At 41.6% G+C, this 142,007-nt stretch overlaps 8 protein-coding genes across 15 annotated transcripts; 3 read left to right on the top strand and 5 right to left on the bottom strand.

Moving 5' to 3' along the window:
* Window positions 1–6,067: 6,067 nt before the first annotated feature.
* GPR182 (G protein-coupled receptor 182) lies at window positions 6,068–10,802 on the top strand. The gene is made up of 2 exons (XM_051963192.1): window positions 6,068–6,558; window positions 7,632–10,802. Exon 2 carries the CDS (start codon window positions 7,640–7,642, stop codon window positions 8,756–8,758), a length of 1,119 nt encoding a protein of 372 aa, XP_051819152.1. The 5' UTR covers window positions 6,068–6,558; window positions 7,632–7,639; the 3' UTR covers window positions 8,759–10,802.
* Window positions 10,803–11,113: 311 nt separating this feature from the next.
* On the bottom strand, window positions 11,114–19,066 carry ZBTB39 (zinc finger and BTB domain containing 39). Its single transcript, XM_051963191.1, has 2 exons — window positions 18,977–19,066; window positions 11,114–17,470 (listed from the first exon to the last, which is right to left on the bottom strand). Exon 2 carries the CDS (start codon window positions 17,372–17,374, stop codon window positions 15,230–15,232), a length of 2,145 nt encoding a protein of 714 aa, XP_051819151.1. The 5' UTR covers window positions 17,375–17,470; window positions 18,977–19,066; the 3' UTR covers window positions 11,114–15,229.
* A 1,947-nt stretch (window positions 19,067–21,013) lies between these two features.
* Window positions 21,014–23,487, top strand: LOC127539224 (cullin-1-like). Its single transcript, XM_051963291.1, is given in 4 exon segments — window positions 21,014–21,178; window positions 21,180–21,756; window positions 21,759–22,918; window positions 22,920–23,487. Coding segments are annotated over 4 exon segments (2,304 nt in total). The 5' UTR covers window positions 21,014–21,028; the 3' UTR covers window positions 23,337–23,487.
* A 17,534-nt stretch (window positions 23,488–41,021) lies between these two features.
* TAC3 (tachykinin precursor 3) lies at window positions 41,022–55,503 on the bottom strand. Its single transcript, XM_052000424.1, has 8 exons — window positions 55,018–55,503; window positions 49,996–50,247; window positions 49,455–49,573; window positions 45,939–46,047; window positions 45,642–45,671; window positions 45,087–45,140; window positions 44,576–44,650; window positions 41,022–41,391 (listed from the first exon to the last, which is right to left on the bottom strand). The coding sequence occupies exons 1-7, from the start codon at window positions 55,124–55,126 to the stop codon at window positions 44,577–44,579; spliced, it is 747 nt and encodes a 248-aa protein (XP_051856384.1). The 5' UTR covers window positions 55,127–55,503; the 3' UTR covers window positions 41,022–41,391; window position 44,576.
* Window positions 55,504–58,368: 2,865 nt separating this feature from the next.
* Window positions 58,369–75,013, bottom strand: MYO1A (myosin IA). The gene is made up of 28 exons (XM_052001233.1): window positions 74,800–75,013; window positions 73,107–73,243; window positions 72,805–72,920; window positions 72,390–72,484; window positions 72,048–72,152; window positions 71,798–71,844; window positions 71,527–71,590; window positions 71,229–71,327; window positions 70,618–70,721; window positions 70,116–70,263; window positions 68,870–68,988; window positions 68,695–68,781; window positions 68,388–68,453; window positions 66,459–66,563; window positions 65,299–65,361; window positions 64,747–64,947; window positions 64,207–64,433; window positions 63,242–63,442; window positions 62,839–62,932; window positions 62,440–62,589; window positions 62,219–62,287; window positions 60,704–60,778; window positions 60,363–60,494; window positions 60,095–60,201; window positions 59,778–59,910; window positions 59,275–59,427; window positions 58,994–59,121; window positions 58,369–58,622 (listed from the first exon to the last, which is right to left on the bottom strand). Exons 2-28 carry the CDS (start codon window positions 73,218–73,220, stop codon window positions 58,496–58,498), a joined length of 3,129 nt encoding a protein of 1,042 aa, XP_051857193.1. The 5' UTR covers window positions 73,221–73,243; window positions 74,800–75,013; the 3' UTR covers window positions 58,369–58,495.
* An 8,573-nt stretch (window positions 75,014–83,586) lies between these two features.
* NEMP1 (nuclear envelope integral membrane protein 1) lies at window positions 83,587–103,138 on the bottom strand. The gene is made up of 9 exons (XM_052000863.1): window positions 101,455–103,138; window positions 91,791–91,915; window positions 90,378–90,597; window positions 88,426–88,498; window positions 86,985–87,078; window positions 86,396–86,510; window positions 85,521–85,746; window positions 84,594–84,767; window positions 83,587–83,872 (listed from the first exon to the last, which is right to left on the bottom strand). The coding sequence occupies exons 1-9, from the start codon at window positions 101,579–101,581 to the stop codon at window positions 83,689–83,691; spliced, it is 1,338 nt and encodes a 445-aa protein (XP_051856823.1). The 5' UTR covers window positions 101,582–103,138; the 3' UTR covers window positions 83,587–83,688.
* A 15,095-nt stretch (window positions 103,139–118,233) lies between these two features.
* On the top strand, window positions 118,234–124,826 carry NAB2 (NGFI-A binding protein 2). 4 transcript variants are annotated; one of them, XM_051963307.1, is made up of 7 exons: window positions 118,267–118,787; window positions 120,367–121,225; window positions 121,722–121,855; window positions 122,218–122,269; window positions 122,391–122,523; window positions 122,889–123,077; window positions 123,989–124,826. In XM_051963307.1, the coding sequence occupies exons 2-7, from the start codon at window positions 120,383–120,385 to the stop codon at window positions 124,096–124,098; spliced, it is 1,461 nt and encodes a 486-aa protein (XP_051819267.1). In that variant the 5' UTR covers window positions 118,267–118,787; window positions 120,367–120,382; the 3' UTR covers window positions 124,099–124,826. The 4 variants fall into 4 exon arrangements, with proteins under 4 accessions (XP_051819269.1, XP_051819267.1, XP_051819266.1 ...); XM_051963306.1 differs by having other exon boundaries at window positions 118,267–118,922; XM_051963308.1 differs by lacking the exon at window positions 118,267–118,787 and adding an exon at window positions 119,706–120,247.
* A 446-nt stretch (window positions 124,827–125,272) lies between these two features.
* Window positions 125,273–141,886, bottom strand: STAT6 (signal transducer and activator of transcription 6). Of its 5 annotated transcripts, none has more exons than XM_051963305.1 (22): window positions 141,403–141,886; window positions 139,233–139,371; window positions 138,653–138,791; window positions 137,808–137,891; window positions 137,192–137,330; window positions 136,956–137,017; window positions 136,523–136,671; window positions 135,855–135,986; window positions 135,452–135,640; window positions 135,015–135,102; window positions 134,729–134,851; window positions 134,271–134,363; window positions 133,387–133,593; window positions 130,423–130,517; window positions 130,169–130,305; window positions 129,517–129,663; window positions 128,783–128,846; window positions 128,592–128,699; window positions 127,981–128,076; window positions 126,844–126,918; window positions 126,425–126,523; window positions 125,273–126,266 (listed from the first exon to the last, which is right to left on the bottom strand). In XM_051963305.1, exons 2-22 carry the CDS (start codon window positions 139,346–139,348, stop codon window positions 126,074–126,076), a joined length of 2,535 nt encoding a protein of 844 aa, XP_051819265.1. In that variant the 5' UTR covers window positions 139,349–139,371; window positions 141,403–141,886; the 3' UTR covers window positions 125,273–126,073. The 5 variants fall into 5 exon arrangements, with proteins under 5 accessions (XP_051819265.1, XP_051819264.1, XP_051819263.1 ...); XM_051963304.1 differs by having other exon boundaries at window positions 126,844–126,936; window positions 141,403–141,885; XM_051963303.1 differs by having other exon boundaries at window positions 126,425–126,541; window positions 141,403–141,884.
* Window positions 141,887–142,007: the final 121 nt, after the last annotated feature.

Genomic DNA, 142,007 nt, shown 5'->3' with positions numbered 1-142,007 from the left:
AACTGTAAAATAGGATAATAATATTTCCCAGGACTGTGAGGATCCAATAAGCATATCTGTGAGGTATTTAGCACGGTACCTAGTACAGAATAGATGCTTAATAAGTGGGTCTTCTCCCTTCCCCTTGAATAACTTCTCAGTCAGATAATCTCTTGGAAGGCTAACTACTCTTCCTACAACTACAATTTCTGGGCATGTCTGGAGATCCTCACACATATATACAAGTATGTCACCATATAAAATATCTAAGAAAGCAGAAGTGTTTGGCCATGAGGATTTAGACCTGTGAAGAGGATGAGGAAGAGGAAGATGCCGCCTTCTGTAATTAGGGATGAGATGAGGGTGTACACAAGAGTGATTTGGGGGCACCTGTAGCATGTTCTTTATGGGTCACTAGAGAGACCCTTATTGTGTGGGACAGAATGACCCGGGCAACATTTTTGGTGCTCCCACACCTGGACATCCTACTGTTAGTACTGACTCACATTCTCTAACCACGGGTCATCTGGATGAATCTGAGCTCTTAGTGGGGGAGGGGTCTGACTCCTGTGTCTTTCCCCATTTCCTCTCCCATTGGGTTGTCTCTCATATGTGATGGTGGGGGGTGTCTCTTTAGATAAATCCTTTCTTCTCTTGGGATTCTCCAGAGCTCCAGAACAGGAATTTCCCATTCCCTTCCCCCACCTCCTAAAACTGACTGCCGTTATCTGTACCTCTCACTCCCTCCTCCCTGGTACTTTCCTTCCTTTGTAATTGTTGATCAGAATGTCTTGTCCACTTTGACAAAAAGGGAAAAAAGATGGGAGAGTTCCAGGAATTGTTTCGCAGTCATTGCTTGGGGCAAAGTTGCTTGCCCCTCCTGGTTGGTGAGGAGCCAATCTGCTCTTCCTCTAACCCCTCCCCCTCTTCCTACATTTCCCCTCATCCCTCCACAAAGAAAAAATAAGAAAGAAAAACTGCATTGCCATCACTTATCTTCTGCTGATGGAGCAGACTCTGTAGCTGGCTGTCTAAAGGACTCCATCAGGCACCTCTCTTGTTGATATACCCAGACTGGACCATGGATATAGTGGATTTCCAAATAGAAGGGAAGTATCCCTAAGATAGGTCAGAAGACCCAGACGTTGCAAGCAGCTAAAATGGTCAGATCCAAAGATCTTCCCTCCTCTGGGAAGGGATGAGACATGAAGGACCAAGGAAAGCCAGAGTTACGGTTTCTTATGAAGAGGAGTACTGAGGAATGGGCCATCGGAGGGATGGGAATGAGTAGGGAGAGGTCTCATTCCCCTCCCCCCAAACAATGTGGGAATCTTTGTGAAAAAGCCCAAGGAGACATCATCATCACTTCTCATCACTAATGGCCCATATGGGGCTAGAGGGAAAATGGGGAGGTTTAAGGGATCCCAGAATCAAAGCCAGCAACCTTCAGCTGTGGTTTGTGTGCACTGAGTGCGGGGCAGGAACCTCTGGCTTTTAAGTTTCCTCGCTAGCCAAACAGGGATAACAACCTCTGTCATCCTATCTCAGGGGTATCATAAGGATGAAATGAGATCATGGAAACAAAAGCTAAAGAAATCATTCCGTCTCTCTGGGCTCAGTTTTCTCATCATAAAAATAAGAGGGGTGGGTTGGCTGGTCTCTAGGGTCCCGCCGCCATCCACCAGTTTGCTCTCTAGGTTCCACAGTGCAAGTGGAATGGAGGACTGGACAATAAGGGTCCGGGCTTTCTGGCTTTGTGGCATGCTCTGCCTGCTGCCACCCATATAAGAAACTTGATGGGCCCGCTTCTAGGATGATAACAATGGCTAGCATTTTTTAAATAGAGTTTTAAGGTTTGCAAAGTACTTCACACATTGGCTCGGCCCTGTGAGGAAGCTGCAGTGGGCAGACAGGAAACAGAAAAGCCAGAATACATGTATATCAACTGAATTAGGGCCAGAGCCCTCCATTAGGTGGCATTGCATACTCCCTTAAGTAAGCTCACTTAAATAAGAATGCTTTTTTATTTTTTTTGCTTGGCAGAGAGCAAATTGTGTGGCTGGAAGGACTTGGTTCCCCCTCTGTGCCCCAACCTTGGCCAGTTCCACTACACAAAGGATTACTAAGGTAGCCTGTCCTGGTGTGGAGGAAAGGATATGAGTTTGAATCCTGATGTAGACTTCCTCTTAGCAGACTCCAGTTTTCTCATTGTTAAAATGGGGGGAGGGGAGTTGGGGGGGGAGTTAGACTAGAGAATCTCAGAATTAGAATAGGCTTCACCTACCATTTAGTCCAATTCCAATCTGAGCATGCATCCCTTCCATAATATTAGGGTACAATGGAAAAAGGGGCTGGCTCTGGAATTAGATAGCCAGGTTCAAATCCTGCCCCTGTAACACCCCCCTGGGCGGCTTTAGACCTATGATCCCAGATAAATAAGAGTTCTGCCAGACTTTACACTATCAACAATGACCACCCATTCCACTTTTGGATAGTTCTCCCTTCTGGAAAGCAGTTTCTGTTAAATCTATTTGTGTGGAACATTGTTCTGCCTTTCATTAAGCTACCAATCTTCCTAAAGTATAAGTCTGGCCCTATTAAATTCTCCCCTTCCCAACTCAATTCAATATACCCCAATGGCTTATGTCCAGAATCAAAGTAAAATTTGGTTGGGCATTTAAAGGCTTATACAATAACCTGCCCCCTCCCTACCTTTTCAACTTTCTTACACCTTACTCCCTTGTACATACTCTGAGATCCAGTGACACCCTGCTGTTCATTGTCAGTCCTTCTTGCTTGGAATGCTCTCTCCCTTCTCACCTCCATTGGCTTCCTTCAATTCTGAGCAAAAAATCTCAGCTTTCCCAAAAAGCCTTTTCCAGTCTCCCTTAATGTGAGAGCCTTCTCTTTTGAGATTACTTCATCTTGACACAACACAGCATTCACACTCTCTCTGTTATTTGCTTGCATTTTGTTTTCTTTCTCAGTTTTTCTTTTTCTTCCTTCTTGATCTGATTTTGCTTGTGCAGCAACATAACTTTATATATATGTATACATATATTGGATTTAACATGTATTTCAACATATTTAACATGTATTGGACTATCTGCCAGCTAGGGGAGGGTGTGGGGGGAAGGAGGGGAAAATTTGGAATAAAAGGTTTTGCAAGGGTCAGTGTTTGAAAAATTACCCCATACATATGCTTTGTAAATAAAAAGCTTTAATTAAAAAAAAAAAAAAAAAAGAGGTTACTGCATCTTGCCTCACCATTAGAATATGAGCTTCTTGAGTTCAGGGACTGGTTTTGTCTTTCCTTGGTGTTTAGCACCTTGTCTGGCAAATAACAAATGCTCATTAACTCCCCTTTAGCTTTATCTGGAGCAAGTCTAATGACTCTTCTAGATGATAATAGTTCAAATACTTAGAAAAAGCTGGTTGTTATTTTTTCTTCCTTTAGGTTAAACATCCTCAGTTCCTGTAATCCTTCTTTATATAGGCTATTTTTCAAGTCACCTCCCAGTTCTGATCAGCCTTCTCCAAAAATGCCTCAGCTTATCAATGTCTATTCTAAAATGCAGCATCCAGACCACTGCATAATCCTCCAGATGAAATATGAAAAATGATCTCCACAGATCAAAAAACAAAATCTAGATTTTAGTAAAGAGGAAAAGAAGAGTAGAGATCCCTGCTGTTGCATTTCTGGAAGACACTGGAGGGTGAATGTGAAGAGGAGAATCAGAATAAAATATCAATATTACCTCCCTTATTTTGGGTACTTTGTCTCTCAATGAAGCTTTTATCCCTTCCATGTCATATAGTTGACTCACACTGAAGTTAGCAGTCCATTAAAATCTCCTAGATCTCTTGCACACAAACTTTTTACTAGTCATCACTTCTCCATTCTATGATTGCAAATTTGATTTCTTAAAATCCAAGGATAGGACTTTATATTTAACTCTATTGAATAAACCAGTATTGTATCCTTGAGTATCTTTTTAGGTTATTTTTTTTTACTAGATTGTCTTTTTGTCAAGTGTTGGATGTCCTATAAAGTAGCCAATCTGGGTTAGGCCTATTCTATACTAGATAGGTTGGTTATTCTGCACATAATGTCAAATTGGTTAATGAATTTTTAGTTTAGAGGAACTTTTCACCCCTTTCTTTGTTATAAAGGATGGATCTCTTGAAGGTGAAATATGTTTTTTAAAAAGGTATCTGATTTTTTTTTAAAGAGGCAAATAGATTATTTTGAAACAGCAAAGGATCAAAGAGCTCTCCACTAGAACTTTCCCCAAAAATCACACTGACTCATTAATAACTACTCTTTAGGTCCCATTATCAAACCACTTCTAAATCTACTTAAACTATACTACACTGTGGCCCATATCTCTCCACCTTGCCCACAAGAAAAGTATCAGAGATTTTGTCAAAAGCTTCATTAGTCATTTTTAGTGGCTCTGTCTCTGAAAAAAAAAATACAAACTCAGCCTAACATATATTAATTATCCCTTCACTATCTGACTCCAGACTACCATCTTAGACTCATTTTGTATTATTCTCCTTCATGAAAGCTACATTTCTGCCAAACTGTATTATTAGCTATTCTTTGACCTTAGTATGTAATCTTTATGAATTTTTCACAAGCTATTGCCCCATGTACTCCCTCTAGATCTCCTCCTAGAATCTTTATTTATGTAACACCACCTCTGGGCTTACTCATTTAATTCTCACTCACTTTAAGAGTATGGAGTCCCCAGTGAGACAGATGTTACTTACTACCCTTCAGGGATTTAAGGCAACTTTGACAGGCTGGGCTTTCTGTACTGTTATTCAGGAACTCCCACTACTGAACTATCCTACTAATTATCAATTAGTAGTGTCAAATAGCTATTATAAATGCCATTTACTATGCAGGTATAGAAAGACAGGCAGTACAAAATATGCAACCCAAATCAGAATATACTATCTCTCTGGATACACAAGTTACTGGGGAGAGGGGACTCAAATGTAAAGTAGAAATGTAGTGTGGTACATCTATAGAGAACATGCCGTAAAGGGAGACCATAGCTCTTGATTATTAGAATCCTCTTCTTCCTTCATAGGGTCTTTGGGTACAGATACAGCTTTCTGCTGGGTTCCAAGGCTCAGAGTACTTATAGTTGACAATTTTCTGTGTCCTGTACAGAAAAAAAAGCTGCTTTTTTATCAGTGGGTCTACTTTGCCTTTGTTGTATCTTTTTTTTCTCCCAGTTAAAATGGATCACTAAAAGTATTCATATAGCTTTTTATAATACATCTCTTATTCCTTTGAAATTCAGTTAATTTTCCATTTGTAGTATATCTCCAAGATATGTATGTTGATTGATTAGCTTAATCAATTAATATTGATTAATATATTCTGCCAATACAATCGCATATCAAAGTCCAGAAAACAAACCTTCAATCACTTGGTTTTTCCAGTGTAGATATTTAGGCCAGACTCTTTTGAGTAATTATGAATTTAGATCACTTGGCAACATTTAAGGGCTTGTTGCAATCGGTTATTAAAGTGGCAAATTTCTTTGGCAAGCTTTTATTATATGACTTGCTTGATACTTCTAATCACAATATCATCAAAGTTATTTGTACTGCTGTACTTTTCAAGTCATTCATTTATGTTTCACATAAAACAAACACTTGATAAATGTTTGTTGAAATGGATTACGCCAAGGATCCAAAGAAAAGCTCAGCAGACAGTAGTTTGCCAACTCTGTTGTCTCTGTTTTTAAAAACTGTAAGGGGCATTTGGCCTTTTCCAGAGCTGAGGCACCTCAGATTCCTCTCAGAGCAAAATCCTATGATCTTAATGTAAGTTAAAGCACTCAGTCCATTTCTGGTATGCAGATAGCCTAAAGAAAAGTGCTGAAAAAGCAAATCACAGACATCTGGGCCTTCCTATCAAATACCCTTCCTCCATCACACAATGCTAATCTCCAGAGAAAAAAGACATCCTGTGGCCACCCTTAGGTCTAAAGTCCTTCTTGCCCTGTTTCCTGCCTCAACTATGGCCTTTTTCCCATCGTCAGATCAGAAAACAAAGTCTATATTTTAGTAAAGAGGGAGAAAAGAGTAGGGATCCCAGCTGTTACAATTCTGGGAGACACTGAAGGGCGAGTGTGAAAGAGGAGAACCAAAAACATTAAAAAAAAAAAAAAAACAAACCCTGATTTTCCCACAATCTGATTTCTTTTTAGCCTTCATGTTAGCAGGCAGTGAAGAATGGGATCCCACATACATTTGTGGAAAAAAAAAAAAAAAAGATTAGGGGAGTGAAAGAAGCCACAGAAGGGCCTGATCCTTTTGCTATCTTTTATCCATCTCTTCCCCCTCGGGTTGAAGGGATGAATGCAGGAAAGCCCCTGGCCCCCTCCCACAGAATGTCAGCCAGTGAGGTCTGTTTCCTGAGTACGGAGGGCGGCACTGAGAAGAGCAGCAGATCGGCTAAGCCCACACCCCCATTACCATAACCTCTCTGGCTCTTCTCGGACTCTCCGAACAGGACACACCCTTGCAGCCCCAGATAAACAAGCTAAAGTTTAGGTAAGTGTCCCCCCAAATCGGGCCCTTCTGGAAGAGGGAAAAAGTGTAAAGCGCCCTGAACTAGGGAAACAAGATAACTAGATACTAGCTCAGTTTTGATAAGTCATTTCCCTGCTCTGGGCCTCAGTTGTTTTATCTGTAAAGTGAAAAAGTTAAACTAGATGATCTTTAGATTCTAATATTCTGAGATTCTATTGGGCCAGTGGTTCTTAACTTGGGATCCACAGAGTGATTTCAGGAGATCTATAAATTCGATAGGAAAAAAATTAGCCTTGTATTTTTATTAAGATCTAACTGAAATTTAACATTTCTTTTCATTATGATTAAAAAAAATTTTTTTTATCTGACAAGGGGTTGATAGGCTTCAGCAGACTACCAAACAGGTCCAAGACTCACAAAAAAAAATTCTTAACCCCTTTTCAAGGCTTTTAAATAGCCCTGTTTTCATTCAATAATTCATGTTTGTCCTGGAACAGATTAGCAATGGGGTGATGTTTGAAAGGGCAACAGCATTTAAGGGCACTTCAAATTAATAGGAATCCAGGGAGGCCAGAGGGGTGTTAAAAAGGAAGGGTTATGGGAAGAGTACTCTGTTTTTGGGGACACATATTATCCTTGGGAACTCCTAGCCTTATAGCCCTGTTAATGAAAGCATCTTAGCTTTTGGAACAAAATCAAAATAATTTAAAATAATAACCTATTATAGTGTGTGATTCTTCCCTTCTTCTGGTTCCTCCTTCCCTTTCTTCTCTCTTAGACTCAAAATCCTACCAACTCCGATCCTCTTTGTCAGGGGAGGGGAACCTCCAGTTGGCAGGCACTATAAGACCCACGAAAATCATTTGCATAATCAACCACAGGCTTTGGAGAGTTAAAAGCTAGCTAGAACAACCTCCTGCTGCTTGAGTTCTACCAGTTGATAATTTTGCATGGCCCTGGTGAATGATGCTATAAATATCCCAAATGGCCCGTAGCAAAAAAGGTTCCCCCTCTCATCTCTGTCCCTACTGCTTTTATCCTGTTTGATTTTACCCTCAAGATCTTCTCCCTTTTCTCTGTCACACTCCTTATAGGTATCTCTATGTCAACCAGTCCCAATTCCATGATGGGGCTTAGCCCCTCTGAGACCCCCTCCTCAATGCTCTTCAGTGATCTGGACGACCTCCATAACTGGACAGAACTGATACATTTCTTCAATCAAACCTTTTCTGAGTGTGAAGTCAAGCTCAATGAAAATGCCAAGCGGGTGGTCCTTTTTGTACTCTACCTGGCCATCTTTGTGGTTGGACTAGTGGAGAATCTGCTAGTTATCTATGTCAACTGGCGAAGCTTGGGCCAAGGGAGACTGCTCAATCTCTATGTCTTCAACATGGCTGTTGCCGACCTGGGTATCATCCTGTCTTTGCCTGTGTGGATGCTAGAAGTCACCCTGGACTACACCTGGTTGTGGGGCAGCTTCTTCTGCCGCTTCACACACTACTTTTATTTTGCCAACATGTACAGCAGCATCTTTTTCCTAACCTGCCTCAGCATAGACCGCTATGTCACACTCACCTCCTCATCCCCTTTCTGGCAGCACCATCAGCACCAGGTACGGAAAGGCCTCTGTGCAGCCATTTGGGTCCTTTCTGCCCTCATCCCACTGCCAGAGGTGGCTCACATCCATCTGGTGGAAGCCATGGATCCAATGTGTCTGTTCTTGGCCCCATTTGAGACATACAGTTCCTGGGCATTGGCAGTCACCCTCTCCACCATAGTCCTGGGCTTCCTACTGCCCTTTCCGCTTATGGTAGTTTTTAATGCACTGACTGTTTACAAGCTCCATCAGGCAGGACGACCAGAGGCTCGGCGCCACGGCCTTTTGGTTTGTGCCTATGTGGCTGTTTTTGTGGTCTGCTGGGTGCCCTACCATGTCACACTGTTGCTGCTCACACTACATGGGAACCATATCTTCCTCCACTGCTACCTGGTCCATGTCCTCTATTTTTTCTATGATGTCATCGATTGTTTATCAATGCTGCACTGTGTCGCTAACCCTATCCTCTACAACTTTCTTAGTCCCAGCTTCCGCAGCCGGCTGATGGGTGCGGTGGTCCACTATATGCCTAAGGACCAGACCAGGAAAGGCAGGGCTTCTTCCTCCTCCTCTACTACCAAGCATTCGATCATCATTACTAAGGAGGGAGCCCAAGTCAACTAGACAGGAACCTCTCCTCCCAACCCCCTAAGTCTGAGTCTACACTTTCAAAAATCTGCCTCATCTTCCTTAATCCTAAACACCCCATTTCTCCCCATCCCTCAATCTCATATGTCCAACCCTAATGGATTTGTGTTTCAGAATTTGCTACTGAAAAGTGATAGTTTTCCAGACTTAAAAGGAATGCAAAAAAGCAAATCGGATCACAAAAAGGTGGACACAACACTAAAAACCAAAGAAGGAGAAGGCAAAAGATGGGACACTTATGATCAGTGATTAGCAGCAAGTTAATTGTAGTACATGTTGAAATTGTGAACAGACACACAGAATTATGACTATTTTTCCAATTCAATTTGTCTGTGGATTTGAAATCAGGAAAGATTCTTCAGAACTATCTATTTAAAGGTCAGGGAGAAGAGAGCAAAAGTGAGAATCATCTGGACACCTTAGCTTGGAATAACTGACATTTCAGAAGCAGAGGAAGGAGGGAAGAACAGGGAAATGGAGATTCAGCAAAGCAAACTAGAAACATCATAAATCACCCTGACCAGGACAAATTTGGCAGTAGCCTCAGATTTTTTCCCCCCATATATATTGAACTCCCTGAATTGTCCTGGATCTGAGGACAGGATGCTAGAAGCCAAAGAGCTGGGAGGCCACAAGCAGGATATCCCTAAGGCCCCAGTGTTTTGAACTCAAGAGTATATATCTTTAGTGTAAGGGTAAGTAAGGCAGAGGTAGGGGAGCTAAGAAGCTGGATCAAGATTGCACTTCTACTCCCAATACTACTGGAAATAGCCTTCCCCTGGCATGGGTTTGAAAAGTTCAGTATTGGGACCCACTGGCCAGTTATAACATCCATTTCAATTCTGTTCTCCTTTTTGTATTTCTTTTAAGTCAAATGTACATTTTACTTTTCTATGTAGATGTATCAATAACTTATATATACAGTTAGCCTGGGGAAAAGGCTAGTTGAGGAACTGTTTCAGCATTAATGAGAGATTTTTAGGCTAATTGAAACTATAAGACTAAGTCTCTGTTGCCTTGTCAAGTCCTGGATTCATAATTCTCCTCAGGGAAGAATAAGCAAATAGTAAACTTAATGTCTGGTACATACCCTATTTACACACCTATTCCCCCTGATTAAAGCAATCAGTAGGCATAGAATCTCTCTACCAGAACAAGAGTTTGTATTCTGAAGTCCATGAACTTGTTTTCTAAAGTATTTTGATAAATATATTTTAATATCATTGATTGTCTTTGTAGCTATGTATTTTATTTTATGCATTTAAAAATGTTATTCTGAGAAAGGGTTCAGAGGTTTCAGAGATTGCCAAAGGGGTCCATGACACAAAAAAGGTTAAGAATCTGTTATTTAAAATAACCATCCTTGTATTTTGGATTTGTATTCTAACTCCTAGAAGCTGAACCAGATGAATTAAACATGTACCCCAATGTGATTAAATATACCTAAGTCTCTTCCTGGAAGGATGGTTGATAATCTGTAGCCAAGACTTTATAATAAGTGAACTTTGTGTTTGCCCAAAATGATCTTGAGTTATAGGCCAAATGCTTAGGATTTGATCAAATCATATTTCCAGAAAAAAGACTTCTGATCCCTTAGAAAATGTCATTACTTCTCTAAGTTGGGGTCCTGCTGGCTGACCCAGTAAATACCTCTCAATCCTTCTTAAGGTTATCAGCACACACTATTTCTCTCAAGACCTTGCTAGTCTAACAGCACCAGAAGCAACTGGCTGTCATTCAGATAACATGATTAATTAGGGGAATCTTTCCATTTTATGGGATAGCAGATACTAGAAGGGCTCATTTTGCTTAAATTTCTCTAGTATTGACCCCAAGTTGTCCAAGATATACTTTAACACCAAAAGGGAAGGTACAAGTTTCCTTGTTAATGGAAATTCATTTTTACTAACTTCGTGGAATTTTACACCTACTGCTCCTGTTTAATCTGTTTCCTGTCTGTTTAATTTCTATTTCTGCATATAACTTAAGACCATAGGGAATTAAATAGTATTAATTTTCTCCCCAGTCATTACTTGATCTTGTGTAATGCAGCTAACTTTCTAGATACAAATTCTAACTCTGGTCTGGTAAAAGATATAATTAAGGATCCCTCCAAGGCAAAACTGGTTTATTTGTTTCATTTCTCATTTGGTTAACATAGCAAGTTCATCCCGGTACTGAATAGGAAATCCCAGAAAAGGAAACATGTGACTTGAAAACACTTTAGCTTTTCATCTAGGGAAGTATGACTGCAATGGTGAAATATCCAGCCCACAAAATCCAAGTTCAGAAGTATGGGAATATTCTCAAACATTAAGGGAAAGACACAAGTACATCCCAAATTTTCTCTTTTTTTTATTCTAAATAAAAACCACACTTTGTGCTGAACAATGGAGTATAAAAGAATCAGATGTACAACGATTTTAGACATCTACTATTTGGGAAAAAAAGTTTACAAAATATACAAAACTTTACAGCAATAGATAGTAAACACTTAAATATTAGGAGGTCAGTACCTACAATTAATTTAATGAAAGGGGTTAGATGTCAATGACAACTCTTCTCTGTTTTATAAGAGCCTTCAGATATAGGAGAAAGGAAGGATGGACTGGGAAAGGGAAGAATTTTAAGGAAACATCAAAATCAAAACTCAATTTCATTTTCATCCTGATGTTGACTTTAAAATGGATAATCACATGGAAACTAACACTGAGTTGCTATTTCCTATCTGTGCTCCTTTCCATACAGGATTTAGGGACAGAGCCAGAAGAACTGTGTGGGGGTTTCCATGTCATCTGGGATCCCTTGCCCCCATCTAGAAAATTCAGTGTGTCCATCTACATAAATAACTTTAAATAACATGTTTAACTTCTAAAGCTGAGCACCCATGGAATAGGAAACCAGAGGCCAGGCAAAATGGCAGGGGGAGATTTATCAGTAGCAAAAAAACAAAACAAACAAACAAAAAAAAAACTGTTGATGGGAAGGTACCTGGTACTATAAGCTTTATCTCAAGAACAGGAGCATAGGTTCATATTTCAGGAAAGTCAAGAAGAATGCTGATCCTCTTCCAAACTCTCCAGAGGCCTCTTTCTCCTAGAAAAGGGCCTGATTCAGCCGAGCCTCTATTCCCAACCAGCTCTGAGGATTGAGGAGACTTCTTAAATTCTGAACACAGACTCTGGGTTGACAGGACAGGGATAAGAACAACAGAGAATACTCAGTGTCAAGGAGAGATTAGACAGCACATGAGGGTAGAATACTGTGTTCCAAGAAAGGGAGAGAGGAGAGGGAGGAATAAAAAAGGCAAATGAATTAGAAAGCTGTAAACCAGAAACCAAATTAAAAAAAAAAAAAGTCTACTATAGTATCACTTGCTACAAGACTATAGTGTATAAGAGAACCAGTTTAGAACAAGGTGAGTTGGAAGACAGAGGAAATAGAAAGCCTCAACATAAAAAGAAGAGGTCCAAAAATGAACATGGGTAAGTACAGAGCACAGGGATTTGGTTAAGAAGCCTCACTAGCTACTGGTGCTGCTACATGTCTGACTGGGGCTGAGCACACACACACACCACCTTTTCAATAGGGGAGGAATGCTGTGGGGATGGTTTTCCTCCTAGCTTGAGGCCAGGAATAAGGGACTAGTCTTTTGCTTAGTGTTTTAGGAGAAAAGCTTCTGGGGTGTGTTTTTATTTGGTTTACTAAAAAAAAAAAAAAAAAAAAAAAAAAAGACTTCACAGCTTGTTAAATTCACAGAACACTCAGCACCCAAAGAGCTTAGATTTAAAAAAAAAAAATGGATTTCTCTAACATGTCCCTTTGACTAGGCCCTAGTTAGTATTGCTTCTTCTAAATCCTGCCATCTAAGAATCACCTACTTTCCAATTTAGGCTGGGAGTTAGGAGTGGGTTTGGGGGAAGAGGTAGGACACTCCAGGGAAAGAAACTCAATATAGGCAAGTTTGGTGGATGCCTGATCATCTCTAACTTTTATATCATGTTAATCTTTTATATTTATAATGATGGAGAAGAGGGAAAGGAATGGTCAGTCAATAACAAAGGGGCACCACTGTCTTAGGATCAGTACAATTTTCACAGTCTGTCAAGTAAGACTCTAGCAGGTTGGTAGTAGATGGCAGAAAGTGGACCTACTATGGCTCCTATTCACGTCCCCTCAGCACCACATGTGCCTGAAGATACTATAGTATCTTCATAGCATAATTGTACTATTTCTGAGTAAGATACAGCTTTTGCTGTTTTGGTGCTAGAAAAGGGGCTCTATATATAAACAATAGCACCTTGAAGCAAAGAATCAGCAAGTCAATAAGGAACTCTGGCTTGCCCATCTTGCTATTTATTAAAAGAGAAATGACAATTTCCTAATTTAGGAAGGGGCTCAAAGCTTTCCACCAAGAAATCACTGGCCTAATGACTCTGGTCCCTTGACTTCCTTAAAATCCTCTCAAGTAGCTCTGTCTGGGGACTTGGGAAGAGAGATGAAAGAATTAGGGAGTTCACAAGTTTCCATTATTAAGGTGTTCTTTGTTCCCAGTCTCCTAGATGATTAGGCCATTATTTAAAGTGCTCTCTAGGATCATAACCCTAGTGAGGAATCTATTTGGGGAATGGGAAATGATTTCCCCTATTTGTGGGAAGAGGGCACCTCTCAGTACAGATTAAGTTAGGTTAGGACCTATTTGGCTTGTACTCTCCTGGGTTGTGCCCGTCACCAACATCCCTGGATCAGAACTATTTTCCTGGGATGTGGTCACTCACTGCTGGGAACCTCATTTTCCTGAAATCTGTCGTATAAAGCAGATGCTGGATGATCTGTATACAAAAATAATAAATATTAAACTTTAAAAAGGCTTTGAGGGTTAATGAAAATCACTTGCTTGTGAAATGGCACTGGGTGTTGCCAAGTTCACACAGATGGCAGTGTGTGGGGCTGTGGCTGTGAACTCCCAGTGCATTTGCTCTGGGTGAGGTAGTATGAGTTACTGAGGGCAACTCTGGATGAGGGTGCTACCTTGTGAACATGCAAGATCAAGTTCCGAGGGATCCCTCCCTTTCTTCCTCCCTCTTCCTTCTTTGGGCATGACCCTTTCATAAACAAAATAAAAAGAGGATCAGCCTGTTCCTGTGTGTGGACTTCTTAGGTCCATCCAATAGTACCCCCTAGGGGTGACACAAGGATAGATCAGGATGAATTCCAGGAAGTAAAAGGTAGGCTGCTGAAGCACAGCTTGCCTTCTGCCTGTTAGTGCATGTAAAAAGAAACAAAACAAAAAATGTGTCACCTGATTAAAACAGACAGTAAAACTTAACACCCCATCACTATTATTAACTGGTTCCATCAACTCTGAAGGACTCATAGGACCAACCACTTCATCACAACAGGGTTTCTTTCCCATCTTAATTATGGGCCAAGACATACAGTTATGGGCAGGAGACTGGGTGAAAATTAAGGCAAGGTTACTGTTGACAGAAATGTTACAACCTCTCTCCCAGGGTGCCCAAGGTTCATCCTCTTATATCTGTGGTTGGATAGAGAGAACCAGGGTAACATATGTCTAAAATAGAATGGTTCATTATCCCTGTCCCCTTGGGGAAGTCCTAAAAGTCTTGGCTGGCGTGCCCTAAAACCATTTTTCTTTGGAAATTAATAGGGAAGAAATCCACTTTACTGCCTACACCTACACCCAGTTTCAAATGGCTCTGGAGGATAACTCCTTCTGGGCTAGGCTTCACCATCTCTAAATTTTCTGCCTTCCTCCTTTTTCTAAATACAAAGCCCTCACTTCAATTCAAAGGATCTTTACCTTGTCCAACTACTTTTTAACACTTAAAGGGGAACTTTGGGTAAGTCTGTGTGGCAGGCTAGCACCAACACCTTAAAAGCTAGAACTCGGAACATGAGGTGGGCTGCCCTGACTAATTGGATTCTGAATGATCATTTTTCTGTGATCATCTTTGGAACTGGTTAATCCTGCTGGAAGCCACAGAGTTGTGGTAATGCCTACAGTGAAACTAAATAGCAGTTTGAAGACTTCTTCTCACCTCCCCTTTTCATTGAGGCTGTGGGTTGGATTCTTAGCAGCAAAAAATCTAACAGTGAACTAAAACTAGAGAGTCTGGGGAATAAGGACCTAGTTGAAATCAATTCCTGTCTCTGTTACTAGATCACAATCCCAGCTCCCCAAAGAACCAAAAACATGGCCACTGCTGGCCACGAACAGGTGTGGAGGTAAACATGGTAGGGTCATTGCTTCTCAAAAATGATTTCTAAGTTTGTGTGCTATTTCTTTCCTTTCTTCCTTTAACACGTGAATTGGAATTCCTAGCAAGGCAAATTTTAACTTCAGTCAAAGGCCAACAGGCCATTGGAAAAGCATCATCCTGGCTACTTTTTTGGGACCAGACCCTTAGGTCCAATGTAGCCCAATCAGCTGTCCAGGTTCTTCTCCGCCTCTTTGGAATGGATAATGTACATAAATGTCTGTTCAATGGTGAAGTCGGGTGGAAGACTGCCCTTATGCACAGTGATGTGCTTGCTCATGAGATTGAGGGTGGAGCTGTAGTGGCCACAGACTGTACAGCGGTACATGAGGGCACCCGAGTGTGTCTTCAGGTGGCACTTAATGGTCGAACGGCCACGGAAGAACTTATGGCACACCTTGCACTGGTAGGGCTTTTCTCCTGTGTGTATCCGCCGATGGTAGTTGAACTCACTCGTGTGGGCAAACCTCTTGCCACAAACTTTGCAACTATACTTGCTATTCCCAGATTGGCTCTGCAGAGCCAGCTCCTCACTCAGGAATTCATCTGAGGACAACTTCCGCTTCTGAAAAGCTGGATGTTGTAATCGATCTCCAAAACTAGATCTTGAGTCAAGGCTGCTCCCTCCACTGCATTTGTGTTGGCTGACGTGGTATCGGTATGCGGCCTCTGACTTGAAGCTCTGGCTGCAGTAGTGGCAGTGGAAAAGCGTATCTTCCAGGCTCTGGTGAACAGCCATGTGCTTCTCTAAGAGGTGGCGGTCTACAAAGCTATTGGCACAAACAGAGCATGAGAAGACAGAAATGCCCAAGTGGGAAAGAGTGTGCCACATGAGGCTGCAGAGGCTAAGGTGGCGCTGGTCACAAACACTACAGGCTTGGCCCTTCAAGTTTAAGTGGTCCAGAATGTGACCCCGGACCATGTGAAAATCTCTGACCAGAATCTTTCCACAAGCAGCACATTTTAGCTCTGGGCTAGTTCCCCCCACAAAGAGACCAAGCTTCCCAGGTAGTGGATCGCTGGGATGAACAATAATGTTGTTGTCAAATACTCCATCCCTGCGGTGAAGGGTCAGCTGCCATTGGGTGAAGAATTTGGTTTCACACATATCACAGGAGAAGAGAAAAATACCAATGTGAGACAGAACATGGGTAACTCTTGAGTTTCGGTCCTGGAAGTGGGTCTCACAGACTTTGCAGTTGCCTGTCAGCAGGTCCACGTGGTCCCGAGCATGCTGCCGGATCAGCTGAATGTTGGGCTCTAGCACTTTCTTACAAACCTGGCAGGGCATGGCCTTACTCTCCCGGTTGTCATTTTCTCCAAATGTTAGTTCTTCCTCACTGTCATCACTCAACTCTATCACTTCATCTGTGGGAACGAGGTCTTCTCCAGGGTCTTCAAACTGCAGGTCATCTTCTCCCAGCTCCTCCAACTGCAGCTCATCCATCTGCCCAAACCCCTGATCTTTGGAGTGGTCGCTGTTGCTAGGGCAGGAGTTACTCCCCGTGGAGATATCCAATGGGTTATCAGAGGGAAAGTAGCTGTTTTTGCCAAAGTCCCCATTGCTCTGAACCTTGAAAGGCTGGAAGGAGCCTGAATTAGCTGGTGCGCCTATACTGAGAGTACCAAGACCTGGCTGAGCTACCATGCTAGTAACTGAAGGGAATGGGATGGGGGCATCATGCTCATCCGTCTTGCACGGTGGTGGCTGGTGCAACAGAGGCAGGCTGTGGTTGCTGTCACTGGAAGGGTTTCTCTCCTCCTTGTAGCTTATCCCAACATCACTATGCAAGATGTAGCTCCTATCTGGACCAAACTGGTCTCCGACACTTCGGAGTTCTCCAAGGGAATGAGCTGGTTCCGCAGATGTGCTGCTTTGGGTGCTAGAGCGGCCCTCACTGGAACTAGTTGGGGGCTTCGTCACAACTGTGCTCTCCAAGTCAGGAAAAGTAGAATGGCAAGCCTTGAGGAGATCTTCCATGCCCAAGCGCTCAGCTACTTCATAGATGACACCCACATTGATCAAGTCAGTGAAGAGTTCGGATGTGTACACAAAGCTCAAGATCTTCTCAAAGTTGGCAGGGGTGATAAAGTCTACTACATAGGTCCTGGCAGCATCTAGCCCTGCATTCAGGAAAAGGTTCTGGAAGTAACCTGCTGCACAGGCAAGCACGGCTTTGTGAGCTGGGAATGACCGGCTTCCTACTACAATGGTAACATCACACATGGTCTCTGAGAGCCTGCACTTATTGAGCTCCTTCAGTAGATTGTTAGGGTGATTCGTGCTGTGCAGTTTGATCCTCATGCCCATCTTAGCAGATCCTATAAAGTTTCGATCTTATCAGCACCATTAATCTGTGGACAGCATGAGAAGATAGATTTCCAAACCTCTGCAGGGCAATAGGCTCTGGAGAAGAAAATATCACAAATCAATCTCATCACTTCAAAGTGGGAGAGAGAGACAGAGAGAGAGAGAGAGAAGAGAGAGAGAGAGAGAGAGAGAGAGAGAGAGAGAGAGAGAGAGAGATTATGTGTGTGTATTGTGCATGAAGTGTTGGCAGGGTGATGGAAGGGAATGCAGTCCACTACAGAAAAAGGGATGGTAAAAATGACAAAAGACTACTATGCTGCTGCTTGCCATGACAAAAATTCAACAGTTGTTGGGAAATATATAGGAAGTACACCTTATAGAGTTGTTAAGGCAAGTCTATCAGGCTTAGTCAAATAAAGGCTAAGACTAAAGATTTTCAGGTAACTATCTCATAAGAATCAATCAAGAATATCCTTCTAAAACAATATTTAATTTCATTCCCAGATCATTAAGTTCACATTTTTCTTATTAATCCATCCCATATTCCCCTAAAGAAGGTTTTTTTTGTTTCACTAAACTACTTTATTTTTAATATTACTTACTACTTTAAAAATACTTTAGCACAATTAGTTATTATTTAAGGAAAACTACTTCTATTGGATTTATCTCAGCTGTGTCCCTTCAGCATTTCCTCCTATTGGATTTGTCTCAGCTATGTTTCTTCAGCCCCTATTATAAGCTCCTCCTAGTTCCTGAATTCCTTTCACTCTTCCCACCATGCTAAACTTCTAACAACTATTAAAACTTCTGTTTTTCTCCACCATCTGGACACTACTCTCCTTGCCTTTGTGGATGTTGTTAAAACTAAGACCCAATATTGGGCAAAAAATAAACAAAACCAGAATGGAGTTGGGTGTTTAACTTAACTTCAGCATCATCTCCGTTTGGTAAAAAATAGAGACAATCTCCCTCTTTACAGCCTAATTCTTGGGGCAGTGTCCAGCGGATTTCTGAGCTGCCTTAACACACATATACATCTCAGTTTAGCAGAAGAGACGGTCTTGAAAAAACTTTTCCAACATCTGTCCTCTCCTCCGTGAAACCCCCCCGGCCCTGAAGGATGCGCTCGTTATATTTGTTCACGCAGAACCTCACTTTACCATTGACTTCGCAGAGCAGCCTAATCTCTCCCAAGGAAGCTCTTCCCACCAATATTCCCCGTGCCCGCAGCTGGGGGGGCTCCCAACTTTTCCTGGGGCCCAAGCATTACGCAGCGGCGCCGGCCCGAGCATCTTCCTCGGGAGCCCCAGACGTCCCGGGGGAAGGGGGAGGGAGATGGAGAGATGGGCGGGGGGCGCACCTTCTCTAAAGGACACTAACAAAATGAACCGCGGCTGCAAACCGGTCCCGAGCTGAGGCACAAAGCAGCGGGGGGTCGTGAGTCATGGGTCCGGGGGGCAGAGTTCCGGCTGAGAAGGAGGTCGGGGACGGCCGTTCTCAGGACCCGAGAAGCTGGGCACGAGTGGGGGGCACAGCGGGAGTGGGAAGGGAGGCCCCGGCGGGGCTGGGGTCGGGGTTGGGCCTCGGTCCAGACTCGCTTACCTGGCTCCGGGGGTCCCAGTGCACCATCGCCGCCGCCGCCGTCGCCGCCGCCGCCGCCGCCGCCTACTCACACAAAGGCCTCGGCCCGCCGTACCCAGCCCGACGAGGAGGCGGCACCGCCGGCCTCGGCCAGACTCTCCATCCGCCTCGCCGAGCTCGGTGCCGGCCCGGGCCACCCCAGCTGCCCGGCCCGCAGCGCCCCCCGCCGCTCCGGAGGAGGCAGCGCCCCCTCCCCCCTGCTCAGCCCCCGCGGCCGCAGCGACCACAGCAGCAGCAGGCGCCCGCCGCCAGGCCCGCAGCGCCCCCAGCTGTACCGGAGGAGAGAGCGCCCCCTTCCACACCGATGGCCTGGCCTGAGGCGGAGAGGGAGGGGGAAGAGAGACGCTCCAGCACCACCTACTCCCTCCACCACGCCCCTCCCCGGAAGCCCAGAGACTGAGCCCCTCCGTTACTCCCGCCCTCCAGGCCCGGCCCGAGGCGAAGGCCTTTACTAGATCTCACGTCCTCTCCCCTCGCGCATGCGCTGACTGAATCACCCCCGGGCTCTGTGTTATGTTAACCCACTCTCTTAAAAAGCTTTACCTTTGTGTTTGCATGCTTTCTAGCTGCAATAAAATCATTATGAGAATGGTCTATGAGTGCATTGATGGTATCCTTGATGAAAATATGAAGAATCAAACAGCATTTTCTACAGCAATCCACATCTTTAAAGTTTGAGAGGAGGAGATTTTATTTTTGTTTTTATTTAATTCAGTTTTGATTTACTTTGTGGCCCGCATTCTCCCCCTCCCAACTTCTTCACCTTTCATGATGAGGGTGTGTGTATATGAAACTGTGTCCCCTTTAATCTGTAAAATAATCGCTCTGGAAGCTGTGTCCCCTTTGATCTGTAAAGAAGGGAGATTCGGAGTCTCAGGTCCTCCTGGGAAGCATATCTTCCAGACAAGTTAAGCATCGTTCAACTGGAGATCTCGGGCAAATCACCCCCCCCCCCAATTGATTTTTTGGGGTGCCGACCCTTTTTAGGCAATTCCAAATTCTTTCAAGACTTCAGAGTGATTTTCATTCAATTGGCGATCTGGACCTGATGTTGATAAGTATCTAAGCCTGAGGGCATTGGCTCTCTTTTCAACTGGGAGTTTTAGCCTCAGACAATTCTAAACTCTACATTTTTGCAAAATGTCCGAAGCAGAATTATGCCTTCTCAAGGAACCTCTCTCCTTGGCATAGCTGTCTATGGACTCCTGCCCGCTGTGAAGAGACTCTCTTCTCAGTGCCAATAAACTTCCTTTGTTGCCACTCATATTTCCGGTTCGTGAATTCTTTCCCATTAAACCTGCCGCGGACCAGAAGGGGATTCTCCCACCTGGACTCTTTGCACTGCCACTAGAACAGCATCAGCGAGAAATCAAGAGCGTTAAAAAATTTGCTCTGGTCAAGCAAAATAAAAAATTCTCCCGTTGGCCTTACCTGTCATCTATCTATATGTTGATATACACATATACATGTAATGGAAATACATGCGTGTATACACACTATTTACATGCATGTATACATACTATTTACATGCATGTATACATACTACTTACATGCGTGTATGTGTATAGATGTCTATATCCAACACTCCATCTGTACTCTGTTTAGATTCTGTTAACTTTAGAAGTAAATGAAGGAGGAGGGTGGGCGGGACTGGCGGCAGCGGCAGCGGCAGGGGGGGAGGGGAGGAGGAGGAGGGAGCGGGTGTCTGTCGCACGCAGCTCCAGTCCCGCAGGCCCCTGGGAGTGTGGTACGCCGCCAGTCCTTGGTGGGACGGGGACCGAGCTGCGCTAGAGACCCTGTGGGGCAGGTGGTGATGCCGGCAGAGCCTCCTCGGGCCCGGAAGAAGATGCGGGTTTGCTTGGAAGACGACCTTATTCCTCGCACATAATAAAGAACAACCCTTCTGAGCTGCTGTTACTGAATCTGGAACGATACTGCTTATGTTCATCTGATGGAGGATTAACTAGATTTCAGATAAAACATTGCTCATTGGAAAACGTCACAATAATCAAAATGTCATCCAACAGGAGTCAGAATCCACATGGCCTAAAGCAGATTGGTCTTGATCAGATTTGGGATGATCTCAGAGCTGGAATTCAACAGGTTTATAGGAGACAAAGTATGGCAAAGTCCAGCTATATGGAACTCTACACTCACGTTTATTAACTACTGTACTAGTGTACACCAGTCCAACCAAGCTCGAGGAGCTGGAGTGCCTCCTTCTAAATCTAAGAAAGGTCAAACACCTGGAGGAGCTCAGTTTGTTGTTTTGGAATTATACAAACGACTGAAAGAGTTTCTGAAGAATTATTTGACAAACCTTCTTAAGGATGGAGATTTGATGGATGAGAGTGTACTGAAATTCTATACTCAACAATGGGAAGATTATCGATTTTCAAGCAAAGTGCTGAATGAGATTTGTGCCTACCTCAATCGACATTGGGTTCGCCGTGAGTGTGATGAAGGACGAAAAGGAATATATGAAATCTATTCACTTGCATTGGTGACTTGGAGGGATTGTCTGTTCTGGCCATTAAATAAACAGATAACAAATGCTGTTTTGAAACTAATAGAAAAGGAAAGAAATGGTGAAACCATCAATACAAGACTGATTAGTGGAGTTGTACAGTCATATGTGGAACTTGGGCTTAATGAAGATGATGCATTTGCCAAAGGACCTACATTTACAGTATATAAAGAATCCTTTGAATCACAATTCTTGGCTGACACAGAGAGGTTTTATACAGAGAAAGTACTGAATTTTTGCAGCAAAATCCTGTTACAGAGTACATGAAAAAGGCAGAGACTCGTCTACTCGAGGAACAGTGGTGAGTTCAGGTTTACCTTCATGAGAGCACACAGGATGAGTTAGCATGGAAATGTGAGCAAGTGCTCATTGAAAAACACTTGGAGATTTTCCACACAGAATTTCAGAATTTATTAGATGCTGACAAAAATGAAGATTTGGGACGCATGTATAATCTTGTATCTCGAATTCAGGATGGCCTTGGAGAATTGAAAAAACTTTTGGAAACACATATTCATAATCAGGGTCTAGCTGCAATTGAAAAATGTGGAGAAGGTGCTTTAAATGACCCCAAAATGTATGTACATACAATGTTGGATGTTCATAAGAAATATAATGCACTAGTAATGTCAGCATTCAACAATGATGCTGGCTTTGTAGCTGCACTTGATAAAGCTTGTGGTCGATTTATAAACAACAATGCAGTAACCAAAATGGCTCAGTCATCAAGTAAATCCCCCGAGTTGTTGGCCCGGTGCTGTGATTCCTTGTTGAAGAAAAGCTCCAAAAACCCAGAAGAAGCAGAGCTAGAAGATACACTTAATCAAGTGATGGTTGTCTTCAAATACATTGAGAATAAAGATGTATTTCAGAAATTCTATGCTAAAATGTTGGCAAAAAGACTTGTGCACCAGAACAGTGCAAGTGATGATGCTGAGGCTGGCATGATCTCTAAACTGAAGCAAGCTTGTGGTTTTGAATATACATCCAAGCTTCAGCGGATGTTTCAAGACATTGGTGTGAGCAAAGACTTGAACGAACAGTTCAAAAAGCACCTCACAAATTCAGAACCCCTGGACTTGGATTTCAGTATTCAAGTTCTGAGTTCTGGATCATGGCCCTTTCAGCAGTCTTATACATTTGCCTTGCCTTCAGAGTTGGAACACAGTTATCAGCGTTTTACTGCTTTTTATGCTAGTCGCCATAGTGGCAGAAAATTGACTTGGTTATATCAGCTATCAAAAGGGGAATTGGTAACCAATCATTTTAAAAACAGATATACCTTGCAGGCATCTACATTCCAGATGGCAGTCCTATTGCAATACAATACAGAAGATGCCTACACTGTATAGCAGCTAACAGACAACACTCAAATAAAAAATGGATATTTTGGCACAGGTTCTACAGATTTTATTGAAGTCAAAGTTATTGGTTTTGGAAGATGAAAATGCAAATGTTGATGAGGTGGAATTGAAGCCAGATACCTTAATAAAATTATTCTTTGGTTATAAAAATAATAAATTGAGGGTTAACATCAATGTGCCAATGAAGACAGAACAGAAACAAGAACAAGAAACCACACACAAAAATATAGAGGAAGACCGGATTGTGCGGATTATGAAAATCAGAAAGGTTCTGAAACACCAGCAATTGCTTGGAGAAGTGTTAACTCAGTTGTCTTCAAGATTCAAACCTCGGGTGCCAGTGATTAAGAAATGCATTGACATTCTCATTGAGAAAGAATACTTGGAGCATGTTGATGGTGAAAAGGACATCTACAGTTACTTGGATTAACCTTTTTAGCAATTGTCTGACTGTGTGACACTCAGGAAATAATCACATAATGGAAACAATGGAAACAACTGAATTTCCTTGCAGCCAGGCCGCTGCCATGCGGACCTCCTTTGTCAAACCTAAGACCAAGACCCCCATCAGCCAGGTGGCTCAGATTTACATGGGAACTGCTCAGGATCGATACATTTCAAGGATGTAAATATGAACACCGACACCATCTAAGCTAATTTAAGAGCAGAGAGTATTCAAAGCTTCGATGCTGAGGGTTGCATGCTACTGCATTTAAATCAATACATTGGCTCTATATGATTAACAGCTGTCTTCATAGGCAAGCTTTATAATGTTGGCAGCACTTTGAGAGCGAGTCTGAATGGACCCATGTGTAATCTGCTATGAACAACCATTTGTATAGTGTGTTTCATTTTTTAATGTGTAAAAATAAAAACAAATTAAAAGATTTCTGTACAAAAAAAAAAAAAAGAAGTAAATGCATTTCATTGTGGATCCTCTGAAATTGTGGTTGGTTATTGCATTGTTTTTTTTTTTTCAAAGTTTTTTTAAATTTTATATGATTTTAAATCATATACTTGATGCAATAGGGGAAAAAAGATACATTTACAAGTTAAAATGATAGTTTTATTATAATTGATACAATTGTATTCTAAACAAAGATGACCCTCATCAGATTGTAAACTCCCTGAGGACAAGGGCTTCTTGGTTTTTGTCTTTGTAGCTACAAAACTTGTCCAGTACATGGCACATAATCACAGTAGCTGCTTAATAGATGTTTTTTGAATAAATGAATGGCTTACACATTAGAAGTGTCCTAAAAAATATCATCATGAATACATCTGCTCTGCATTGTATAAATATAGAGATGGTCAGATTCCTTAGTTTCATCAGATGTAAATTAAAGGGTTGAATAAATGGTCTCTGAAGCCCTACATCTGTGGTCCTATGCTACAATTATAGGAATAACCCATGTCTAGGAACCAACACATTGACACTGAGTCATGTTTAAAACGAGAGAAAATGCTCATCTAAAGTTTCTGTCTGTGATATGGAAGCTCCTTATTCAAATTTTTAAAAAAAGATTCCTTATTGATAGCAAGGTTTCTTAAATGTTCCCACAGACAGATGGCATTTTGCTAACTATATTAGGTTTCACATACCAAAGTGAAAGAGATTGACTTCACGATTCATACTGAAAAATTTAAATCTATGGAAAAACATATAGTGCTGAGATTATGACATACAGCTAGACAAACAGTCCAGGGGTTAGTCTGTCAATGTCTCTTTACATGATCTTTGCATGATTCGTTAGACCCAGAAGTGAGGAGAGTAGGCTGGATTGCACTGGGAAAATGGTTCTGTGATTTCAGTGGTACCAAATTGCCCACTGCCACAAAGAATCACAGAGTTGGAGGGACCTTAGAAGCCTCTTTTATTTTTTATTGAGGAAACCAGAAAGCTTAAATAATTTGCCCAAGGTAAGTTTGCCTGAAGCAGGGATGAGATTCAACACAAAATCTGGTATTCTGTCTGTAGTCATTTAGACTGTGTATCATGGAAAGCCATGGTCTCTGAAGAATTTAAATTCCAAAATAATCCAAAGGACAAAAGAAAGATTTGTTGTGGGGATAACTTGTGAAATATTAGAGAAATGACTTTCATATGAGAAGCTTTACAAATCATCCTTAAGAATCATTTTTCTAAATCCTCAAGAATACCTATATACCTTTAACATTTTAACAGTACAGTACCTTACAGTAGAGAACCAGTATTGAATAAGTCCATGAATAACAAGAATCTGGTCCAGGTATTACTTGAGACCTGCTCTCTGGTAGGGCCAGCTATTCAAACTACTGGCTTACCATCTCCCTAACACTTGAGATAAATTTAGGATAATTTTGATGGAGGCACAAGGCATTTCAACTATACTATTTACCCCTTAACAATGAACTAGGGATATATTTGAGGTAAATATATTAGTATGATAATTTCTGTTATTTACTACTTTGTTTTCACAAGTACTTTGTTATTGATAAACATCATAACTATTTATAATTCTGTTGATATTGATCATCACAACTATGCTATTTACAATACTGTGTTGATAAGTACATTGGTATCAAGAGTTAAGATGGATACTGAAATGTCAAAGCATGGTCTGTGCATTAACCCTGAAAGGTATATGATGTCACCTGAAGATAGCTAGTAATAATGAAACATTAGCCTAAAAGGTATATAAACCCTGGCTCTTGGATTAATAAACAAAGATTGCAAAGTATATCTTCTGCCTGGCCTTAGATATTCATTTCAGATTCACACTCTTAAGCGTTCACTGGAGCTGGACTCCAACACCTGAAGTAGGAACCCAATAAATTCTTATTGATCAAGTGAATGATTGAAGAGAGAATGATAACAGATGAAATTCTTTTTGAGATTTCTTTCGATATTAAAAGAGCCGCTCTCCCATGAGATAATGTGATATTCTAAGGAGCATTACCAAAAAATGACTAGTAATCATCCTGAGGGATCTTGTGACAGGGAAGTAATTTGGCACCTGTACATTGAAGCAATATAAAGAAGTTCAGAAATGCCAGTGAAATGGTTAGATAGTGAAGATCAAATAAAACAATTCCAATGCTCCAGGCAATTCCAATGCTCTTTGGAAGCTCTAAGGATAAAAACCACAGACAAAAGGCATGGAAATGGAAGCCAAGATGATGGAATGAAATGAGGAAGTTGCTTAAGTTTTCCCAGTTCCCCTTGAAAACCACATGAAACCAGGGGGTGGAGCCAAGATGGCAGAGAAGGCACACGCAACTTTCTACGCTCCTCTCATACCCTCATGACCAATTTATAAATTCAGCCTCAAAAATAGCTCTTGACTGGTAAAATTCACGAAGATTAGAAGTACAACAACTCACCAGCCAAAGATAATCTGGAAGATTGCCAGGAAAGGTTTGTCCTAAGCAGCAGGAACAGACCAAGACAAACAGGGATAGAACTAGAGGCTAAGGTCCAGAGCGGACCAGGGATGGGGGTGGCCTCTGTGGTTAGAAAATTTACAGAGACAACTCTGCCATAGGCTGATTGCTCTGCCTTGGTTGAAAAGCAGCAGGCCAGCAGAGAAATTAAAGCCAAAGGTAAAGGGTACTCTAAAAAACAGCAGAACCTAACAAGATCTGGCTATACCCACCCAAAACCAGAACTGACTCAGCATAGACCACAGCATAGCTGTGCAGCCCCATTCTGCAGCACAGGCTGGGGCAGTCACAAAACTGCATGCCAGGAGGGTACAGCCTGGGGCAGCCTTTAATCTGCACAGTCTGGGGCTCGGCCTGGAGCAACTTCCACAGCACGACTGTACTCCCCTGGACAGACACTTCTGGTGCCTGTGGGGTTATTTGCTGGACAACTGCTAATACCCACAGCCACACAGTGGGCTTTGGCTTAGGGTAGTGACACTTTCACTGCTCAGTCTCTAGCCCCAGGGCAGTTGCTAATAATCCACACAGCAGGGTTCTTCACTGGGCACTTCCACAGCTCGGCCTTTGCTATCTAGATCTGAGTTATTTCCAATGGGGAACTTTTTCCCAGAGCACTCCCACACTTCACTCTTTGCATCCCATTTGCAGGACAGCTACTGTCTCTATATTTATCCCTGCTCTGCAGAGGAAGCTGGTAACCTCCTTGCCCTGAAGGCAGACTCCAGAGGCTTAAAAAAAAAATTGAGTAAAAAAATCAAAAGGACAATCAATAGCTTCTATATGGGAAAAGAGCAGGTCTTCAACCCCAAGGAGACTAATAGCAGACAATCTCCAGACAAAACCGGAAAGGGGGATGTAACTTCGTTCTCATTACACAAATCTCTCCTAGAAGAGACTATTAAAAATCTTAAAAGAGAGATAGAAGAAAAATGGGGAACAGAAAGAAAAGCTATGCAGGAGAGTAACAACTTCCTGAAATGTGAATTGGAAAAGGTAAAGAACTCCCAGGAAGGGCAGGGAAACAGAATTTGTGAATTAGAAAAGGTAAAGAAATCCCAGGATAGTAGGATTTGTGAATTGGAAAAGATAAAGAACTCCCAAGAAAGTAGGATTTGTGAATTGGAATGAAAGTAGGATTTGTGAATTGGAAAAAGAAAATAGCTCGCTTAAAAAAAAAAAAATTAGTAAAATGGAAAAAAATCCATAGAGCAAAACAACTTATTGAAAACTCAATTGGACACACACACACACACACACATATATATATATAAAGCTAATGAAGAAAATAACTCATCAAAAATCAGAAGTGAACAAATAGAAATGAATGATTCATTGAGACATCAAGAATCAATCAAGCAAAACCAAAAAAAAAAAAAAAAAAAATAGGAAAAAACATAAAATATCTACTTGGAAAAACAACAGACCTGGAAAATAGATCTAGGAGAGACAATCTGAGGATTATTGGACTTCCCAAAAATTATGATGAAAAAAGAGCCTAGATATTATTTTACTGGAAATCATCAAAGAGAACTGCCCAGATATAATAGAATCAGAAGGCATTGAAAGAATTCACTGAATACTTTCTGAAAAAGACCCTAAAATAAAAGCTCCAAGGAATATCGTGGCCAAATTTCAGAATTATCAGACTAAGGAAAAGATATTACAAGCTGCCAGAAAAAAACAATTCAAATACTGAGGTGCCACAATAAGGATCACTCAAGATCTGGCTGCCTCCACATTAAAGGATTGAAGGGCCTGGAATCTGATATTCCAAAAGGTAAAAGAACTTGGAATGCAGCCAAGAATAAACTACCCAGCTAAGCTGAGCATTTTCTTCCATGGAAGAAGATGGACATTTAATGAAACAGATGAAGTCCATTTGTTTCTAAGGAAAAAACCAGATCTAAACAAAAAATGTGATCACCAACCATAGGACTCAAGAGAAGCAGAAAAAGGTAAAAGGAACTCTTGAGAACTGTATTTCTGTTGTGGATATACATAAAGACCACATATATAATTTGATTTTACTGATATAGCATAGAAAAGGGAAGTAGAAATGGAAAGGGGATAGTGTCAGAAAAAGGGAAAAGGGGAGATAAAAAGAGGGAAATTACATCTTATGAAGAGGCAAAGGAAATCTATCATATCTGAGGGAACTTAGAGAGGGCAAGGAACATTTTGTGAATCTTACTCTCATCAGAGTTGGTTCAAAGAGAAAATAATTGACATTTGTTTTACAGAGAATCTTCTCTCACCTCATTAAAAAGTGGGAGAGGAAAAGGGAAAAGGAAAAGAGTAATAAGGGAAGGGTACAAGAAAGGAGAAGGGATTCAAAGGGAGGAGGGAGGGATCCTAAAGAGGGAGAGCTGCATGATGCAAGTGGGGCCCATAAGTTTAATACTGGGAAAGGGGGTAAAGGGGGGGGGCAAGAAAAAGAAAGCATAATCTTGGGATAATAAGATGGCAGGAAATACAGAATTAGTCATTTTAACCGTAAATGTGAATGGGATGAACTCTCCCATAAAGCAGAAGTGGATAGCAGACTGGATCAAAAGTCAGAACCCTACAATATATTGTTTACAGGAAACACATTTAAAGGAGGGAGATATATACAGAGTAAAAGTAAAAGGCTGGAGCAGAATCTATTATGCTTCAGGTAAAGTAAAAAAAGCTAGGGTAGCCATCCTTATCTTAGATCAACAAAAGCAAAAATTGACCTAATTAAAAGAGATAAGGAAGGAAACTATATCTTGCTAAAGGGTAGCATAGACAATGAAGCAATATCAATATTAAACATATATGCACCAAGTGGTATAGCATCTAACTTCTTAAAGGAGAAGTTAAGAGAGCTGCAAGAAGAAATAGACAGCAAAACTATAATAGTGGGAGAACTCAGAATTAGATAAATCAAACCACAAAACAAATAAGAAAGAAATTAAAGAGGTAAATAGAATATTAGAAAAATTAGGTATGATAGATCTTTGGAAAAAACTGAATGGTGACAGAAAGGTGACAGCAGTTCATGGAACCTATACAAAAATTGATCATATATTAGGACATAAAGACCTTAAAATTAAATGCAAGAAGGCAGAAATATTAAAGGCTTTCTTTTCAGATCACAATGCAATAAAAAACTACATTCAACAAAAAGTTGTGGGTAAATAGACCAAAAAGTAATTGGAAACTAAATAATCTCATCTTAAAGAATGATTGTGTGAAACAGCAAATTATAGGCACAATTAATAATTTCACTCAAAATAATGACAATGATGAGACATCATACCAAAATTTGTGCGATCCAGCCAAAGCAATAATAAGGGGAAATTTTATATTTTTAGAGGCTTACTTGAATAAAATAGAGAAAGAGAAGATCAATAAATTGGGCTTGTAACTTTAAAAGCTAAAAATAGACCAAATTAAAACCCCCCAAATACTGAACTTGAAATTCTAAAATTAAAAGGAGAAATTAATAGTTATTGAAAGTAAAAAAAAAAAAAACTATTGTATTAATAAATAAAACTTAGAGTTGGTTTTATGAAAAAAACAATAAAATAGATAAAACTTTAGTAAATTTGATTAGAAAAAGGAAAGAAGAAAATCAAATTGTTAGTCTTAAAAATGAAAAGGGAGAAGTTTCCACCAACAAAGAAGAAATGAGAGCAATAATAAAGAATTACTTTGCCCAACTTTATGCCAATAAATTTGATAACCTAAGTGAAATGGATAACTACCTCCAAAAATGTAGGCTTCTCAAATTAACAGAGGAGGAAGTAAATTGCTTAAATAGTCCCATTTCAGAAAAAGAAATAGAACAAGCTATTAATCAACTCCCTAAGAAAAAATCCCCAGGACTAGATAGAGTTACATGTGAATTCTGCCAAACATTTAAAGAACAATTAGCCGCAGTGCTATATAAACTATTTGAAAAAATAGGGAATGAAGGAGTCCTATCAAATTCCTTTTATGACACAGACATGGTACTGATACCCAAACCAAGTAGGACAAAAACAGAGAAAGGAAATTATAGACCAATCTCTCTAATGAATATTGATACAAAAATCTTAAATAAAATATATCAAAGAGATTACAGAAAATCATCCCCAGGACAATACACCATGACCAAGTAGGATTTATACCAGGCATGCAAGGCTGGTTCAATATTAGGAAAACAATTACTATAATTGACCATATTAATAATCAAATGAACAAAAACCATATGATCATCTCAAAAGCATTTGATAAAATCCAACATCCATTCCTATTAAAAACACTTGAGAGTATAGGAATAAATGGACTTTTCCTTAAAATAATCAGTAGCATCTATTTAAAACCATCAGTAAGGATCATATGTAATGGGGATAAACTGGAACCATTCCTAATAAGATCAGGAGTGAAACAAGGTTGCCCACTATCACCATTACAATTCAATATTGTATTAGAAATGCTAGCTTTGGCAATAAGAACTGAGAAAGAAATTAAAGGAATTAGAGTAGGTAATGAGGAAACCAAATTATCACTCTTTGTTGATGATATGATGGTATACTTAGAGAACCCCAGAGATTCTACTAAAAAGCTATTAGAAATAAGCCACACCTTTAGCAAAGTTGCAGGATACAAAATAAACCCACATAAGTCATCAGCATTCTTATATATCACTAAGAAATCCAACAGTTAGAGTTACAAAGAGAAATTCCATTTAAAATAACTACTGATAGTATAAAATATTTAGGAATCTATCTGCCAACGGAAAATCAGAAACTATATGAGCAAAACTACAAAACACTTTCCACCCACTAAGTCAGATCTAACAATTGGAAAAATATTAAATGCTCTTGGATAGGGCAAGCAAATATAATAAAGATGACAATAGTACCTAACTTAATCTATTTATTTAGTGCTATACCAATCAGACTCCCAAAAACCTATTTTAAAGACCTACAAAAAATAACAACAAAGTTCATATGGAAAAACAAAAGGTCAAGAATTTCAAGGGAATTAATGAAAAAAAAAATCAAATGAAGGTGGCCTAGCTGTACCAGATTTAAAATTATATTATAAAGCAGTGGTTACCAAAACCATTGATATTAGCTAAGAAATATACTAGTTAATCAGTGGAATAGTTTAGGTTCAAAGGACAAAACAGTCAATAACTTTAATAATCTAGTATTTGATAAACCTAAAGATCCCAGCTTTTGGGATAAGAACTCACTGTTTGACAAAAATTACTGGGAAAATTGGAAATTAGTATGGCAGAAACTAGGCATTGACCCACACTTAACACCATACACCAAGATAAGGTCAAAATGGATTCATGACCTAGGCATAAAGAATGAGATTATAAATAAATTAGAAGAACACAGGATAGTTTGCCTCTCAGACCTGTGGAAGAGGAAGGAATTTATGACCAAAGAAGAACTAGAGATCATTATTGATCACAAAATAGAAAATTTTGATTATATCAAATTGAAAAGTTTTTGTACAAACAAAACTAATGCAGACAAGATTAGAAGGGAAATGATAAACTGGGAAAACATTTTGACAGTCAAAGGCTTTGATAAAGTCCTCATTTCCAAAATATGTAGAGAATTGACTCTAATTTAAAAGAAATCAAGCCATTCTCCAATTGATAAATGGTCAAAGGATATGAACAGACAATTCTCAGATGAAGAAATTGAAACTATTTCTAGCCATATGAAAAGATGCTCCAAGTCATTATTAATCAGAGAAATGCAAATTAAGATAACTCTGAGATACTATTAGAATGACAGGGAAAAATAATGCAAAATGTTGGAGGGGATGTGGGAAAACTGTGACACTGATACATTGTTGGTGGAATTGTGAATACATCCAGCCATTCTGGAGAGCAATTTGGAACTATGCTCAAAAAGTACTAGGCTTATATCTCAAAGAGATTTTAAAGAAGGGAAAGGGACCTGTATGTGCAAGAATGTTTGTGGCAGCCCTGTTTGTAGTGGCTAGAAATTGGAAACTGAGTGGATGCCCATCAATTGGAGAATGGTTGAATAAATTGTGGTATATGAATATTATGGAATATTATTGTTCTGCAAGAAATGACCAGCAGGATGATTTCAGAAAGTCCTGGAGAGACTTACATGAACTGATGCTGAGTGAAATGAGCAGGACCAGGAGATCATTATACACTTCAACAACAATACTATATGATGACCAATTCTGATGGACATGACTCTCTTCAACAATGAGTTGAACCAAATCAGTTCCAATTGTTCAGTAATGAAGAGAACCATCTACACCCAGCGAAAGAACACTGGGAAATGAGTGTGGATCACAACATAACATTTCCACTCTTTCTGTTATTGTCCGCTTACATTTTTGTTTTCCTTCTCAGGTTATTTTTACCTTACTTCTAAATCCAATTTTTCTTATTCATCAAGATAACTATATAAATATATATACATATATTGTATTCAACATATACTTTAACATATTTAACATGTATTGGTCTACCTGCCATCTAGGGGAGGGGGTCAAGGGAAGGAGAGGAAAAGTTGGAACAGAAGGTTTTGCAAGAGTCAGTGTTGAAAAATTACCCATGCATATGTTTTGTAAATAAAAAGCTATAACAAAATACTTTTTAAAAAAAGAAAAAGAAAGAAAACCACATGAAACCAAGCCTCTGAACAGGGTCTGGAATAACAGAGCCTATGGAGAGACAGAATGAAACTATTTTATAATCAAGACAGATTGGAAGGACTTCAAGAAATTTCAGGCTCACTGGGGTAAAAGGAGTGCTCAGCCTAGCTCAGAAGGTATTCTGGAAAGCTAGTGAAAGGATCTTAATTAGAGCCATCCATCCTGGATTATTAGCAGTGCAGACCAGAGAGGCAGTCTCCAGCCCCAGCACAAAAGGCAAATCCACAACCTGGGAAACCAGGCAACTACAGGCAGGATTAAATTGAGTAGACTCTGCTATGAACAAGACAACAAACACAAGGGGCCCCTCTGCTCAAAACCAAGGCTCAAAAGTGCACAAGAAGCTTGGAACAGTGCCCCTTTACCCCAGAGGAAAGGCTCAATCCTAAAAGGCAAAAAAACAGCCAACCCCCACCCCCACCCCCACCCCCCAAAAAAAGCCTAGGCAGCATTTTTTCAAGAGATCATCAAAGAAAACTTGCCCGTATTCTAGGAACAGAGGGGGAAAATAATTGAAATTCATTGAAAGAATCCATTGATCACTTATGGAAAGCAATCCCATGAGGAAAACCTTAAGAAACATTGTCAGGTAATACCCTTTATCTCAGATGCTTTCTTTAGCACTAATCACCTCCTTAAACTTTTCATACCATTTCATAGATTGAGTTTCTTCATGAGATGGGAAAATTAGGTAGCTGTATTGTTTTTGTTCAGCTAAGGGAACATTTTGTGGGCCATAAAATTTCCCCAAAAAATAGACCTTTGGGCATTAGGGGAATGACATAAATGCTGAAAGGTTGTTCTCTGGTGGGCCTAATAAAAAAAAGTGCAGTTCTGGGAATTCCAGAAGCAATGGAGGCAATCAAATTCAATATTCATTCAGTTGTTTGTTTATTTGTTGTTGTTTTTTTAGTCTGAGGAACAAGGATCAGATTTGCAATCCAAGTCATAATTTTTTTTTCAATTAGGATAACCACTATAAAGTAAACCTACTGTAAGAAGAAGGTAAAATGGTTGTCAGTTAAGGGTGGAAGAAATGGGGAGGGGGGCGGGAGAGAGAGACAGAATACAACCATCCTGTTAGGGACTGATGTCAGAACTTATGTTTAAACAGCTTCAGAGTTAGGGTAGGGGATGAGGATAAGGGAAGGAGGACCTTGTCTTACAACCCATTGAATAGTTTCTTATTTTAACAAATACTAACCAGATGCTCTTTTTATTCTGCAGAAATACTGTAGGTATTGTCAGTTCCTGCCTCTACATTTGGGCCCTGGGACATAGTTCCCATCATCTCCTCTAATATTTCTATATTTCCAGTCACCCTCTTCCTTTCTAAAATGTTTGATAGTTGAGGAAAACAAGTCAGATGTGATCTAGAAATTAGTAGTTTCTGGGTTTAATTTTCAATATTTACTCTCCTTGGAGAGGTTGGAGCAGAATTTATTACATTTCAGCTGATACAAAAAAAAAATAAAAAATAAAGCAGGTGTAGCAATTCTAATCTCAGGCAAAACAAAAGCAGAAGTAGATTTAATTTAAAAAGTTAAGGAAGGAAACTACATCTTGTTAAAGTGTACCATAGACATTGAAGTGGTATCAATACTAACCATATGTACCAAATGACACAACATCCAGATTTTTAGAGAAGTTAAGCCAGATACAGGAAGAAATGAACAACAACACTATACTAGTGGGGGATCTCAGCTTCCCCCTCTCAAAATCAGATAAATCTAACCACAAAATAAATAAGGAAAAAAAAGAGAGGTTAGTAGAATCCTAGAAAACTTAAATGTTATAGACCTTTGAAGAAAATTGAATAGGACTAGACAGGAATATACCTTTTTCTCAACAGTACATGGCACCTACACAAAAATTGACCATTTATGACCAGACTATAAAAACCTCACAAAAATGCAGAAAGGCAGAAATAGTAAATGTATTCTTTTCAGATCACAATACAATAAATAATTACATTCAGTAAAAAGCTAGGGAAAGATAGATTAAAAAGCAATCAGAAATTAAATAATCTAATTCTAAAGAATGAGTGAGTCAAACAACAAATTACAGAAACAACTAATATCATCCAAGAGAATGACAATAATGAGAGAACATATCAAAATTTATGGGATGCAGCCAAAGCAGTTCTTAGAGGAATTTTTATATCTCTAAATAGTTATAGCTCTGAATAAAATGAAGAGGAGATCAATGAATTGGGCATGCAACTTTAACAAATTTAAACCCCCCTCAACTAAATATCAAATTAGAAATTCTGAAAATTAAAGGAGAAATTAATAAAATTGAAAGTAAGAAAATTATTGAACTAATTAATAAAGCTGAGTTGATTTTATGGGGAGAAATCCCAATAAAATAAATAAACCTTTGGTTAATTTGATTAGAAAAAGGGAAAAAAAATTACCAGCATCAAAAATGAAAAGGATGAATATATCACTAACAAAAAAGAAATTAAAGCAATAATTGGGAGTTATTTTGCCAAACTGTATGTCAAGAAATCTGACAATCTAATTGAAATGGATGAATATTTACAGCAATATAAATTGCCCAGATTAACAAAAAAGGAAATACATTACTAACCCCATTTTAGTAAAAAAAAAAAAATTGAACAAGTTATCAATGAACTCCCTAAGAAAAGACTTGAAAGCATTGAATTGGCATCCACTATACTTATTCATCAAGTCCATTCCTCCCCATCATTAATGTCTGAGTCATTTGTGGGATATGTGGAGTGTTCAAGGAAGATAAAACACCTTTGGTATGAGGATATGTGTGTGTGTGTGTGTGTATATATATATATATATATATATATATGTATGTATGTATAAAAGACAGGTCATATATATATATATAAAAGACAGGTCTCAGATCCATTGGTGAGTTAGGCGAACATCTTCCCCAAACATGTGAATATTTCCCCCGGCAGAATGGGAGAAAGAGAACAATTTGTTCCAAGGTCCATGAAGCTGGCTGAAGCAGATCTGTGGAGCACTTAACGTTTGATCAGGAATTTAAAATGCCAAGGTTATCCATGTATCTGTCACTGGACTTTAATGACGTAGGATAAGAGACAATTTTATGCAATTCTGCCTCACTTAAATTTAATTTACAAGCAAGTCAAGATATCACCTCAGGAAATCATTGGTGCTCTTAGGAAAAAAGAAGGACAAACATGAACTTCATTTGTGCTCCTCCCAATTTTTCACATTATCCTGTCTTCATTATTTTTTGCTTCTTTTCTCCCACTTTTATCCATTCATTCCATTAATTCTGAAGTTAATAAACAAACAAATTCCTCCCAAAAGACAAGCATTTCCATATACAAAAAAACCCACTATAGTTTACACAAAATAATGAATCTTTTAGATATTCTTCTCCTACCCCTTATACCTTTCCCTGCTTTCCTTTATCTCTTCCTCCCCAAATTCCTCTTTTCAATTATTTTCCTTGTCCTGCCTCATCTGTATACCCACACCTGCACACACACACACCTGGAAAAGAAGAGGAAAATGGAGAAGATATAAAATAATTTTGTCCCTGGCCTTGCTGCTTACTGTGGATGTGCTCTCCTAATGTGCTCTTACAGGACAAGTCCTGAGACTTTTCTGTCTCCCACTTCCTTCTCTGCCCCATGGGCCCACCCTATAATTTTACTATGAGCTTCATAAAGGACCATATCTTAGTTAAATCTTGTATTTCCCCCAATGCCAAGAAGGCTAAAAAAAAAAACCTGCTTTTTTTTTTTTAATTGTTCAATTTGAAGACCACAGCTAACTGCAGAGTTATTGTGCCTGGCACAATACCTGGCACAATTCAGTGCACATAGGATAGTTAAATACATACTTTAAAAATGAAGGAATAAATTCCAATTTGTTTCTTCAAGGAGAGAAAACATTGAGAATTAAGCCCAGAAGCTACTAATTTCTGAGATCATACCTGGCTTGGTTTCCTCAACTATTAAACATTTTAGAAAGGAAGAGAGTGACTGGGAATATAGCAATATTAGAGGAGGTGATGGGAACTTTGTCCCAGGGCCCAAATTTAGAGGCAGGAAATGACAATATCTACAGTACTTCAGCAGAATAGAAAGAGCATCTAGTTAGTATTGGTTAAATTAAGTAATTATTCAATGGGTTGTAAAATAAGGTTCTTCTTCCCTTATCCTCATCTCCTACCCTAACTCTGAAGCTGTTTAAACTTAAATTCTGGAACCAGTCTCTAACAGGATGGTTGTATTCTGTCTCCTCCCTCATCAATTCCACCCTTAACTGACAGCCACATCACATTCTTCTTACATTAGGTTTACCTAGTGGTTATCCTAATTGGAAAAAAAAAATCCTAGTTATGGATTGGATTGCAAATCTGATCCTATTTCTCAGATTAAAAAACAAACAAACAAACAACTGAATGAATATTGAATTGGATTGATTTCATTGATTCTGGAATTCCCAGCACTGCAATTTTTATTAAGCCCACCAGAGAGCAATCTTTCAGCATTTATGTCATTCCCCTAATGCCCAAAGGTCTATTTTTCTTGGAAATTTTATGGCCCAAAAAATGTTCTCTTAGCTGAACAAAAACAATACAGCTCCCTCATTTTCCCATCCCATGAAGAAAAGTTTAAGGAGGTGACTAGTGCTAAAGAAAGCATCAGGTAAGGGATATTACCTGACATAAAAAAACCAGTGATTTGGAGGAAAGATATTTTTACTAATATTACTGAGTCATTGTTAAGCTATTGATGGTACATCAGTGGAGATTGTTTATTCTGTTTCAGAGGATAGAATTGATCCAAAGATGAAATTGGATTGCTGACTGTAAGTTCTATGTGTGTGAGAACCATGTCACCAAACACAATGTTCTACATATAGTAAGTGGTTAATAAATCCTTACTGATTTGAAATGAAATTACAGGGAGTGACATTTTGGAAGGAAGAACTTCCTGGCAATGAGAATTATCTGCAAATAGAATAGACTACCTCAAGGATAATAAGAGCATTTGCTCAAAAGAAGCACATGTTCAGGGAAGACTATTACTTCTTGTGTGAGCCCTTTTCAGGTTTATTCATCCACCATTAGGCTCTATCTACCTGTCACTCATCTTTAATCTGTGGTTCCAAGAGGCTGTAGCACAGGCAGCTGCCACATCATCACAAAACCATCTTGGCAAATGGGTTAAACCTGAATGAGGATATCTGATAGACCTCAAGCCCACAGTGAGTTTAAGGGGATCCTCTTTGTCATTGGGACTCTTTAAAATGAAGAACAAACAACAGATATTCAAACGGAGTTGGATGACCACTTGCCAACATCTAAAGAGAATTTACCTGGATCAGGGGACTTCTAAGACTCCTTCTGGCTCTATAATTCTATTGCATGACTGTTTAGGGGTAAGACATATATGACTTTTAGAAGATTGAGGCAGAAAAAACACTTATTAGGGCTCCCAGTCTAGATCCAATTCAATAATCATAGTTAATGTTTTGTACCAGGAACTTTTTTTTTTTTAAGTCTCAGGTGATTCTCACAACCCTGGAAGGTAGGTGCTATCCCATTTGAAAAGAGACTAAGCATCTAATGTCACATAACTAGTATGTGAGGTTAGATTTGAACTCAGATCTACTGGGTCCTTCCACCTCCTGACAGAAAAATAACACCCCGAAGTCTGAAGAATGACACATTTTTGGAAACAGTTTAAATGAGAATTTATTTTGCTTTACTCTTCATATTTATTACAAAAGCTTTTTGGGGTCTTCTTTGATGTGTTGGGAAAGCTGAAGAGAGAGAAGCTAAATGCTTAATAACATAAAAAAATAATTTAAAAAACAACTCCCTCAAAGAAGGTTAGGACACTATTTACAGATGAATCCCAAATGACTCTGTGAGTTTTCTTACCTTAGATAGGTTCTAAGCCCACATCCAGTAGAAGCAAGTTGGTGCCCTAATGTACAATCCAATGAAATTTTGTGCATATTATTATACCTGCTTTAGTAGAATATCAGTGAGATAGTTTCATTTTTTTTTGGTCTTGTATGCATAGTCCACCGTAGACCTAACAAATGCATGTTTAACTGAATTGAATATTGACCTCTCAGTCAAAGGTTACCACAAATCCTTCTCAGGCTCCCTGAAATAACTAGATTTTTCTAGAACTTTCCTGATTTAGCTGAAGAATAAAACAACTATATTTTTCTTCAAAAAAGAACATGAAAAACCTTAGACAATCAAGGGCAAAGAAGATGTAAAACCTGGATGGTCCAGTTTTATGAAGGTATAGACTTATTGGTTCATTTAACCCCTATCGTGAATCTTTCTTTTTTCCTTTTTCTTCTTTTTTTAACCTTATTATTACTTTTCATATACTTTTTGGGGGGAATCAAGAAGATTCATAAAGGGAATAGTTTCTCTATTCAAATAAGAAGTAAAGTAGAGAGGATTGGAGCAAACTAAGTCCCTCCCAATCTGCCCCTATGGGTGATGGGGAGTTTAAAACTCATCTGGTGCCAAGTACACATTTTTAAGGGTGCTTTATGATTCTTCTTGTTGTTATTGATCACCCTCCATTCTTGAAGATGACCTATGGCATCAGGAAGGTGATGTTTTCTTAATTTGCACATGGATTGGATTTAAGTAAGGCAGAAGTGTGTAAAGTCATCAACCCCACTCTCTCCTTCAGAATCATCAGAATCCAGTGGCAAGACGAAGGTCAGAAAGACTGGCCCTGCATTATGGATCTAAGACTTTGGTCCAAGAGCTAAAAATCCATAAAAGAAAGCCATTTTCTCATTTAAAAAAATGTTTCTCTTCCATTTGTGGCTACTTCTTTGGGCATCTAATTTAGAAGAAGCTTCTACCCCAAATAGCAGGGCTTAGGCTATTGAATAGATAGCACTAAGAATGCTGCAGTTTGTTATTTAGGTAGGAAATTCCCCTCAGGATTATTGGACTGTGATTTATGACATATTGAATTAATAACAGACACCTTTTTTTTTCTGCCTCAGTCCCCTGCCCCTAAATGAAAGCTCAGTTCACATAATGGAAACTGTTAGACTAGAGCTGTAGGGAATAGTAACTGAGTACATCCTTAAGAATTCTAACATGTTTTTTTTTTAATTTCAATAGTATTTTATTTTTCCAATCATGTGTAAAGGTAGTTTTCAACATTCATTTTTATAAGATTTTCAGTTCTAGTTTTTTTTTCTCCCTTCCTCCCTTACCTCCTAAGATAGTAAACATTCTGGTAAAGTTATATATATATATATACACACACAATCATTTTAAACATATTTCCACATTAGTCATGTTGCGAAAGAAAAATTAGAACAAAAGGGAAAAACCATGAGAAAATAAAAAGCAAATCAAACAAAAAGGTGAAAACACTATTCTTCATTATGCATTCAATTTCCATAGTTCTCTCTCTGAATTCATAGAGCATATTGGAATTCTAACATCTTTTTAAATTGCTGAGTTAACCCCTATCTCACCTAGATTTTCAGATTAAGATGGAGAGGGGGATTCTGAAGCAGGGTCAATCTACTTTCCCCTTTTCCAAAATCATTGTAGTATTAGAGTACTTGATTCAGCAGCACCAAAAAATGAGCTATACGCCATAGTTATGCCTTTTCTTGATCTTAACACCTGCCTCCTTAAAGTAAGAACTTAGAGAAGGGGAATCAGAGTTTCAAAGTTGTTTTAACTCCCTCCACATCTACGTTCACTTCCTCCTAGAAGCTCAGATAAGGTATTCACAATTTCCATGTCTTTGTCTGATGTAGGCCTCTCAAAGTCTTGGAGCTTCAGGTACTATACTCCAAACTCATACCTTAATGAGTGTACTAACTCCACATATATTTACTAAGGAGAGCCCTTTGTGAGTTGCCATGATGGTGGACGGGGAACAGAAAGCTGTATAAATGAAATGAAGTGGTCCCTACTCTCTAGGCATTTAGAGCTGAACCAGTAGTCAATGAAAAACCAAACCAAACCTAACCAACACCACTCCAGATCATGTGTAAAAATCCTTTTATTGATGATGAGTTTAGAGATTATATTTTTAATGTATCACTGAAGAAAATTGCTTGGTATCTGCAGTCAGTGCCCATGGGATTGATGTTACTCTCTAAGTGGTTTGTATGGTGGTATGGGGGAGGATCAAAGCAGGAGAATGATATAGCAATGGATGAGGAAATAGAATTGTGGGTATTTTTCTCAGGGATTGAGAGGAGGCAAGCAAAATGTCTTCAAAATGCTATTTAGAGACCCTAGAGGTGGACAATATGGGAGACTGACCAAAAAAACAAAACAAAAACAAAACCAACACATTTTCTTGGTTGCAAAACTCTCAGTTTCCATTTCAACAGCCAGTTTGGAGAAATCTGCAGGGGAAAGAAGGAAAGAAAGCCAAAGTCTTAATGCTTTTCTTTTTTTCTGTAGACTGTAAAGAAAAGGGCTAATAAGAAGTTACATTTCCCCTGCCGACACAATTTCTTTACCTTCCCAGCCATCATATTTAACTGGTGATTTTATTGCTTATAGCCATACATATCCATATCTGTGTGTTTAATAATGTTATTTCCACCCATTTCATGTAAAAATAAATTATAACATTATTTTTCTTTAAAGTTTTGAATTGTTGATTTTACCCCTCCCTCCCTCCCCTAATAATCCCTCTCTGAAATGGTAAGCAATCTGACAAAGGTTATACTTGTATATTTAACCAAATTGCCCAAGATGGACTATGCTGGCATCTCTATCTACTAGTTGTCCATATACCTCCCCTACCCGGTACATTTGTGTAAGTGTTTCTGGATCTTGTACACAATCAGTTTTGATTGTTTCCTCCTGGGAGCCTTTAGTAATAAAGAAGAATCTTGAATGATGACAGTCTTAAATGAAGGAAATAAGGGGGCAACTGTCCCTTAGATCAGCTGTTTTTAAAGTATGAGCCGGGTCCTGTGAGGTCCAAGCTATTTTCATAAATATACTAAGATATTTTAATTTTTAATAAAATAAATGTGGCTAGATATGTCAAATAAACCAAAAGCTATTTGACTGGGGTTTCACTCATTTCTACTCAGATACAATAATTTCTTTTTAATTTGGGGGGTTTTTTGAGAGGCAATTGGAGTTAAGTGATTTGCCTAGGTTCACACAGCTAGAAAGTGTTAAGTGTCTGAGGCCAGATTTGAAGTCAGGTTCTCCTGAATCCATTTACAGAGCTTTATCCACTGGGCCATTTAGCTGCCCCCAATGCAATAATTTTTAAAAGTATTAAGTGGTTATGAGAATAAAAAAGTTTGAGAACCATTGCTCCAGACTCCTCCCCCTCCATTAAAAGAAAATTTCATTTCAAATTATCTCCTTCAAATGGCACTTCCAATCTTCTCCCTGACCCCCTGCCCCAAACCTCATGACTTATTTTGCTTGACATTTCACAGGTGTGAAGGATCCATTCACCCAACGATAGCATGATGACGGTGATGAGGAAGGACATAATTATGTTCCTAGATCTTGTGAAAAGAGACCGGATTCACCAGCACAGATTAAAAGTAGGCTTCTACAATGCTCTTATTTCTGCCATTTGTATAAAATACTATGGCAAAATTGCACTGTAATTATCTTTATGGGCTGGTGCATTACACTGGGGGAAAGTATGTCATCCTGATATAGCTGCCTGTATAATTACCCAGCCATCGGCAGGACTGAAATAACCATCTAATGAGAGCAAAATGATACGGTAAGTACCATGTAATCAACGAGTTACGGTTATTAAGGTTCTTTGTGCCCTCTCACCCAGCGCCGAATGGGGACCCAGACCTAGCCTCCCCTCACTATTAGGAAGCACTGTATCACTTCAATGTTGAGTCCAGGGTTTGCTAGTCTGGTACCCTAAGGCCTATAAGCATGGATAACAAGGGCTAGGAAGCTAGAGTTGGGGTTCTCTTAGAGGTAATTTGTAGATTTTCAAATTTTCCTCTTCCTCCCAATTTCCTTCTATACTTTCCGAGCTGGAACAATCCCTTCTCACCCCACTGAACAAAGAAGCCCCAGTAACGGCCCAAAGGCTCTTTCCCAGGAGGTGGGATTTGAAGAGCAGCTCTCCAGGAGCCTTTCCTCCCTCAACTAGCGTGACTCAGTACCAGTCCAAAGGTACAGGCTCCTAGACCCCTCCTCTACTGCCTAATCTAGTTCCAAATTTTACAGGTTGGAAGGGAGAATGGATGCTCAGGTCCACTCAGACTAGCGGACCAGACTTGTTTCCATTTTCCCAAATTGCTCTACTTATTCTAAGTATGTCTCCTGCACGAAATGGCCTTGCTTTAAGTGATGTCTTGTGTGCTACATGTTTTCTTAGATTATTGGTATTCTGAATCTTCTTAAACTTGTATCAAGACACTAACTTTTTCTGAGATCTAATGAAATAAAAGGACCAGATGAGTCACCACTGTGTGGGGAAAGATGGTGTTAGGGTGAGAAGCTCCCTGTTTTGACTAGACATATCTCCTAGGGGACTATCACACCCAGCTTACCAAGTGAGAAATCTGTCATCTAAGATGCCCCAGGATGGACATCTTAGTCAGGCTGGCATCAGCCTCAGAGTCAGCCAATGGGATCATCATCCTCCCCCAACCCTCGTAGGCAGTAGAACCTAGGATATCCTTTTCAGCTGGGTCTCATTAGATTTAATGGCACTTTCTGTTCCTTGCAAAATCATTCTTTGTTAAAGAATAGTTAATATGATCACCTAGTCTGAATTTCAAGGTACAAAAATTACTTTTACCAAGACTTTGAAAAAAAAGGATTTATTTTTTGGTCAGACTGTGTCCCAATTTTGGAATATGAAAATGTGGCCTCTGTAGTAGAGTCTCAGCATGGGGACTGAACTAGATGACCTCTCATTGCCCATTTTCAGATTTAGTTTCCTATGATACTTATAGGATATAAGAGAAAAATTTAGTTTCCAGGGGCTAATGAATTGCAAGTGCTTTCTATAAATTAGAGAAAGTGCCTGTAATTTAGATAACAATTTTGTTTTATTTTATTTTACGTGGATAATAAGCTCCTTGCGCTCTGACACCTGAGGGTTCTGATTTTAAAGAGGGAAAACTGAGTAAGTTTTGATGATAGAGAAATTTCTGTCTATACCACCCAACCCAGGCACTTAGGCTCCCTACTTTATATTCCAGATTGAAGCTGAGCTCTGCCATAAACCACTTAGTCCAAGTCTACTTATTTCCTCTTTTTGCACAGGGTGCAGGCTAACCAGGATGTAGTGAATGAACCAGAATGGTACGTCCAAAATTCACAATGCTCTATGAATAGACTCTGTGGGTGTTCCTATGTGTTCATCTATTCCGAATATTGTGTGTTTGGCAATATTATCTTTTCTTGCATCATTTTTGTAGGTATCAATTGCTCACATAATTACATTTTTTAATCAAAATAGGCCTTTTGAGAAACAGAGGGAAAAGGAAGGAGGTGAACAATTGACACATGGCTATGTTATGATTCATTTGTCATACTCATCCCAGCCTTCCCACCTCTCCTTCCTGGTCTTACCTCATTCTGAATTGGTGGAATACTTGGGGTCACCAAAACCAGGGAAGTTTTCTTGCTTCATCTCTATAGATGGTTCTGAGGAAGGAATAAATAAGGAACTTAGGAAAGGACTTCTCAGGGTCTGGTCATGACGTACTCATGCCATCACCCCATCCTTATCAGAAAGATTGGCAATCCTTGGGGACTAGTTGAGAGATTAGGATTGGAAAATAAACATGGAAAGAAAAATAGGCACTCTTTTTAGAAAGAAAAGAAAACAGAGACGGGACAAGTCCCCACTCTTTATAACTACTGGAATGATTCATGTGTTTTTTCCCTTTATTCTAAAGGCCTCCATATGGGCTGGGGTCAAAGTTGTTTGAGAGAAGAAATGGAAAGTAAATGAGGGACCATAATATCCCTCACCTAGGAAGATAGTCTTTTCCTCTGGTTCCTAATTTAAGGCATTTGAATTTTGCTCTATCCTGTTTGACATTTTAGTTTATAAGCCCTTACTCTAGCTCACACTTACCTGACTGTATATTCCTTTTCCCCATAAGCCCCACAAAGAAATCATGCATGTCACCTGTAGAAAGAGAAATAGAAACATCAAGTGGTAGTGGAAAAGGAGAAAAGGCAAAAATCCTAGCATTTACCTCTTCTTGGTAGTTGAGATCAGCTATTGGTATCTTCATTTCTCCTCCATTATTTCAAAATGGCGTGGGCTCCAGTCTTAGTTTGCTACAGATCTCCACCTCCCTTCCTCTACCCCTTTTAATTACTTTCTGAAATCTCCTCCTTCATACTACTCTCATACATTTTCCACTCCTTGCCCACTTGGCTTGGGAACCTTTACAGATGCCCTTTGTCTGCTGAGCAACATTCAACTGCAGGTGGATAATCTTCCATGGGACCAGATGGACCCCTCAAATTCAGGAGGGAACTGACCGAGGAAGAGCTACTGGCTCAGCTGGTTTCTTCCAGCTGAGATGGGTCTTGCCAAATAACTTATCAGGGGGGCATTGAACAGGTTGTCAGCAGGGAGGGAGTGAGGGGAGGGAAGAGAGCAATGGAAAGGACTACTTACGTTTCTGGAAATCCATCGACTCCTTAGGATCTATGAAACAGAGAAAATGCATGTAAGGAAAAACATGGAGGGAATGCTGGGGAAATGATACTAAGAGATACGGGCAACTGGAACAAACCAAGATCCCCTCATCCAGTTCCCCCACTGGAGCTGCCCCTTGGGCCCTTCTCACCTTCACTGGTCGTGACTTAGATGGGCCCATCCCCTGGAATGGTTTTCCAGAGGTATCCTCCCCCACCCAAGATCTTGCATCTCATGCCATCTGTCTAAGGCTGCACCAGGGGACTGGGGTCTTACCCACGCTAGTCTTGCTCAGCAGCTTCAGCAAGCCATCCAGAGAGAGAGACCGGCTGTTGTACAACCTCCGGAGCAGGGATGGAGGAAGCTGGTAGAGATCTAAGACCTTCTGGTGGAGATAAATACAGAAAACCAGGGTGATGTAGAAGCCTCCCAAGATCCCATCTGGCCATGGAGGGTTATGACCCTATCTCTGGGCTGGCTTTCTTCCTTTGCACAACTCCATTTTGAATCCACCACATTCAGGCTCAGCTCCTTTTGCCAGGGACTACTTGACACACCCTAAGACAATCTCATTTATTTCAAGATTTCCTATGATTTACATTCTTCCTTACCCTGATTTAAAATGCTAAATATTATAGGGAAAAGCAAAGCAAAAAGAACTTAAAGAACCAAAGTGAGGATTGAGACTATATAGTTTTTCCCAACAACTGTCTATGATGAGATGTCTGTAAATGGGCATACAGAAGGGAGGATGGAGAAGTCAGACTGATGGTAAGGTATAACCAACTAGCTAGCAATGGTGCCTTCCCATGTCCCTGACCCAAAAGGAGCTGCATTGAAGCTAAGGGGAACTTGAGGATATGATGATAAAAAGATAGGAGATAAAAAGTAGGAATGCTGGACATGGATTCAGGAGGGACCTGAATTTGAATCTGCCTTAGATACTTATTGGCATAGTAACTGGGCAAGTCATTTAGCCTCTCTCAGCATCAGTTTCCCTATCTGTAAAAATGGAGATAATAATACCATCTAGTCCACAGGGCTATTGTGAGAATCAAATCAGACAGCATATTTAAGCAAGCCTTAAAATGTTTCAGTGGCTTTCAAACTCTTTCTCAGTATCTTTACGGTATTAACAACTATTGAGAATATATCCAAAGGGTTTTTGTTTATATGGGTTACATAATAAATATTTATCATAAATAGAAAAAAAAACTAATTTTGAATTTGTAGCCCTTCTGAAAGGATTTCAGAGACCCTCCAGGATTCACTGCACCACACTTTGAGAACCACTGTGTTATATAAATGCTAGTTGTTGTTATTATTATTATTATTATTAAAGGACCTTCAAATTTTAAGTGAGATAGTATCTTAAATCCCTCTCTTTACTCCTTGTTTGTGATACCAGTCCACATATTGAATGAGAAGTGTCTGGGATCCCCTTCACTCTGAGTTAGCCCATGGGTTTTAGATGACATGCATAGGGAAAGGTAATAAAGTTTGGGAGCCCTGGTCTCTCTCCTCCTTACCCATCACCATTCACAGTAAAGGTGGAAAGAAACTTGAATTTAGAGTCAGAAGATCTATTTGAATCCCAGATTACTACCTGTCTAACTTTGGGCAAGTGATTTATTCTTGGCTTCAATTATTTCATCTCTCTCTCTTTTTTTTAAATAGCAGCCTTTTATTGTTCCAAATACATGCAAAGATAGTTTTCAACATTTACCTTTGCAAAATCTTGTCTTCCAAATTTTTCTCCCTTCCTCACACCCTCTCTCCTTCCCTAGACAGTAAGCATTCCTATATAGGTTAAACATGTGCGATTTCATTTTTTAATTGAGAAGGTAAGATTAAAGTCCCAAAGGGCCCCAATATGTGGACTGGTATCACAAACAAGGAGTAAAGAGAGGGATTTAAGATACTATCTCACTTAAAATTCGAAGGTCCTTTAATAATAATAATAACAATAACAATAATCTGATCTCATCCACATTGCTCTCCCCACTGAGTTGGGCAGGTCATGAATTGGGAGAAAATGGGGTTTTTACTGTTGAGTATAAATGAAGGTAAAATATTGGAATATACATATTTTCTGTGATTTCCCTCTACCCTCCAAAACATAGGAGAAACTTATAAATACACCCACTTTCTTTTACTATCTTCCACATCCTTGTATCCTTACCTTTTTGTCTCTCTCTCTCTCTCTCTCTCTCTCCCTCTCTCTCTCTCTCTCTCTCTCTCTCTCTCTCTCTCTCTCTCTCTCTCTTTCTCTTTCTCTCTCCATGTATCTTTATCTCTGATTCTTTCTTTTTCATTCCATTCCCACTTCATCTATTCTAGTTTTATTTGTCAAAGGTGTTACTGAACTTAAAGACCCCTTTCCTTATGGCCAACTCTTGGGACTGCCAAATGGGGGCTCCTAATTGTTTTCATGATAGGTTTTTTTCCCCTAATTTCTTTTTTTTGGTACCTTCAGGAGCTGTAGGATGATGAACACATGGAACCCCTCAGCAGCTAGCTGCAGCTGCTGGTGTCTGACAGAAAGACAATCATCATCAAAATAGAAGAGAATTACTTCTTCATCTCACTCGCCCTCAATTTAAAGCCCAATCATTTTTTAGAGCACACATACACATACTCACACTTACATATACACACACAAAAGATACTGATTTAGATATATACATGTCCACCCGATACCCTGTGGGAGCAAGAGTGGGGTGCCCTGCTCTGCAATCCAAGAGAGGGAAACTGAGGAACAGAGAGCTTACAGGCTGTCCTAAGTGACACAGCAAGAGGGAAGAGGCAGAAATCCTGACCATGTCAGACTAGAGCTCTGCCTCTGAACTCATACACTTGGGAAAGGTAAGCCCAGTCTCCTGTCCCCACTGCCACAGACTGCTCTGGCTACTCAGACAATTTGGCACCTAGAATTGTCAATCTCTTTTTACATCTAACTCATAACTCCTGGAGAGGCCACTTTTCCCAAATTGCTCAAATCGTCTTCCCACCCTCTGTAATGAGATGCATAGCAGACTGGGGATAGAGAAACAGCTAGATTTCTCAACACACAGCATTTGTAATAAGTCCACCTGTAATCATCTTAAAAGCATTTGTGCCAATGTAATTGCTGTCATTTGAAAACTCTGAAAAGATTCATTCTCTCCCTTCCCAATCAGTTCCCACCCTCTTCCCAAGAGGAACTTTGGAAATCACAGCCCAAACTGTTGTTTTTCTATGCTGGGGCAACCCAATCTAAGAAATCCTGAATTAAAGGGCTGGGGAGGGATCACTGGGAGAAAAGGAGAAAGGGCTGAGCTCCTAAGGGAGGGAAGGGCATTAGGGTTGGGGGAGAAGAGGGGAGAGAGCAAAAAAAGTCTTGACATTTCAATAATGATATGATTATATGACAATTGTGTGTAAAGTAACATGCAAATGGTCATTGATTTTTTGGGAACAAGGGTTCTGGTCATTTGACCAGGGGCTATGGGAAAGAACTAGTAGAAAGTCTCTCTTGACTTCTAACTCATCTCCCCCCTTATAAAGCACTATCCAATCAATATTAATCAGTATTTTTGAGTAGCTGCTATTAAATTCTTGTTACTAAATGAGATACAGATACAGCAATAGAGAGACAAAGATGTACTTTCTTACACATACAAATGCAAACATATACATATATATATGTCTAATTCAATATATACACATTCCTTCCCTTCCTGCCACTGGAACTTAAGGGATATTATGATTAAGGGAAAATCTGGCTCTGAAGAGGTAAAGGGGGTATCTTACCTTGCTGTGGCTCCCACCAAATGCCCCTTCTTCCTGGGATTCCTCACAGACAGCTTGGCAGCTCCTTCCAACACTGAGGACCAGAATAGCCACGAGCAGCAGTGTGCTTCTCATGGTGCCTAGGAGGGCAGAGGTGGTAAGTCTTGGGGATGGAGTGAAGAAGAGAATAGCCCTTCCATGATCCCCAGCCAGAGAAGGGACTTATACCCCTTGCTTACTCCCATGGAAGGGTCCTAAAAACTAATAATTTCCCAACAGAGAAACTTTCCAAGTGGAGAAAATGGAGGATGAACCTTTAGCATCCTGACATTGACTTAGCTTCTAAAAGAATCCCCCCAACACACACAGATACACATACTTGCTCATTTTCCCAGTCTCCTTCCTAAAGTATCAATTTCCATCTTCCTGAGTCCTTTCCTCTTGATTCTGGACCCCAGCAGTAAAACCTGTCCCCTAGTCTCAGTGCCCACCTCTCACACACATATATTCATATATCCTGTTTTTTCTGACCTAATTCACCTCCTTTTCTAATTATACCTACCTGGAGTTGACTCCTGGTTAAGATACGGAGATTTAGGATCTGTGGGTCTTGGGGTTCTGCTTCCCAGTTTCCACAAGGATGCTTCAGTGGCTGCTGCTAAAGGGAGAGGGGATCTTGGATCTGGCAGAGGCACAGTCCCTGCTCCCTGATAAGGGCTTTGGGAGGGTCTGGGGGGGGGGGGTGGAGGGCTGAGAGGAGGGGCTGAGAGCCACCAATCCTGGGGTAGATAGAAGAAGAGGGAGATTGGGGGGGCTGGGGGTGAGGAAGGGGGAGGAGGAAAATGTTGCAGTCAGAAACCCTGAGAACAGGAAAAACCTACCAGACACACAGCCCAGTGCTAATGCTACCTTCCCAATAGTGCCTGAAGAATGAACTTAGAAAATAAGTATTTATTTATTTGTGATTTGATGTAGAATATGCTCATGATACATTAATAGGTAAAAATGCAATCAATCTCTTCATCTTTCCCCTTATCTCCACAGGCTCTCTTAGAGGATCTCCTCTCTCTATAATTCCCCAGGCTCTTCTCAAGCACTCCCTTCCCACCCTTTATCCATCAGCTAGGCTGGTCAGTGTGAAAAACACTCCCATTTGGGCTCCCCTGAAGCATCTCTGTGGAATGCAAAGTCCATTTTGGCCCCTTCTACAGATAGCCTGAAACTGGGACACATTTGAAGATGATGTTACTCTTAGGACTCTGGGACTGATCCTATCCTTTGCTATACCCCCACTGCTTCTAAGCTGGAATAAAGGATCTCATCGGAATTGATAAGAGATAAGGAAGGATGATAAGGAGAGCTTCCAGGCCCAGATAAAGGGATGGGTTAAATGGGTTTTCTTCCCTCCCTCTCCAAAATAGCTCCCCAAGCAAATGCTTAATAAGCCAGCCATCTCAGTTTTGCATGTCAATATAAATCAATGCCTCTGGTCTGAGTTTCCTCACCTATAAAAAAATGAGGGAACTAGTCTAGAGAGCTCTGATGTCCCTTCTAGCTCTAAATGTGTGATCCTGTGATTAATTCATCCCTTAGCCTGCTTCCAAATCCAGAAATCCCTTCCCCATTGTCCCATCTCATTACTCAAAGGTCTATTGAGGGCAGGAAGATCTCCTGGGCTTCTTGTCTCTTACTCTGCTCCTTGGCTATTCCTGACAATAGAAAAGTTCTTGCTGTAGTCTAACCTTTATTCCTCCTGCTGCAGTCTCAATAAAGATAGAGAATAAAAAGAACATGCCTTCTGTTCTTACCATTCCCACTATGCTTCAGGATTGATCTCTTGCCAAGCCTTTCGTTTTTTATCTTGTTTCAGGGATTCCCCCCCCCCCCGTCTAATCTATTTTCTTGAAGTTCTGTCATCTTCTCAGAGAAAGAGAGAGAAAGAAAGAAACAGAGAGAGAGAGAGAGAAACAGAGAGAGAGAGAGAGAGAGAGAGAGAGAGAGAGAGAGAGAGAGAGAGAGGAACAGAGAGAGAAAGAAACAGAGAGAGAAACAGAGAGAGAAAGAGAGAAACAGAGAAAGAGAGAGACAGAGACAGACAGAGACAGACAGACAGAGACAGACAGAGAGAGAGAGAAACAGAGAGAGAGAGAGAGAGAAAGAGAGAAACAGAGAGAGAGAGAAGAAATAGAGAGAGAGGAAACAAAGGGAGAGACAGATAGAAAATAGAGAAGAGATAAGGATAAATAGACAGAAAAAGATAGATGTTAGTAACTACCAAGGTTCATCCAGATGCTTGAGAATAACCTAGCTGGGGTAACCATCTATCAGCCCTTTTCCCATGAGATCAGCCTGTCCATCTCTCTTGTCTTCTCCTTAGAGCTATCAAATCTTTTAGATCAGAGTCCCTTGCCAACCTTTTGTCTTTTGCTCTTTCGTTTGAAGCTGGCAGCTCAGACAAGCTGCATCTACCTAAAGCAGAGATTCTTAACCTGAGGTCTGAAAATGCCCAAGGAAGGATCCCATAGATAGATTTCAGAGAGTCCATGAACTTATATCTTTATTTTCACTAAAATCTAGCTGAAATGTAGCATTTACTTCAATTAAATAACATTTTTTAAGTTTAAAATATAACTTTTTTTTTTTTTTTGAGAAGGGCTGTGCAGATTTCACAAGACTGCCAAAAGGGTCCATGACACCAAAAGGGTTAAGAACTGCTGGACCAGAGTGTGGGCAGCAGCTGGTTCCCCAATCCCCTTAATTATGCATAAGCCCAATTTGGCCCCTTTAAATACTCAGCTAATTACTGGACAGGGTGCACCCTGAAGGAAAAGGAATAGGGCTGGTGAGAAAAGCATGAAGAAAGCAAAAAGATTCTTGGGTACTTAGAAGCAGGAGCCAAGAAGATAGGTCCTGAAAGGAGTGCAGTATAGGTTGTTCATGCAATTAAAATGTCAAATAACAGATCAACGGATTATTGATTTATTTCAGAGTGCAGAGCTAAGGAAAAGTTTTTAAAATCTTGTTAAAATAGTTCCCCCCACCCCTCAGTAGATACTGGTGAGAAAATAAATGCTTGGTAATTTTTAAAAATAAAATTTGATTTAAAAAAATCAAAACTATTTGGGTTTTTCCACTAAAATGGTGGATCAGTAGAATAGAATGGGTATACAATGCACACAGTACTAAGTGATTATATATATTATATATAAATGATTGTATATTATATATACAAAATTATAGTAATTTTGTGTTTGATAAATATAGAGATCTAAGTTTTGAGGACAAGAACACACTAATAAATATTGGAAAGCAATCCAGCAAAAATAAGATAGAGAACAATATGTTACACTATTTACTAAGATATATTCAAAATGGATACATAACCTAGACATAAAGGATATATCTTAAGTAAATTAGAAGAAAATGGAACATATTACCCATCAGATTTATAGATAAAGGAAGAATTTATGAATAAACAAGAAATAGATAGTATTATGAAATATAAAATGGATAATTTTATGACATTAAATTTTAAAAGTTTTGTATAAATAAAACCAGTGTATTCAAGAAAAGCAAAAATTGAGGAGAAAAATTTTATAGACAATTTCCCAGAGAAAAACCTCATATTTCAAATATATCAAGAACAGAGTCAAAGTTATAAAAATATGAGTCATTTCCCATTGATAAATAGTCAAAGAATATGAACAGGCAGTTTTGAAGAAGAAATCAAAGTTATATGTAGTCACATGAAGAAATACCACAAATCATTATTGATTAAAGAAACAAACATTAAAACAACTTTGAGATATCATCTCATTTATCAGAGTGGCTAAAATGATAGGAGAGAAAAATGATAACTATTGGAGAAACGTGAAACTGTTTTAATAATTAGTAATTAGTAAAAATTAATTATTAATAATACATTGGACAATGTATTAACATTGTCGATAAAACTGTGAACTTCTCCAACCATATTGGAGAGCAATCTGGAATTATGTCCAAAGATTTATGAAATTGTGTGACACCCTTTGATCCAGAATTACCACTATTAGGTCTGTCTCCCAAGGTGACTGGGGGAAAAGGAAAAGAACCTATATATTCTCAAATATTTATAGCAGTTCTCTTTGAGGTGGCTAGGAACTGGAAATGGAGGGAATGCTCCTTAATTGGGAAATAGCTGAATAAGTTGTGGAATCTGTGCTGCAAGAAATGATAAGCGGATTGATTTTAGAAAAACATGGAAAGACTCGCATGAAATAATGAAGTAAAAAGGACAAAATCAAGGAAACATTGTATATAGTGATAGCAGTATTGTTCAAAGAGTAACTGAAAATGATTAAGTTATTCTGAGTAGTATGAGTATTCAAATCAACTACAAAGGACTTATTAAGGAAAATGCTATCTATTCTCCAACAGAGAAAAAATATATATTGTATCATCCCATATATACACGCTATATGTATGTGTGCATGTATAGGTATGTTTGTATATATGTGTATGTGTTTTGCACACGATTATACACATGTGCTTGCATGTCTGCATATGTGTCCATACCTATTCATACATGTATTTACAAGTGTACTATGTGCATGTCTGTACATACAAGTATTTGTGTGTATGTATGTGCATGTGTGTTTACACATGCATGGGTTTGTGTGTCCGTGCACGCGTGTTTTGCATGCATGCGTGTTTGTACCTACATGTATTTGTGTTTGCATGTGTGTACATATATGTGCATGTGTGTACACATACCTATTCAGATGTGTATGATGTTGGACTTCTCAAATGCGAGATTGGGAAAGAGAGACAACTTAAAACTTGAAGCAAATTTTATATATATAAACAAAAGAAATGGTACTTGATGCTTCCTGTTTAGTAATTAGCTCCTACTTTGACGGCATCTGCGGGGCCAGGGAGCTTGAGACAGAGAGGAGTAAAGGTTTGATAGCAAAGACCTCTCAGGTCCTGCTTGGGCTCTCCCTTCCTGCCTTCTCCCCTCCTTCCCCTCCCTGTCAGAGAGCTCTGGGGAAAGGTCTGCCATGAATAATGTCCTTTGATAAGGCTCCCTACGGTCCTGGGGGTGGGGGGCCTGGAGGGGGGTAAGCAAGGAGATGGCAGGGGGAACTAGTAGCCCCTTGATCTGCAGGACTCGCAAGGACTTGAAAGGGTTGATGCTGAGCTAAGCCAGAGAAGGGAAGAAGGGCCAGGCTTGGGGGGTGAAAGTTTGCTCTGGGGGAAGGACAGAGGCTGCACCTGGGGGAAACAGGAACTCAGGTGTGCATTTTGCCCGGAAAGGAACTGCCTGCAGGTGGCTCGGGGCATCCCCTGGCCCCTGTTCATGTCTGTCTACAGCACAGCCCCTGTTGGAACCCTAGCAGGTCTTCTGCTCGGACCTCCTCTCCTCCTCCTCCTCCTTTTCTTTGGGAATGGGGTGGGGGTTGGGAGAGCTGCCAGCAGTGATGCTGGCTGAGATCAGAAAGGGCGACTTAATGAGTGCCTGGGAGCCTGGGGCTGGAGGGGAGGCGGAGGGAGGGGGAGAGGGCCCGTGCAGCAGCAGGTCCCCATCACACATGTGCACACCCACCTCTGGGCTCCTGCACACTTCCCTGGCAGAGATAATGGCTCTGTCCTTGAGGGAGCAGCTGGGGAGGCTGACTCCGGAGGATTGCAATGGCCACTCCAGGCCAAGTCATGAAGCCGGGAGCGGAAGCTGCGGCCCTGGCTCTAAAAGGCCAAGAGGGAGGTAGCAGGCAGGGCAGGCTACGTGGGGAGCAGATGGAAATGTCATCCAGCAAGGCCGAAGCCTCCCAGCCAAGCGAAATCGTGGAACAGTAACGGAGAGAAGTGGCCCTGAGCCAGTCAAGGACTCAGGCAGCCGAGAGAGCCCCAGCTGCTGCCCCGAGTATTTCTTGGAGCCTCCAATCTCATAGGCTAGAGGAGAGCCACTTCCAAGAATGTAAGAAGAAAAGGGCTGAGATTATATAACATCAAGGATGAAGGTTGGAGGGGGAGGGATGTGATTTTTAAAAAAAGTTTGTATTGATGTCTTTTTTCTTATCATCCCCAAAATCACTCCAGTACTCCCTTCCCTTACAAAGTCATGCCATATAATAAATACCATTTTTAAGATAAAAAAGAAAAAAATCTGCAAAACTTATATATATATATTTAAAGTTTGAAAATATGTACAATGTAACACCTCCTACCTCTATAAAGGTATATTCTATATGATTGTTCTTTCTATTTATGTTTTTGTAGTCACATTTTCTTGGTTCTGCTTACTTTGCTTTGATTCAGGAATATTTTTCCATGCTTCTCTATATTCATCATAGCCCATCAATTTTTTTTTTTTTTACAGAACTGTAATATTCATTGCACTCATGGCTCACAGTGTTTTAGTCATTCCCCCATCAGTAGGAGTCTATTTTGTGTGGGAATTATAGGCTCATAGATTTAAAACTGGAAGGAATTTTAAGAAGTTATTTACTTAACTTTCTTCATTTCACAGATGAGGAAAATGAAGTCCAAAGATTTAAATAACTTGCTCAAGATAGTAAGTGTCAGAATCCAGAATTTGAACTCAGATCCTCTGCTTCTACATTTTCTGCATTACCTTGTTATAAAAAATTTAGGGTCTTTCAAGATAATTGTAATGAAAGTACTTATAGATTTTAAAGTGCTATATAAATATGAGTTACTGTTGTTAACAAATTTTCTAATAACCTTTTAGTAGAATCTCTGGGGTTCTCTAAGATCATATTATCAGCCAAGAGTGATAGTTTGGTTTCCTCATTGCCTACTCTAATTCCTTTAATCTCTTTCTCAACTCTTATTGCCGAGGCTAGCATTTCTAATACAATATTGAATAGTAACGATGATAGTGGGCAACTTTGTATAAATTTTCCAAGGAGAGACTGAAATAATTTGAGGGATTAAAAATAGTTTCTTTGATCAGTTCTTGAATGATTGAAGAGGAAAAATATGTCTCTGGATTAGAAATTGAAAGCTAGTAACTCAAAATGTATTCCTATAAAGGGAATAGGTTCTGAGGGAGTACATACCCTAGAAAGGGAGCACATTGAACTACATTCTGCTCTATCGGGGGACCCTTGCTTTGAGAGGTGCCTCCCAAGTGGGGTCAGTGTGGCGGAGGAAGGGAAAGAAAGAAGAAGAAAAGGTCAAAGAGAAAGGGACTGGAAAGGCAAGACAGAGCCTGGTTGCAGGGAAGGACCATCTGCTTTCCATTTTCTCATGTTCATTAATCCTCAGATTTGGGGCCCACTGTGGCTGGAGAAAGGGATGAGAATCAAGAACCTCCTCCAAGCTCCCTCCTCTCTCCCCACCCTGTGCCTGCAACAAGGGCAACAGGGGAGGAGTGGAGGAGGGAGCAGCCGTTATAGTCTCTTCTGAAATTGCTTCTGAAAATGGCCAGACACTTCATCAGAAAATGATGCCAATTTGGGCTCAGGGCACAGGAAGAGACAGACAATGCTGATTATAGGAGGACTGTGGGGAACAGCCAACTCCGTGATCCTGGATTGTCTCTCTGGGGCCTTCGTGGTCTGTGTCAGAGACATGGGGTGAGGCTGTCCTCTGCCTCTGGGAACAGCAGCTCCTGGGTCAAGCCGAGAGGTGAAGGAAAAATCCTACACCCTCTCTAAAAGATGGACAAAACCTGACCCTTCTGCCCTGACTCAGCTCATGCCTTCGAGGGTATTGCGCAGGAAGAGTTAGATTAATTTCCAGGCTAAAATGAAAAGTTAATCTTTCTTCTCCCCCTTGTTTATTGGGGCTGTGAGCTGACTGCTGATGGGTCTGGGAAAAGGAGGGACCCCCATCCTCAAGATACAGTGGGGATGGAGATAAGGTTGGAAAAAAGGGAGGGAGAGAAGGGACAGGAGGAGGGGGAAGATACAGAGACAGAGGGAAGCTTAGAGAGGAAAGGAGACACTGAAAGACAGAGATCATAACAAAAAATAGGCAAAAACAGCAGAGAGGGGGTGGGGGCAGTACGCACCTGAATAAATATTTGGTTGGCTGAAGCAGAGAGAGATGGACTGAGATGAGAGGAAACAGAATCAGGGAGAAAGAGAGTGCGTGGGGAAAGATTTTGTAAAGTAAAAGTATGATTTAAAGTATTAGATTTTGCTATTAAAGACAGATGATGAGAGATGTAGAGAGAGACAGGTCAATGCAGAAAGGGAGATAATGAGAAGGAATAATCAGGAAGAGAAGAGCAAAACGAATGGGGGGCTGGGGTGGAGAGGGAGAGCCTCGGCCCCCTCACTCTGAGTACCACCAGCTGCAGGCCCTAGCTGTGGGACATCGACTGGCAACATAATTATCTGGCATCATTGTGGCAGGTAGGGTGGGGAGAGGGGGAGGTCAGAGATAAGGGGGGATGAAGGGGCCAGGGAGGCAGATGTGCTCCAACTAGGCTAGTGCCAGCGAAAGGGCTGGAAGAGGAGGCCCTTGCCAGGGGTGGGAGTGGGCATCTTCTCCCCACGAGGGCCTCCACCCACTTCTGTCCTCTCTCCTCTGGCTCCCTCCCAGATGAAATCTCCATGAGAACCAGTATTTCTTCCCAGCCTGTTAGGGACATGTTTAATATGTTGGTCCGTGGGCCATCCGTGACCTGACCTTGCTTCCTTCTTCTTAGTCTCCCACACCATCTCAGCAAACCCCACCGAAGCTCAGCAAATTAAAGGGCCAAGAAGCAATTTTCCTTTTAACCTAGACTCGTTATTACTGTATTACTGATACAATACACAGTATTACTGAATCCAAGGAGTCTGGTGAAGTTTTTTTTTTTTTTTGGGGGGGGGGAGGGAAGGGGAGGCAGTAAAGAGAGGAATCTAGTGACCTCGGGGCAATTAGAAGAAAGTAGGGAGAGCTGGCTGATCCTAGAGTTACTCCGACTCAAAATAAGCAAACCTTCCATTGCTGACATGTTTTATTAAGCGATAAGAGCCTTCTCCCTCTCCCTTCCTCTTCTCCAAGAGTAGGGGGGACTCAAAATCTGGTGCTATTCCAGGACAGGGGACAATGGCTCTCCATCTTCCTCACTGTGCATATACCTCCAAGTGGTTTCTTCCTTTCTTCTTGCAGCTTATGTTGTTTCTGTTTTCACTCTTTGGGCTCTGAATGACTTTCACTTTCATGTTGTCTTCTTTGAACTTCACTGTGAACCTTGGGATAAGATTAGGGGTGGGGATAAAATCTGGAGCCCCTACCAGCTCAATGATGGGTTTTTTCCCTTCTTGGACCTAGTATCCTCCCACTCCAGAGAATTAATCCCTGATGCTAGATGAATCAGAAGGCAGTCTGAAGCAACTAGGAGAGTCGTGCTTAGCATATGGTAGACACTTAATGAATGCTTGTTCAATGAATAAGTCAATTGTCGGGGAGGGAGGACAGAAGGAGAGGCCTCCAAGTATTGTCCACCCACAGAGTAAGAGTTCTGCCCAGCCTTCTTTCTCCCTTAATGACTCCCAGGTCGGGGTGACCCATAGCTTCCTGGTTATGACCTCCCCAGTCTTTCCCCTATTGATAATTCTTACTCTTCAGTCACAGTAATTGGCAGTTGCCTCTTCATTTTATCCAGTGTGGCCCGGTATAGCTTGGTCAACAACTCAATCACATGCTCACTGACCAGTAGAAAGTCTCCCTTGGAGCCCACTGAAGAGATCTTGGGGGGTGAAATGAGAAGAGCAGGGAAATCCTGAGTCACCACAATAATAGGGAAACCGAGGCCCCGATTGCCAGGGCCAGTCCCTCTTGCCCTTTGTCCTCCCCTGCCTCTTTCCCTGGTCTCCGAGAGGTATGGCCATTCTCTAGGTACCTCAGTGAAATGCAAGCCAACGAGTCCATTCTGAAGGCTGCTGACCGACACTTCGGCTACTTTCTCCAACCCAACGACAGTCTTGATTTTGGAGCCTTTGGCATCAGCAAGGATTACATGACTCTTGGTCAAGAGGAGAATTCTTGGGGCCATCTGGGGGAAAGGAGTGGGGTAAAGAAGAATAACAATAACAATTCACATTTCTACAGTGTTTTAAGGGTTTATAAAGTCCTTCCAGCCACCCTATGTTATGCTTGTAAATATTATTGGGATAATATGACAGATAAAGAAACCGAGCTTGGAAATATGGTGACTTGTTCAGGATGATCTCACTAGTTAGTGGCCAGGCTAGGACCCCACTGGGTTTATTCTGCTTTACCATGTCGCTTCCCCTCCATGGGGAGGACCTGGTATCTATCTCAGCTTATTTAATTACAGAATCCCTGTGCTTGTTATGGGGTGGGAATGGGGAAGTTCCAAGAAGAGATGATGGGGGTTCAAACCTTGCCATTGGCTCTGTTGACTTTATTCACAGTCTCAGCCATCAGCACAGGACCATCAGAAGCTGTCTGTAGCTGCTGCAGCTTGGGTTTCTCACGAAGCATCACATAGTCACCTCGGAACGGCACAGGGACACTGAGGGCACAAACAAGGCATGAAGGAGCAAGTCCCTTCTGGCTTCTCCCAAGCTCCTGCCTCTATGGCCCTTTCCCCTTTAGGGCCATCTTCACCATCTCTTTCTGGATCAGATAGGGCCAGCTCCATCTGGAAAAATCTCCAGGTTGTGGCTAATGTACCCCCAGTTCTCCACTGTCCTTACCTTTGGGGATATGAAGCCTTTTTGCCTTTAAACAACTCACTGGCACAGAGTTTCTCCTTCAGAGCCTCTTTCTTCTGTGGAGAAAGCTGATCCAGAAACTGTTTACTCTGGACAGAAAGAAAGAATGTCCCAGAAGTGTTGATGGAAAGGGTCAGAACCAGAGACTGGATGGGCTTGGGGTGGATTAGAGGTGGGAAATACTTGTATGCAGAAAAGATTGGATGGAAAGAGGCCCTCTCTATCTCCCACCCTCCAATGGTTTTCTCACCTTCCAATGGTAGAAAATGGTCTTCAGCTCCTGATTCACCAGGGTAAAGACTTTGTAAGGAGGAGGTGGCCACCTGTGGTCAGTGACCTTAGCGGGCAGGTTATTCCTCAGGCCCAACAGGAATTTCTGCACCTGGAGATAGGAGGCAGGAAAGAAGAGTGAGAAAAGGAGCAAAATTTAATCCAGAAATTGAACTTGCAGCAGGACTGAGGCTCCATTCCCTCCCCATTCATTGACTCCACCCCTCTTCCCTTAGCATCTCTTGTTCAAAAAAGAGAGAAGAATTTCAACTCAGTTTTCACTCTTCTCCCAGCTTTACATTCTCCATCTGACCTACTCACCATTCTCCTATAGATGAAGTTTGACAACTGCAAGGCTGCCCCTGACCGGAAATATTTCCGATATTCCTTTCGGGCCTGGCAGGAGTGACCATGGACAAAAAAGAAAGAGAGCATCTTAATTCAATTTAATTCCACAACAATGTATTGGGCACTCACTCTGCCCCAAGTACTGGCTATGCACTGGGTGATACAAAGGCAAGGCAATCTCTGATCTCAAGAAACTCATTCTTTTAGCTTCAGTTCCATAACTGCCTCTTGGATGTTTCAATCAACAAATCCCAAAGCAATCTTAAACCCAACATATCTAAACTTAATTATCTTTCCCCTAGGGGAGCTTATCTTTTCTATCTAAGCTGCTAAGTGGTACAGTAGAGAGCTCAGGTGGAAAAGATAAGTTCTCCTAGGGGAAAGACTTGAGTTCATATTTCAGATACTAATTGGACAAGCCATTTAAACTCTGCCTAACTCAGTTTCCTCAACTGTAAAATAGGGATAATAATGGTTCCTATCTCACAGGATTGTGAGGATTAAATGAGAAATTAGTAGGGTCCAGTACATAGTGTTGCTACTGTTGTTCACTCGTTTTCCTTTGTGACTCTAAGCTTTTCTTGGCAAAGATACTGGAATAGTTTGCTATTTCTTTCTCCAGCCCCAATGTTGTTCCTCACTCTATCTCTAGTCTTCATACTTTTGCAAAGTCTTCCCCCTACCACTCAACCTAATGTGTACTCCCTTTAAAAAAAATTTTGTTATCAGCTATAAATTCATTCCCTTCTTCCACCCACTGAAAAGGCAAGAAATGTAATACCCATTATTGAAAAGGCAAGAAATATAATACCCATTATTCATATGACGTTCATGCACTCCCTTTTATGCTTCCTTGGAGTGTCTCTAAGCTGCAGCTCAGACTCCATCTTTTGCATCAAATCTTTTCTGATCCCAAATTTTAGTTTTTCCCCCTTCCCACCAAGTCACCTTTAACTACTGTGTGTTTGTCTGTATTATTTGTATACTCCTGCATCTGTTTTTTTATATATGTTTGTTGCCTCTCCCATTAAGAATAAGTTCATTTCAAGTAAGCACTGTTTCTTTCTTTAGGCTTGTATCCCTGGTACCTAGCTTAGAGCCTGAAACATGGTAGAAATTTAATAAATACTTATTGATCAATTGATTCTCTGTTCCTTCAACCCCTTAAAGAGTCAAGAGAAGAGCAGCCAAGATGATAGATTACTATATCACAAGGAAGAGAGATGAGATGATCTCTTTCCCATCCCAAGATTCAGGGGATCTGGGCCAGAGGGCAGAGAAAATGAGAAGGCAGACATACACATACATGCACTTATGCTCATTATTTTAGCCTTCCTTATCTGTGATTGCAAAGGTTTGTGAACAATGTCTGCTCCCTTCCCCCTAAATCCTATCAATATCTTCTCTATGTTAAGTGACCAGCACAATCTGAACCAGAGTGAAGCCTGGGCGAGCCCCCGGTGTCCCCAGGCTCCCTTTATTATTTACCTTCCATCCTCTCACAAAAGCCTGGATCAGTAATGTTGATGTTTTTATCTTCCCATAGCGTTTCTTTTGCTGCAGAAAACATTGGGGAATGAGGAAACGGAAGGAAGGGTGCCAGAGGAGCCTCCTCACCTCTCCCCAACTATTACCAGAGCTGTACCTCTCCCTCCCACGTGGCCTCAGTGTTCTGGGAGTGGGGGGGGGAGTTCTGGGGTGACTCCTACCATGTTCCCCCGAAACCAGGCAGAAATGAGGATCTGACTTTTGCGCATGAGCTGGTAATAGGTACGGCACCGCCAGCCCCGGTACATCTTCTGGATGAGAACAGCTAGCTGATGTATTCGCATCCTCCTTTTCTCCTCCAGATAGAAAAGCTAAGGGGAGAAAAGAGTTGGGGAAAGGAGAATGGAATGAGGAAGATTGGAATAGAGACCCAGACTCTATGCCCTTCTCCTATCAGTACTAAGGGATCTTCATAGTCTCCCCCCACAGCTCCCTTGCAGAGCTACATCCATGTATTCCTAGTTCCATGAGGTGGAATCCCCCCTTTAGGAAACTACCCAAGTAGGGCCACATTCTGCCCTCCTTCACTGCTCCATTTCCCTTCCCTGATGCTCACTCACCGTCTTGGGGCTCCGGATGAAGATTTTGGTCCGACCAAAGGCCAGCTCCCCAGAGCCCAAGCTTAGTTCTTCCAGAAGCTTTTCGACTCCCTCCCTATATGGGAGAAGCAATGGGTAGACATGTCCCATAGAGAGGTACCCTGTCACCCCAGGTGAGAGCTCAGGTATGGGCAGTCATTCTGTGCTCAAGGGAATTGATTTGAGCTAAATACCACCACTATATTTAGAAGCTGGGAGTTGGGAGGGGATTCTGAGAATAGGGTCTTTGTTTTTTCTTTTGGTTCTGCACTTAGCTCTCTTCCCTGGGCCTCTATGATCTGATCTTCCCGAATCCCTTGGACCTTACCTTCAGCCCTTGCAGTGATTTCCCCTTTTACTGCTTTTCCCCCTTTTCCCTCTTTACCGAGCTTGGCCATGCCAATGGGGCCATGTAGACCGGCTCAGCATCCGGTATCTGTCCAGGAAGGCACTGTAAACCTGTCGGTAAGCATAGCCAGCCCTTCGCACCCGAATATTCTCGAGTAGTCCCAGGTACCGCACCTGGGTGCCCACTAGTTCAGTTGAGAACAGACCTCGTTGCTGATGCTCATTTGGTTTGATGCACCTATGGGAAGGATAGGGTTCGTGGGTACAAGCAAAGCCTCCTGTAGGATTCCCCTTTGAGATTTTCATGTCCATCCTTCTGACTCTGTGCCCTTCAGTCAAGAGAGACCAAGGTCTTCCTCTTTTCACCAAATGTCTGCCTGTATCCAGGACCAAGAAATTTCAAGGGAATGGAACATCTTGCCTCCCCCTTCTACTCCCATTGGGAAATCCTCCTTGAGATCCAAGCCTTCTTCCTCCTTCTCTACTCTCATTAATCTCTCCTTCGCATCCTACTCCTTGCATGTGCACTTTTTCCCCATCCTGTTGAGACTTCCTTTTTTGGTGTGTTATTTTATGTTTGTATAGTGGGGATTTATACCCATTGTACTTTATTATTATTTATTATTATTATATTATCAGCTCCAATATAAAGAGTTTAAAGTACTAGACAAGTATTTCCATCTTGTTATTGTTATTCAGTTGTGTCTGACTGTGATTTCATTTGGGGTTTTCTTGGCAAGGATCTTGGAATGGTTTGCCATTGCCTTCTCCAATTCATTTTACAGATAAAGAAATTGGAGTATGCAGGGCTATAGGGCTTGCTCAGGGTCACACAACTAGTTAAGCATCCAAGGTCAAATTTGAACTCAGGTCCTATTTCCCAGCTCAATTCCCCTATCCACCATGGCACTATCTAGCTGCCTCTAGCTCTAAATCTAGGATCCTATAATTCTATCATCTCATTATGTCTATAGTATATCTGTTATAAATAAGAGATATCACCTAATATAGTTAGGATTCTTGGAATACAGGTTCTTCATGAGTGTGGCTATAGAGTTCTTGAACTGGGTCCCAGCTGTGGGGGGTCGCTTAAGGGAGACTTGTTTGGGGTTCCCTTCAGGGAACAGCATCTGAAGCAGGTGGTGCTTGGACTTCCACAGAGCCTGTGACAAGTCTCGGAATAGTAGGTCATTGTTCTTGTCCAAAAAACCATCCACATTGTACATCACCTGGTTGAAGGGATGTGAGTTAGCTAGAACCCCATAATTTTAGCCTTTTAGCACCCTACACCCAGATTTCTCCAACTTCCAGCTTTGATTCCTATGCCACAGTCACTGCACTTTATCTTCTTTACCTTCAGCACTCCCGTGGACTTCAGCCCTTGTATTTTATTCCTCAATTCCCCCCTGAAAAATTTCATCTATTCTTTCTTATTTCTCAGTCTCCATCTCCTGCTCTTGACTTATTCCTACTCCGTCTTCTCTATTCCACTCATGGCCCATCCATCCCTGAATTCCCTTCTAGCCTTTCTCCTCCACTTACCTTGCCAGCATAATGTTGGATACGGAAGCAGTTAAGGCCCAGGCTGGGGTCATGCTGGCGTTGGGCATTCTGGGTGACCCGGCTCTCATAGTATTGATGTTTGGAGAACATTTGATTCAGCTTTGCTAGGAAGGTAGAATCACTGACCATACCAGGCCGAAGGCATTCCTCATCCAACATGGCCAGGATACCCTGCTGATTCTGGTAGGGTGTTTATAAGGAGATAATAGTTATAAAGCTCTTAGCCCAATGCCTGGCACATGGTATTTGTTTAATAAATGTTTATTCCCTCCCTTCATTTCCGGGGAGAGAGGAAAAGATCATCTATCCCAAATCTCTCCTTTCCCTCCCAAAAAACAACGTATGTATCCTGAACCTACAAAACATGGAAGTTCCAACCCTTGGACTCAAGTGCTTCCAAAGCATCCCATCCCCTTGTTCCTCTCCTTTCTTCCCTTCAGTATCTGACTAGTTGAGGGTGAGAACAGGTGACTTAAGATGTATCCTATTCATTGGGTAATCAAACATGGGGGAAAGTGGAAAGTTGCTCACATGCTCAATGAGTTTGCAGATGATGCTGTTATCAAAATATTCAATCTTATCCCAAGGTATACCCTAGGGCAAAAAAGTTCAAGATAAGTTAGAGGAATAGCATAATGAATACCAACTGATGCCTAAATCCCACAAAATGAAGATTAGTGCCCCTCAAAGCTGAGGGAAATCCTTGGTAGGGCTGCTTTTCCCTCTGTCATTGGTTGACAATATTTGAATAAAGGTGTGGTGACATGGGAGCATGGGAAAAGAAAAGAGGAGCTGGAAGAACCAGGATTATGGAGAAGAAAAATGTGTCTGGACTATGAATTATGAGGAACAAGAATTCTGGGATGGTGAGGAGAAGGGGAAGGGTAGGAAATTGAGGGATGGAGAGGGAGTATATATTCTCTATGTAGATCTGTGGTCAAGGGGTTGGGCAATTTCCCCTACGATTGTTAAAAATTATATGTACTGAGTTCAGTGTTATAACAAAATAAAAATTATACATGAACATACACACACATTAATTTAACACGTTAAATAGGTTGCCTTTTCACCTCTACCTCCTTCCTACCTCCCACTATCTTTTGAAATAAACTGAGTGGTGATATTTAAAAGAAGGGATCTCTGTGCTCTTCTCCCTCCAAAAAGAAGAGAATTTTAAAAATCACTTTTTACCATCTGAAATATCACTAATGAGAAATTCATTGGGATTAACTAAAAACTTGATTGCTAGAAGACATGGAATGTGAAATCCTTTTGCAAGATTGCAGGTAGAATGCAACCTGGACAATTAGTGGCAGTAAGAGTTCAAACAGCTTCCAGGGTGTACAATAAAATTTTCTATAAGCTGGAACTGGGCATAAGAAGGATGAAGAAAGGCCAATAAAAGCTAAAGCCCAGCTTTGCTTTTAAATTTTTCGCAGGGCTTGCCCTATCCCTCACCCTATGCTCCTACAGGTCAAGCCAAGCACTCATTTAACTCTTATTCAGTCCTATTTCATAGTGCCTTATACATAGTAGGTGCTTAGCAAATGCTTACTGACCAACAATATGGGAACTTGTTGCCATGTGTCCTGGGTGAAAGCTGGTTGAGAGCATGATCAGAAAGATGAATGTTTAGGACATGGTAAAAGGAAGGGGGCTTTAGGCGTTATGTGGAGGGGAAGGATATTTACCTCCTTCATGTATTCTTCCTGCTCCTCTTTCAGTGTCATTTCTATGAACACCTGCTGTAGTTTCTCATTACAATAATTAATCACGAACTGTTCAAAGCTGTTATTCTGGATGGAGAGATTAGAATACATGAATTAGAGAGGAATCTGCCCAGCCTCCCCTGGGACTAGCCCCTCCTCTCCAATCCAGCCTAATTCAACCCAACAAGCAAATAAATATTCTGTTCCTACTATGCAAGATACTATGTTGGGTGCAAGGTATTTTGATAAAGACAAAACAATAGTCCCTGTCCTCAAGGAACTTACTTTATGAGATGCTACATTGCAACTTAGATTTCAAGCTGTAAGAAAGTTCAGAGATTATCTAGTCCAACCTCTTCCTTTTTACAGTTGTGGAAACTGAGGCCCAAAGAAGTTAGGTGACATCTAGCTAGCAAGTGCTAGAGGCAACATGTAAGGGGGAAAGAGGATTAACAACCCCAAGTATAGGAAGATGTTCCAATGTACAAGGGGTGACAGTGAGGAAGGAATGCATTCTAGAGATGGGAGTGGTAATTGAGGTGTGGGACAGCCTGTGCAAAGAATTGGAGGCTAATAATGAAATGCCAAGTTTGGGAAACAGTAGAAGAATTAATAAACATTTATTAAGTTATATTTACTGGGTATGCATTAGATACCATGTGAATGTTGACAATCCAAGGAAAAACATAAGACAATCCCTGTACTCAAGAAGCTCACAGTCTAATCTAGGAGACAACACATAGGAGGCTAATTAAGGGGACTGCTGAAACATAGAGTATGTGAAAAAAGCAGCTATAAATTCCAGGCTGAGGGATTTGCTGTTATCCTGAAGCAATAGGGAATACTTAGAAGTTTTGAGCAGGAAAGTAATATGGTAAGACCTGAGCTTTAGGAAGATAATTTTGGCACCTATGTGGAGAATGGAGTAAAGATAGGAAAAACTAGAAGTAGATACCATTTAGGAGGCTATTGTGATATGATGTTGAAATATGTTGAAGGCCTGAACTAGGGTGATAACTATGGAAAATTGGAGTAAAGAGGACAGAGTATAGAGATGTTACAGAGGAAGATTAGGCAGATCTGTTAATCAGTTAGACAGATATGGGTATGTGGGGGTGGGGAAGTAAGGAAGAGGGAAGAATCAAGAGTATCTCTGTCTTGGACATGTAGCATTGACAAAAATGACCACAGGAGGGAGGGAGAGAGGGATGGAGGGAAGGAGAGGGAGAGAGAGGAAGAAGAAGAAAAAGAAGAAGGAGGAGGGGGGTGGGGGGGAGAGAGAAGGGGAGAGAGAGAGAGAGAGAGAGAGAGAGAGGAGAGAGAGAGAGAGAGAGAGAGAGAGAGAGAGAGAGAGAGAGAGAGAGAGAGAGAGAAGGGGAGGGAGAGGGATTCTGAACTTTTTATGTGTTCTGGGCCCCTGATGTCACTGTCTGATCAAGGAGAACCAAGAGAAAGTAATGTTCTCTACCCACTTCAACTCCAATTTACTCTCTACCCATCATGTTTTCCATTGCATAAACTCATCTTCAGCAATCTCAACATCCCAGACATTATTTTGACTCTGGCATTCAATACGTCATCAATAATCTCAGTTGCCTTTCTCCTTTTGATTGGAGAGATGAAGGGCAAGCATCCCCTTCCAAAGCTTCCCTTTATACAGAGGGCTAGAATTCCATTAGAATTAGAATTTCCAATCAATTTTTCATTTTTCACCAGAGTTGTGGTTTCAGTTCCACAAATTGTAAGCTCCTGAAGGGCAGAGACTTTCTCTTATTTGTATCCCCAGCACTTAAGAGTATCTAGCATATAGTAACTTAATGTTTATTGACTATTGACTATCTTCTAGAAGTTGTCATTTATCTATTGGTCAACTAGTACTAACAAAAGTTTAGAAAGAGAAGAAACTCTCACCTCCAATATCTCAAAGCCATAGATATCCAGCACACCCATAACCTTCTTTTTAATTGAATCGCTCACCTGAAGAGAGAATGGAAAATAGACTTGAATAGCCAGTCCCACACATATATGAGAATAAGAGGCTCAAAGGAGAGATGATGGGGAGAGTTATGCAGATAAAAGCAGACTGGGATTATGCTGAACAAGAAACTTGAAAGTTTCTTGTTTTTTTTTCCTCTGCACTCTAGAGGAGAAGTCCAGGATGAGGGGTGGGCTAAGGACTGTTAAGTCCTGAGGTAGGTAGCCATAAGGTTTTTGTCACCTTGATGTTTTCATTGATCCGGTTCACTATCCAACTGAAGAGACGGCTATAGATGTTTTTGGCCAGGGCATCTCTAGCATAGCATGCCTGTGAAAGTCCCCAGAGCAGGTGAGTTTCAAGTAGAGATGATGAATCTTCAAAGCATCTCAGAAGCATCATATCTCCTCCCTCTCACCTGAATTTTGTTCAATGTAGTGACCACTTTTTCTTTCTTCGTTTCCATGGTCCGAGAGCACAAGGCTCTCTCCAGCACTTCTGGCTGCAGTTTCATGAGGTCTGAGATCTCCTTGACAACTGAGAATGAGACTTTGTGTCAAGAGACTGAGACAGAGACAGCTTTACCACCCACTCTCCAGAAGAAGAAAAGTCAAAAAGTGAATGACAAAAAATATATAGAGAGAGATGTTAAAGATATTATTATTGTTATTATCAAAATATAACAAGAGTTCTTTTAATAAATATCAAAAGACAAAGAAAAGAAAAGCTTTACGAATTATAAGCTTGCAAAAAGTATATAAAAAGTAAAAATCTCAGAATAATGCAAAATACAAATGAAATCCACAAAAGAAGAAATTAGAAATGATTATAGGTCAGAATTTAGTGCTCTCAATGCAGAATTGTAAAACTCAGTTAGGGGATTAGAAAAAAAAAATGAGCCCACAATAAATAAAGAAGTGAAAGATTAACAGATTTGTAGCACAAAATTTTGTAATGGAAAATCTATCAGAAAAAAAACCCCAAAAGTCAACAATGTTAAGATTAACTATAGAAATTTTAAGTAATTGGCCTTGAATATAGGATTGAAGACAATTTAAAGAAAATAAGTTTCCCAGAAGAATATGGCAAATTTTTAAAAAGTACCTCTAAACATTATAGTGCAGGAAAAAAATGCAAGAAAATTGACCAAACTTTTGAATACAGAAAACAGAGTACAAAACGAGAGTAGTTAGTCATAGATTTTCTCTAAGGAAACAAATGTGTCTCAAACTCCAAGACATATATTTACTAATTTCATTGACAAACAACAAATTCTGCAAGTAGCCAAAAGAAAGATCTGAGATATTGAATAACTCAAAATTATTCCATATTCTGAGAAACTGCAAAAAAGAAACCCAAAACAATATATCCTGCATATCCAAATTCTACATCATTGTAAAAGGGTGATAAGAAAACATTATGTGAGGAGGACAATCAAAGGGGTTTTTCCCCAATGAAAGTTCTGGAACTAACTTGAGATGGCTAGTAGGAAATGGAATAAAGAAAATTTGTCCCCAGGACTATGGTGTGTGGATGGGTGTGCTCATATGCCCACGTGTATGAGCTGAGGTTAGCATACAGCCAGAAGTGGAAAAGAAAGAATGTAGTCCAAAAGAAGAAGATATAAGACTTTGTAGAGTGGATTCCAGTTAGGGCAATATTACCTTTTTCATCACGAATACTGCTGCCTGCTACCCCACTGGCCTGGAAGTCATCCCTCAGCTCCACGTTTCCCAACTTCAGCACCATGGCCACCACCTCAAAAATCTGCTGGACCTCCTCAGTGGAGAATCCAATGATGTCCATGGCATTCTTAGGGATAAAACAAAAATCAGACCCTGGCTGAGACAGTGACCCATACCCATTATCCCGCCTTATATATCTACTCTCTGATGTCCACAGATTCTTAGGGATAAGACAGCTTTACTACCCACTCTCCCACTGATATAAGAGTCTGACTTAGACAATGGTCTCTACTCAATTATTCTACTCTGTGTTCTTACTCTCTCCTTCTTGGTATCTTATACAGGGATCTCCTTCTTGGTAAGTTATACAGGGGACCCTCCCTCCTTCCCATTTCTCAGAATGAGAGTTATGGACTCGAGAAGATGAGCTTAGGGGTACACGCTTGCCAAGTTGCACCTGTGGACCATCCCGTATTCCCACCTGCACCACTCTGAAGTTGGCTGCATCATCCATCCCATCTACTCTGGAAGCCTCATGGTTCAAATATGCGTAGCAACTTCCATCCTGTTCCAGCCTCAATGCCTCTGGAAATAGGAGTTATGGAGAAAGTGTTAGCTTCCCCCCACCCACAATTCTTGGCCTTGATTCCTTTTATCCCTGATCCTTATCTCTGTCCCTCTCATTCCTGAACAATGTCAGGACAGAAATGCTAAGAATCTGTGAAAGGATTGGAATATGTCATCCACTTCAACAAAAACTTTTCCAGGGAGAGGAGTATAGAAAATAACCAAAATCACAATAAAACGTATGCAAAGGATACATGGGAAAGTACCAAAAATGACCAAAAAATGAAATATGGCACGTGCAAAGTATCAAATGAACTTATTGTACAAACAACAAATGCTATGGGAAGCAGGGTGGTGAGTGGTCATGTTGGGCTAGAATAGCTACAACAGAACAATAAATAAGGGGAAAGGGTTCAAGGGATGTGTCTGAGAAGACATGGCTTGTTCAATGAGGTGTTTTCGCTAAGAATTTCTACAGAGAATAAGGAAGAAAGATGTATAGGGGAATCAGAAGTAGATACGTACTTAGTAACTGGGCATCTGCTCCAGCCAGAAGCTGGTAGAAGATATGGAAGTTCCTTTCTCCTTTGATATGCTTCACTACCCGGGATTTTTCCAATAAATCTGGGAGGAAGTAGACAATGATGTCCTAGGAAGAATCCCACCTATACTGGAAAACATCTTGGCCCCTCTTCATGATTCCCCTTATCTCCGGGTCTCCATGGAGTTTGGAGAACTACCTCTTTCCCTATTGCTGCAGGGGCAGGTAAGGGGAAAGGGAACACAGCAAGACGATAAGGAATGGAAATGGCAAATTACTTACAATTTGTGATGACCCCACCAAGGGGGGAGCCCTTAAAGTCAAATTCAATGTCCATGTATTTGCCCTAAGAAGGGAAACAGATACAGAGACTTAAGAGAAAAAGTATTTCTTCCATGATTTCAGGGGATTCATGATCTGGGCAATAAATTGGGAGGTCACTAAAGTGTTCTCTTCCTCTAAGGCCCTGTTTTAGCAGCCCAGCATGTGATTCCACCCCATTCTCCCAAATGTCCAGAATGTTTTCCTCAAGTTCTTCTAAGGATTCACTCACAAATCTGGAGGAGTTGTTGTTTCGGGTTGTCTTGGCATTTCCAAAAGCTGCAGAGAAATGTGTACAGAATAGATAAGGCAGTTAAGAGAGGGGACTGGGAGAAAGCAAGGATTGGGGAAAGAGGGACAAGAGTACTCATGGGGGCAGACACCCCTCAGATTTGGTCACGGATGAACCACAGCAATGGCTGGTGGAGCACCATGGAGGGGAAGAGAGCACAGATTAAGGAGAAGGGAGAATGGCATCTTACCTTCCAGCACAGGGTTCGATTGCAATAGCTGATCCTTCACTGAATTCACCTGTTCTTCTTTCTCACATACAGCTGCCACATAGGACATCACCAATTTACTGGCTTCTGCTCCAAAGAAAAAACTCCCATGATCTTCACTCAGAGTCAACCATTTCCCTCACCAACCACATTTCCATCCCTTCCTTTACTTTTAGGATCTCATTCCCCAGCAAGGAATCCTTCCCAATGTCTATCTTAAATCCCTCTTGCTATATAGGTAATATCATGGAAATCTGGGATGATGTGATTTAGAGGATAATACAGGGGGAGGGTGTTTGGGATTCCTCTGGCCAGTCCCCTCACCGGTTTTCCCAGATCCGCTTTCTCCCGTGATAAGGATGCACTGGTCTCGGTCATGATCTCTCAGTGACTGATATGCTTCATTCGCCAATGCATAACTAGGAAATGGAGGGCAGGATGATGCGTAAGATGGAGTCTACCATCAAGGGAACCACCTCTCACTCAACTTAGACACCATTCTCCTCATGGATTGGGTAAAGTTAAAAGGTGGTGATGAGTGCAGAGGCATCAATTTCATGGAACCAAGAGGAGATCTCAGGAATCAAAGACCATGGAGAACCACAAGGGTAGAGATGGGAAAAATAAGGTAATCAATAGAAGGGGGAAGTTGAAAAGCTAGAATTGTTCGGGGCAGAGAATCTGGGGTTCTCCAGAGAAGGGGATTTCTCTGGGCCTCTCCCGCCACAGGGGCTCTCACATGTGGGGCTTCAGCTCATAGAAGTTGTATTCCTTGTACTTATCAATGAACTCAGGGCCAAAGATGGGCAGCTGTTGATAGGGATTCACGGAGATCACCACATTCCCAATGTAGGTCTGGAGTATGGGAAAAGGGAAGCAGAGTGAGCCCAAGGGATACTGTTTCCTGGCCTGCTCCCTCCTCCCTGAAAAGCTACCCTCTTCTCCAGAACTTAGTGCTTATCCCAAAGCTTTACCGTTCATCTCTAACCCTGCTATGGTGGGAGAGAGGATGAGATAGGAAGGGCATATTCTTATACTTACATAAATTTCTTTGTGTCGAAATCGCTCGTCAAGGTTCTTGATCAAAGACTCTTCATTCAGAGGTTCTAGAAGGATCATATCCCCCACCCCCACTGAATCTTCTAATACAGACATCTCTCAATCGAGAGGTGTAGAACCTGAGGAGCAGAGGGAGAAGAATGGAGAAGACTAAGACAGGCTAGTGAGAATTTCACAGCTCTAAGGCATGATTTGTGGTTTTATGGAGGTGGGGTATAAAAGTATCAAGGGAAACCCTTCCCCCATGAACAAATTTCCACTGAAGTCTCTAAAAAGGAACTTCCAAGTTTAGGAAGGGCTTCTAGACTAAGTCAGAGTTAGAATAAAAATGTCCAAGGACTCTACTGAAAGCAGCAACATTCTCCGTACTGATCCTCCTGCTATGGGAGAGGCAATGGTGGTGAGGGGGATCCCTCCCACAGGCCATCAGGAGAAAGGACTAGTTGGTGGTTTAAAGGCTAAGGGATGAGAGGAGGGTGAACTGATGTGTCCCAGTCAGCTCCAGGATAGGTAGAACTGCAGAGCTCTTTGCCTCCTTCATTGAGACTCCAGCCTAAAACTAAATCCACTAACCACTCAAGGAAGGGTCCCTTTAGTTGAATACAATCATCCACCTCTTTGAATAGTTTTTCCCCCAACCTTATCCCTTCTTGTTACTATTTGAAAGTATTTGTAAATAAGAACTGAGGGTGCAAGTTGAAAAATAACATTGCCCAAAATGCAGTTGGTATCTCTCCCCCAAAGGGGCAAAAAGGAGCGATACTCAACCCCAAATGCTCAAAGAAGCGTTGTCAGAAATCGCTAGGTCTGTGGATAGGACTGAATATCTGTACCTATTTTTAAACCTGTGGGTTTTATATAGATTCTAGTCATCCCCGCAACCTTCCGGCTTGGACTCTGCCCCAGAGGGACACACCCAGCTTTTTAGTAGTGGGAATGCAGGAGGGGTGTGTGTGTGTGTGTGTGTGTGTGTGTTGTGGTGGCTGGAGGAGGTGGCAGGGAAAGTGAAGAGTGGCAGGGGCAGGGAAAGAGATTTCTAAGCAGTTCTATGGGGAGGTGATTTTTCTAAAGGTAATCATATCTGATCCCTGTCCACGCAGTTGGCATATGATAAAACTCCTTAAGGAGACACGAGGTGAAGTGTCCTCTGTGGCACAGGGGTGGGGACCAAGGCCAGGGGAGATAAGCATCAGTATAATGGCTCATTCTCTTGTGGCTTCCCTCTCCACCCCGATCCTTCTTCCACCAAAAGAGCAACATAATTTTTCTTTCTTGGCTTTTCCTCTGAAGCTTTCAGTAGGGGAAATTGGAACAGGAAGGAGTCCTAGCAAGAGCTCAAGAGAACCATACTTCTCTTTCCTTGCCTTTCTCCTCCAGCGGTCCCAGAGAAAGGAAACATTTTTGTTGCTACATCCTTTGGTGAAGCAGCTGAAGGAGAAGCTGCAGGAAGGGGTGGCTAATGGGAAAAAAAGGGGGAAGAAGGGAGAAGACATTCCCTTAGGAAATTTTAGGAGAGCTTTGTTGAGAGTAGCTATCCAGAGTTGTTCATGGCTCCACCAAACCTCAAGGGAATGTGGAGATTGGGGGGAGGTGGGAAAGAGAAAAGGGCAAAAAGTTAGGATAGATTCAGCTGACTAGGAAGTGGGGAGTGAAGACAGGAGAGGAACAGACTCACCTGATGCTGGGAAAAGAATATGGCAGTAGCAGCGATCCTTTGGAAGCGAATAAGAAACCGAATATCAGCCAAGACTAGAATAGAAGGCTTAAGAGAAGGAACTCCTGTTAGTAGGAGCTGTCCATGGTGTGGAGTGGTGGGGTTGGATAGGAAGCCCACTGGATGACCAAGATGAGAAACTGTTCTCCTCTTCCTGCACTCTCCTTTCTCTCTCTGTATGCCTCCGGCCAGGGTTCCCTGTGTTGCTCCAGCAAGAAGACGATCAGGCACAAAGTCCAGGGCAACTCCTGGGTAGGGTGTGGTCCAATTAACCCATCAGAGCTTATATGTCCTGCTGAGAGAGGGCTCAGTTTCTTTCAAGAGTCTCTGCTGGAAAGGGGAGGTGATTTAATTGGCCCTGCTTCTCCATGTGGCCTTGGCCCTGGGATATCTTGGAGAGGAGGGTGTGTGTGGAGTGGACAGGAAGTGAATTTTCTAATAAAGAAGGATAGGTTTTCTGCTGTCAGTTTGGGAACAATCGCAAGAAAATGGAACCTCCAAAGCAAGAGTGTCTCCATCCCAAAGAAATGACATTTCTTAACTCTGTTCCCTTCCTACCTGCCTGAGTTGGAAGATAGTCCACCTAGGTAGTGGATAAAGTAACTTTTTAGTTCACCAAGAGGAACTTAAAATCCTCTTGCTCTCTTCTACTCCTCTACAGATGACCTGTCTTTTAAGGCAAGAGGGAGAGGATTTGGTACTAAATTCTTCCTGTATTTCTTTGACCAAATTACTTGACTCTTCCCGGGAGTGAGGTAAGCCCAGGGAGTCCATTGATTGTTTTTCCTATTCCAAGCCTGAATGACTTTGCTATAAGGTTCAGGTTTTACTGGCTTCACAAGAAGCAAATGGCAGAGGTCAGAACTGTCAACAGGGACATTGCCCATCTGCTTCTCTGACTGTTTGTCCACACACTCAAACACAAACATGAGAAGAAAATAACTCAAAATAGAAAATGAGAGTAGAAGTACAATCCTGAGTAGAGACTTGTGATGATAAAAAAAGGTCTATGATCTAACAAAAAGATCATTTGGAATAATATACTGCCAGCTAAAACATAAGTAAAGGATATTTGTAAACTGTTTCTTTAGTCTAAGAATTCAGGCAATGGACCCAAATAATTCTCCCTTTTCCTAAAATCTCTGTAGCCAGGGTCAGGAGAAATCAAAGAGTAATTGCTAAGAATGCAATTTTATGGTAACAAATGTTGGTTCCACAAGAGCAAAATAGATAGCAAATGTGCCCCCAACCTAAGTTGAAGTAGGGAAATGCTTTGCAATAAGGGAAGGAGAAGAAGGATGAGTGAACAAGCATTTGTTAAGCACCTACTAAGTGCTAGCCACTGTTCTAAGTGCTTTGTAAATATTGGAATAAGAGAGATGGAAAAAAAGAGGATGATGTAAAGGAAGGATAGTAAGAGTCCCTTAAAAAAGAACCAGCCTTACCCTTACATAGACACTACCATTAATTCTTCTTGATATAGTAGCAGAAAAGTAGTGGATAGAAAGAGCACTGGTTTTGAAGTTAAAATATTTGGATTCAAATTCTAGCCCTAAAACTACCTGTGGGTTATTGGTTAAGTCATTCAACCTCTCTAGGCCTCAGTTTTCTTATCTATAAAATGAGATAATTGGACTAGATAATTTCAAAGTCCCTTACAACTCTAAATCTATGATCCTATGAATTTCCTATAAGAAGGTAACTATTGAGGAGAGGTCTGGGTTAGCTACACCTCATTCCAGGAGATATAAACATGCTGAATTTATAACTTGCAATGAAAAGAAAAAAACAAACTATATTCCTATCTTAGTTTCTCTGGAATAGTGACAAAATAAATGATAACTTTGGAAACCACATTATTTCTTTCAGACTCTATCAGGGTGAATTATAGCTCTAGTGCCATCAGAGTACCCTAGTCACTTGAAATTCTCCTATACCCAAGATTTGCTGATGGGTGATTTTGGCAAAGGAAAAAAGTCCATCTCATTTTATAAAACTTTTATATAGAGATTATATGAATTGATAGGAAAGAAATGCTATGTTCATATACACTATCACAATTCTATACCCATGAAGAATCCCCATGAAGGAGGAAAATATATTCTATATCTATACACTATTAATCATTTGTCAAGAAAAATATTAATTAAAAATTTAAAATTATCAGATTTTTTCTTCCCAAAGAGGGTTGGCTTTACTCCAAACCATTTCTGATAAAAGTCTAGCATCCAAAATGAGTAAGAAACTGACATATTTACAAACCAAACAATTCTCCAATAGATAAGTGATTTGGAACTACAGTATAAAGCAATTCTTGAAAGAAACCTAAATTATCAACAATTATATTAAAAAGTTCAAAATCTTTAATAATCAAAGAAACAAAATCAAAACAACTCTGAGATTCCATTTTGTGCCTATCAGTTTTACAAAAATAATAAAAGACAAGTTCAACACTAAGCTAGATGGATTGTGAAAATGTACATTACCTTTTACCTAAGGGTCCTACTAGTTGGACTATCTTTCAAGGAGTCTACTGAAAGTTAATACCTACACTCCTTTCTCTGAGAAAAGGGGGCTTTATTTATTAACTTAAAAACAACCTGGCAGCGTCAGGGAATCCTCTCTGGTCTAAGGAGCTTGTCTGATATTTACAAGACAAGGGTCATCTCCTCCCAGGGGAGGTAACTTTTTAATCATTGGTGGAAACGAACAAGTTTCTGCAGGAGCCCCAGACCCCAAATCTCCCATACCTGGCTAAATGGGCAACAGCATCCTCCCTGCAATCAGCTACCCCATTCAGAAATTAGCAAAGACCCTGCTGGGGTCTATTCCGGGGTGACCAGTTCTAAGCAAAATTAAATGTTTATCACCAGTACCAACCCTTTCTCTCTGCACTGGACCCATCATTGTGCCAACTGCCCAGTGCAGGACCTCACTCAAGCAGCGCCGTCACACCCCACCCCCCAAATACTGTATAATACTAAAGTACTCTCCTATTCTTAGCCGATCAAAGAACTCATCTATTCATTGCAACTTATCTCAGCTAACAGTTCATTTATATGCCTCTTTCATAGCATTTTCCTCACAAGTCTGTGTATCATTTTATTTTCATTTTACGGGTGAGGAAGCTTCTCCAAGTCAGGACACTGCTAAAGACTTGTGCCCAGATTTTTGTTCTTGCTCCCAAGTTCCTATGTGTGTGTGATCAATAACGTCATTTGCTTCTAAAGGAAAATGTTAGGGAAAGAAGAGGCTTCCTTAAATCCTATCTGCTTTTCAAACTGTTCACTTATACACAAGTCTTCTGAAAGCTACACATTTTCCCTCACTACACTTCATCCCCAAGTCATGTCAACAGGTCACCATATTCTAGTTATCTTTTTTTCTGGGACAAAAGCAAGCATAAATATTAATCTGTCTACATCATAACTAGAAATTATGCTTTTGTTTCTTCTGTCCCTGGCCAAAGACATTTGGAAAGGGAAGAATTATCTTGAGCAAACCTTCAAGACTGAATAATGAAGATGGGTGAGCTACTTCTCTCAGAGCCCCGAGATCTCTGCTCAAATTATTTTGCTTTGGGAAGAAAGGGAGGGGGTGGAAATGTCAGCCCCACCAGTATTTAGTAATTCACATAAACTTACATAGAGACTGCATCCTATCTTTTTTCTTCTGTCCTCCCACTCTGTCTTTAAAAACGGCCAATTTATTTCCATGCAGTCTAAAGAGCTGGGAAGAATGGATAGACAATCTATGCAAATACTTGAAAGATAATGCAGCCAACGGATCCCAGAGCTAAGAAAATAGTCAATAAATGTAGTGGAAATGTGAATTCTCAGTCTGCTACTTCAGACAATAGGTCTGGATAAAAATTGAACTTCTTTATGGTGCCTTATGTTTGTGGCAATTCTGCTTGGTCTCTGACAAAGTTTTCCTCAAGTACTGCATGGCTAAATATGTGACCCACCTAAAAACTTCTTTCTATAGACAGAGCCCAACACAGAAGATGTTCAGAAAAAAGATGAGCAGCAAAGCTGGAAGCGGGGGAAGGGAGGAGGGAGCAGCCAGCACTCACCTATAACTTCACTAGAAGAGGTTTTGATAATGGCCTGACAATTTAGGGAATTCTGCCCAATAATCTGTCATTCTGAGAATCTACTCTAGCATAGGAATATCTAATTCTGACCCAAGATCTAATTCTATCTGAAAGAAAGAAGTTGTAGAAAGGGAAATGGATGAATCATTGAGAAACCTGCCAACCAGAAAAATGAGAATGGAAGTTAATCCTGGAGACGTGAAAACAGGGAAGTAAAATTAAAAAAAAAAAAAAAAAAAACACATGACATATGAGAAAACCACAATATATAAAACTTTATTAAAACTATTTACAAGCTATACAACAAAGATAAGATCAACCAAACAAAATCATTTTTGTTTTTGAAAAGGGGAGAGGGATAGACATAGACATTATAAATGTGTAATAGAAAAAAATTTAAAGGCAAGTACTGAGGCATTGCCCACCGACTGATACTACATCCTCACTGTCATTCCCACCCCCACCCCCCAATTCCAAAGGCACATAGCAGACAAACTCTACTCTGAGAAGACCATAGCTTAGATCTAATGCCTCTCACTGGTATGGCAGGTTTGACCTAAAAGAGAGTTTAAACAGAAAACATTTCTTAGAGTGACTCAAGATAGCGTCACCCATCTTCAAAGCTATCACAGGCCATGAGAAAAGAGGTATTAGATAAATGAGGCTGAAGACCCTGCATTTAAAGAAGCTGCCTAACCAAGAGTCTGCTAAAGGGACAAAGCAGTCTTGGGATAAAGTTGCCTCATAATTATAACTCATAGAATACTCCATCTTTCACGCTAAAGACATTAAACTCCAAGAGGGCAAGGACTTTAGCTTACCTAAGCTATCCAATACCTTTTAGCATCTAACACAGCCCTCTGCACTTTGTAAGTGCTTAATAAATGTTTGTTGAATGACTGAATGAACATTTGGGAGTTAGCAACCCTTATAAAACCTAAGGGAAATGATTCCCCAGTTATGAACTGGAACCCAATTTTCAAGGTTTTATCAACTAAGAAGCAACCTGAATCCAAACCCATAATAAGACACTATAGGGCTAAGACTCAGCATGAGCCCAAGCTCCATTTTTGCATAGTTAATTCACTTCTGCTCCTGCTACAGTGAAGTCTGTGGAAGCAAGAAGCAAGGTGCATTTGCTGTGTGCAATATCTATTTTATAGGTTTATTACTTGGTGTCAGCGCTAGCAGAACACGTAGGCACAATAAATCTGTCAAACTACCTTCCTTAGTGGTTCTGATCAGCTCAGATAAAATTCTTGGCATTTTCCTAGGGGTATTATCCGGCAAATCTGATTTGAATCCAAGAACATCTCATTTCCTCTTCTCCTACAACTCTTATTTCAAAAAAGAACACAATACACAACCTGGAAGCATTTTTATATAGGCTTCAGTGTGACTCTACCACTTTTCTGGGCAACTGTTGTTAAATCCACTCTTGAGCCTCACAGGATATCAAAGTGTGACAATAGTCCATCAGAAATTCTTTCACATATCCTAGTCTAATCATTCATTCATATATGTACATATGTATTACACACACACACACACACACACACACACACTCATTCACTCACACTCACAACTCAAATTTAGGTTTGGAAAGGGCAGAAGGCTTATTAATCCATGAAGAAAAGTCTACTAACACAAACTGTAACATTGAGATCCAAAGGGTCATCACTGGCATAGCACCTTTGCATTAGTGATCTGTAAGTAAATGGTTTGAATAGAGAACAATTTCATTTTTTGATGGGATTAAAAGTAGCTGCTGGGATTTTCTGATGAGATATGGAAAGATGTCCAATAATGCTTGAATTTAAGATAACAGAATAAAAGTTCCAGGTCAAGGCAAACAGACTTTGCTCCACATAAGGTAAGAAATTTCCAACGTTGATGAAAGAGTGCTCTTGAGCTAATTTATGGCCTGGTATTTGCTACAGAGACTGATGTAGTGGCAGTAGACAGGGCTCCAACATTCAGCTCACCCTATAGTTATCTCCTTGATGAAATTGGTCTGCAAACCCAGAGATGAGGCAGTGCTGAAACTGCTAGAGCTATAACTGTCAAAGAAAATTAAATGGGAGCTTAAAGTAGTGACTGAGGCAGGCGGCTAAGCAGCAGAGGGGCAGTCGAGCAATCTCTGCAACACAATCCTGAAGCCCTAAACCAGAGGGGCAGAGTAACACAATGAGGAAGAAGAACAGGGTCAGGGAAGCACACAAAAGCCATCTGTCTGACTTTCAAGGACTGTTTGAGGTTCCTGGGCTTTGGCAATCAACTGTCACAGCACTGACAATAACTCCTTACTTCCAAAAAGATGTCAGATGTGAATCTATTGCACTCCCAGTTCAGGAAGGACCCTTCCTCTCCATGGAGGGAAGTATTAAATGTCCAGTTGCACCTCGTCCCACCTCTTCTCCACTCAGCCAGGCAGGTGAATTCATTTAACCTACACTACACTACAAAATGCTAACCCCAAAAGCTCTCCCTGTAAGAAAATATGTGGATCCCAATCAAATACTCTTAAGTCCCTGAAAAAAGATATTTGAGATTTCCACAGTTAAGTAAGTTAAGTTGGTAACTCAACCCTCCTTCCACATAAACAATGTACTCAACTCAGGGCACGCAGAAACTGGACATGGCTCCCAAGAAATTCCTTTTGTACCCATTCCCCTTTCCTGTCCCTGAAGCTCTGGATTCTTCAGTTTCCACTGTTTGACTGCTCCCTTTTCCAAGGAATGAATTTCTAGTCTATGATTATTCTTGATGACTGAGGATTATTCAGAGTTTTGGGAGGCACTGTTAGCAATAACCCATTCTTCCTCTTCTTATTTCTTTCTCTCCATACAGTTTAGAGCATTGTACCATTGGTTACTCAGAGGGTAGAGTCTCAGAACTGCCATTTTGAAAATAAACAGCTGAGCTCAAAGCATTTCAGAATCTCTGCCAAAAAGACTGCTCTGGAAACCAAACTGCTCTTTCATCAAATGATCTGTCTTTTCCATATTTACAATGGGATCAAAGAGCATTAAACCTGATTTGATCATGTTCTTCTGATGGATTTCTATTCTCTGAACTGATTTACTTTTCTAAGAGGTCTAGATTTCATGGAGTTCTTGGCTGAAATCATGGAAAAATCAAACAAGAAAAAGGCACTTGGAAATTTGGCCACCCTTAAACAACCAACTCAGGATGGAATTTTTTTTTTTAGTAATTATTGTTGATTACAGGTCATCTCTCAATCCATCAGCCTTTCTTATAGTGTGAGAGAGACTGAAATGAGGGGTTAATGTCTCTCTAGCCCAGATGATAAAGTCACACACAACACCATGAACAAAGATCACTGCAAATGCTTATCTATCCACAGCTTCAAGGGCACTGAAAAGACATCCTGAGGTCTAATTAGCTTAAATGATAGCAACTGAACAGTTTGGTTTTTTTGTTTTGTTTTTTTAAATCATGAAACACTAGCAGCACTGTTACTTCCTCATCCCCATTCCAAAGGGACATGGTAGAAAAATTCTACTCTGAAAAGATCATAACCTAGATAATGCTTTTCTTCCAATGGCACCCAGAGATTGCATGGAGTAAAGGAGAAGGGAAGATAAACTAGACAGAAAAGAAAGAGGAAGAGGAGATAAGCATACTGTCTAATTTCTCTGGTGACTCAACTCAAGGGCATGTGGACCCCGAGGGAAGAAATTGAGAACTTGTGGGAAAAAGTATCTAAGTTTTCAGAACAAAATTATATACTACCTATGCCACCCCAATTGGCCCAGTTAAAGCTAAATGGCTTTTTGGGAGAAAAGACCAACAAAACTACTGACAAAAGAAATGAACTTAACTACTTCAAGGGTAAATCAGTAGACAACTCCTGGAGGGAGGAACAAATGAAGGGAATGAAAATTAATAATATTAGATGGAATGTAAAGTCCCATAAGAACCCTTAAAAAGTCTCTTATAACTAGAGAAAATTAATTAAAAATTGAAGCATTATGATTTATGAGGCTTAAAATGGCTGACAAGTATGACAGTGTGATCCAATGATTCTTGCCACTCTAAAGCATAAACTTTTTTTTTTTAATTTAAATGCAGCTCAGTCAAAATCCAAGAGAAAGAAGTACACTTTCTCCTCAAAACAGCCATTCAGAAAATCTTATCCTGAAACTACTTGCCCCAAAGCAGGGATAGAGGAAGTTCCCAAAAGACCTGTGGATTTCATTATAAAGCAGCAGAAATTGAGAAATTCCCTTCAACCTCTATCAAAACACATTTTTGCACTTCTAATGAATGGTAATCTTCAATGTCAACCACACACACACGAGCAGTGCGATGGGTCAAACTGCAGAAAACCCTCCCATATAGAGAAGATACCAGTCAGATGCCAAAGCATGGGCAAGACAGCCTGCAGTGGGAGGGAGGAGGGTGAGGGCACAACTCATTTGATCTAGAAGGAAATGCCCATATTCTTCGATTAGTTGATTCAACTTCTAACTTCCCATAAGATTTTTCCACAAATCATCAGCCAGGGTTTATAAGGGATGCCCATCAGGCCTATAAATGGCATTTCATGCCAGTTTCAGACGGCCAGGAAATTCTTGTGTATACACCACACACACACACACACACACACACACACACACACACACGACACACACATATACACAAACACAAACACACGCACACACACAGACTCTTAAAGCTCTGGCCACCTTGAAATTAATTCAGTCTATGTGAAAATACCAAGATGCCACCTAAGACATTAAATGGTTCTGTAGGACTGTGGGACACACAAATTCCTCCTCATCCTCGTCCTCCAATGACATGTCCTCAAAGATTTCATCCTCTGCAAAATTGCTGCCTAGTCCATATTCTTGCTCATGAACAGAAACTTCACTTGGTGTGAGGTGAGAAGCTCCTTCCACAAAGTCAGCAAACCTGAAACACAAAGTCATCAGCCATTATGAAAGTGCCTTTTGTCTTCTCTGGTCACCTAGGAGCCTAAACATAAGGCAACATGATGCAAGGGGAGTTCATAAACCACAATGAATCTAGCCAGCATGCTCAACGGGCAGATAAGCACATCAAAGCATAGGGTAAAGGAAAACTGGAGGGGGAAGGAAAGAGAAGGGAAGAGGTGCAGAAGGGGGGATACTATGCCCTGATTCCCCCAAGTCTCTCCCATGCTTAACAAGTAGTAAGTTTGCCCTCCTTTAGTCATGACAGCGCTTTCCTTTAGTTACATTTCTATAATCCTGATAAGAAGAGATTAAGGAACATTACACATTTACAGGTGTTTACCTTTTTATGGACCTATAAACTTTGTGCTGGCAGGACAGTGAGTGTTTCTGCTTTACTTACTCATTGGTACATTTGCTCCTCAGTCGAGAGAAAAAACCAGCTTTGAGAGAACCCAGCAAGAATACAAGATAGAAAACTATTTAATTTAACAAGCCTCTCACTTCAATGTTACAAAAAGTTAGACTCTTATATTCAGGTGCAAGGAAGCTGGCTCCTGCTAAGTTCATCAAAATTTGTCTAACTTTCTCTGGACCATGGGCTCACAATGGGTGAGAAGGCTAATAAGCCGAGCACATTATTATTTAGATAAGAAAGATCCAGTATTAGAAGCCCCTCCGACAACAGCTGCTATTTGTACCTCTTGGGAGACTGAATCCGAGCTATGGTCTTCCAAACAGAACACTCTGGGCTGCTGCAGAAGCCTCGGAGGTCCTCCAGGGCCTTTCGAGTCTCCACTTCCCCTTGTATACGGTATTCTTCTTCTGTCAGGAGACGAGGGGGTATCGGCTTTTCTGCTGCCTTATACACCTTTCTGTGCTCACCAAAATAACACCATGAATGATTAACCACATTCATCTAGATCTCCATCCTTATTTTCTATCTCCCTTCATGGTGCCAATGGCAACTTGTGTCCTGAGGGTCGGTCCTATTTTATCCCCTTTCCAAAGTCTCCCTTGGTGATCCTTGGTCACAATGACCTCTTTCCACTTTAGAAGTCAGTGCTGCTCTCTGGCCACAATGGGGGAGAAGGGACAGCAAATGGAGAGACAAAAGGGAAATGATGACACAGATCAGTAGGATGATTAATCCAGTTTCTCAACCTGACAGGGCTTATCATGTCCATTTCTCATTGTAAAGATAATCAATGCCAGAATGAAAGACTGCAGATAACATCGTCATATTTGAATGATTATGTGCAAGACAGTAATATACTATGGGTTACTTTCCATTTCATCTACATTTTGAGATAAGAATATTGCCTGTCAGGCAACAGAAAGTAAATAGTTTGAAAACCAGGAGTCCATGACATGGTGGAAAAGTTATGCATCTTGCACCACCTATTGGCTACAGGAACAAATGACACCATACAAGAAAATTTTTTATTTTATAAAAACAACTAGTGGGATTTCCAAATATCAGATATGTTAGACTCAGAAACAAAGTAAAAAATGCTAGAGAAAAAGCATAACTACTGCCAATGTCTCTTGATAAGCCCATTGCAGTTGCCTTAGTTGACTGCTTATGTTGATGAATAAATAAGACACAGGTATTGCTTTCTAGTCACCTGTAGGTGGTGTAAATCCATTGAACAGGGTATTCCAGGTTTTTAGTACAGAATGCAACGATGATAAGGGCAAAGGCAATCTGCCGTATCTGCACACCAGAATACATGAGCAACAGGCCTGTCAACTGCAAGGTCCAGGTCAGCAGGTTGATGCTGCGTTCGTTCTCCAAGGGTCCATATTTGTAACAAACAGCAAAACTCAAGAATCCAACTACGAAGATATAAGCTATAGGAATAGGAATTGGGAACATACTTGAATCATCTGTCCTATATATGGTAGGAAAAAAAGTACAGGAAGTGGTGGTCATATTGGCAGTATTTTGTTGAGGAAGTAACAAAAAGCCAATAATAGATAATTAACCAACCACATCCCTCTCTTTCCCAAGTTAAGATATGCCTACTTTAATACCACTCCATTCTTTATCCTCCCCCGTAGCTGCTGGTGTATTAAGAGTTAACATGAATCACCAGCTTTAAGAAAACCCAATTTTTGAAAACCATATATGGAAACCCAAATCATTTCCCAAGCAATATGGTATAGGATGATTACCTGCCCAACCAAAGGATTTTATTTAAAAAGTAATTCATCACAGGATTCTTCAGATACTTTGCTCCCCTAATATTACATTTATAAAAATTCAACTTATAACTCTAAAATCTTGTCTACTATGTAAATGAAACAAATTCAAGCTCTATCCCTAGAAATTTTAATTTAAGCACAGAAGATAATTATAGAGAGAGAGCAGTAATACATGAGGACCAACCAGCTAAGACATGAATAAAAATGTCACAGGACTTTAATTCCTCCGGCAATATATCTGTAGAACAAAGTAAAACTTAAGTATCTTGCGTAAACAGCAAGACTAAACACTTACTTAAAAGATACTGCCAATAAAACCTGCAGATGTCTTGTAAGTTTTTAAAAACCAGCTGTATTAGGTACAGAGAAAAGGACCAGCCTCCAACTAGGATGATGTAGACAGGACTTTTCTAGGAAGGGAGGGTAGGTATGAAAGCAAAAAGTTATTACAAAAGACTCTATACATGTAAAAGAAACAAACTGGAACTGTGATTTTAAAAAATGACATGATTAAATCCCAGCCCACCAAAAAGGTTCACAAAATATGTTACTCCTAAAAGAACAGCACTTGAAAGGAGTTAAGATGAGATACTAAATACTTTAAGAGTATGGTTACACAATTAACAGATAGGGAAACTTCCACTACCTAATAGCTCAAGATTAAATAAGGAAAAACAAATTTGATAGCCAGTTTCTCCAATCACATATATAAAAAATACCTTTTGGGATAAAGCTATGTTACTATCCAAGAATTGATCAGCCTTCAATTCCCATTTTCTAAGATAACCTTTGAAATAAACATTAACATAAAAGCCATTAAGCTACATGCATACTTCATGCCCCACTTATCTCCAATAAATGCACATGGAAACAGCTCTACCTACCTTGGGCATGAACTTGGACATCAAGAAAATTAAAATTAACAGAGAGGCCAAAATCCCCACGCTCATCCCAGTAGAGTAGTAGAAAATCTGACTTCTGCAATGAGAAAATTATTTCAAGACATAATTCAAGTTTGATGCATAAAGGATCATGTTCCCTAGATCAATTAGACTCTGCAAATAATAAGCATCGTTACTGGTATACAATCAATCCTTAGAGAAAATGAAAATATTTATGAGAAAATGTCCTTTTTTTATTATTAGGTCTCAAAATGTCATCAGTTAGTCAAATATTAAGTGCACCTGCTCTCTTAAAATTACTTTGTATCTTGCATTAACTCATCTATGTACAAATTATCTATGTATAGTAGAATGTAAGCTTCTCAAGAGCAGACCCGATCTCATTTTTGTCTCTGAATCCACGATTTAGCACAGTGCCTAGTACGTGATGAGTTCTTGATTAATGTTTCTTGAATTGAACTGAATTAGTGAGATAAAATTAATCAAAAAATTAAACAAAACCAAGGAAGAACCAATGACTCCATATCTAAAACTTGCCTTTTGAGACTGGTCTAAACCACTAGATCTAATCAGGGATTTTTAGCACTGGCAATGCAACACCCTTCAAAAAGATACTGCTTCTACGCTGCTGTCTTCACCTGGACTTAGCAAAAATCTTGCTTATAAAGAATGGACATGTAAACTATTCACTTTGAGAGGAGCAAGAAGGTTACACAACAAAGAATGGCCTTGCCCAAGAATAGAACCAGGACTGTTCTCCCCACACACAGGTCTCCCCAATGTCGCTTTCGGGACTTTCTGCTTAGCAGTCTTCCCCTGTGTTCTCAGTCACTACAAGACTAGCAGCAATATTATAGAAGGGATTCCATCACAGAGGGAACTCTCATAAAAAGCATCTATTAAGAAATGAAGGGGTTGTAATATGCATTGGTGAAAGAAACATTTATGAAAACATAGATTCCTAAAGTATAAATTATTATTTATTTACACCTTTGTTTGATATGTAGTATTTAATCATTTAATAATCAGTATGCTTATACACACAGCTTATAGATACACAGTACTTTTATAGTTCCTATAAACAGCTTGCCTCAGAACATGATCATATACAAAAGATTTGTTTATTTTACAAACGATTATTTTTAAGGGCTATCCTGTCCTAAAACTTAATACAATCTTCCTACCTGTAGATGAATACCCTAACAGTCAAATCTATCAAGAAGTTACCATGCTGTCAATCTCAATGAACACAAGACAAATAAAAACATCATACACTAGAAAATGGATGACTTTTCCACACCAGGCAGAAGCTAGCCAAATAGATTCTAGGATTAGGAATGAAAATGTTTATGGTTTACATGGAAACAGCAAAACAAATTAACTCTGAATCCAGAAAGGCTACATACCCTGAAGGGTAACCTACCTGCTTAATAAGTCTCCACAAAAGAAAAGCAAAAGTCCAAGGAGGAAAACTAGGAAGAGTTTGGGGTCAAATCCTGGGGGGGAAAAATTAAACATATACTTAAAAGAAGGACTGAATATCTAAGGGAATACACAATACAAAGTAATTTTCAGAGATATTAGACTATAAAGAAAATAAAGAAAACAACCCATCTAAATAGTAGTATGAACACCAGGGGAAGGGGGAAGGACATATATTTCATTTAATCCTCACAACAACCCTTCTAGGTAGATGCTGTTATTATTCCCATGTCAGAGGTTATGTGACTTGCCCAACAAGTGTCTAAGAACACTAGAACGCAGGTTTTCTTCACTCCATACCCCACAGATAGCATGGCCATTATCTGCTGCATCTCCTTCGTAGACGCAAGCCACGTTTCCAGAGGAAGAAAATAATGAAATCTCTGCCTAGCTAGCCTAGATCTTTTTTTTTTTTCCCTTAATCTTACTCCTTATCTAAAAAAATGAGAGTCCTATTCGGTGAAGTTGGTAAAATGCCCTCAGCCTTTCTCTTGGCTGGCCACAAGGGGAGCTCATGGTGCCTCAGGGTCCACTCTCAGGAGCTCCCACTGGTTCCAATCTTGGCACTTTCCCTACCCAACAACACTTCTCATTAACAGGAAAGCTGCACTGGAGAAGGTCCTGGGGTTCCCACCCCACCGTCATTGAATTTGAGTAGAAGGTTCAGTGTCACACATACCAGATACTTCCACAACTCCAATCCCAAGCCTCCTAAACCAGGCCAGGCCAAGCAACAAAAGAGCCTAAGCCAAGGGCAGGACCCATTGCCAGTGCTGGAGATGATAACCCATCCTGAGGATCCTCTGAAGTACCCAGACTCCAGAAGCCAGGGATCACCAAAGGACATCCTTCTCCTAAGAGAACATGGCCCTCTGCCAAGTCGCTGCTGACTAACACCACTACACTGCAGAATGAATGTATGCTCTTTTCTTAGGTACAATGTTAATATTGAATCTCATCTTTGTTTTGGTTTAAATAGCTCTTTTTTCCTCTAAATGCTTAAACATTTCAATGTAAATACTTCAGAGAGGATAGGAATCATGCCATCTTTCAGATGTGTTCTGAATAGCATGTAAGTAATTATACATTAGTATCACAAATGGGCATTAATAATCAATCTTCACAGACTTGGCTAGAGAGGAAATCTGGATAATTCTAAGAATGCTCTTTGATATGAGAAGGTACTTCCCGCCCTCTCCTCAACTCCTCTGTAGGGGGAGGGGAGGGAGCAGTCAGCAGGAATAAAACAGTACAAAAACAGTACATATGATGTTAGGCTTTTTGAGATGTAGTTACCTTGCCTGACTTTTTTTTTTTTTATTTGTTCCTATAAAGGATTACTACTCTCTAAGAGGAGGAGGAAGATCACAAATGGGATGATATAAAAACAATAGATTTCAATAAAAAGTTACTTTGAATTTTTTAAAGAGTACTCTCTAACCTAATAAAATGATCTAACAGGTAGTGGCCAACTCACCATGGGATTTTCATTGTCTTCAGTGAAAGAACTTAACTATCAAGTTAAATAACTATCAAAGCAGCATTAAAGCCTAGGAAGTAGAGTGCTAATGGGGATGGAATCTTTTTGACAAATAAGTAAGAATCTCTGAAGCTCAGAATTCCTGACAGCCCAGTGATACCCTTTCTTTCTTGCTATTCTAATTGTTATGATTTGACCTTTGATTTCTAGGTCATATATCCATCTGGCTCTTATCTTAGTAAATGATTTGTGAGGTATTGGTTCAGACCCTGACTCTCCATTTTTACCAGACTATTTTGATGATTGTACTTTCTGAGGTAGTGTGAGATATTGTTTTCATGACCTCAATTTAGACACCTGACCTTGATAGTTCCCTAAAGTGGGAAAGAAGCCACTACTGGAGAAGAGCTTACTTCGGACCAGACTGATGTTGTACTTTGTATCCTTCTCAAGAACCTCAACTTTGAGGCAGACCTTGGTGCTATAGAGATCCACATTGACATAGGTATCATTCAGCTTCTCCTTCAGGAAGGATGAGAACACGTTCCAGAGACTAAACTGCTCCAGCTCTTTCAGCTTTTCCTCATTTTCCACCTGTGTTACTCTCACCACTCTGGAGCTGTTCACCCGAATCTGTAAATCGGACAGGTTGAGAGGAAAAAGAGAAAGGAAGGAAAGAGAAATTTCAAATATCCACAAATGCATAGGCACAATGTTAAACCATCAACATTGCTAGGGCTCTTTCCATAAAATCAGAAGTGTTGAAAGTTATAGTAAAATAATAAAAAAGAAAAAAATTGGAATGTTTTTATATGCAAGTTTTTTTTTTTTTTAATAAGGAATGAGAGGCATGTATGAGACTAACTTGTTATTATAGAACTACTATTAATTATAGAGAAAAAACATTTTTCAGACACAAGGATCATCACTAGAGCTACTTACAAAAGATTTTTAAAAACCTGGGACAAGAGCATTAAGCAAATTGGCAGGTTATAGCCAGATGTAGGAAGATTAGAAATGATTCCCATCATGGCGGTGAAAAGATTTTCCTCATTGCCTGCCACAAATCACTGGTTCTGGAGACATATTGGCCACACATGCTCTTCAAGGGTTATGATTTTTGCATCAAACAATAAAATAAAGAAAAATAGATTAAAAAAAACCCAATCATCAAATCATCTTAATCATCCTAACATGACTAATGCTCTTATAAGCTGCTACACTTAGCAACAGTAAGAGTGCCCCTGAGTGGAAGAATAGGCACCCATTTCCAAAAGGAGTCATTTTGTTCAATTACTATTATATCCAGACATACTGGGCTGCCAGCTGACTTGACAGTATTATGGAATAAATGACCAAAATAATTCTTCTGAGGGGACATGCTGGACTCAGTGTGTTTATGAAAATTGCACTCGTATGAAATCAAAACAGAATTAGGAGAAGCAAGTCAAAGGTAGTTATATCAGCGTGGACACATAAGAGTCTCCAGCTCAACAAAAGAAAAAAGGTCAGTGAAATTAAAGTGGGGAGTGAGGGGAGGGCCCTCCTTGAGATGGAAGAAATATGCCACTAGTACATACTAAGAAATACATTCAAGATTGTGGACCATCTGTTTCAGTTTCTTCTAGATCTCCCACATAATAATTGTAATTGTAACATATATAATGAGCTAGGTGAAATAATCAATAAATGCTAATTAATGGTGGGATCTGTTATGCCAAAGGCATTATTAGAAATTAATTCCTTATTGTAGGAGCCTAAACAAATAAATCATCCTGACTATTTGTATTGCAATTCTGCCCTCCGATGGTCTTTAGGTATCTTACCGTCACTCGGGTCCATAATTCATGCCACCTTGGGACAAGAGTATTCTTATAACAGAACTGCTGATTGTTTGTCCCAAAATAAAATCGGGATTCTTGTAGCATCACCACTTGTATATTAATTCCAGCTTTATGCAGAAAGGGAGGAAAAGAAAATGTTTTAGCTTAGCAAACAGAGAAGCATTCCATTAAAAACAACAACAACAACAACAACAAAATAGCCATTCTCTTAAAGTCTGTATTTTAACTTTGAAGTTGGCATGGCAAACGGATTAAAGGACAGACAGATTCAATGAGGTAAACCTGTATCAGATTGCTTGCTGTCTTGGAGAGGACAAGTGGAGGAGGGGGAAAGAGAGGGAAAAGAATTTGGAACACAAGGTTTTGCAAAGATGAATGTTGTAAACTGTCTTTGCATTTATTTGGAAAAATAAAATACTATTAAAATTTCTTAAAAATTAAAAAAGGAAATGATATATTGATACCTTTTTCTTCTTTTAAAATCTCTATCACTTGTTAAGAATATTTCTTGATAACTCTGCCTATGGTTCTTAATATAGCTGATGGGGAGAACCCTGAAATTGTCCTCTGACTTTGGGGAGAATGATTGAAAAATTCTCCTTGAACTTGAGAAGCTCTCCTCTGCAAAAGACCCACCCCAGGGAATCAAGATAAGTAGTTTCATTCTGTTACACCCTCTATTGTCCAGGGACACTCAGTCAATTGGAAATCTTTTCAATTAGAAGATTTTGGTCTGATTTCAACTCAAAACTGCCCCCAGCCAAGATAAATTAGGTTTCTGCTCACTCAATTCTTGGCAGAGGCCCAAAGCAGGAACATGCTAGGCCAAAGAACCTCTCTTTAGCATAGCTGCCTGTAAGGGCCCCTACCCGATGAGAAGACATCCCTCTAACTTTTTGCCAGGATTTCTCTGTTAGATCTTTACTTCTCTGTCAGGACCTTGCCATTGAAGAAATTAGCCTCCTAGGAAAGGCTGATTTCTCAGTGCCAATAAACTTCTTTTTGTCTAACTTTTCGGGTTCATGAATTCTTTTATGAAAGACCTGAACCAACCAGAAAGGGTTCCCACAACTCTCTGCCTTATGCCAACCTCATCATTTGGTTCCCTGACTGGGAAAACCCCAAATATCTGGATGAGGTAAAAAACCTTTTTTGTTATCTATTCTATAGCCAGGACACTCAAACACCTGAGAAGGTTTGAGTTGTCGGAGCCCCAGGCTTGAGCAGAATTCTCTCAGGGATGCTTGAAATGGGAATTCCTGCATGCTCTGACAATTGTCCCTACTCAGGGAGCATTTTATCATCTCTATCTCTAGAGACAGAAGAGGAACTATAGAATCGGGGAAACTAAGGGTTTTTTTCCTGGCAAAAATGAGATAAAACACCTCTGCTTCTAAGAATACTTCCTTAAGCAGAGACAGATTTGGCTTGAAAAATCCCAATACTGGAAAGCTTAAGATAGTGAAATTTGCTGGACAGGAATCAAACTCCCTCCTTTCTAGGGAGCCTCCCTATCAGAAGGCTCTTAAATCCCTTCCAGAACAGGACTTTAATCTCTTTAACGCTATCTCTCTCACCTGAACTAAATCCTGAGACTCCCAGCTTTTTTTTCTTCTCCTCAGGGCAACTTCTGCCTCCTGAGAAAAACACTCAGAGTAGAGATGCCTCTTTCAATCCAAATCCCTCCCAGATTTAGGCCGGGAACCCCAGAGGTTCATGCTCTAGGTGTCATGGAAACTGTCCGAGAAGACTCCCCAGTCCTTGTCCTGAATTCAGGCAATAGGAGCACTGGAGGGACTGCCTCTCCACGACAGCCCAACACCTTGCTCTGGCCCTCTGTGTACTCTCCTACCCCTCCTCCCATAGAGTAGGGATAGCAGGGGAGGTTCAGGACCTGTCTTGAGACTTCTCCTATGCCTTTCCAGCTTGGTTATTTAATGGTGAGATTGGAGATCCAACTCTCTCTTCTCGGATCTCCAGAGATATTTTTTAAGTACGAACTTTTAGACAGACAGTTAAGAGATTTGGAGAAGCTTAACTGCACTCTTACCTTGATCAGCAGCCCTGACAGGCAGGGCCACGCCCATCCTCCAGATCCTGCCTCACAGCAGTGACTGTGTGCTTCCCTAGGTTGGTCATTCTGCCTTAGAGCAATGGTTGCCAAGGCCCTTTTAATTGAAGAGGCTCAAAACTAACCTTGGGATGACCATTAACTCCTGGAGTTCAGAGCATTTTAAAAACCACATTAGTGGCTTGGTGGGAGCCTAGTAGATATCAGGGTCTTCTACCTGACCTCTCTGGGTGCATCACACCCTTAATCCCACCACCCTGCTCCCTGATTCCACCCAACTGGGAGAAATTAGCTTTCTTGAAAATGGGAAAGAAAGTCGGATTATTCTCAATGACACCCTAGACTCTACGACACTTAACACTTTTTACTAAGGATGAGAACTTTTTTTGTTCCTAGCATTTTCTCTCTTTTCTTTATTGACATTCTATGCTCCTACCAGCAATTAACTCCTTACCATAATTACTTCCTTAACTACTTTCAGTTAGGGAGCTCTGTGGGCAGCAGGGGCTCATTCAGCAATGATGGGTGAATTATCATTATCCTTAAGGCAACCCACAGCCAGGACCTGATGCATTTTTGGCAAAAGGCCCCATTCCCCAAACGTCACCATCTCAACTCTGGATGACACCATCTTTTAATCTGCTCCTGAGATTTGTCTCCTCTAGGCCTCAAGTCCTATTGGGACACACAACACTCCTTAGATGCCTTGCTGCTGTTTTCAGATCTCATACCTCCCCCCTCCTGGCATAAACCCCCAGGTGAATTTAGGGACATCTCTACGACCCTTGCCAGCTCGAAGTAATTACAGATGAGACCTTCACCCCTTTACTCCAAATGAATTTGGGGGTAACTACTTGAGGGGGAGAATGATGGGGAGAACCCTGAAGCTGTCCTCTGACTTTGGGGGGAATGACTCCTTGAACTCTTGAGAAGCTCTCCTCTGCAAAAGACCCACCCCAGGGAATCAAGATAAGTAGTTTCATTCTGTTACACCATCTATTGAGTTGAAGATTAGTCCAGGGACACTCATTCAATTGGAAATCTTTTCAATTAGAAGATTTCAGTCTGATTTCAACTCAAAACTTCCCCCAGCCAAAATAAATTAGGTTTCTGCTCACTCAATTATTGGCAGAGGCCCAAAGCAGGAACATGCCAGGCCAAGGAACCTCTCTTTGGCATAACTGCCTGCACGGGCCCCTGCCCGATGAGAAGTCACCCTTTTTTCGGCATTAGCCCCTCTTTATCTCTCTGTCAGGATTTCTCTGTTAGACTTTTACTTCTCTGTCAGGATCTTGCCATTGAGGAAGTTAGCCTCCTAGCAAAGGCTGATTTTTCAGTGCCAATAAACTTCTTTTTGCCTGTCTAACTTTTCAGCTTCATAAATTATTTTATGAAGGACCTGTGCCAACCAGAAGGGATTCCCACAACTTCCTATCCTTCACCAAACCTCATCATAGCTATTCTTTATATTGCATTATATAAGTTCTGAAAGTTTGGGGGTTTTCAAAAAAAATTTTTTTAATTAAGTATTCTAAGAATGCATTTAATTCATTATGGTTAGAGAAGAAAACAGCTTTATTGAATTCTTGTTTTATTTTCTACCACATTTCATTAGATTATTTCTGCTATATTTGAACAGGGATTTTAAAAAAACCCAATACCTCCAAGCAAATCATGCAAATTTACTATTTAAAGTCATTTGATTTTGATAATATTTTATAATTGATTTGTTATTAGGAATAATCCCTGGTACTAAGTAAAGATATTCAATGACATCAAAGATTTCAATTCCTTCATTTTCAGATTTAATACCCACTCGATTTAAATTCTTATCTTAAAAACTCTAGGTTTAGAGATTGTTTTTCGTGTTGTTTATTTGTTATCACTCCTTTATACTGCTTGTTGTAGGACTTGTAAATGAGGGTCGCTATGAGACTTAAGAGGGTTCTATCGGCAAAAAAGCAATATGGAGTCCTGACCTATGACTAGAAATATACGTTTCCAGTTTTGTAATGTAACAGTGTTTATCTCTTTGGTCATTTCTTGAAAAAAAAAATGTTAATTAAATAAAATCTATCACCACCTATCTATCGATAGATTTCCTATTAAAAGGCAATTTTAAGCTCATTTTTTTGCAGAATGTCCAAAGCAGGATTATGCACTTCTTGGCATAGCTTCCTGTCAGGACTCCTGCCCTCTGTGAAGAGACCCTCTTCTCAGCGGAATTTGTTATTTCTCTGCCACTGAACAAGTCAGTCTCCTAGCAAAGCTGACTTCTACAGTGCCACAAACAGATTTCGGTTCGTGAATTCTTTCACTAAGGACCTGTGCCTTCGACCAAAAGGGGATTCCCACAACTCTCTGAACGGCCACTAGAACACCAACAATAGTAACTCATATTTCTATAGTACTTTTGTTTATAAAGTATTTATACTGCACACAACTTAATCCTTCCTCTATTATTATTTTTCAATAGGCTGTGCTTAAGAGAATGGACTTCTAGGCCAAGTCACATACTTTCTGTCCTATGTTTCAAGGAGAACTCATTAATATAAAAAGCAATCAGAGGTTTTTATTTTAGTCCTGTTTTATTGATTCTTTATGTCCTTATATATTTCCTTTCCCCTTCCTCCATTAGAATGTAAATTCCTTGAGTAGGCATTATTCTATTCATTGTATTTGTTTCTTCAGTGCCTAGAACACAGTAGGCACTTAATATGTGTTGATTAACTGGAAAAAAAAGCAGGACTCATCCTAGGTTTTCAGAGATCATAACTGGTCGTTATGCTGATGTGTATGAATGAGATCCTTTCTGCTTGGAGACACAGGTTCAGAAGCGAAAGAATTTGTTAACCCCAAAGTCAGTGGCAAAAAAGGAGATTTTATTTTTCACTAAGAGGGTCGGGCATATTTCTTAATGAAGAAATTTGCAAAGAATGAGCTGGCAAAAACCTATTTTATGAGCAAATCCCAGGGCAGTTTGAACTGATTATCAGACCAGGATCTCCCAATTGAATGAAAATCACTTTGAAGGCTTTTTCAGTCTGAATGGGGGATCAGGTTTTTCCAAAAGATCAATGGGAGTGATTTGCTCTTGCATGACACTGCTTATCTCAATCTATGAGGATGTGCCTTCTTTCTAGACTCTAAGGAGCCTGAGAGACCCCAGCCTCTCATTCTTTGCAGATCAAAGGGGACATAGTTTCAGCGATTATTTTACACAATTTTTACAGAGTTCCCCAATCAATTACACTGATGACCTCTCAATTGTTTTCTTTTATATCATTCTGGGCATAGTTTAAAACTGTTTTTCTGGTTGTGCTCACTTCATTCTGGATCAATTTATAGGTATCTTCAGGTTTCTTATGAATGCATTGTAAGTCATTTCTTACAGTGTAACAACAATATTCCAGTATAGTCCTTTCTCATTTCTAAATGTTAAATATCTTTCTAATGCTTCTTGGAGGCAGGAAATGGATGCTAAATTCAAGGAACAGCAAACCTCCTTGCTTGGTTAGAATGAAAAAAAAAAAAAAAAAAGTCTGGTTAGAATGCAGAGGATGAGGAAAGCTGTGTAAAACAAGCCTTCTATTGATAGAGGGTCTTAACACAGTTTTCAAATGAAGAAATCAAAACTATCTATAGTCACTCTAAACTGCTATTAGAGAGATGCAAATCCAAACTCTGCTAAGATGTCACACCTTTCAGATTAACCAATATGACTGAAAAAGAAAATGATAAATATTGGAGAGGATGTGGAAAAATTGAGACACCAATGAACTGTTAGTCAGAATTGTGAACTGATTCAATCATTCTGTAGAGCAATTTAGAATTATGCCTAAAGGACTATAAAATATAAAACTCTCTCATCCAGCAATACCAGCAATTTTATATCCCAAATAGATTAAAAAGAAAAAGAAAAAAAGGACCCATGTATCAAAATACTTACAGCAACTCTTTTTGCAGTGGTAAAGAATTGGAAATTGATGGATGTTTATCAATTGGGAAATGAATGAACAAGATGGTATATGACTGTGATAGACTACCATTGCACTATAAGAAATAATGAGAAGGGAGTGGTGCAGTGGATAGAGCACCAGCTCTGAAGTCAGGAGGACCAGAGTTCAAATCCAGTGTCAGACACTTAATACTTCCTAGCTGTATGATCTTGGGCAAGTCACTTAACCCTAATTGCCTCAGGGGGGAAAAATCTGGCACCAATCTAATACTGAATCCTTAAGGCACACTACTCAAACTAATATAGTCCATGTTTCCATCAAATAAGACTATTCCACATCCCCTCCTCCATCCATGTTATTTCCTAAAGCAATCCTTCCGTCCTTTGCCTTGTAAAGTTTTTCCTTCTAACAACAACAAAAAAAAAGCTAGATGTGATTTTTTTTCCTTCACTTAATTTTCTTTGTATGCTCTTTTACATTTATATTCCAATTTGTATCATAAATGTCTCAAACATAACATAAAGAGCTAGGGAAAGCTGTAAGAAGTAGTCACAAAAGTCTGCCTGGATCAACTAAAAATTCATGCTATTTCATATGAACTCTCCCCAGTGGATCCTTCCATAATCTCTAATTGACTTTTTCTATGCTCTCCATAATAGCTGTTTCAAATCTACTCCCTCAAGCTTTCCCAAGAGACCTAGGCTTCCACTTTACCAAGACGAAGGCCATCTCCTCCATCAGCCCCAGTAAAAGTCTGACCCCATAGCTCTTGACCCTTATGTCACTGCTTCCAGTTATTGTCCTCTAATTCCTCTACATCTCTGGGAATGCTGAACTCCTCTAGTAACTAAACTTGTCGTTCCCTTCCTCACCATCCAGCCATTCTTTAATTCACGCTTCCAACTCTACTGAAACTGCTCTCTAAATACCATTTAACAATGGTTTTACAATATGGCCACACTCTGCTTAACTTTCCATTATTAACTTTTTTTTAATAGTATTTTATTTTTTCGAATACTTGTAAAATAGTTTTCAACATTCATTTTTGTAAAACTTTGCATTCCAAATTTTTCTTCTCCCTTCACTTACCTCCTCCCTCCCCAAGACAGCAAGCAATCTATATAGGTTAAATACAAACATAAAATATATTTTAATCTATATTATATTAAATATGTAAATATTATGTCATAAATATGTATTATAATATGTATTACATATTATGTTGTGTTTTATATATATATAAAATATATATAATTTATAATATTGTATCAAGACATGATTTTGCACACAGCCAGTGTGTAAATTTATTTTGCTTAACTGTTTATATCTGTTACAAGGGTAGTTTTCTTTTTTCTTCCTATGGGGATACAAGTTGTATGAAGAGAAAAGAAAAGCATATTCAGAAAAAATGTTTTAAAAAATTATCTCTTATGCATATGACTTAAGAGTTAAATAGTTCCCATTTTTCCAGAACTTCTATCTCCTATCAGCAAAGTGAATATTGAATATTTCAAACTAGATGTTCCTGAGGCATCTTAAACTCTGTATGTCCAAAAAAGAATTCTCTCTCTCCCTCCCCCTCAAAACTGTCATTTTCTTCAACTTCCCTGTTTCTCTGATAAGAACCTCAATTATTCCAATCTTCCATGCTCATCATTTCAGTGAAATCCTCAACTTCTCATTTTCCCTTGTTGCATACATCCAATCTTGCCATTTTTGTTGCCACATCTCTTTCATCCACCCCTTTTCTCTATCCACACAAGGTTCTCATTAGCGCTCACCTAGATCATTGCATGACCTCCCAGATGATATCCCTACCTCAGGTTCAAATCCTCGTTCAAATCAATTCTCCAATCAACTCCAAAAATGATTTTTCTCAAACACAGATCTGACTATTCACTCCTTCACTCCATAAACTCCAGTGGCTCCTTATTGTCCCAAGGATAAACTAAAAGCATCTCTTTTAAAATCTTTCACAATTTGCCATCAACCCGTCTTTCTAGTCTCACATTAACATATGTCTATAATCTAGGCAAACTTGACATTCTTTGTTCCTTACCCATACTACTTCATATCCAGGGCCTTTGCACGAGCCATCCACCTCTGGGATATACTCCCTGCTCATATGCGCTTCATGAATCCCTCTCTTCCTTCAAGAAAAAGCTCAACCCCTATCTTCTACATGAATACTTTGTGATGGCCCCAAATGTTGGCACCAGCCAGCCAGCCTTCCCTCCCAACCTATTTTGATTTTATTCTGTTTAGTTGCATATGTGTTGTCTTCCCAGATAGAATGAAAACTCCCAGGAAGTAGGAATACTCTCCTCATCCCTTACATTTGAGTCCCCAATGTCTAGCATAGTGGGTACTGGTATATACTAGGCATTTAATCAATATTTGGCAATTGACTAACAGATTCAATAACTTTCCTGTAAAGGTCCCTCACAACTCTACTTCATTTCTGTCTGCTAAGAATCTTTCTTGTATTTCATGGCTCAGTTCTCATGTCACGTCTTTTATGAAGTTATCCCTAATCCCTCAAATTTAACGTGTTTGCCATACCTTCAAGCATAACTAACAAAGAGCACTTTGTATGCCTCTCTCATTTGGGCATCACTTCTACCTTATGTTATACTTTTCAATGTGTTTTATGTCTCATGCCTTGTACACAGTTAATAATTGTTGTATTAAATTGTAAACTCTCTGAAGATAGGAATTTCATCATTATTAATTTATCCTCCGGTGCCACTTCCACTGCACTCTATTGCACCCAGTAATCCTGCAGCAAGCATCAGGTCTGTACAATGTGAGATGCCCAGGGGTGTGGATAAGGAATGACAGGCAGCCACTAAGGATGCCTGGAGGGAGATAACACAACTGCTTAATCACTCCCTTCTCCGGGGCTTCTAATTACTCCAGTAGAGCCTCAAAAACCCCAGCTAGCCTCCTGAGGCACCACATTTATGGGCACCACATTTATGCAAAGAGATGGTTCACACAGTTCTCTTCATCCAATTCTGCCTACTGTGCAAAGGGATGGGGTATCAGTGCCAGCCTAAAGTCTACCACGTATGAAGCACTGCTTCAAGGGGAAGGATGAGTTTCAGGTCAAGGCTTGGCGGCAGGTGGAGGTACCTGCCCTAGGCTCGAGCAGCTTAGAGAAACAAGAAGCAAGCACGTTTTCTCCTCCTCCTCCCCACTTCCTCCCTCCCCAGATGCAGCTCGGGACCCTGCTCATGCTTGGTAACATCGATTCCGATCAGAAAGAAACGCCAGTGAGTCCGGACTGTCTCCGTTTCCCAGGCCTCCACCTTGAAGGGAAGGGTTTGAAGCCAGAGCCCCGGGTTCGAATCGCGGCTCCGCTATGTCTTAGCTGGGTTCAGGTCTTTTTTCCCTCTGGGCCTGAACGTGGGCCTGAACGTGGGCCTGAACGTGGGCCTGCCCCGCCGCCCTCCTCCCCCCGCACGCCGGTAGGCCGAGGGCCACGCGGGTAACGTAACGGCCACGCCCCGGAGAAGAGTCAATCCGTCCGGTCCCCGTCCTTAAAATACCATCCACCGCCCCTCCAAACCCACACCACGCCTGCCGCCGCCGCCTCCGACGCGCCGGGCGGTACCTGCGCCGCAGACGAGGCAGCCACCGAGAAGCAAGCGCAGCCAGGCCGCTCGGCCGCCCCAGCGCCCCCAGCTCGAGGACCGGGAAGCGAGCGGCGGCGCCGGCACCATTTTCATTCCTCCCGCCATGGTCACCGCCGCACGCCGCCTCCTTCTCACGTGCCGACCCCGGTAACCGGCCCAGAACAAGCAGCCGTCTGAGCCTATCAGAAAGCAGGAACCACAAACAAGACCCGCCCCTTACCAACCTAGCCTGGATGGGCGGGGCTCCAAATTTTGGCGTCTCAGTGACAGCGCCAGGAGTCTGCTCTCTTGGTAACTGACCAGAGAAGGAGGGCGATATTAGTTTCTGACCTATTAGAAAAGAGAATAGCTACAGGAAGATGCCGCCCCCTAGCATCATGCTTCCTGGCAATTTATTTAAACAATAATAAGGATGATTGATATAAAAACAACCAATAAGTGACTGGGATGGGCGGGCACTTTGAGATCATACCTTGCGCCTAATTTTCTCCTTCTCCTCCCTCTTTAGTTTATTATTGTTGGGCACACTGAACCCACACGGCTGTCATTTTCTTTCCTTTTAAAAATACGTCATCGTCCTTTTCACATTCCTTCCATCTTGCACTCATGGAAATTGAGCTGCCCCCAGAAAAAAATTACATCATTAATCTCTCTCTCTGTTTCTCCCTCTCTCTCTGCCTCTTGTCTGTGTCTCTCTCTGTATGTCTCTCACTTCTCTTTTTCTCTGTCTCTGTTTCTCTGTATGTGTCTCTCGCTCTTCTCTTTTTCTCTGTCTCTTTGTCTGTCTCTGTCTCTCTGTCTTTCCACTTCTGCCCAACTTCATCCTCCCATACACACACACACTTCTGCTTCCAAACACTCCCTGTGTGCTGTGGTGAATAAGCAACCTGTCCTTTGATGGTCCCCCCATCCTTCCTATCACCCTAACCCATCAATCAGTCAATCAAGAAGCATTTATTATGGGCAAGCATTGTGTTACTGGGTATACAAATGCAAAAGTGAAACAGTCTGCGCTCAAAGAGCTTACATCGTACTATACAGACCTTTGTTGCAGTTATCCGCCATTCCCCATTTTCCCTCATTTTTCAAAGAGTTCATTTTCTAACACAATCTTCCTCTCCCAGACATCCCCTGATGTGCAGTGGATGAATGGTACACTTGGGAGTCAAGAAACCCGAGTTTAAATTTCATCCCATCACTTACCATTTCTTTGACCATTATTATGTCACTTAAACTCCCTTGAGTCTCAGGTTCTCCATCTGTAAAATGGGATAAGGATCAGATTAGATGTCCTGTATAAAGTGATCTGAGCTAAAGTGATTGTTATTGCTGTGTTGATTTTCAATCACCCTGGCTTCCCAAATCACCAATCTTCTCGACTTCTATAACCTTATCTTCTATATACCTCAACTTTCCACAGAAATGGTTGTACCTTTGATCACACTGTGACCCGTGATCATACTTTTTCATCTATAAAACTCACTCTGGAATCTATGTGGGAAATGCATGATGTGTCTTCTGTTCAGCAACTACCTTGACCATAAGTCCTTCCCATAGAAAAACATATCTCAGAGATAAGATGACACAATAGCGTGAAGCTGTACAGTCTCTTCTTTTCCAAAACACCTACAAATAGGCCTAGAAAATTCACCTGATATAAAAATCCAAGAAAAAGTCACAGTGAGTAATTTTTATCCCAAGAATAGGCAGACATTTAGATAGGAAAGTAGACATTGGGAATTGGGTCTAGCCAAGAGTGCACGGGGAACTTTCCAGTGAAGGAAGAACCTGTTCAATGGGGTAAAAAGAGACCCCAAACCTAGACAAGGCACATTTAGATCCACAGAAGGATACTTCAACAGGGTAAGGTGACAACTGGAAGCTTTGCCAAACTACCACAATCCCTCTTCCCAATCCCTTGTAAGTTCTGGCTGTGTACAAAAAGAGCAAGTTCAGATGCATACAGAGGCAGTGTGGCTCAAATCCCAGAAACAAAGCAGGGTCTAAGTTCCTAGCTTCTAGCAACCTAAACCTTTTTTAAAAATTAAAACTTTTTAATTTTCAAAACATGGGTAATTTTTCAACATTAGCCTTTTGCAAAACCTTATGTTCCAATCCCTTCCCCCCCCCCACCTCCCCCAGACAGCAAGCAATCCAATATATGTGAAACATGGTAAAAGATATGTCAAATGCAATATATGCATACATAATTATACAATTATCTTATCCAAGGAGTAAGCAGAGCAGGGATCCCGGACCAAAGGAAAATCTGCAGTTCTTGCTCAGCCACCAGAGCTTCCCAGCAGGCTGATAGTGGTGTCCGAGTCTAGCAGCAATATACTGCTCCTGAGAACAATAAAAGAATAAACTACTACATTCTAATATGGAAGATGTTATCTGTCCCTTCTGAATCCTCTCAGGGATCATAGAAGAATCTAATTAGGCAAGGCCTAGGAATCATTCTGTAATGTCTTGCTCTTAAGAGAATAATGGAAAAAGAAAGGAAGAGGAAGACACTAAAAGGGAAGCAAAAAGAAAATTGGGGAAAATGATATTACATACTCAGAACTGCCAAGTTGATATCTGTATAAGTAAGGAGAAGGGAATGGAGAAAGCAGTTGAAACTTGAATCTCACTCCTATCTGAACTGGAGAAAAGAAGAAAACCATATATACATAAACACAAATATACATACACATACACACACACAAACACAAGTTATGGGCATAAACACCTCACATTAGAAATTAGAAAGAGGGTAGATTAAGGAAAGGATTATTCTCTATGGATGTACAAAAATATTTTTTTAAAGTGGCAGAGAATGAGAATGTAAGGAAATACCCATCAGTTGGGGAATGGCTAAACAAGTTATAGTATATAAACATGATGAAACATATATGCTATAAGAAAGGAAGAAAGAAATGATTTCTGAGAAACCTAAGAAAATTTACATGAACTGACACAGAGTAGAGAGTATAAAACCAGGAAAACTTTTTATATAGTGACAACAATGTAGTAAAAACATACAACTTAGATAAAATTAGGAACTCAATTAGTATAATTACCAACCATGATTTCCGAGAACTAATGATGAGATATGCAGCCTGGTAGACAAGTGAAGGGCAGAACACAAAATATGGAATAAGACATTTTGGACTTGGCATATGTTGAAATTTGTTTTGCTTGACCATATCTGTGAAAGTAGTTTTGTTTTTCTCTTGCTTTCAGTTGGGGAGAGAGGGAAGGGGACATGGGAAAAAGAGAAGGCAGATTTTTGCTGATTGAAATATATATAATACAGACATGTGTGTATATACATATATAAAACATAATTTTTAAAAAAGAATATCAAAGATGATCACATATTAAAGATGATCTTCAGTCTGTCATTACCTATGTAATCTTTCTCTTCTTCTTGGTTAATATGACCACTAAAATGATTTGGTTCTTTAGCCTCTTCACTCTAGAACATCCCCTTCACTGTCTCCCATTAGGAAATTCCTCCTGGGACCTGGATTTCAGGAGGAGGCACAGGTCAAGTCAAACTTTATTCCTCTTCCAGCTATGTTTCTGACTTTCCAGCTTTCAACACCATCCTTAGCTTGAACAGTGGATACCTTCCTCCATTTTTAGTTTTTTTATATATTATCTTCCCCACTGAAAAAAGTAAGCTCTTTGAAGATAGAGACTGTCTTGTGTTTTAGTTGTCCTCTGCATTTAATATAGTGCCTAGAACATAGTAAGAAGTAAACATACAATGTTTATTGCACTGAAAAAAAAAGATGATCTAGTTTATTAGAACTCTTAGAAGGATAATCTTTTGGTAAAAGTAGCCATCACTGAATATCAGCCCCCCAGTCTATTTTCTGCTTCTATTTCCTTTCATCTTTTCTCTTGTGCCTTTTTACCCTTCCAATTGCAAAGAAGTAGAGAGAAGATTCTCCATCTACTTCCATCACCTTCTAAGGAGTACCTGCCTTTCTAAAGAAGTAACATGGTAAACTGCATGAGTTTGCTCCAGTGGCTTGAGGGAAGTTCCTAGATTTAAGATTTCTTGATCCTTTCTACTGTTCTGTTTCTCTCTGTAAACACAGACCAAGATCTAAAAAAAGAGAACTTTCCCATCCTAAGAAATCACAACTGCATTTTGCACTCAGAGGAGCAACAGGTCCAGCAAAAGTACATAGCAAAAATCAACATATGCTTGTCCATGTTCCAAAGAACAGAGTTGATGGATAATATTCCTGGACCCCAATCACTTAGCTAGAAGAGTGAAATTTCTAGGCAGCAAGCTTCCTTAACTTAGTATTCTAGAAGGAAAGGGATAATTTTTAGGCAAAGCCATACTTGGTGATTGCTTCTAGAATAACCCCAAGGTTGAAAGGTTAGACATCTGACCTTCTAGAGCAAGAAAAGGAGTTCCTGAGTCATTTCGAATTCCTAACCAGGCCTTTTGGTATATGGAAGAGAATCAACCACATGACTTCACATCTTTGGTATATGACTTAAAAGTTGAACAGAGAAGAGCAAAAAAACTATATTTTGCTCCCCTTCACTATTGGACACTGAAAGCCCAAATGAGAAGAGGGCTGTCCATCCAAAGAGATAAGTTTCTTTTCAGGAAAATATAAGCCACAAGGTGGCACTGTGAGTCTGGAATGGAGCGTGTAAAATCCTGTGGGAGACATGAATTCCAGTAGAATGTCAGAATTTTGTCCTGCTGGCAACCCTAAGTTCAATTCTGTGAAGAATAGAGGGAAGCTTATTGGCTTCTGTGAGTACTTTAAATGTTTTCTATAATTCTTTATAGATTCTTTGTTAGTCTTTTGTGACTTTTGCATTTTCTGTGGGGAAACAAAGGTGTCTTCCATCCAATATGCATTTATTACCACAAATGCTTATAGTCAAGCTGACAGTTCTGTTACCAATATTTGAGAAAGACTCAATATGAACATTTACAAATATTTCCTAAGGGAAATTCTTGGCAGGGACACAATGAGCCAAAAAGAGATAATGATCTTTTAAGGTCTGTCCAGTCCATGTGAATCCTAAGTTTGGAAAGTCCTAGGCCACAGATTATACTATAAACCAGTTACTCTCAAACATCAATACCATAAATCTCTGGGGCTCCCTGAGACTCTTTCAGAGAGTCTAAAAGGTCAAAAGTCTACATAACAATACTAATGTTTTATATCTAAAAAGGTAAATATCAATAGATATAACCTACATAAACAAAAGTCCATTGAGGGGTCTTCTCATGATATCCTTATAATAAGCCAGAGAGTAGGGGCCAATTTTTTTACAGATGAGAAAACTGAAGAAAATAGTAAAGTTTGTCCAGAGAAACAAAACTACTAAGATTTGAACTCTGGTATTCCTGTCTCCAAGTCCAGTCAGACCCAATGCCTTTTATACACTCTGCTATCTGGCTGCCAACTTCACTTGAACTTGGTATCAATTACCTCAAGTTCTTCACCTTTAACTTTCCTCTTTCCTAAACTCCTAGAAAAAGCCTTTATAAGTTACAGCCTCAACTTTCTAACCTCCCATTCATTTCTAAATCCATTGCAATCTACCTTTCAATCCTACCATTCAACTGAAATAGTTTTCTGCAAGATTACCAACAATCTCTTAATTGCTAAATTCAATAAACTTTTCTCTAGCCTTATCCTTATTGATTTCTCTGCAGCTTAGATACTTGACTATCTAATCCACCTGGATAATGTCTCCTGCCCAGGCCTTTATGGCACTGCTCTCTTGGTTCTTTTCCTCCTCCAGCTCAGTCTCCTTTGCTGGATCAGAATCTATTTCCCACACCCTAAGTGTGTCTCTCAAGATTCCATCCATGGACCTCTCTTCTCCACATTGCCTCTAAAGGAAATCTTACTCATTCCTATAGCAGCTCAATTATTACTTTGCAAATTGCTACCAAATCAACATATTCAGTTTGAATATTTCTCTTGAGCTTAGATACCTTCACTGTATGTCCTATAGACCAGGGCTTTTTAAATTCTTCCAACCCTTTTTTATTGGAGAAAATTTTTGAGACCCTCAAGTAATATGTATATAAAAAGGTATGATAATTAAACATTTACTGATTATAAATCATAAAGAAATTTATTTTAAAACAATTCTTTGATATACATATAATTTTACCATTTACTAAAGAGGAAAGAAAATTTGTGTACTAATGAGATGAATGTGCTCATTTATTTTTACATAAAGAATTAATCTTGGTGGAATAATTGATATCTTTTACTGTTGCCTAATTTTTTGAGACTCCCACATTCAGTTACAGTACTCTATATGGGGTCAAAATCTATATGGGGACAAACTTTGCTACAGATATCTCAAATTCAACATTTCCAAAACAGAACTTATCTTCCTTCCCTAAACCTGCCCCTTATCCAAACTTTCCTATTTCTACCATCTTTCTAGTACCAATGGTTCAAAACTTCAATATCACTATTCTTTTATGTTCTCTTACCCCCCCCATCTAAACTATTGCCAAATATTATATATTCTACTTCCATACAAGTTTTTGAATCCATTCCTGTAATATTCTTCTCTAAAATGTAATGTTCTCTTGTTGAGGTTTTCTTGGGGTCTCTGGAAGCAGCCTTGTTTCAGTTGAGTAATCACCCCAAATGCAGCCAGGAGTTAAAGTCCAAATCCTTTATTGTCTCCTTCAAAGTCTTAGCTCCTTCACTTGGGGCTCAGCTAGTTTTCTGGAGGCCTTCAGGATCTTGGTTTCAATGTTCTCTACAGGAAAACCTGCCACCACTTCTCTGTCTTCCTTAGTTCTCCTTCTGGCTGAATACTGGCTGAGGCTCTGAGAGCTTCTGGTACACTTGTCCCTTCTGGCACCAAGAGCTTCTCCCTTATATTCCCCACACTGAATATACAGTTATGACCCATAACACATTCCCTTTTCTCCTCTCTCATGGTTACCACCCTAGTTTAGTTTCTCTTACATGGATAAAGGAGTAGTGTCCTAAGCAGTCTCACTGCCTCTAGTCTCTATCATCAGACTATTCTTCACAGAGGAGATAAAAATACAGATCTGATTATGTCTCTATTCTGCTCAAGAGTTTTCATAGCTCCCTGATGCATATTTAAAAAAAAAATACAAATTCCATACTGGATTTAAGGCTATCCCTAATTTGGCTCCATCCTACCTTTTTAATCATTTTGCATAACCACCCCTCATTCATACTACATTCTAGCCAAAATGGACTATTTTTTATTCCTTGCGTTTGGCATTCCATCTCCTTATCCCTGTTGCTTTGTGTAGACAATTTCCGATGCTTAGAAAGCTCCTCTACTCCACTTTATCCTCCAAAGGTTCAGGTTATATATTACAGTAATGCTTTCCTAAAATCCCCTCCTTTCTCAAATTATTTTGTGATTCTGTCTGTTACATATGGCGTAATAGGACATACAAATAGTAGAGGCAGAACTTGAACTCAGGTTTTCTTGTAAATTGGGACCATACATTCTATATGTCATCCTTTCCCTTCAATCTTTCTCTATCCCAGTCTATCCAGAGAAGCTGTCAAGAGATCTCAAAAGAGTCCCTGAATATCCTCCCCCGAACTTCCTGAATTGAACCCTACCAATACTTTAAGGGCTAACTCAAATTTCATGTTTTCAATGCAACCTTCCTCATATGAAGTCATCTATTCTTTCTTTAGTACGTCTAATGTATTTATTATCTATCACTTACTTGGCAATTATTTCCCCTAACATTATTTACCCTGTTTCATGTGTAATTATCTTATCTTTTCAACTAGAGTATCTAGATGCCCTAGGGGCTTAATAAATTTGTATTGAATGAATGAATGATTTATAAGCTCTGAATAGGCTAGTACCACATATAATTGTGTAGCCTTCAGTGAATGTTTGCTTCTTATTCCTGTGTGGTCATAGAAACTTGGTTTAAACATTAGTAGCTTAAAACAGCATTGAGACTTTCGGGACACTCCATGTACAAAATAAGATCCCTTCCAGCTATAAAATCTGTAATTCCATGATTGGTTTCACTCCTCTCTTCTTTCACAGAAGGTTTTCTATTAACTTTTAACTATATTAAATTTAACTAATAAGCTCTATTACTGCTAAACACAGATATTAGCTTATATGGTATGACTCCAACCAGATTTCTTTCACTACACCTTAGAAACCTGAAGCTCACTCCAGCATTGGAGTTCACAAATCAGAAGTACTCTTGACTGCCGATTCCTCTCTCTTTAATTGGACAGCTCCTCCCCAAACTTCCATTTAGGAAGGAGGCCACTTATGTCTTCCTTCTCCAGGATGCACTGGGATTTTCTTAACCATGCTTATGGCATTAACTATCCTTCCTTTATGCTTTCTTTCATGTGTTGTCTTTCCTCATAAGAATGTAACCTTCTGAAGGGCAGGAACTATATCTCAGTTTGCATTTGTATTCCTGGTGTTTAGAGCAGGATTTGTTGCAGATGAAAAAAAGCCTACTGGAAAATATCTCTCCTACCCTCACCCCTAGTATAGCTCTACCTGGTTTAATCTCCCACCATGAAAGTCAGGATTAGAAAGGATTTGTTTCTTTATGCCAGGGGTGAGTAACCTTTTTTTTTTTTCCTGTCAAAGGCTATTTATACATTTATAGCATCATTTGCAGGCCATGAAAAATTTTTAACCTAAAAACTCTAACAGTAGGATGTTGTACCTAGATTTCAGTTCATCATCACCTATCTTGACAGGGCCAGATCATAACATTTCTCCAACCTTATATGGCTCCAAGGCTGGATGTTTCCAGCCCTATTTTATGCCAGAAGCTCCAGATCCTATGGTTGTGTTCCTCCCAAAGTTAGCCAACAGCAACCAGTTCTATTTAACCGCTTAACATCAACTAGCTTTTTAAAAGGAATAGTTACTTTTCAGATCTAACAAAAATATAACTGTTTCCTCCCCTACCATTCAACAAATCAGGAGGGAACAGTCACCTCCTATCCTACCTTAGGCTCTGAGGAAAATGAGCTCAACTTAGCTCAAGTGCCTACATAACATTGTTCACACAAGATTCATATCCAGATTGAGACAGAAGAGTCTTCATTTTAACTACTATTGGGTTAGATCCCAAAGGTCAGCCATGAATGTCATTCCTTGTTCCTTGAGTCATCAATGTTAAGCTGGCTGAAAACTCCCCTACTCTACTTTATCCTATGTGAGACTATGATGCTCAAGAAAATCAAACCAAAGGGGCAGCTAGGTGGCCCAGTGGATAGAGCACCAGCCCCTGAAGTCAGGAGGACCTGAGTTCAAATCTGACCTCAGACACTTAACATTTCCTAGCTGTGTGATCTTGGGCAAGTCACTTAACCCCAACTGCCTCAGCCAAAAAAAAAAAAAAAAAGTCAAACCAAGGGCAGGGCAACCAAGAAAAAAAAATTACCAAAGCTATTCCTTGTTAAAAGCACTCTCAGTTCCAGATGTGCACCTTTTTTGTTTAAATAAAAAGCTTTCTTCTAACCACTGAGTTAGATCAGAACTAGTGACAGACTGTCTACACATGCTCCAAAGTCTCTCCAACATTCTTCCATTATGCTTCATCATGACTCTCCCTGAAACAGGCCTTCTGAGAGAATTCCAAGGAAATTAATATTTGCATAGTAAGATGATATATTCTGTGAATAAGCCAGTCTGCCTTTATATATGCAAAAGTCCAGTGACTCTAAAATCATAAAGTATGATCATAAAAAATTGAAACCAACATATTACTAAAGCTTTTTAATCCAAAAAAGTACTAATCCCTTCCAAACAAATGTTAAACATACTTTGTAAATTGTGAGAGAAATAAATACATATTTATCTCATTGCTCAGAATATTTTGGAAGTTCCTCTTAATAATTGTCTTTAGAGTATAGGATGACTTCTCTTGAATAATCTTTTTAGTGAAAATCTTTATTTTTTGAGAGTAAATTAGAATTTTTGAAAATGGCCCAAAGTTAATCATCACTAAGTCTAGGATCAAACCAGGATAATTTTCCATTTTGGCTCCAAATTAAAAATGTATTTTTGAAAAGTGGTTATCAATTAAAGTCTTGGCCTTACTTCATAGGTTACCTTTCCCATAAATAGGCTGTTAGTTACATAGTTGTTAACTAGTTAACTAGGCTGTTAACTGGTGATGAGTTTCTCTGTTCTTAGGTTAGTCCTCCACAGATTCACCATTGCTAGAACTCTACTTTGGGGGGTGGGGGTGGCTTATCTTTAGCAAAGATTCAAAACGGCTAAAGGAAAGTGTGGGGCTATGGTATAAACTCAAGGGCTCTGCAAAATCAATCAGAGGTAAGAAGATGAGTTGCATGCTATCTGGAGTATGCTAGAGTCAGCTTAGGCTGGAAAGAACCTCTTAAATTTTTAGTGCAATCCATTTACACCTGGGAAATCAGAAAACTACAAATCAGGATTTGATTTCTATTTTGTTGATTATCTTGACTATTAAAATGGAGAAAATTTTAACAATGCAGTTTAAACTTAAAAGTGTTTTATGTGCACTGTCTTCCCCTACTCCTGATTCCCTAGTGCTTAAACATTTACCAATACAATGTACCTCTGAATCTTATCCTTCCTGAGAAATCCAGTCACCCCCCTGCCTTTTTTGGGTTATTGTTTAGGGGAGTAAGTTGAAAAGGATGAGCAGGCACAGATAAATTTTTTGATCTACATTTCAGATCTTATTACAATATCTTTCCCCCAAAACTCACCCTTCTAACCATCCAGGTAGAAAATTTGTTGTCATCAGCTTCTCACTTTCTCTCACTCTACATATCTAAATGGTTGCCATACTTAGAGCATCTCTCCTTTTGCACAGCTACCATTGTAGTTTAGGTGCTATAGTGTATTTCCTTTAGACTCTTATTGTTCAGTTGTGTCTGACTCTTCATGACCTCGTTTGGGGTTTCTTTGGCAAGAATAGTGGAGTGGTTGCCATTTCTTTCTTCAACTCATTTTACAACAGAGGAACCTAAAGATGAATAGGTATGTGACTTGCCCAGGGCCACATAGTAAGTATTTGAGGCCAGATTTGAACTCTGGAGGACATCTTCCTGTCTCCAGGTCTGGCACTCTATTGCATGTACCAATACAATAATCTACATTTCAGTAGACTATTAAAATAGTCTTATAGGTATTTTCCTGTTTCAAGCCTCTCCCCATTATAATCCATCCTCCATGCACCTGAAAAAGTAATTTTCTTGGAAGTGTAAATCTGACTATCCTCTCTCCCTCAATAAAACTCCAGAGATAATCTCTACTACTTCTAAGATCACACATACATTTCTGTTTGACATTTAAAGCCCTTTGCCACTTGGCCCTAAGCTTTGTACTCTCCTGTCTAGCCAAACTTGCTTCCCTCGTACAAAGAGATAAGTAAAATATCCAAGCCTTAATAAGAAATTAAGGTCAGATATCATTCATTAAGCAGAGCTATGTAAAGAAAAAGGAATGGAGTAATACAGAAACTTTCCCCTGAGTTGAAAATGGAGTTGATTTATTTTTGTTGGTTATTTTTATATTGTATATAATTAAAAACAAGACTCCAATTGAAAAGCTGTTACATTCATTGATTTATGACCTACTATTTTCTGGTACGGTATATCTAAAACAAAAAGTGTCTTTAAAAAAAAGAAATTCATCTGTTTGCCTAGATATAATGAACAAATAACTGATAATTATTAACACAATTATTATTTATAAATCTGCCCCATCCACCAGGACCCACATAAGGATTTTTCAAAAATAAAGAAGTATGTTTAAATGTATTGCTTCAAAGAGAAAACATTTTTTTGTACTACAAATAAATAAAATAATTTTTAAAAGATTGCTTATTTTATTGTCATCCTTTGAATTGTTTTGCATATATTTTATATAACATACATAATGCATACTAGGTCATGCATATTATTTATTAATATACACATTTGGGGTGTGTGTTAGACAATATTTTGCTAATAGGCATGTCTCATCTGAACCACTGGAGGGAGTATACATGCCAGTGAGATCTAAATAATGAGACTGATTTGGTGATGTTTTTAATTTGTTTCCCTGCCCTTTTCTCCTCTAACACATTTTCACTTTGTTACTTTTATTTGAGTGTTTTCCGAAAATGAGCTTGAAGGTCCCAGATTCCTGTTCTCTAAATTGCCTTCTTTCTTTGTAAAGTACTCACACAAAGCTAGAGTTCCGAACAAACAGCATTTAAAAATATATATATATATATTTTTTTAATTTTAATTAAGGTTTTGAGTTCCAAATTCTATCTGTCCCTTCCTCTTTCCTTCTCTTTCCTCCTCTACTCTGAGACAGAAAACAGATATGTTATATATGTACAATCATGTAAAATATTTCCATATTAGTCATTTTGTACAAAAATAAAGACAATAATGAATAAAAGAAAAAATATCATGTTTCAGTCTGTATTTAGTCAATATTAGTTCTTTCTTAAGGCAGAGAGTGTGCTTCATCATTGTCTTGGTTCATTGTATTGCTGAGAATATTAAGTAATTCACAATTCTTCATTGCACAAAATTGCTGTTACTCTGCACAACATTCTCCTTGTTCTATTCACTTCATTATGCATCGGTCATGTAAGTTTTCCCAGGTTTTTTCTGAAATAATCTTGTTTGTCATTTCTTACAGCTCAATAATATTCTGTTACAATCATATACCATGGCTTGTTTAGCCATTTCTTAATTGATAGACATCTCTTTGATTTTTCAGCTTTTAGCTACCACAAAATATTATTGTACAAATAGATCATTTCTCCTCTCTTAAGATGTCTTTAGGATATAGATCTAGTAATGGCATTGCTGGATCAAAGATATATACAGTTTCATAACCCTTTGGGCATAATTCCAAATTGCTCTCCAGAATGGTTGAATCAGTTCACAACTCCACCAAACAGTAGTGTCCCAGTTTTTGTCATATTAGCCACGTTGAAAGGTGCAGTTCTCTGATCATTAGTGATTTGGAGCATTTTTTCATATGATTATAGAAAGCTTTTTATTTCATCTGAAAACTCTGTTCCTATCTTTTGGCCATTTATCACTTGGAAGATGACTTATATTTTTGTAAATTTGACTCAGTTCTCTCTATATTTGAGAAACTAGGCTTTTATCAGAGATACTTGCAAAAAACTTTGCAAAAAAATTTCCCCAGTTTTCTGCTTTCCTTATGATATTGATAACTAGCATTTCTTAAAAGCTATGTGACTGAATGCAGATTATATAACCTATATCAGATTGCTTGCCATCTTGGAAAGGGGAGATGAGAGAGAGGGAGAAAAATTTGGAACTCAAAATCTTATAAAAGATGAATATTGAACATTGTGTTTTGATGTGACTGGGAAAACAAAATATTATTTACAAAAACAAACAAGAAAAAAAGTCTCATGATCCTGGAAAAGTCACTTCATCTGCTTTTGTTTCCTTTTCTGTAAAATGAGGATCATAATAGCACCTACTTTCCAAAGTTGTTACAAGAGTCAAATGATAATTGTAAAGCACATAGCACATGGTACACTCTATTAATGTTATTTATTATTATTTCCCCATTCCTTCTTGCACACGCTATTTTCTATGTCTGGAATACCCTCTTCCACCTACCCTAAACTTTTGAAATCTTAGCTTTGGCTTAATTAAATACCACCTCCTCCAGAAAGCCTTCCAGATTCCCTAAATCATTAATAGCACTTTCTCCTCAAGAATCCACTTAACACTTTTCTTGCAATTCCTTTAAGTACCTACAAAGTGCTATTTTTTAAACTGTGGCTATTTTTATCTCATATTCCCATACTATCTTATCCAGCGATTATATTTTGCAAACCATTACTGACAGAGAAGGTACTTAATAAATGTTTAGTAAATGAATTAAATTAGAAGAGGCAGGTAAAGAAGAGAATGCCTATGGATAATCCATATTTCCCAATAAATTTCACATTATACGAAAATTCAAAATTGATTAAAAAAAAAAAAGCTCACGTTTCTGCTTTGAAAACTAATTGAAATGAAGCCTTAGAAGAAAAAAAAAAAAAATGGGCCTTTTCCCCAGTCAGGCAAGAAAGGGATTAGAGAAGAAGAAAAGCTTATAAAGTAAATGTTTTCATTTGGTTCCTTTAAAAGGCTTCTAATTTGGTTACTGTCTTTATTTCTCTTTGTGTCTCTATGAGGCTTCTTAAGGCCCAATTTTTATTTCTTTGTCTCTCCCTTTTCTCAGGTCTGGAAAATCCTTGTTCTCAGAGGAAAGGAGTAGGAGGAGAATTGGAGGATGGTGAGAGGGGGAGGAGGAGAACAGACATCTCAGCAGCTCTGGCTGCGGGGGTGGCTGTGGCCGAAGGTGGAGCCTGACAATTCATTGATTTTGAAAAATAACTTAAAATCCACACATAAGAACCCAGAGATACAAACACTCAGAGGGACAAAGGCACGCTTCTAGAACAACAAATTCACTTGGACAGCGACACACAGTATCAACCCGAAAAGACAGTCACACTCGCTCACGATCATAAGACGCGCCAAATAATTCTCACCACTCTCCTAGGCGGGGTCACAATTTACCCCCTCGGTAGGTACAACCTACCACCCTGGGGGTACAGTGAGGGGAGCGCTCCCGCCTTTTCTTTAGAATGTTCAAGGACTAACTGCTCTCCCCCTCCCTAGCAAACTGTGCTCTTGCCCGACACAAGCAGCGAGGCGGGGAATACAAGGGGCGAGGGAAATAAGAGCCGGCTCCGCCTTCTGCCCCGGTTCCCCAGCTTGGTCCCGTCCCAATCTCCTCCTTAGCCCCTGCCCCGAGCCCACGACCTAGGCCTCCTTCCTCCCCGCTCCCGGCTCTCCCTCCGGACCCAGGGCTTCGGCGCCTCCAGAGGGCGTCCGGGTGGGAGGGAAGGAGGCAGGGAGGGGGCGCCGAGAGCCCGAGGCTGCGGGGGTGGAAGGATGTGCGTCATGGGGAGCGTGGGCTGGAAGGGGGGCACGTGGAAACCCGGGGCCGGTGGCTGGCAGCTCAGGCCCCAAAAATAACCCGAGGGGAGGGGGAGGGTCCACCTACGCACGCGCCGGGGCTGGCGTTCCAGGGAGCCCCCCACCCTCTTGAGGGCAACCTCCCGCAGACGGACACAGCAACCTCCGCCCCTTGCTAGTGACTGGGGTTTGGAGAAGGTGAAGGGGGAAGTCTTATTTGCTCAAGTCTCACCCCGCCCCCACCCCACCCTGACAGGAAATGCCCCAACCTCCAGGGAATGTAGACCCAGTGAAAGTAGAGAGCGCGCGCCGGGTCTCTCTAACCCTCCAGCACACCGCCCACGAGTCCATTCCAAGTGTTGCGTGGGGGCTATTTAGAACTGGGAAATGTGGAATTAGAGTCTGGGGGCTTTGAGGCTGGAGAAAAGGCATTCCTCTCCTGCTTGCTTGCCTCTGCTCTTCTCCCATATTGTCCCCCCCCCCGCCCCATTATCTTCGGGTCCTGAGAAGTGGGATGGGGTGCTGTAGCCCCTTCCCTCCTCCCCTTTCCAGACGTGGGAGTGAGTGTAATGAAAACCATATGGAGCTAAGAGAAATGGGGGAGGAGGGGGGTTAGGGGGTAGAGAAGACTAGCTAGATAAAAGCAGTTCTTTGAGATTGCTCCACCCCTAGAATTCTCCTATAGACTATCCCATATAGGAAAGTTCATATATTATTTTCTGGTATATAACTATTTTCTGTCACAGAGCTCTCTTCATTTAAAGGACCCTTAGATGCCCTCAGTGGAAAGCCTTAGTTCTTAGTATCCTTCAGGATACTGAAATTTGCCCCAAGGAAAATAAGCAAAAGCGAAGAATAAAAAGGAAGATGGTCTGGGGAGGGACTCCAATTTACTCTCCGAGGTGTTCCTACAATCCAGGCAGGAGCTCAGAGATTCACAGTAGCAGACAAGTCATTAACCCTATGAAGTAGCAAATGGTATCCGTTAGAAAAAGTAAATACATTTATTTGGTGGATCCTAGAATTATCAGTACACTCGCTACCGATTCCTACCACTGTATCCTATCAAATATCACTGGAAACCTCTAAGAAAGAATGACAGGGTGAGGTTGTATATAGTTAGGAGCATCTCTAAGGGTGACGAGAGAATTTTTAAGCTCTAAAGTTACCTTCTGGTTTCGGGGATAATAATATCATAGATTCAAACCTGGAAGGAAAACATGGCAGTTGTTTCCTTAAACCTGCTAGGTTTTGGGTCTTTTAATAGTTGAGAAAATTAGGCTTTTTTTTTTTTTTTTTTAAATAGAGAAGGAAACTGAGATCCCCAGAGGTTAGGGAGGTTGACCAAGGTCATACGGCCAGAAGTGGCAGAGGGAAGATTCGAACTAAGGACTTTAATTTAAAATCAGAACGCTTTCCATTGCAAAGGTAGGAGAGGTAAAGAGATAAATGACCAGATAAATTTCCAGTCAAAGATACTCTCAGGGCACTCTTTCCAGAAATACCATCTCACGTACACGGCGAGTCCCTCTCTCCATCCTTCCCGATCGTTCCACTAAGTCTAGAAGGCCTAGAAACCAAGGGGCCTGGATTGTAGGGAGCTGATGTGACTCTGTATGTGTCTCTATGTGTGGTTGTGTTTGTGTAGCTGTGTCTGTGCGTACCTGTGCGTGGTAGTGGAACTCCATTCCCAGGTTGGCAGGGTCTGGGAAGCTGGAGTGGGGGGGCAGGGATAGATGCCTGCTTGGGCACTCACGTGGGAGCGAGGGCGGAGAGAGGGCGGGTTTTGCATCCGGAGTGGGCAGCAGAGAAAGATCCTAGCCCCGCCCTTGAGGTCTTAGCCCGCCCTCTCCAGCCTGGCTTGGGTCACCTAGTCCCCCACTCCGTGCCCCAGCCCCAGAACCCCGCCCCTATCCCGCCCCCGCATCCGCCTCCGCATCCGCCCCCGCCCCCGCCTCTGTCTTTCCACCGCCTACTCTTTTTCCCCACCCCCCTCTAACTTCCTCCTGGCTCGGCCAGTCTTTCTCCGTTCTCTCTCCCGGGCTGAGGTCCCGGCGCCCGCCCACCGCCTCCAGCTTTGCCCACGCCCCCAGCCCGCCCGGCAACCAGCGCAGCGCCGGGCCCGCTCCCCCGTGCGTCCTGCGGGGGAGGAGGCGGCAAGCGCAGCCGGAGAGGGGGGCAGAGGCACCGAGACACAGCCACAGAAAGAGGAGACGTGGAGGCAGGGGCGCAGCCGGGCCGGCGGCGGACACTACACGGAGCCCTGGGCACCAGGCACCAGGCATTGGGCACCGAGTTCCTGAAACAGAGTAAGGAATACTGGAAATCGCGAAGGGTACCCCGGAGGGTCTCCCACCGTCCATGCACAGGGCGCCCTCCCCTACAGCTGAGCAGCCGCCGGGCGGAGGGGACAGCGCCCGCCGGACCCCGCAACCCCGAGCCAAGTGAGTGGGGAGAAGTGGGCTGGGCCGGGCCGGGCCGGCAGTGAAATTATTCTGTGAGGGGACCGGGCATGGGGAGCTCAGCAGGAAAACAGAGTCGAGAGAGTGGGACGAAGGTGAGGAGAAAAAGGGTGGGGGTGTCCACAGAGTCCATAGAAAAGGAGGCCCAGGACTCGGTCAGTGCTGAGCCCAAGTCCTTCATGTTCTGCCCCGGGCACGGTTTGGCAAGGTGGGAGCTATCTGGAACGAGGAAGCTCCATCCGTAGGGCGATTCCCATCGCTTACGCTTGGCCTCGGGGCCCCCCACTGGTTTAGCTTTAGGACCGGCAAGAGAAAAACAGGCTTTTCAGCTGCTTTTCAGAGCGGACCTCTTGGAGAGAAGAGAACATAGGGCTCTCTTAGGTCAGAGAGGGGCTGCATTAATTTCCTTTAATTTGGGGGTTTTGTACTCAGCTTGACTGCAAGGGACCTCTACTCCAGCCCCTCCATCATTCACGGCCCCCCCTTTCTGCAGAGGTGGATGGGAATAGGGAAGGAGTGGGAGGTAGGAGGTGGGGGCCCCAGGGGCGTTTGCACCCACACACTCAGCCACTGTGGAAGTGTGCGTGGGCAGAACAGCTCCTGAAGTGAACAATGAATACACCCCTGCCCTCCTCTCCCTTGGCACCAGGGCACTGGGAGGCCTTGGGAGATATAAGGGGGGTGGGAAAAGGTCACTACAAATATGGGGTGGGGGGCACAGTGAAGGAGCTCTGTGGACAGGTGGTCGAGGCTTTGGAAGTTGCTGGTGGGGGAAGGGAGGTGCTGCTTGGGTGGGTAAGGGAGGAACCACACCCCTTTCAGCTCAGCTTTCAGGGAACTGGGGCTGGGGGAGGTCCTGTTTCCCGGGAGCTCTTCTTGAAGTCCACTGAGGAGTGGACTGGGAGTGGAGAGGGGCTTCCTGGCACGCCCTGGGGAGAAGAGAGGTGTCCCGTGGGGTGCAGAGTGGAGTTAGGCTGTTACTGGGCACTCAGTAGGAGAGGCTTGTGGAGTGTCAGGGAGGGAGGAGTGTTTGGCCATGCTAACTGGCACGGGACTAACTGGCATGGGTTTCCGACGCCAGGACGAGGGAAAAGCAAGATGAGTGGAAACAGAGGATGAGGACGGGGGCCTTTGGTCCCGGTGAGGTCACCGGCACTACATGACAGACACACAGCTGAGCCTGGCACATGGTTGGTGCTTAATAAATGCTTGTTAATCGATGCAAGTTCACCGTGGTGTAGGCTTCTCTCCTTCGGGGTAGCTCTCACTTCCCCAGGTCTCCTTAGAGTCTTCATCAGCTTGAGCAGGTGAACAAACCTTACAAGGAGGGTAGAAACTCCGGGTTCATTAGGAGGAAACGTGGTTCCAGGGCTTGGTGCAGACCGAGGGAGCTTCCCTGACTTCTTCCTCCTCTGTTCCCCCCTAGGCCCAGTGCTCCAACCATGGCCCTTCCCCGGACCCTGGGGGAGCTGCAGCTGTATCGGGTCCTGCAGCGCGCCAACCTCTTGTCCTACTACGAGACCTTCATCCAGCAGGGAGGGGACGACGTTCAGCAGCTGTGTGAGGCGGGAGAAGAAGAGTTCCTGGAGATCATGGCCTTGGTGGGCATGGCCACCAAGCCGCTCCATGTCCGCCGCCTGCAGAAGGCCTTAAGGGAGTGGGCCACTAACCCGGGGCTCTTCAGTCAGCCTGTACCCGCTGTGCCCGTTTCCAGCATCCCTCTCTTTAAGATCTCCGAGACAGCAGGGGGTCGAAAAGGAAGCATGAGCAATGGACACGGAAGCCCAGGAGACAAGGCAGGCAGTGCCAGAAGCTTCAGTCCCAAGAGTCCCCTAGAACTGGGAGAGAAGCTCTCTCCCTTGCCCGGGGGCCAGGGAGGCGGAGATCCCCGCGTCTGGGCTGGCGGGAGCACTCCTGAGTCGGACGTTGGTGCTGGTGGAGAGGAAGAGGCCAGCTCGCCTCCTTTCTCCCCACCTGCTGGGGGAGGGGTCTCGGAAGGGTCGGGGGCCGGTGCGGTGGGAGGTGGTTCGGACCGACTCGAGCCAGAGATGGTCCGAATGGTGATCGAGAGCGTGGAGCGGCTCATCCGGAGCTTCCCCCGGGGAGATGCCGGGGAGGTGACATCCCTCCTCAAGCTGAACAAGAAGCTCGCTCGAAGCGTCGGGCACATCTTTGAAATGGATGACAATGACAGTCACAAAGAGGAAGAAATCAGAAAGTACAGCATTATCTATGGACGCTTTGATTCCAAGCGCAGGGAAGGCAAGCAGCTCAGCCTACATGAGGTAAGGACCTCAGGGTCCCCCTCGCAGCTCACGCCTCCCCCACCACGCCCCTGCTGTAGTCCTACCCAGACCTCCTTCAGTGCATAAGATTCTTCGTATTCCTTCCTGTTCTTGGCTCCCACACCTGGCATGACAGAAGCCCTCGTCTCCACCAGAAGGGGAAAGTTTGGTGTAAAAGAGAATACATTGCTTGTTGCCAAGCATGTCCCAGGGCCACCCAAACTCCCATAATTGTTGGGGAGGGCCTTCGTTTCCAGGAAGCAACAGGTTGAAACCCCGCCCTGAGGCTGTCCTTTGCCCCTCAAACTTCCCCTGTCTTACCCCTGGGCTGCAGTTCCGGTTCCAGGCAGAGAGTTGGGAAAAGAGAGAAAAGTAAAAGAAATCCCATGTCGAACCATGGTTTAACTGGTTTGAATCTCTGTGCCCAGTGATGGAGTGCCAGTTTTCTCAGAACCAACTCTGTTCCCTGACCCCTTTGCTCCCCCACTCCTTGCAGTTGACCATCAATGAGGCAGCTGCCCAGTTCTGCATGAGGGACAACACACTCCTACTCCGGAGAGTAGAGCTCTTTTCTCTGTCTCGTCAAGTGGCCCGGGAGAGTACCTACCTCTCCTCTCTCAAGGGTTCCAGGTGAGACCCCTTTCCCCCAAACCTTCAATCTAAGAAGCAGATCCCCTCTTCAGCATTCCTACTGAGCTGGATCCCCTGTTCTTACTCCAGGATAGCATTAGGGATACTGTCCAGAGGAGTCCCAAATCAAACCAGCCTCTGACCATAAAGTACACTGAGGTCTTCCCTCTCTTCCCCCTCCCCACCCCCTCTCCAGCCAGAATGAGAGAAAGACCACTTATAGTGAATTAGACCCGGTAACAGTAGTAGCAGAGCTGTGCCCTCCTAACAGGCTCATTTAATGGACCCCAGCCTAGAACTTGCTCCCGTCTCCCCAACATTCTTCTTCCCTGCCCTTCTTACCCAGCCCTCTTCCCCCGCAGGTTGCACACAGAAGAGATGGGGGGGCCACCACTGAAGAAACTGAAGCAGGAGGTAGGTTTCTCTGGGGAAACAAGGGGCTGGCATTGAGGTGGACCCCAGACCTTTATCCCCACAGGGCCATGGGGTCATCCCTGCCCCCCATTGTTCATTCTTCCATTTGGGTTGCCTGCAGGTTGGGGAGCAGAGTCACTCTGAAATTCTCCAGCCCCCTCCGGGGCCCGAGTCCTATGGCCCACTGTACCGCCCCAGCTTGGAGGAGGATAGTGCCAGCCTATCTGGAGAGAGTCTGGACGGGCACTTACAAGGTAAGCGGAGGTGTTGGCAGCACAGAGCGGCCCTCTGAAGGGGGGGGTCATCAGGGGTTCTTTGTGGAATTACAGAGCATTGCCCCTTCCTTGATAAGGGGGTGGCAGTAGAATCCCTGAATATTCAGTCATTTAACTCTTGCCCAACAAGGAGTGGATGAATAGAGAAGGAATCTGGCATATTGTGGGCACTTCATTCACCGGTCAGTTGGTCTCTGGAAACAGCAGGAGTAGCTTGGGGATCATCCCTTTGTGTGACTAACTGAGGGACTGGAGGAGACCCCGGGGCAGGCTGAGTGGATCTCGGGGAGTCTATATTCCATGTTGCCATCACAATATGTCTGACCAGTGCCCCATGCCCACAGCTGTGGGGTGCCCAAGGCTGACGCCTCCCCCTGCTGACCTGCCCCTGGCACTGCCCGCCCATGGGTTGTGGAGCCGCCACATCCTGCAGCAGACTCTGATGGACGAGGGGCTGCGGCTTGCCCGCCTTGTCTCCCACGACCGCGTGGGCAGACTCAGCCCTTGTCTGCCTGCGAAGCCACCCCTCGCAGGTGAGACAGCTGGCCCTGCTCCTTAGGCCTCAGGCTTGGGGAGGGAGAGCACTGCAGCCAGAGGCGTGTTCTGAGAGGATGGGAGCCACTCGAGGGCCCTGGGAGGGCAGGTTCACATGGAGGGACCGTAGAGTTGTGGGTCTCCTTCAGGAACCTACATTTTTATGTCTGATTAGCCTACGAGTTGGGGAATGGAGAATAGGTGGGGATATGGAGAATTCACCGAGGGGTGGGCAGAAAAACAACTTGGGAATGAGGCTGTAACCATAGGGGGAGCATAGTAAAAGCTGTTTTGGAAATGGGGAGCAGAGTTGTGTTTAGGGGAGATGGAGGCAGGGATGGGTGTGGAAAAGCCAAGCAGGGAGGTGCAATGTAGGGGAGTGGGGGGGAAAGGGTGGGGGCAGCTGCTAGGCTGAGAGTGACGCAGTAGGTGAAACCACCAACCCTAGCTCAGTATTTTTAAATGGTGTGTGGGTGGGAAACGGGGGCGGAGACTGGGGGGGCTTAGGCCTGGGGGAGGAGTTGGGAGGTGCTTCCTGTGGCTCTTTGGCCGCCTTTCTCACCCCCCCACAGGATTCCCAGAAACTCGGGCTGGGGGAGAGAGGGGGAGCAGAAGTGGTTTGAGCCTAAGAGGCCCAGAGAAGGAGGGGGAGGGAGAGGAGGAGAGGTCAGAGCCAGCTCGCCCCCGCAGCTCCTGCTAGAACCAGAAATTCCAGCAATACAGCAGCAGGACACCCAGAGCCAAGAGAAAGACTTAGGGCCAGGGAGCCTTGCACAGTGTGGGGCTAGGAATGGCTCGGGAGGGAGCCGAGCTCTTCCTTGGGTTTTTTTCTGTTCTTCGGGGATTCTGTGTTGGAACTAGTCTTTACGCCCCGCCGTGCCCCTTCCTAACCTGCCTCATCTCCCTGCAGAGTTTGAAGAGGGCTTGTTGGAGCGGTGTCCTGCCCCGGGGACCCACCCAGCCCTGGTCGAGGGCAGAAGGGCCAGTGTAAAGGTGGAGGCTGAAGCCAGCCGGCAGTGAGGGACCTCTAACGTGGACAGGAACCCCTGGACCTCTGCCTCCTACAGACCCTGGACTCTCACTTCCCTCTCCTCCACAGACCGCCCCCCCCCACCTGCCTCCCCTGCTCCATGGGCATCGGACAAATGGGGCATTAAGCAATAAGGCAGCCACAATGAGGGCAGACTCTGCCCCTTGGCTTAGAGGGAAGGGGATTCCGTGGGAACTCTGCCTCTCAAACGCCTCTCCTGGACATTCCGGGGTTCTTCCTCCCTCAGTCTCTCATACACATTCTAGTTATGAACCCCTGTATCAACAGGTAAATAGTTTGGATTTAGGAGAAATGTTGCAGCCATTCTGGGAGAATCCAGAAGCTCAGAATGAAAACTTTTCTCAGTGCAAGTGGGGGAGCCCTGAGAACCCCGGCTTTCCCTCCAACTTACCTCCCTCCTCCCCATGTTTGTGCTTCTAGTTTTGTTTCTTTAATTTAACAAACGCTGCAGTTTACTTCCACCCCCTCAAAAAAAAAAAAAGATCATCAGTCATCGCTCCTCCCCCTCACTCAGCTGGGGGTGGAGTGGGCTCCCCTGTAAAAACCAGCCCTTCCCTAGGTTGGATTCAGGATGTCCCCCACCCTGGGACTGAACTACAGCGTCTGTCTAGCAGTTAGAACATCTGTCCTTTCACACCGTGTACAGTAGATTATTTATTTTGTTATTTTGGAATAAAATTTATTTTATGGCTTAGGATTCATGACCCAGAGGGTGGGGGTGGCTTGCATTGGGAAGAATCTGGGGTGGGGTTTGGTATTTGAGGGGAAAATTAGAAGGGGCCCTTGCTTCCTGTCTGGGTTGCAAGTGGAATTTTTAAACACGAATTGAGCAGATAATCCCAACAGCCTACTTGAGGCGGCCTTGGCTGGAAGGTATGGGCCATTCTCCCCATTTTGTGGATGAGGAAAATGAGAATAAGTTTAACTTGCCCAGGGGTCATGTGACCAGTGGGTCTGTGAGGTGGTACTCAAACTCAGTCCAACACTCCCTAGCAAAGCTACCCTGGTCAAATACTCTGAAGAGTTTTTCTTTTAGACTGAACTACTGTGATATGAAGGAAAAAAACCCAACTATTCTCACCCACCAGAGATCTCTAGGGCTTGGGGTTTGCTGAGTTAGCAAAAGCCACATATGCACACAGATGCAAAAAGAGAAAGAAACATTTATAATTTTATAGTCACAACAAGCTCTTGCATTTGTGAAAAAAAAGTTACAACATGCAAAAACAGGCCTGCTCTTGTGCTATCGTACATGAAAAGTCATCCACATAATTTTACTTGTGTAGACGCAAAGCCTCTGTCTACAAGGTGTTCTTTCATTTTTGAAATCTGGGTGAAACCCATACCAGAAACCAACTGAACAGACCCCTTTTCCTCTTCTCTCCATCCCCTACCTCAATATCACCAGAATATCTTGAGCTAGCTCCTTCCAGCTCGTCACTTCAGCCCCAGACAACAGTGCAAATATGTGATCGTGTCTCTGTGTTTCTGCACGTGGATCCTTCGTCCACAAATTGCAGGAGGGACCATTCTCTGTGCCCTCACACCTGTGCCCTTCCCCCACCCTCACCTGCTACACCTTTTCATGAGGAATGCTTGTGCCTCCTGCCAAGACTGGCATGTGCTGGCGTGTTTGGACTTTTGGTTTGTAGACCAACCTTCCCTTCCCATTCAGGAGAGGCAGTGTGGGAGAGTAGGAGAAGATCTGCAGTGCTCTCAGCAGACTCCTGACAAAGCCCTTTTACTCTGATGGACGGTGGGTCTATCAGCTGAAGGACAGGGGACTGCTCATTATGATAGTCCTAGGAAGGGTGGCTGGGGAAGGTGCAGAAATCATGGACAGAACTCCAGACCAGAGCAGGTTCCATCTCCAAAGGTTGGTGAGAACCTGGGGAAGTCTCAAAGGCTAAGAAGAGAAAGGATCTCCCAGAACCCCCATTGCCTCTAGGGTCCCCAGCTGGGATTGGTGCTTAGGTCTAGATGGGAAGAAGGTGTCAAAGCAGGCTGCCCGTAGTGAGAGGTGGACATAAGGGACGGGATTGGCAGGGGCCCTGGCACTTCTTCCAATTGCCCCTCCAGGAGAAGCTTGGTCAGGTCCTGATCAGTTGGGGGCAACAAGACAGGGATGTCTTCACTCCTTATGGAAGAACAATCAAGAAATGCAGTTGTATTAAGGGAAAGTTCACTCCTCTCATCTCTTAGCTGTAGTTCTCCCTCCTCTTTTCCATCTACTTCCTGCCCCTTTCACAACTGTGCCTCCATCACTAACCCTTCTTCCCCATCCTCCATACTCACCAGTTTTCTAAAGGAAAGACATGTTGCCCTAGCCCTTCTTCTTCCCTCATGGTCACATCTGAGCAGACCATGGAGTTAGGGTTGTGGATTGCTGGATCCCTGGGTGGAATCAGAACCCTTTGGTGATACAGAAGGAAGCAAATAAGGATCTGGTTTTGGGGGATAAGATGTTCTTGCTCAAGTTGAAAAGAGGGGGATTCTAGTGTATTTGTCCCTGAAGATCACATGATCAGAGAGTTAGAGCTGGTTAGTTAAACTTTAACCCTAGTTATCTGGAAAGGTCATCTAATCCAACCCTTAATTTACAAATCAGGAAACAGGCTCAGAGAGATTTAAGTCACTGTAGTAATGTCAGCATTGAGCAATGAGCAGAGGATTGGGGAGAGGGAAGTAGTTCGCACAACAATTCTATTACTTACTGAGGATGTGCTTGTTCAAAAGACATGTTCAGTTGACTCATTCTAGGAGGCATCAGATCCACTTGTAGGGAAGATCTGCAAGCAGAAGGTGGTCTGAGAAAAGGGGAGGACACTATTAAAGAAGGGAAGAGAGTAGGAAGGAAGATGTGTAGCAGAAGAGGCACTGGATTTGGAATCTGCCATTTTGATCTAATTCTATCATCCCCTGTGACATTTATCAAATTATTCATCTTCTCTAGACCTCAGTTCCTTCACATTCCAGATAAAAGGCATTGGACTAGATGTCTCCAAAAGCCCTGTAATCCTCAGTCCAATGATCCCATGAATAGCTAACTGCAAAAGGACTGGATGATCTCTCAAGGTCTCTTTCAGGTCTAATCTACTATGATTTTCACAATTTTATCCTCCCCAAAATCTTAATCAATGGATATTGAGTAGCTACTAAATGCATAGGACTATGCTAGGTATAGGTTCCATGAGATTTTAAAAAGAGAAGATACACTTCCTTCTTTAATGGAGTTTTCATTCTATTAGAGGAGAGAAGATAAGGATACTGATGAAAAATTAAAAGTGAACATAATAAAAGATGCATCCCAAAGCCTTATGTAATCAGTTACATGAGCAATAGATGTTACAAGAGGCCAGAGAACAAAGAGGAGCCTGGGGCCTGGAGAATAAATAGCAAAATAGTTTTCTAGTTCTTGCCTCCATTCCCCTATTCCAATAGTAGATCCTTTTTAATTTTGTTTTATTTTTGAGACTGGGTCTCCCTATCTTTCTCAGACTAGAAATATAGGGATCACTTAAGGGCCCCCTCCAGAATGCTGGAGATTTAATTTGTTGTTTTTTACCTGGGCTGGCTTACCCTCTTTAGGTGGCTTGATGTCTATTCCCCAACTTCTCCCCAACCTAACTCCAACCGTATTGGTTCCAGACTTAGTGAGGACATCTAATTAGCTATTCCTAGTGTAGTTTAGAACTCTCAAACTCAAGCAATCCACCAGCCCTAGTGTCCCATTAGCATGCCCCATCATGCCTAGCTATAGTAGATCTTGATGATAAAAAAAAAAAAAATCAGAATCTTCTATTCCCCATTGGACATGATCAAGTAACTTCTCTTAGATGGGTTAGACTTACTCTTGGAAGTTAGTCAGCATTTCATGGGACTCCTCCAGTGGCTGTACATGAAACTGAGACTGTACAGGGTGTCCTGGGAATACTGGGGTCCTGGAACTGAGGGATAGAAAGGTCATCTGAATCATAGTCCATCTCCATGATCCAGTTATTATCCCTCCAGGGCAGAGTGCATCCATTGCATTGAAAGAAAAACTGAGGAACCTAGTCAGATATTAACATACAGACACCCTCCCCCCATATATACCCACTTTCTCCCCTTAACAAAAGTAGTCATTATTAGCTCCTCAGGCTCTTCATACCAATAAATTATTCCCATGAGCCAATTGCTTGTCTTCATAGAGGCAATAATGTGGTGGAAAGATAGTTGGGCTTAGTGTCAGGAAATCTGCCCAGAACCCAGGCTCCCAACTGTAACTAGTTTGTGATCATGGACAGATCATTTAATGCATTCTGGGTTTCTGATCCCTCATTTGTAAAATGGGGATAATAATCCATTTTCTGTTTCATAAGTTACTTGTAGGAAAATGTTTTATAGACCTTAAAGCATAGTGTCAATGTTGTCAATGTTAGTTGTCGATTATTTTCCCCATACTATCCAAAGAAATGCTTACACCCTTTCTGATACGAACTGTGTAGTAAATGGCTCAGGACTGGGTTGAAGGTCATAGGTGGACATCATGGCAGGCATCTGGCTCTCCAGAATAGGTAGTGGCTGGTCCCTGAATGAATACAGGGAGACAAATATGTGAAAATGTGTGGGTATCACAGACCTGGATTCTGGTCCCTTTCTTACCCTACTCACCGCTCAACAGTCATTTTGATAGTAGCTGGGACATATCCCCTGCCGTCCTTGCCCATCTGTTCCGCTACAGTGGAAGGAGAAAAGAGAAGAGATTGGAAAATCAGGAAAAAGCCTGGCAGGATAAGATGGGCCTAGAATACAGGAGAATTGGGAGATGGGAGAAAATTGGGGAGGAGGATAAGGAGACTAAAGAAACAGAGGCTACAAAGATAGGGTAAGAGAGAAAGAAGTAAAGGGGAATGGTAAGAGAGGATGGGAAATTAGGGTGATGGCAGTGTAGGTAATTCACAAGCAGATGAGAGGAGATGGAGATGAGGGGTTAAGACAGGAAAATAAACAGTAGGTAAGGAGCTAGAAGTAGGTAGCTAAGAAATAGGAAATGTAGAAGACACACACACATCTTTTTATTCCTTCCTATTATTCTAAATTTAGATATAGTATATAAAAGTTCATATATCTATTACTATTTTACTATCTTATAGTATATATATATGTATATGAAAAATATAAACATATATGTATATGAAAATATGTACATATATGTATATGAAAATATGTACATACATATGTGTATATAAAATATGTCTATATGACCACATATACACAATACATATATATGTATACACACACACACACATACACACATATATACTATAGGATAGTAGGAAGGAAAGAGTAGAAAGTGTACGACTATTTATGTGTGTGGGAAGGAAAGGAAAAGCATTCTAGCTTACGCTTGTAGTGGCTCCGAAAGGCCTCATCTTTTGGTTTCTTTGGGTAGAGGTTCTTAAGCTGAGCTAGGTCACGAATCCGGTCCCCTAAAGATCTAATGGATAGATCCTTTGCAGAGAATGGTTGGATGTTTTCAATCTGTGGCGTACCTAGGATGAGAAGAAAGACTTTAAGTCCCTTCAATCCAGACCTTCTCTACTAATTCTTGCTCCTATTAAAGATCCCTAACTCAGATCATGAAGTCAAGAGGAGGGTGACTCAGGTGTCTCGAATCCCGACATTTCTGAGTTTATATTGTTAAAGTACACACAGAGAATGGAAACCAGGCCCTATGACATAGGTGTGAATAGTCCCAAAGGGAGAGAGAGGGGCTCCTTGATTTTTGCTCCTTTAGGAGCACCTTGGGAAGATTTGGGGGACAAGGCCCTGGGTTTGGTGGTAATGTCCTGGGAGAGGTGAGGGGGCTTTGAAGGATTGAGAGCCATGTGGCTCATTTTTACAGAGAGCAGAGGAGGAGATGGGGGACTACTCAAGGTTAAAGAGATCCATGAAACAGCAGGAATAGCAGAATCATAGGGGGGTTTCTTTACATGGAAAGCCTCTGGCCAGGAAGGAATTCTATGTGGCCAGGCAGGGAATCTGAGGTAACGTTACCATCTTGGGCCCGAATGATGTGTGCAATGGTAATGCCCCCAATCTCCGAGTCACTGAATCGAAGGAGAAAAGTACCGTCTGGTTCACCATGGAGCAGGTTGTTGACATACTGTTTGCTGATGAAGCCAATAATTAGCCTGGGGACCAGGGGATGGAGAAGAACGATCAGAAGCTGGGGGGAACTGGGGATCCCAGGAAAGAAGGAAGCTCAGAAGAAAGGGATTCTGGAATGCCATCGACCAGGAGCAACACACCTGTCGGACCAGTAGCTGCGCAGGCAACGCTTGGTGAGATCCAGGACGCCATCAAACCACTGCCAGAATGTGAATCCACGGCCAAGGAGGATCTCCTAGGGGAAATGATGGGGGGGGGGGGGGAGGGGAGGGGAGAAGAAGAGGCAGAGAGAGGAAGAGAGTGAGAATGAAGGCACAGAATTCGGGCCCAGTCTGAGCACAGTCAGAAGGCAAAAAGCATAGCACAAGAGTGGACAATCATACAAAAATACAGGCTCTTTGGCAGTGGAAACAGAAGGGCCTGCAGACAGAAGATCTGAGTTCAAATTCAGCCTCAGACACTAGCTGTGTAACCGTAGGCAAGTCACTTAACCCTGTGGGCCTTAGTTTCCTCACTTGTAAAATGAGCTGGAGAAGGAAATGGCAAACCACTCCAGTATCTCTACGGAGAAAACCCCAAATAGTGTCACAGAGTAGGACACAACTGAACAACAATTTAAAGCACAACAAATTTGTTTCCTGCTTTACTTTAAATCCATTTCACCTTCAGTCCATCAACAAGCATTTTATTAAGCATTTGCTATGTACTGGGCATTGCACTAAGTGCTGGGGACTCCTTGCCCTTAAGGAAAACATAATATAGAGAGAAAACATGAGGTTAAGAAATCATTGTTATACGGCTTGCTGTGCTCTCTGGTACCCATATGTCCCTTATATAGTAAGAAACCACTCTATTCTGGGCTTTGGTTTCTTCATCCCCTGAAGGACATAACCTAAGTGCACTAAAGTCCCACAGTTCTCAATATTATTCTATGAACAATTGATCAGTGGATTTTCCCTGTGCTTTTCTTTCTCCAGGTTGAACAATCTCGCTTCCTTTCACTTTTCCTTGTCTGATCTGTCTTCCATACTTTTCATTTTCCTTTTGTTTCATCTCCAGTCGTGCTACAGTTACTCCAGCATATCCCTATTAAAAATTATCATCCAAATCAATCAGATGCCTTGATATGAGGTCTGGCTGCAGCAGAAACCAAAGGAATGATGTCTTCCAGAATCTTGACCCAGTAAGGTCCACAGAAGGGTTGTGGATTCTTTTTAATATATCTTATGAGTTGACTTTTCTTGTACAAGGACACAATATAAATTGTCTTATTTTCAGCTTGTGGACAGCTAGGAACTTGAGATCTTTCTCTTTTATGCTTGCTGAATCCTTAGTGCATTTTTTGGTTTCTGACCCTCAGTGAAAGAATAGAGTGGGGATGGGGAGGATTCTACATTCATCCCCAATGAAAGTTATTACTATCTGCTTCACAGGGTTATTATGAAGAAGCTTATTTGCCAACCAGTTATGGAAACGTATGCATTATTATCCTGATTTCCAGGCAGGGAAAGGCGTGGCATTTCCCCAATTGGTCAAAATAATTTTAAATCACATCTTTTCTTCCTTTGTCTCAATAAGAGGTAGCATGTCAGTTTAAACAAAGGGGCGGAACTTAGAGCAAGAATCTGAGCACCTCAAATACCATCTCTGCTATTAAGTAGCTATATGCTTTTAGACATGCTATTTAACCCTATTGGATCTCAATTTCAAACTATGTAGTCCTCCCACAGAGCATGGCCAGAAACACTCCCACAATAAAATATAATTGGGAAATATTTAACAAAAATAAATAAAAATACAATAAAACATAGATAAATGTTAATTAGTGATTTTAAGTCAATACAGGATTCTTATGTGATCCCAGTTCTGTTTGAGTTTGACATCACTGGACTAGAAGACTAAGATACCTTTATCTTTAAACTGATGCTCCTCCTATAACCATCTGCAAATCCAAAGATCAGAGTGGTCATTCTCTTATTCTAGTCATTCACATTTCAAAAGTCTATGCTTTCACTGAAGTGGGCATGTCCTTCACCAAAGCAAATAGCAATCCTTCTAGACGCCTTAATATACTCCATCTTTGTGTGTTTTTGTACACCTAAAACGGTAGTGGCTAACCTTCTGATAATAAGTTTTTTCACACTTGGCCAGACTTGGCTTGAAATAGTAGCCTATCAGTTGGGATAGTTCTAAACTCCAAGTTTTTCCAACTAGGAGGCGCCTGCCAAAACCCAGACTTTCCAGCACAACCTTAAGAATCCCATGTCAAATAAATCTTGGACCTAGAGAAAAGATGAGAAAAATATCTTTCTCCTTTTTGTAGAAAGCTTGAGATCTATGGCTGTGGAATGCTATATACATTGATAGATCCATCACTGTATTAGTTTTAATTAACCATTTTTCCTTATTATGAGGAAGGGATCATTGGGAAAGAGAGAAAGTATGTATCCAGAAAGGATTGTGATGTAAAAAAAAAAGTCATCAATAAAACTATTACTAAACTTTTTAAAAGAAATCTAGAGTAACTTCCAGCCATACTATTTAACTGGATGCCTAGTCATTAATGAAGCTGATAAGTAAGGACTCCAAAACCAATTAATTCAAGACCTTAATCTAGTGTGCTTTGGGGGGATCTGGTCAGGGCATCCAAGATGGTTGAAATAGACAGGAGTAAAACTGGTTTGGGAGAGACAAAAAGCATTGGAAATTTGGGAAGGTTGTGGCTATCACAGAGCTGCCAGGGGCAAACACATTTTTATTTCTTGTCTACATTATTAATACTTATTTTAAAATTTATTTTAATAAAATTTTATTTTTCTACATTATTAATACTTTAGAGGATCTCAGACTTAGAGTTGAAAAGGATCATTCCTTTAATTTCTCTCACTTATAAGCAAGAAAACGGAAGATGATGAATGACTTGCATATAAGTATTAAAAATAAGGATCAGGATTTGAACCCAAGACCACTGCCTACATGCATTCTTTCCATTGCCTGAGGATAGTAGATTTCCTTACATTCTCTTCAGAGGGTGCTGGTCTGAAAGATTTAGTATTTCCCAAGGTTCCTGGAAAAAGGATCTAAGAAGAGAGAAAGGGACTGACCTTGTTGAACTGTGCCCATGACACAGTGCGGTTCTGGAAAGCTTCCATATTAAGACTGTTGTCATTAAAAATCTTCTGGGCCAGAAAGAGGAAATGCTCAGGGAGCAGGCCCTGGCTTGTCCCCACCTCTGCCATGAATTTGAGGTTTAAAGTTTCACACATCTTCTCCCAGGGTACCCTCTCAGCCACCATGAATGGTATCCGGTCCTTGGGGAGCCGAGATTGGAGGGTAGAAAGGAATCAGTCAGGGAAAGGGCTCCCAAGCTCTGCCTCCTCAGTCTCTCTGGCTTTCTGTTTCTCTTTCTGTTTCTCTGTTTCTTTCTCTCTGTCTCTTCGTGTCTCTTTCTTTGTATCTGTTTCTGTCTGTCTCTGTCTCTCTGTCTCCCTCTCCCCACTTTGTCTTTCTCCTCCCCCTCCCTCCCTCTACCTTCTCTGTCTTTCTGTGTGTGTGTCTCTCTCTCACTCATTGTCTTTCTCTGTCTCTCTATCTGTGTCTCTCCCTCTCACACTGTTTCTTTCTTTTTTATTATTAATATTAAAGCTTTTTATTTTAAAAGCATATGCATGTCTAATTTTTCAACATTGACCCTTGACAAACCTTGTGTTCAAATTTCCCCTCCTCTTTCTCCCCCTCCCCTAGATGGCAAGTAATCCAATTTATGTTAAACATATTAAAATACCTATGTTAAATGCAATATATGTATACATATTTATACAGTTATCTTGCTGCACAGGAAAAATCAGATCAAAAAGGGAAAAAATGAGAAAGAAAACAAAATGAAAGCAAATAACAAAAAGTGAAAATGTTATGTTCACACTGTTTCTGATTCTCCCTTGACCCATTCCTGCAGCCCCTCCCACAGACCCAAGACACCCTCACTCACCATCTCTGAGAAGGCATTGTCCCATAGAATAGTGGCTTTAGCATTATTGTCCTGGTTCCCATGGACAATGACAACCAAGGGAAGGGATAGAGCCTTGGATAGAAAAGTAAGATGGAGGGAAAAGCTTCCTTAGTGGAGAAGGTCATAACTGAACCAACAATTGCTTCCTTCCCTGGTGTGGTCTTTTTGGGGGTGGGGTGGGAGGGAAAGGTATTTCCTGAGACCTTTGACCCCTTTCAATCTCTTTAATGTGGCCCAGATGGGAACAGAGTGGCATGATGGAGAGAAAGTGGGGGACAGGGCTGATATTTCTGGTAGAATCACAGAGAAGATGGGCATCTTGGTAGAAGGGAGACAAGAGCAGAAGGGAGTCTTGGGAAAGCCAAAATGATGAATAATGGAGGAAGACCAAGGGCTAGACTATCCAAGATCCCTGGGTTGAATGTCCCAGCAATTACCTGAAGGTGGAAAGTGAGATTGTTGGGTCCTAGAGTGAAACTGGTAGAAAAAAGGACAGCGCACTTCTCTTCTGTTACAGATTCTGTGCCCTTCCGTTCACAGCGCTTGATCTTCTTCAGTAACTGAGATAGCAAGGGGGCATTTAAGGCAAGAAGGGAAGAGTAGGATTAGCTCTTGCAAAGTGTCTGTATCCTGAGCCCTCTCTCTGATGGGCCCCTCTGGAGGGACTGCGTGGAAGACCTTCCTCTCCCTGGCCCCCCTCTCCCCTCCCACCAAGCTCCTCACCAAGTTCTTAAAGAGTGCAGAGCAGCAGTTCCCTGGGATGCTGTTCTCCAGAGGCACCGTGTTGTTGGTGATTTCTCCGGTGCTTTCCCTAAGGAAGGCAGAGGTAGAGTTTTAGGAGAAAAGTGATTATACACATGAGAATATATTTGGTCTGGTTCTGGTCTGGGTCAGATGGCTCAAGCCACTTCCAATTTTCCCATTTCAAATCTGTGTCCCCATTTCCAGATTTCCCAAAATCAGTGAGTTAAAAGAAGCCCTTGCCCTTTATTTCAGAACAGAGCTGTCCTTCCTCCTTGTGATTAGTGAAGGTCCCTTATCTCCCCATCTGGAGCCAGTCTCATTGTAACTGGCACCCCATCCCTCCATAGTCCTCGATAGACCACACGCAGGAGCCCCCCTCTCCTGGGAAGTCCCACAAACCCGATCCCTTCACTTACACCCCGGCCCCTGACCCCTGGGGATGATTCAGCTCCCTGGCCTGCTTCTCAGTCACCATATCTGCCCGGACCAGGGGTGTCTTGGCTGGAGTTCCCAGGAGCCGAAATCCCAGAAGAAACCGAACCCCAGCCTGGAACTTGGTCTGTGTCTTTAGCACCTGGGGAGGCTGCTTCTCTACCAGGAAGGACCTGTAGGAAAGGGGCCAAGGAGATACTAAGGCGGGGGAGTGGGCCTGACCACCACTCCCCTGCTTGTTTCCCCCATAGGACCCAGATCCTCCTTGAGGTGACTCTATCCAAAATACCCCCCTCCTCCCCTGGAGTTTGCTCTGCACGATGCGCTGTGCTGAGCGGGAGTAAGAAGGGGACAGAATGGGGGATCCTGAGAGCCTATGGTGAATACCTGGTAACCAGAGTCTGAAGGACATCATCCAGCCGGCCGTTCAGTGCAGCCTGGACACTGGGCTCCAGCTCCCCAGCGGCCCCCCCCACCTCCTGCTGCAGTTGGGAATAAATGTTCACCAGATTCTCACACCTGGGGCCAGGGACAGGAGGGGTGTCAAGGAGTTCTCACTTCTGAGCACCCTGCTCCAGCCATGGGCTGGATCCCCATCGACTAACTCCATCTCTCCCCTCCAGTCCCTTTTTGTGCATCCCCCCACTCTAGATCCTTGCTTTCTCCCGCTCCCAGCCTAGGGGAATGGCAGAAAAAAATGAGTCATTGTTAGAAGTTCTGGGGGTAGGGGCAGTATAGAAGGGCTCAGGACTAGGGGGAAGAAGCTCTGGGGTAAAGAGCAGGGACTCTAGGGCAGGGTCCGGAGTGAGAGGAGAAATTGTTCTGGGAGTCAAGAAAGTTGCCATTGGCAGGGAGGAAGGCCCTGGGGTGAGGGACAGATCTCCCCTCTGGCTTTGCCTTGTCTCTTGCAGAACCCCTGAACCAATGCTCACAGATCCAAGTATGACTTTTTCCACAGCCTTCCTCCACCTGACTTTCCCCCCCAAGTCTCCTCAATTCTGCCCACATCTCTCACCACCTCGCGATCCAAGTGCCCTTCCCGTGCCACTTCTGACCTCTCTTGAAGGGATGCAAGGCTCTCATCAAAGGGTGCCCCGTTCCCTGCCAGCTGCTGCTGCCGCTTCCAGATCTGGATCTTCTTCAGCACCAGGGCTTGGGCCCCCTCCAGCTCCCGGACCGTCTCTTGCAGTAACCTTGTCAATGACTAGAGTAGGGAGAGGCAGGAGAAGGTTTGGAGACACCGATGTCATCATCATCCTAGTCACCATCTGCATCCCTCACCCAGCCCATTCTTTATCTGCTCCCGCACTAATCAGGTCTTCTTCACTGTGAGGCAGTCAGGCCCAGGGTTGGCAGGAAGTCATATAATACAATCCCATACCCCGAGCAGGTGATCATCTGGCTCCTGCTTGAAGTCCAGGTCCCACTCCCTTCTCCCCTTCTGCCATATTGTGAGTTCACTGTCCACCCCCTCAGGCCCTCATTTACCTCACTGGAACTTGTTCCATTGGTTGGTTTCTCTATCATGTTCTGTAGACATGCTGGAGGGACTGAGGTATGGAATAAAGAATTTAGAATCAGTTAGAATTGGGGGGCAAAAAGAGAGATGCCATCCCCGTCCTTATCACCTGCACTCACACCGTCAGGACTCCCAGGGACTGAAGCTGGCACTGGTGAGCTTTTCCCTTTTTACCTCCTCGGGGTCTTAGCACCTTTCCCTTTACCTTGTCCTGGGTCCCTTCCCTGCTGCAGGGTCTCCCGAAGGGCTCTGATATCTCCCACATGGTGCTGCAGCCTTCGAAGCACCATATTAAACTTGAGCTCCTCTTGCTTCCAATGGAAAGTAAGAGGAAGGTGATGGAACTGTAAGAAAACAGGATGTCAGGAGGACCCGGCACTCATTTTCTCCACCCTCAGGTGACTGCCTCTCTCCCTTTCTTAGCCCCTCTCCATGCTCTGGAGACATACACCTCTGCCTTCTGCTTTGGCCTGCCACATCTGACTTGCCATCCTTTCTACTGAATTCAGGTGCTCTTGCTGTAGTTTCCATGGGACAAGGGAGCAATGGGCTCCAAAAATCCCCTTTCAAACCTTCCATCTCGAGCCTCTAACCCTCTTCTCCCAGTAGTATTTCCCACAAACCATCCCTCCCTTGCCATCTTCCTTCAATCTGACTTTGGAACTTCCTCTGCTTCCAGGCCAATTTATAATCATGCTGGTCCTAAGGCTCTGGGTTTCTTACCCTGGAGGTGAGTTGAAGGACAACACTTTCTTCCACTCCCTTCCATTTCTAGAAGCTAAGCTCAGGACACTTGAGTTGAAGGAGTGGGATTGCAATACCTGTTCCATGACTGCTACTTTCTCTCCTTGTAAAATCTGCCGGAAAGTGGCCACCAGCTTCAGGGGGTCTCTCTGGTATAAACTCTGCAGAGGCAGTAAGGAAGGGTTGGTTGGACCTGATCTGGACTCTTGTCATTCTCTTCCATCCCTATCCTGTTCCAAATACACATAGCCCACCACTAAAACGTCCCAGAGAAACAGACACTTTTACTGCCTGTTTTAGGCAGTAGTGACTAATGCCATTTCAAGCATTAAACCTGTAACTGGCATTCCATCCTTCAATGTCAAATGTTTAGACTTCTGCCCTTCAGTCCCTAGCCTTTGTTAAGTGGCATGTAGGCAGCAAGATGTCACAAATAAAGTGTAGTCAAGAAAACTTGAGTTCAAATCCAGCCTTGGACTATAGGCAAGTGATTAATCTCTATATGCCTCAGTTTTCTCAAATGTAGGGTGGAGATAATAATAGGACCTATCAAAAAAAATTAAAAACAAAACAAAATAATAACAGGGCCTATCTCCCAGAATTGTTGTGAGGAGCAAATAAAGTTATAATTGTAAAGCACTTTTTAGCATTATGCCAAGCACATAACAGGTACTTAATAAATATCTGTTCCATAATGTTTTTACCATGTTTAACATATATTGGATTACTTGTCATCTAAGGGAAGGGGATGGGGAGAAAATTGGAACATAAGGTTTTTCAAGGGTCAGTGTTGAAAAATTATCCTTGCATATGTTTTGAAAATTAAAAAAACACCAAAAAAGAAAGAAAGACCATAAATAAATATATCTTCCCTTTTCCCCTTGTCTTATATCTCCCTGTCCCAATTCTATGAGAGGCCCACCTCTATGTTATTGATGTGCTGCATGGTTGTTCTTCCTTCTCCTTGTTCTCCAGCTGCAGCCTTCAACTGCTGGACAGTTTCGGAAAGCAAGGCGCTAGCTATCTGGCAGGAGAAGGCATCAGAGCCACCTAGGAACTCCCTAGGAGAGAGGACAATCTTTTGAACAGAGCTCCTTACTACCCCACTCCATGACTTCCCACCAAGTGAGAGCTGTTTAACTCACCTCCCTTTCAAAATCTCCAATTCATCCCCTCATCCTATGTGTCCCCCCACCTGCTTCTTTATCCCCAGAACTCCTCCTGTACTTTTGTCTGCTGCCACTATCCTTGTTTCCAAATCTCTCAGTAATCCCTGAATCCTTTTCTCCTCACTCCCCAACCAGGACTGACCCTCCTCTCTATAGCCTCAGCATTTCCCTTCTTCACAGAATCCTCCCCTCTTGTCAATTTATACAATTCCAGTTGGACTTTCGCAAATCCATCCTCAGAAATCTGGGGAACCTGGGGTGAAGGGAGGGAATCTGCATGAGAATTTCAAGGACATAGGGGAGATAACTGAAAGAGGGTTATACAAGACTCACCAGGGTTGGTTCTCCAGCCAATCCCCCAGGAGATGCCTTAGTCGTTGGGGAAACTGTACAAATAGCCCCTGGAATTTTTCTGGGGGCATCTTGGCAACTAGACTCCAGAGAGACATAGTCTGAGGATTAGGAGGTTGGCCTGGAAATGGAAAATTGAAACCATTATTAGAGGAGGAAACTCTTGAGTCCCAACATCTCTTTTTCTGTTCTATTTACATGCCTTCCCTCTATAATTTCTAAGTCAGAGGCATGAGTCCCTACACCTTACCCACTTACCTTCTTTCTTCAATCAGCTTTTACTGATGGTATTTTTCAAACTATAACACAGATTGCCTGCCCATCCTCATAATATAATTTCTGAGAAAAATGAATGGTTTAATTAAATTAATTTTTTTTAAAATTTCTGGCCAGTAGGAGCAAGGGGACTATGAATGAAAAAAGGGGAATGAAGAGGATAGTTCTGATGAGAAGAATGCAAGATGGAAAGGAGGAGATCTAGGAGAGAATTAGAGAAAGAGAAAAGAGGAGAGAAAGAAATATCTTTTGGAAAGAAAAATAAAAAGAGAATAGAGAAAAAGAATGGGAGAAGGAAATAGAAAAGGAAAAAGATAAAGGAAGAGAAAGAAATAGAGGGACAAAGAAAAAGATAAAGAATGAAAAGAAGATAAAAGGAAAGATAATAGAGAAAAAATGTGAGAAAAATGTTAAGAAAGAAGGGAGAAGAAATAAAGGTAGAAGAAGGGGGCTGAAGAAGAGGAAAAGAGTTAAAAATCAAGGAGTAGAGGTGAAGAAAAGGCAAGATAAAAAGAAGAGGGAGAAGGAGAAATTAAGTGCACTCTCAAAAATTTCTGAGCAAGCAATATTAATGGGTGTAGGTCAGTAGTTCCCCACAGACCTCTCAGTTCATATTTCTGACATGATTTCCACCTCACAGGTGGGTGGGAGGAGGAGAATGGAAACCCCCAAATGATGAAGTCAAAGTTGTTACTTAAGGGTTCTCAACCCCATCCTCCAAAAAAATCTCAGTCCCCCTTCTCTGTTCAGCTTTCTGTGAAGTGACTGTAGGGATTCCTACTAAGAGTCTTTCCATCTGGAGATCATCCTGAATTAAATCTCCCTAACCCCTCCCTTTCCAATGCTAACACTTTCCCTCATTAAGATTTTTTCCCTTTGAGTCCAATCTCCTGGGTCCTTGTATATCTCTATGGTTCTGAGCTGAAGCTTTTCAGAAAAACTGATTAGAGGATATTCTAGCGATGAATGAGGGCTCACTACTCCCCCTCCCCAACTACTCCAAATTCTCCACCTGAACAGGAAAAAGAGAAGGGAAGATTCTCACCTCAAAAACCAAGGGGACCTATTATCTTTCCCAAACATGCAAGGAAATTAAGCATTTTGAACCTCGGCCCGTTGATTATCTCCAATTAGGCCCATCTCTAGGTTTCTAGAATCGGTCAAAAGAGCTATTAGCCCCACAGTCTGATTTGGACCCATATCTAGGAGTCAAGGTGTTTTGGGGAGCTCAGATGAGTTAACTGAGTTCAGAGAAATCTCAGTCCCTTCAGCAGTCAAGAGGTTGGGGTGGGGAGGGGGGAAGAGAAACAGATAGGAAGGGGAAGCAGTGAATTTGTATTAATTAGGGAAATTCCTCCCCCTCCAACCATGAGGTCTGAAGCCCTTCCTCTAAGTCATAAATTTCCATCCTGACCACACCCCCATGGCTGGGAGCTGGGGTTAGGGGCGTCAGAACTTTGACAGGGCCTCTTCCCCTTGTTCTTGGCATCGACTCTCTTTGGTAAGGGTACTGCTCTCCCTCTCCATTCCCTGAAAGGGGGGAGGAAACCTTGTACCCCTTCCTCCCACCACTATGACGCCTAGAGGCACTACCTCAAGGGGTGGGGAGAAAGACTCGGGACGCCAACCCTGGTACAAACCTAAGGAGGATGTAAGAAGCTTTCTAAAATCAAAGAATATCCTACCACCCTTAACTGAAATAGTCCCTAAGAGTCCTAGTATCTCCCCCCTTCCCCAGGGCATTCCCTAGGGGCAGGGAATCTGAGAATCTTCCTCCCCATTTAACCTCCCCGTTCCCAAGTTGGGGTGGAGGGCAAATCAGCCCCAAGAATAGCCTCCAGCCCTCCCCTCATCAGATCCTTCCCCTCCCCCTCACCTTTGGCAACCCCTTTGGTGTCTTCTCCCTCTCTCAGTGGACACTGCCAGGCCCCATGGGCTTGTGACTCTGTCCAGCGAGTTGGGGGGGCCTCCCTTGTTAGGGTACCCCCCCTTGATTAAAAACCCCCAACTCTTCCCAGGTCTTCCTCTTCAGTACCAGCCACGGCGGCTTCTGCCTGCAGTTTCCGGCTTCTCTGCTTGTCTTGGGTCCCTCCCTGGATCTCTGACGACAACAGAGAAGAGAAAGTGTGCCAGAGGAGGAAGAGGAAGAAAGTGGGTGTGTGTGTGTGTAAAAGGGGGGATCCCCCTTTGGAAGTCCAATTTCAGGTCTCTGGGGGCACACTCATGGCCCTCTCTCGACTCTCAGGTAGAATAAGGGTCCTCACTTTCCCTGTTTCCTGACTGCCCTCTTCCTCCCCCCGGCCAGCCCCCAGGGGCGGAAGCCGCCAACTTGGTCTCCAGGGATTTGCTCCGATAAGAAACTGGGGAAAGTTTCTCCCTTACTCCCCGCCCACCGCACCCCCGGTCAAGCTCTTGGCTTCTGTCAGGGAAGGGTTAAATACATCTTATACCCTAGTTTAGGCGTAGCCCCACCCTTCAGAC

Source organism: Antechinus flavipes, chromosome 5 (assembly GCF_016432865.1).
Source record: "Antechinus flavipes isolate AdamAnt ecotype Samford, QLD, Australia chromosome 5, AdamAnt_v2, whole genome shotgun sequence".
Taxonomy (NCBI): Eukaryota; Metazoa; Chordata; class Mammalia; order Dasyuromorphia; family Dasyuridae; genus Antechinus; species Antechinus flavipes.
This window is presented reverse-complemented; position numbering and strand designations above follow the sequence as displayed.

What these genes read in the sequence shown, in the direction of transcription:
- STAT6 (XM_051963300.1), bottom strand. Translation starts at nt 139,348, where the DNA reads ATGTCTCTCTGGAGTCTAGTTGCCAAGATGCCCCCAGAAAAATTCCAG. An exon ending in GGGAAGGGACCCAGGACAAG is followed by an intron (nt 137,018 to 137,191) that starts GTAAAGGGAAAG and finishes TCCATACCTCAG; the next exon opens with TCCCTCCAGCATGTCTACAG. An exon ending in CATCATTCGGGCCCAAGATG is followed by an intron (nt 129,664 to 130,168) that starts GTAACGTTACCT and finishes TTCTCATCCTAG; the next exon opens with GTACGCCACAGATTGAAAAC.
- NAB2 (XM_051963306.1), top strand. Translation starts at nt 118,840, where the DNA reads ATGCACAGGGCGCCCTCCCCTACAGCTGAGCAGCCGCCGGGCGGAGGG. An exon ending in ACCCCGCAACCCCGAGCCAA is followed by an intron (nt 118,923 to 120,366) that starts GTGAGTGGGGAG and finishes GTTCCCCCCTAG; the next exon opens with GCCCAGTGCTCCAACCATGG. An exon ending in TGAAGAAACTGAAGCAGGAG is followed by an intron (nt 122,270 to 122,390) that starts GTAGGTTTCTCT and finishes GGTTGCCTGCAG; the next exon opens with GTTGGGGAGCAGAGTCACTC.
- TAC3 (XM_052000424.1), bottom strand. Translation starts at nt 55,126, where the DNA reads ATGACTTGGCCTGGAGTGGCCATTGCAATCCTCCGGAGTCAGCCTCCC. An exon ending in AAGTGTGCAGGAGCCCAGAG is followed by an intron (nt 50,248 to 55,017) that starts GTGGGTGTGCAC and finishes CCTCACCCCCAG; the next exon opens with CCCCCCCAATCTCCCTCTTC. An exon ending in TTGGTGGGAGCCACAGCAAG is followed by an intron (nt 46,048 to 49,454) that starts GTAAGATACCCC and finishes TATCTCCACCAG; the next exon opens with AAGGTCTTAGATCTCTACCA.
- GPR182 (XM_051963192.1), top strand. Translation starts at nt 7,640, where the DNA reads ATGTCAACCAGTCCCAATTCCATGATGGGGCTTAGCCCCTCTGAGACC.
- NEMP1 (XM_052000863.1), bottom strand. Translation starts at nt 101,581, where the DNA reads ATGGCGGGAGGAATGAAAATGGTGCCGGCGCCGCCGCTCGCTTCCCGG. An exon ending in TGTGGAGACTTATTAAGCAG is followed by an intron (nt 87,079 to 88,425) that starts GTAGGTTACCCT and finishes TTCTCATTGCAG; the next exon opens with AAGTCAGATTTTCTACTACT. An exon ending in TGGATTTACACCACCTACAG is followed by an intron (nt 84,768 to 85,520) that starts GTGACTAGAAAG and finishes TGGTGAGCACAG; the next exon opens with AAAGGTGTATAAGGCAGCAG.
- MYO1A (XM_052001233.1), bottom strand. Translation starts at nt 73,220, where the DNA reads ATGTCTGTATTAGAAGATTCAGTGGGGGTGGGGGATATGATCCTTCTA. An exon ending in ATGGCTTTGAGATATTGGAG is followed by an intron (nt 66,564 to 68,387) that starts GTGAGAGTTTCT and finishes CTCTCCATCCAG; the next exon opens with AATAACAGCTTTGAACAGTT. An exon ending in AAGGCTTCATATCCCCAAAG is followed by an intron (nt 59,911 to 60,094) that starts GTAAGGACAGTG and finishes TTGTGCCCTCAG; the next exon opens with TGTCCCTGTGCCGTTCCGAG.
- ZBTB39 (XM_051963191.1), bottom strand. Translation starts at nt 17,374, where the DNA reads ATGGGCATGAGGATCAAACTGCACAGCACGAATCACCCTAACAATCTA.